Source organism: Eubalaena glacialis, chromosome 14 (genome assembly GCF_028564815.1).
Source record: "Eubalaena glacialis isolate mEubGla1 chromosome 14, mEubGla1.1.hap2.+ XY, whole genome shotgun sequence".
Taxonomy (NCBI): Eukaryota; Metazoa; Chordata; class Mammalia; order Artiodactyla; family Balaenidae; genus Eubalaena; species Eubalaena glacialis.
The window spans coordinates 81,947,340-82,091,518 of NC_083729.1; the positions used below are offsets into that span (position 1 = coordinate 81,947,340).

At 43.1% G+C, this 144,179-nt stretch overlaps 4 protein-coding genes across 4 annotated transcripts in view; 2 read left to right on the plus strand and 2 right to left on the minus strand.

The window, feature by feature from the left end:
• The first annotated feature begins 26,812 nt into the window (after positions 1-26,812).
• On the plus strand, positions 26,813-36,523 carry IL1A (interleukin 1 alpha). Its single transcript, XM_061210905.1, has 6 exons — positions 26,813-26,859; positions 27,832-27,880; positions 29,218-29,440; positions 31,841-32,014; positions 34,042-34,163; positions 36,326-36,523. The coding sequence occupies exons 1-6, from the start codon at positions 26,813-26,815 to the stop codon at positions 36,521-36,523; spliced, it is 813 nt and encodes a 270-aa protein (XP_061066888.1).
• A 6,332-nt stretch (positions 36,524-42,855) lies between these two features.
• On the plus strand, positions 42,856-71,042 carry CKAP2L (cytoskeleton associated protein 2 like). The gene is made up of 9 exons (XM_061211207.1): positions 42,856-42,903; positions 44,819-44,885; positions 46,370-46,421; positions 52,795-54,041; positions 56,243-56,450; positions 61,960-62,115; positions 67,133-67,196; positions 68,751-68,940; positions 70,381-71,042. The coding sequence occupies exons 1-9, from the start codon at positions 42,873-42,875 to the stop codon at positions 70,604-70,606; spliced, it is 2,241 nt and encodes a 746-aa protein (XP_061067190.1). The 5' UTR covers positions 42,856-42,872; the 3' UTR covers positions 70,607-71,042.
• Positions 71,043-77,278: 6,236 nt separating this feature from the next.
• On the minus strand, positions 77,279-83,730 carry NT5DC4 (5'-nucleotidase domain containing 4). Its single transcript, XM_061210906.1, has 16 exons — positions 83,654-83,730; positions 83,109-83,179; positions 82,907-83,027; positions 82,730-82,825; positions 82,433-82,524; positions 82,267-82,324; positions 81,821-81,914; positions 81,610-81,681; positions 81,278-81,358; positions 80,930-80,963; positions 80,038-80,144; positions 79,724-79,790; positions 79,278-79,602; positions 78,687-78,767; positions 78,516-78,576; positions 77,279-77,542 (listed from the first exon to the last, which is right to left on the minus strand). The coding sequence occupies exons 1-16, from the start codon at positions 83,728-83,730 to the stop codon at positions 77,279-77,281; spliced, it is 1,701 nt and encodes a 566-aa protein (XP_061066889.1).
• A 52,752-nt stretch (positions 83,731-136,482) lies between these two features.
• Positions 136,483-144,179, minus strand: part of SLC20A1 (solute carrier family 20 member 1) — a 14,878-nt gene continuing 7,181 nt past the window's right edge. Inside the window, exons 6-11 of the mRNA XM_061211222.1 lie at positions 142,212-142,331; positions 140,405-140,677; positions 139,724-140,282; positions 138,943-139,128; positions 138,309-138,393; positions 136,483-137,465 (exon numbers count right to left, since the gene is read on the minus strand). Of these exons, the coding sequence (XP_061067205.1) occupies positions 137,304-137,465; positions 138,309-138,393; positions 138,943-139,128; positions 139,724-140,282; positions 140,405-140,677; positions 142,212-142,331 (1,385 nt within the window). The 3' untranslated portion in view covers positions 136,483-137,303. The remainder of the gene's footprint in view (positions 137,466-138,308; positions 138,394-138,942; positions 139,129-139,723; positions 140,283-140,404; positions 140,678-142,211; positions 142,332-144,179) is intronic.

The following is a 144,179-nucleotide window of genomic DNA, read 5'->3' on the forward strand; positions in this document are numbered from 1 at the left end:
CCCTGGTCAGGCAGCTAGGATCCCACATGCCTCACAGCCAAAAAACCAAAGAAAAAAACCCAAAAAAAACATAGAGCAGAAGCAATATTGTAGCAAATTCAATAAAGACTTTAAAAATGATCCACATCAAAAAATCTTTTTAAAGAAAACAGATTATAGGGAAACCATTGGAAGATTTTAAGCAAAAGTAACATTACTAGATTTATATATTTTTTAAACATGATTATAACCACTGTGTGGAAAATGGACTGTCCAGGAGCAGAAGTGGAAGCTGAGAGACCAATTAGGAGGCTATTGCACCATCCAAGGAATGTGGTGGCTTGGACTATCATACATCGAAGCTTCTCTAGTGGAGAATGAAGAAAGAATAAAAATATTTTGGATACTAATTCAGATGTAGAAGTAATGGTCATCCTAGTGGATTGGATGTGGGAATGAGAAAAATTAATGAATAAAAGATAACTTCTTAATAAACAAACTTACAGTTACCAGGGGAAAGGGGGAGGGGGGATAAATCAGGAGATTGGGATTGACATATACACACTACCATATATCATAGATAACTAGGGACTTCCCTGGTGGTCCAGTGGTTAAGAATCCATCTTGCAATGCAGGGAACGCCAGTTCGATCCCTGGTCGGGGAACTAAGATCCCACGTGCCGCAGGGCAACTAATACGCGTACTGCAACTAGATAGCCCACATGCCTCAACTACAGAGCCCAAGCGCTCTGGAGCCTAGGTGCCACAACTAGAGAAAAGCCTGCGCACCGCAAGGCAGAGCCTGCGCCGCAACAAAAGATCCCGCGTGCCGCAACTAAGACCCAATGCAGCCAAAAATTAATTAATTAATTAATTAATTAATTTAAAAAAATAGATAACTAATAAGGACCTACTTATAACACAGGGAACTCTACTCAATACTCTGTAATGACCTATATGGGAAAAGAACCTAAAAAAGAGTGGATATATGTGTATATATAACTGAATCACTTTGCTGTACAGCAGAAACTAACACAACATTGTAATCAACTATACTCCAATAAAAATTAATTTTAAAAAAACAAAAACAAACAAAACAAAGATAACTTCTTAGATTTTTCATGAGTAACTAGGTAAACCTTGGTGTCATTTACTGAGGAAGACCAGGAGACGAACAGGCTTAAAGTACGTGGTGAGTCAAGGGTTCTTGTTAGGACATGTTTAGCTTGAGACACCAATTAGATATTCAAGTGAAGGTGGCAAACAGTCAGATAGATATACAAGTCTGAAGCTCAGAGAAAATAAACACAGGCTGGAGATATAAACTTAAGAATGAACAGCAAACAGAGGGTAAATGAAACATGGGACTAAATTAGACCTCCTGAGAAGAAGGCAGACCCAGAGCTGAGCCTGGGACATGCCAACATTAAGAGGTAGGAGAGGAAGAGCCAGCAAAGGTGACTGAAAAGGGCAGCCAGGGGCAGAGGAAAAGTAAGAGGGAAACGAGGAAAATTAGGTGTCTTAGAAACCAAAGCAAAGGGGACTTCCCTGGTGGTCCAATGGTTAAGAATCTGCCTTCCAATGCAGGGGATGTGGGTTCGATCCCTGGTCGGGGAACTGAGATCCCACATGCCCCAGGGCAATGAAGCCCGCATGCCGCAACTACTGAGCACTCGAGCCACAACTAGAGCGTCCTCATGCCACAACTACAGAGCCCACGTACTCTGGAGCCCACGTGCCAAAACGAAGAGCCCACACACGACAACAAAAGATCCCACATGACAAAAGATCCTGCATGCCGCAAAAGAGATCCTGCGTGCGGCAAATAAGACCTGACGCAGCCAAAATAAATAAATAAATATTTTCTAAAAAGAAAGAAAGAAAGAAACCAAAGCAAGGAAGCATTTCAAAAACAAGGGAGTGGCTACCTCTGTCCAGTGCTGCTGAGAGATAGGGACAGATGAGGACAGACAAGTGGCTACTAGATGACGGTCAAAGGTTGCCTTTGGCATGAGAGTCTCAGTGGATTGGTGAACACAGCAACCCCACTGGAAGAGAATGAAGAAGAGCTAGAAGTACAACCCCCTGGGAAGGAACACAAAGAAGTGGGGTGGTGGCTGGAGAAAGACATGGGGTCAAGGGAGGACTTCTTCATGAGGGCAGACACTTGGGCAAAGACCTGGGAGAGAGGGAAGAGGGGATGATGTAGGTGAGAAAAGAGTCCTGAGCAGGCTGTGGAGGGGTGGGGTGAAGGTGGGGAGTAAAAGCCAGAGCTCAAGATAACTGTTGTCCCCAGGGACACCTCTTCCACTGTAATAGAAGCAAAGGCAGGTGGATTCAGTATTTCAGGGGGAAGATAAGGGATTTCCTGCCCTATTATCTTTGTTGTTTCAATAAAGTACAAAATGACAATTATCAGCTGGGCATGGCGTTGGGTGAAGGTGTAACTACTCCCTCTATTCTGCCTTCTCCCCCTTACCCTACTAAATGCACTCAAACTCAATGCCCTGAACTTTTCCCTCATCTTTTTCTCCTGGTCCTTCCGATCCTGCTCTGACTCACCACGCTATCTCTCCTGAGTAAGAAGTCTACATTTTTAAAACAAAGCATCTGGAAATAACACATTAGTTCCCCCCACCCGGCCCCACAATGTTTCTCTATCATAGATACATCTCAGCCTGGTAGGGGAATTTTGTTCCCCCAGAGATGGTAGGAAGACCTTAACCTTGGACCTGATACCACAGCTATTCACATGGACAAATGATGAATGACATGAGATTCTGACATGTAACTCTCCAGGCTCCAGTACAGCTGCATTACTCACATTTAACCACTGACCCTCCATCCATAGAAAGCAAGCTTTGGATTATCTGCCCCAAAGAGGGGAGGGACACCCCAGAACCATTTACAGTCCTCGCCAACGCCTCGGAAGTGGCAGGTTGGGATTCAAATACTGTCTGTAGAATGTCTACAAACTTGACATTTAGCTCTATTTATTGTTATAAGTGGGTGGAACTCAAGCCTAGATCCCCACGCATTTCCCTTTCCCAATAATGACATCAGGGCCGTCTGCCTCTGCCATCCCAGAGAAAGGTAAAACAGGCCTCCAAGCCAACCAGGGGTGGAGGCTCATACCTGAAAAATGAATTCTTTCACCCACTGCTATTTTTTTTTTTTCCACCAATAGAAATACTTCCAGGCTGAGTTGGCAAATGGGAGCCTGAGAAACATGCGGGGAAATTCTGGTCCCTACTGCAGCTACTGAGTAATCGCTCTGAATTCATTTTGTCTCTCCCAGAACTCTGCCTGCACTTCCTTGGGAATTCCCCCAGAACAGGGAGTTTGCAATAAACTTGATGTCATGCTATTTATTTCTAAGGCAGGAAATGGAATATTTGTGGAACTTCCTTTGCAAGAGGAAATGATGACCTTTAAACTTTCATCGAAAGAAAAGGAAGTATATGCTGTAATAAGATTCCCTCGGTCAATACTATCCAGCAGGGCTAAGAATCTCTTGCCTTTGGAGTGACCTCAGCAGAGCCCCTGAGAGACAGCTGGGCAGTGGCTCCACAGTTCCCAGGACCTAAACCCCAGAGACCCTTCCTCCTCCCACGCACCCTCTACTCACAAGAGGCCTTGAATTTCATTTTCTAAGATTTGGAATGAAAAAGACTCATCTATAAGAACTCCATAGTCTCTACCTGAGCTTCTTTCCCAAGCCTGTCCCTCCACACCCCTTTGCCCATCAGTCAGTTGGTGTCCCTGTATGAGGAAGGAACTTTCTACCTGGTCACCAAAAAGTCCTCCTCGGCCTTCAGGCTGCTCCTCATCAGCTGAGTTCCCGCCAGGCCGGGCCTCTTAAAACCTCTCCCTGAGACTTCCCTCACAGTCCAGTGGTTAAGACTCTGCACTTCCACTGCAGGGGGCACAGGTTCGATCCCTTGTCAGGGAACTAAGATCTTGCAGCCTCGCGGTATGGCTGAAAAAAAAAAAAAACTCTTCCGGGCTTCAGGCCCTGGAATCCCTATACTCAGAGGCTTATCTTAACTCCCCTCCCCTTCTCCCTCCCATTTTCCTGGCAGGAAGATCCATCCCTAACTGACTCCTGAGGTGCCTCCTTGACCTTCACACCATCCTGAATTGAACTGCAGCATCTCTTCTATCCTCGCAAGACGTCGCCCTCACCTGTGGGCTGGCACATTCTCCTCCTGAGAAGTTTCCACAAAGCAGCTGCTGAAGTAAAAGGAGAAAAGGAGGGATAAATGGAGAGAGGGGGGAGGGAAGGAGGAGAAATGACTTTTTACTGAGTACCAAATATAACCAATATATCAGGCAGTCTGAACTTCATGAATGACAAACAAGAAATGACTTTGTTCTCAGTTTATTTTTGCACATGGTGTTAGAGAATGTTCTAATTTCATTCTTTTACATGTAGCTGTCCAGTTTTTCCAGCTCCACTTATTGAAGAGACTTGCCTTTTCTCCATTGTATATTCTTGCCTCCTTTGTCATAGATTAATTGACCATAAGTGCATGGGTTTATTTCTGGGCTTTCTATCCTGTTCCATTGATCTATATGTCTGTTTTTGTGCCAATACCATAATGTTTTGACTACTGTAGCTTTGTAGTATAGTCTGAAGTCAGGGAGCCTGATTCCTCCAGCTCCATTTTTCTTTCTCAAGTTTGCTTTGGCTATTCGAGGTCTTTTGTGTTTCCAGACAAATTGTGAAATTATTTGTTCTAGTTCTGTGAAAAATGCCATTGGTAATTTGATAGGGATTGTAGTGAATCTGTAGATTGCCTTGGGTTGTAGGGTCATTTTAACAACACTGATTCTTCTAATCCAAGAATGCAGTATAGCTTTCCATCTGTTTTCCTCCAGCAACTGCTTCACACATGCTCTATCAGATCCTTCTGATCCCTCCAGCCAGTGCAGAACTTTCTGTTGAATAACCTTCATATCTGAACAGTCTCAGGTTCCAGATAAAGAGGGCAGATATGAACTCTTTCACTAATTCTGTTCCTTTTCCCAAACCCCACTAAAATAACATTAAAGGGATCTTTAAAGGCACAAACCCACAAGGATGGAGAGAACAGGAAAGAAACCAGCAACAGTGGAAGGAGATAAAGATCAGGCAGCTCCCTGGCATGCACTTTGCTGAGTGCACATTCACAACAGAGATGCAAGAGGTCCTAGCCTCACATAGGAGTTTTTCAAGGAAAAAAATTTTTTTGAAAGCTGGAAAGCAGTAGTTGGACAAGTAGAAGTTGATCTTAAGTGAGCAGTGGAAAAACTGAGAACCAGCCAACATCACGTATCTCTGAGAGAGGGATTAGAGGGTAAAATATGGAAGACTGCTTGAAAGCTGATAAAGAGACCAAAGAAAAAGTACATCTTGTGCCATTCCATTTTCATAAAACTCTAGAAAATGTAAACTAATCTACAGTGACAGAAAACAGATCAGTGATTGCTGGGAATGAAGGAGGGGAAGAGAAGGAATTACAAAGAGGCCTGAGGGAACTTATGAGGTGAGGAATACATTCGCTATCTTGATTGTGGTGATGGTTTCACAGAGGTATGTCAAAACATATAAAGTGAACAATTTAAACATGCAATTTATTATATGTCGGTTTTACCTTAGTAAAGTTGTTTGTTGGAAGTACTGACAGGGCTGTGAGGAAATTCTCATTTGTTGCTGACTGGTTCAGTGTTTTTGAAGAATAACATGATAGTAATTTAACATCTGGATAATAATTAAAATGGCATTAACAGGGAAAAAAAGAAATAATTATATCCACAGATGACTTTCCCCATGTTAAAAGAAGACAACAAGAAGACAAGAAGACTCTGTAAAGGGTGTAAAATAAAGGGTCTTTGAACTAGGGAACACCAGGTATATTTGAAGGTGGGAGAAGTATTACAAACAGAGTAATTAATGACAGCATGCAGCATGATGCTGAGAATCCCAGCCCTTCCCCCACACATACCACTTGCAGAAGGCTGATGGCCAGGCCTTTACACTTTAGGCAGGAGACTAAAAGGGGCTTCTCTTGGGAATCAAGCCAATACTGATACTAGGGTTTGTTCAACCCAATGGCCCTGCCACGGCATCAAAGGACGACACTCACGGTCAACAAGCCTTACCCATATTCTCAGAGCTTCCAATCAGCTATTGAGCACCCACTTTTGCACATAAGCAGAAAATCTAGGATTACTAAACATCTGCAGGAACTTTCTAGCAAGGTGGGTATAAAAACAAACCAACTGAAAAAAAGCAAAGGGAAAAGAAGAGACTATGCAAAGAGAATGAAACTTTAAAAACAACAACAAAAACTATTATGAATGTCCTCAAAATAATAAGATAGTAGGATCATGAAACAGGAGGAATATACCATGGGGGAACGAGAGAAGGGCTGGGGGAGAATATTCAAAGAAAAAGAAAATATGGTAAGAGAAATGAAAATAATTTAAAAGTTGGGAGATTAAGTTAAGCAAATCTCCCAGAAAGTAAAGCAAAAGAATAAAGACTTAGAAATAGGACAAAATCAATAAGAATATTAGAGGACAGATCCAGGAGACTCAGAAGCTAAAAGTAGAGGTTCCAGAGAAAAAGACAAGAGGAAAAATCAGAGAGGAAAGGCACTTACTCAAATAATTAATAAAGTTTTCAGAACTTAAAGGACAGGAGTTTCCAGATGGACATGGCCCATTGAGTGTCTAGCATAACGAATGAAAAAAGATCCACAGCATAAAATTTCAAGACACTGGGGATGAAGACATAATCCTACAATATTCCAGACAGAAAACAACAGCCACATGGAAATAACGGGCATTTGAATGGTATCAGACTTCAAGCAGCAATATTGGAAGCTAGAAGAAAAGGGAGCAATGCCTTCAAAATCACAAGGGAGAATTAATTCCATCCAACCCAGAATTCTATATCCAGCCAAACTATCAACCAAATGTCAAGGTAGAATAAAGACTTTCTCAGACATGTAGGTTCCTAAAAATATTTTTACTTCTTTGGCATCTTTTCCCAAGAAGCCACTAAAGGGAGTAAACCAAGAAGAATACATGAGAAACAAGGAAAGGGTGGCTCCAGTGCAGGAGTAAGGTGCAGGGAATCCTGATGGTGAAGGAGATCTCAGGACGAAGCTGTATGCAGCAGTAAAGATAGCCACCAGTCCAAGGTAGAGCAGGTCAGAAAACCTAGGAAATATTCTTTTTCTAAGATAAAAGAAACTGCCTAATACATCTGAATGTCTTAAAATTTAAACAATTACTGGAAATTTAGAGTTGGATTAATGATCATCAGAGGTGGATTTACTGTGAAGCTAATCAAACTTAAATCTCAAGACCCTTCATTTACAAGGCCCCTTGCAAAGCCTGTGCTTAGTTTGTATTTGTAATTATTTTTTTAATAAATTTATTTATTTATGGCTGCATTTGGTCTTCATTGCTGTGTGCAGGGCTTTCTCTAGTTGCAGCGAGCGGAGGCTACTCTTTGTTGCGGTGCACAGGCTTCCCATTGAGGTGGCTTCTCTTGTCACGGAGCACAGGCTCTAGGCACACGGGCTTCAGTAGTCGTGGCACATGGGCTCAGTAGTTGTGGCACACGGGCTTAGTTGTTCCACGGCATGTGGGATCTTCCCGGCCCAGGGCTCAAACCCATGTCCCCTGCATTGGCAGGCGGATTCTTAACCACTGCACCACCAGGGAAGCCCTGTATTTGTAATTTTTATTTGTTTTCTTAAAGAGGGCTGCCAATAGAAACTATATCCAGCCCCAGTGATAAGTACATAAAAGCTAAGCAAATGAAAAAAAGACAGTTATTAACTCAAGGGAAAATAACATGTTGAACTGGAAAGGAAGAGTTTACTAATTGGCTTAGTTCTGAATAGCACTGACATATTCATAATAATATAAACTCTTATTATTATTCTAAGAAAATTAAGATATAACTGTATTAGGAGGACTGGGAAGTAGGTAAGGTGGGTGGTTGGGGCAGGACAGAGAACCGAAATTCTCATTTTCCAAAGTGGGAAGATCATCGTTAATGCCTAAAACTTAAAGTTCAGGAAAAAGTAAAGCAAGTATCTCATTAAAAATAAAAATTAAGTACCAAATGGTAGAGATGGGAGAAGAAGAACCTGCTATATTTAATATATTTTATATTTATACTGATTAATATACATTAATATCTATTAATAATAATATATTAATATTTAACAAATCTTCTAGAACTATTTGACTCTTTACATGCAGAACTTTGCTTTTAAAAACACACACACAAAACAATAAAGCTGTACTTTTTTTTTTTTTTTTACTGGCTTACGTCAAAGATTCTCTATTTTTTTCTTTTTTTTTTTTTTTGGCCATGCCACATAGCATGTACTATTTTTTAAAACTAGATTTAAAAAGGAGAAGAAAAAGTCTAAACAGTCTCATTTCAGTAATTAAAACTCCCATCCATAACACAACATTGTAAATCAACTATACTTCAATTAAAAAAAAATTATTTTTTAGATTCCCTTCCAGGTTAGTCCACCAATCTAAGTCAGAACTTCAAACTTGCATTCAAAATCAAAACGTCAGTCTCACATGTGACCAGTACACCAATTCCTTACTCTGAAAGGGGCAAAGAGAAAATAATTAAACGTTAGCCTGCCTCTGTGTGTGTGTGTGTGTGTGTGTGTGTGAAGCAAATGTGACAAAACATTGAGAACTATTGCTTTAGGAAGATGAGTGTGCAGATGTTCGTTGTGCTATTCTTTAAACTTGTCTGGATGTTTGAAATTTTCCATGGTGAGAACTGAGGGGGAGGAAGGAAGATTACCAATCCCACAACTAATTCAAAGTTTCTCGGGATCCCTGCTCAGCCTGGCCTGTGGCTCTGGGAAGGGGGGCATGTATCTTCCTTCACTCTTTCCTCCTTCCCCTCCCCCCAATGTCCTACCTTCCTCCCTGATTTGGAGCCTAGGAAGAAGTAGTGGCAGTAGGGAAAGTCTTCCATGTCTGGGGTTTGCCAGCCAGACCGAGTCTGCCCTGAGTGGTGGGTGTGCCCCGCGGAGGCCTAGGTCAAGCCAGTAGTTGGATACAACTGGTCCAGGCAGGTCAGATGAGGGGGTTTGGCAAGCAGCAGGAAGTCACTTATTGGCATGAGCTGATTTGAATGAGGGGGCAATCTAATCAGAGGAATCTGCCCGTGAGGAAACTGTGGCATCCTTCTTTAGTAGATGCCTCGGCTCAGGCACAGGAAGTCACGGGGAAGGGGCTTGGGGGCGGTATTTCATCAGAGACTCCATGAGACGTGGGTATAAAAGTACCCAGGACACAGAGGCAGTGGGTAGGGACGTGATCTCCCTTCTTCTGCACTGATGCAGAACAGCCTTGGTGCCTGTACACACACGGGTCCTCAGAGGACAGCCGCTCCTGGAGAGACGGGCCTCTGGCGTAGACATCACTTCTCTGCTGGTCCCTGGCAGCAGGGCCAGTGCAATGCCCTCAGGAAGCATCGCAAACCGCTCCCAACAACAGCAGGGATAGTGCCACGTGGAGACTGTAGCTGCCAGACTGATTTACACGTGAGATAGCGACAAAGCTATCTCTGAATCTAAGATAAGCTGGGTGAAACTCAACAGAGCGAGACTGAGTTCTTGGCCAGAAGAAAACAGGAGCCAGGGAAACTGCTATTATGTTTTTGCAGTTTCTTTTTTTTAATTTTTATTGGAGTATAGTTGATTTACATGTTGTGTTAGTTTCAGGTGTCTAGCAAAGTGAATCAGTTATACACATACATATGTCCACTTCTTTTTTTAGATTCTTTTCCCATATAGGCCATTACAGAGTATTGAGTGGAGTTCCCTGTGCTATACGGTAGGTCCTTATTTGTTTTTGCAGTTTCTTTACACCCATACAATTGTGAGGCCCAAAGTGTCTTTGTTTTGTTTTTCTATGTCTAGTCTTTTAACAGCTTTATTGAGATGCAACTTACAGTTTAAAAAATGCACACACTGAAAGCATACAGTTTGATAGTTTTGACAAAGGCATACACCAGTGAAACTATCCCCACAATCAAGATAATGAACATTTCCATTACCCCCAAAAGTTTCCTCATGCCCCTGTGTAACCCTCTCTCCCCCGACCAGCACCCCCCCAACACCAGACAATTGATGTTTGCTGTCCCATTAGTCAGTTTGCATTTTCTAGAATTTTCTATAAATGAAATCATATAATATGTTCTCTTTCACGTCTGGCTTCTTTCAGAATAATTATTCTGAGATTCAGCCATATTGATGTGTGTATCATTAGTTTATTCCTTTTTGTGGCTGAGCAGTTTTCCACTGTGTGGATGTACCGTAGTTTGTTTATCCAATCACTTGTTCATGATGTTGAGTTGTTTCCATTTTTAATAATGACAAATAAAGCTGCTATAAATATTCCTGTATGTGTATTTGTATAAACATATGTTTTCATTTCCCTTGGGTAAATAAAAACCGAAGAGTGGAAGGTCTGAGTCATATGGTAGATATATGTGTAAAGTTTTAAGAAACTGTCAACTTGTTTCCCAAAGTGGTTGTACCATTTTTCATTCTCACTGGCAGAGTATGAAGGTTCTATTCTTCGACATCCTCATCAACACTTGATATGGTCAGCCTTTTTCATTTCAGACATTCTTGTAGGTGTGCAATGAGACCTAAAGAGTCTGGAGTTACACTGGTATCTTCTTTGGCACCAAGAACAATGCCAGGCCTAGAGGAAATATTTGTTGCTTGATTGATCAGTTTTTTTCAGTAAATGGAATCAGTTACAAACTGGTAGTCCCATGGGTTAAACTGTGCCTAATCAAAGGCACAGACACAGAGACAGTGAGGTACAGAAGACAGAGCAAGGGATTGGTAAGGAGATGACTTGGGCTCTAGTCCTGGCCCATCATCTAGTAAAGTATTAGTTAAGTAGTCATTAGTTAAGTAGTAGTATTAGTTAAGTAAAGTATTAGTTAAGTAGTCACTCAACTTCCCAGGGGTTCAATTTTCTTATCTGTAAAATGGGAAACATTAGGATAACTGATTTGCAAAAGTTTATAGGTGGTCAAAATTATGTATATCAGTGAAGAAGGCTTTTCTATATAATAGAAATTTCATTTTTATGAAATTTCTAAATTTTTTGAAAAATTTCATTTTTCAAATTTCCAAACATTTTAAGGACTACATCAGATGCAAAAGAAGAGAACTTGAATATTTTTGAGTCTCTATTTTTTTTACCCGGAAATTCACCTTTTGTTTGATTTCCACAACTACCTTATAAGGAGAGCTACCCCATTTCAGATGCTAGAAAACACCAATCTGTCAGACTCCAAAGCCCAGGTTCTTCTTACTGCAATGAGAAATGAAGCAACTAGTTCCCTACAGATGCATTAATCACTCAGGACCCCTGTGTATGTGCACTCTGTCCCCCAAACTGAATAGAGCTGCAGTTTCATAATAGTCCCCTCAATCATCCTCAACCCAAGCCTTAACACGAATGGTTTAATCAGGCCTAGAAACAAAGTTGCTGAGGATTTGAAAGAAGAAGAATGTGTTACAAATGAATTTATATACAAAACAGAAATAGAACCACTGACATAGAAAACAAACTTATGGTTAGCAAAGGCGAAAGGGGGAAGAAGGGATAAATCAGGAGTTTGGGATGAACATATACACACTACTATATATAAAACAGGTAAACAACAAGGATCTACTGTATAGCAGAGGGAATTATACTCAATATTTTATAATAACCTATAAGGGAAAAGGCTCTGAAAAAGAATATATATATACATACATATATATATATGTGTATATATAACTGAACCACTTTGCTGTACACCTGAAACTAACACAACATTGTAAATCAACTCTACTTCAATAAAAATAAAACATTTAAATTTTAAAAAATTTTAAATAAAAAAGAAAAGAAGAAGAATGTGCTTCACCTCTTCTCCACTGGAGAGAGCAGAGCATGAGAAGCAGAAAGGCCAGCACACGCTGTCCTTCACACCTGGAGGATTCAGGGGTCAACCATATTTCAGGAGGGCCGTGGACAAGCTGAGTCTTCACTGAGGAGAGCAACCAGCTCAGTGAGGGGTCTGAGAGTACAAGCTATGTGAAGAGCAGTTAGAGAAGATTCAGGGGGCACATGATCGATGTCATCACCTTCCTCAAGATCTCTGCTGTGGTGTCATAACTTCCGTGCATCTTTGTGGATATACGTTGGATCAACAGATGGGACACACAGAGGTGCTTACAGTCTTTGGTTCACCAAAAGGGAGAACGTTCTAATAGCAAAGCTGTCCAGCTGCAGAGTGGGCTGCTTCACAAAGCTACAGGTACCCCCTCCCTTGAATCACTCTCATCTCTGCAGGAAATGCAGCTGAAAACAGTTCCAAAATTCTAAGAAGTAGAAGGTATGGTCACATACTAGGAGTTTTCTAAGGTCTTTGTTCAATGAAACTGAAGAGTTGAGACAGGAAATGCCAAATTAGACACTAATAGAGATTGCATTAAGACAACACAAGTAGGGACTTCCCTGGTGGCTCAGTGGTTAAGAATCTGCCTGCATGGGCTTCCCTGGTGGTACAGTGGTTAAGAATCCGCCTGCCAATGCAGGGGACACGGGTTCGTGCCCTGGTCCGGGAAGATCCCACATGCCATGGAGCCACTACTAAGCCCATGCGCCACAACTACTGAGCCTGCGCTCTAGAGTCCATGAGCCAAAACTACTGAGCCCACGTACCTAGAGCTCGTGCTCAGCAACAAGAGAAGCTGTCGCAATGAGAAGCCCGCGCACCGCAGTGAAGAGTAGTCCCCACTCGCCACAACTAGACAAAGCCCGCGCACAGCAACAAAGACCCAACACAGCCAAAAATAAAGTAAATAAAATTAAAAAAAAAAAAAAAAAAGAATCTGCCTGCAAATGCAGGGGACACAGGTTCGATGCCTGGTCCGGGAAGATCCCACATGCCACGGAGCAACTAAGCCCATGCGCCACAACTACTGAGCCTGCGCTCTAGAGCCCGTGAGCCACAACTACTGAGCCCGCGTGCCACAACTACTGAAGCCCGCGCGCCTAGAGCCTGTGCTCCACAACAAGAGAAGCCACTGCAATAAGAAGCCCGCACACCACAACGAAGAGTAGTCCCCGCTCTCTGCAACTAGAGAAAGACCACACGCAGCAACGAAGACCCAATGCAGCCAAAAATAAATAAATAAATAAATTTATGTATTTAAAAAAAAGACAACACAAGTAGATGGCAATGAAGTAACGAGTTCTAGGGCCTGGCTCAATTACAGCGGTGAAGGCTGAGTGGGAAGACTTCCCAGAATATTAAGTAATGCTGAGCATGGGGCCAGCTCAGCTGGAGAGCAACAGACTGGAAGGACTTTTATACAGGGGTCTACTACCTAAAAATCCACCAAGGTGTTCAACAAAAAGAGGCATACCTACCCCTTTTCAAGAAAAGAAAAGTCCCAAGAACTAAAGGCCAGAGGAAGATCTCTTTGTAAAATTTTCATAAGCCAGTTGGGAAGACTTCTTTTTAATGTTTAAAATCTTTTAAACATTTTTTTAAATGTTTTTCTTATTATAACAAAAGTAATATAGGTTTGTTGCAGAAATTTTTCAAATAAATAAAAGCACAAAGAAGAAAATTTAAAACATCTGTGATTCAAAGTGCAAAATATTTCTGTTGTTGACATACTGGTATATATCCAGCCAGTCTTTTTGTTTTTATAAAACAGAATCATAAATATTGCTCAGTAACTGAAATGCAGGCCAAAAGGAAAAAAACATATTTGCTTCATCCGTTCCAATGAGTTTACATTACTATTTTATGAAGAGGTTTTAAAAGCTAACAATAAAAAATCGAAAAGGGTAAAAATCATTAACAGAAAATTAATGAAATTTTTAAAGTGAAAATGTCAGCATTGGTGAAAGTGTGGGAAAATGGACACTTTCATACAATGCTAGTGGCAGTGTATATGGACACAACCTTTCTGGAGGGCAATTTGGCGATAGAGTCCATAAACTTCTGGACCCTGAATTCCACTTTCAGAAATTTAGCCAGAGGAAAATTTATCCTACGGAAATGTATTCCCAAGATTATATAAATATTTGCCTTTATTTTCTTCTCATAATTTTATGATTTCTTTTTTTTTTTTAATGTTTAAGCCTTTCATTTATTTGGAATTGAATTTGGCATGAGGAAAAAAATGCAACCTTTTCATTTTTTATTTTCCAATGGATTATTAGTTCCCAATGCACCATTTATTAATTAATCTATGCTTTCCCCCTCAGCTTGTAAATACCGGAAGTTTGGCTTTGACATGTAATCCACTGCCGTTCGGGCTACACTTCAGGAAATTTTAGACTGAAAGTCAGAACATCCTGTCTCCTCCCTCAAACCTATGAGACAAATAATATGTCACTTCCTCTCTTTTTACTTTGGTTCTATGAATTCCTTCTTTCCAAATTCTGCAAGGAAAGGCCACTGGTTCCATTGTATAGAAATTCCCGGGGCTGCAGACAAAGCAGAACTAACTAAAATGGGGAAATCTGGGAAACACTATTGGTTCAACCTACCCTAAGTGGTTACTCAAACTGTCTAAAGCCTAAATCATCATCTTCCTCCCCAAACCATTTCCTCCTCCAGACTTCTCCATTTCTATTGTCCAGACTCAAGATCTTGATGTCACCCTAGAGTCCTCTGTCTTCTCTCTCACACACCCAGGACCCAGCACATCAGTTCCTCCTTCCCCACTCGGGCCTCTCAGATCCGCCCCTTCATCTGGTCCCATCACAGCTTCTCTCAGCCCACGCCTTGCTCACCTTTCACCTGGAGAAGACTCGTCTCCCTGCCTCACTCATTTCCTGTGCTAATCACTGTCAAAATTTTCTCCATCACAGCATCGCTCTGCTCCAAGCGCTCCAGGGGTTCCTCCTTGCTCATAAACGAAAGTCCAGATATCATATTGTTGCAGCAAAAAAAAAATGAGACTTTTCTGATAAACAAGGAAAATAAGGAAACAATGAACAGGCTGGGGAAACAACATAAACAGGCCTGAAAGAGTTAAGCAATCTTGGTTATTCTTTAGCTGTTACTACTAACAAACACTTGTAGCTAGACTTATCCTTAACAAAGCTGATGACCCTCTGACTCTGTACAAATTGCCCTTTGCACCTGGCATTTCTTCTCCCCCTACATTCCCTTGTAGCACTCTTCATTTCAGAAAGAAGGTCACGGGCCAATAACTTCAAGGACACCAGACCAGATAACTTCAAGGATGCCAGCTTTGGCCATGAATTTGCAGAAGAAAAGAAATGCAAGACCTTCACCACTTTGATCCTTATCTTATACCCCGGACTACGAGCCCCACGTATAAAATCTTCTCCATTTCCCCAAGGAGCTGGGGCACAGTTCTTGAGGTGTTAGCCTACTGTGTCTTCCCTTTGCCTGGCAAAGAAAATAAAAAGCCTCTCTATTTCTTATCTTCCAATTCTCTGTCTCCGTGTTTTTATTCGGCATCAGTGCACAGGGAGCCAGATTTGGCAACAATATCAATACTCAGCGATGCCCACTGCAATTTGGGAATCCCACCCACCTCTTCAGTCTTTTCTCCTTCCTCTGACACAAGTTCTCTGTCTATCTCTTAAATATTTCGTTATTTCTCTCCTCTTTTATCTCCAGTCTCAACTGGATTTAGGGATCTTTATTCAAGTATTGAATAAAGTATGACGGTGCCCACTGTTAATTTCTAAAATTTTAAAATACACTGCAGCTTAATGCCCATGTATTTACTTTTCTCAGTGGGTCAGTAGCCCTCACAAAAGCACAGTTCTCAGTCCCAACATAAGGCCTTGCTTTTTCCAAGCTCTTCTTTTAAGAGACATAAATGTCTGCAAGTTGCACCATATTCGGTCCCAGAAATATTGCATCGACGATTTTATCAGACCACTTTCCTCTAAGCCAAGAAAGAGCTGGGGTCAGAATAGGGCACTGGGTGACTGAAATGAAAGGGCTGAAAGAGGTCAGAGCAAGCTGGAAGGAGCGGTAACACCAAAGGTGAGCTGGCAATGGTTTTGGCTGCACTGGGACCTGTATCCTCACAATGGTTTTGGCTGCACTGGGACCAGAGCCAGCAGCTCCCTTGCCTCCCAGGACCCCACACTCTCCATGCTTCCCCTACTTCCCTGGCTTCCCAGTTGCCTTTACCCACCCCCCTTCCTGGGCACCTGCCCTCTGACCAGTGGGTTTGCCTACCGGGCCCTCTCACCCACTCTCAAGTCTTCCATTGCTAAGGATTCCACAACAGCAGCTCCAGCCCGCTGTCTCTTCTGAGCTCTAAATGCATGCCTGCAACTCCCGCCTCATAGGCTCCTCCCACTTCACAGCCTTTTGTCCAAGTCTTCCACCATTTCTCTCAGAATGTGGTGCCTTGGTATTCCTCGCTGCTCCTTCCAGAATATGGATAACTCAAATACATCAGCCATCCAAGTGAGTAGTTTTCTTGGGGCTGTCTATCTTCCTCACACCCATGTCTAACCGATAACCAAGTCGTGTAGATGCTACCTTCTAATAACTCCAGTACATCATTTTCTCTCCACCTCCACTGCCACCACCCAAGTCCAAGCCATCCTCATCTCTCACTGGGAGGATTCAATAGGCTTCTCCCCTCATTTGCTTTCTCCCCTTTAAAAACACAAACCTGACTTTACCTGCTTAAAATATCTCAAAATGCCTTCAGAATAAATCCAATGTCTTTAGTATGTTTACAAGGTTGTCAGTGACCTGGCCCTGCCCACCCCTTCACCCTCAACTCATACCACTTTGCCCCTCACTCTTATGGCTTCTGCCAAACTGGCCCTTTTTCAGTTTCTCTAATACACAATAGTCCTTCTAGCTTCGGGGCCTCCACGCATGCTGTTCTCATTGCCCCAGACATGAATCTCTTTCCATACATCTACCTGCACCTTCATCTGGCTAAATCCTCCCCTTCCTAACCATTAGGTTGCTTTCTCAGAGAGACTTTCTGTGACTTTTCAGAATAGATTAGATTCTCCCCTCCCACTGCATATATTGATATCTCCATACGACCCTTTTCTTAATAACCACCCCCAACTGTGATCATGTGTGCAAGATATGGCTTCCCTGCTAGCAGAGATGCTCCATGAGATTCAGAACGGTGTTTCTTTTCATCATACCTCATTCTTCAGCTCCAAACATGTTCCTGGACCAAAGTTCCCCATCTTCTATGAATGAATGAAAGAACTGATATCTTTAATAAGTATTCCAGTCTACTATACTCACTATAGACAAACTTGCATTCTACTTTAAATTCCTTTGACGGTAACCTGATTTTTGGCTAGCCACATTTGACATTCCCTGCAGCAAATCTATGCTTTCCATTCTGCATCACGGAGAGACCGGGACTAGTAAGAAAAAGGTCTAAAATTCCATGGATGGAGGAAGGCGGATAAATCCCAAAGAAGGGACAGCCTGAGCAAATGTGGAGAGATGGGAGAGTGCTGGACCTTTGGAAAGAAGGGAAAGGAAACTAACACTAAACTGAACACTCTTACAAACACAACCCCATTTAATCCTTCTAAAATCCTGTGAAGGAAGAATTACTAGTCCAGTTTTACAAATGAGGCAACCAAAGTTCTAAAAGTTAAGGAACTTGCCCAGGGCCACACAGTAGGAGAGACAGACATGAAATGTTACACCTTATGCTTTTCCTCACCCTATTTCCTCAGCCTGGACTATCCATTCTCCACTATCTAAATCTAATTCTTCAAGACACGGCTAAAATGCAGCCTTCAGGAAGCTTCCCTAATTCTTGGTGTTAGCTTCCGTCACTCCCTTCCCTTCTGTCTGTTTCTGTCTCTACTACAGCACTTCTTTTATTCTGCTTGTGCTATTATCATCCACACGGGTCTTGCCCACAAGTTCCAAGCCTGTTAAGGGCCAGTGGATTTCTTTGCCACCTCTTTCCCATGGCTTCCAATACAATGCCTTACACATGATGGAACCATGAAGCAGGTTGTCAAGAGGGCTCCAGGAAGGCTTCATGGAAGTAGGATCACCTTTTCCCCTCTGCCTCCAAGTCCTGCTCCTGAGTCCAGGCTCTCTTAGGCTGCACCTTCTCCTCCAGGGGAGCCACAGTGCTTTGAGCAGCCCTGCAGGGAATATAATGGCCTACTTGGGGACAGCACTGGATGGAAGTCCTCCTGGATGGAAGAGTCCAGAAAAGGGGAAATTAAGATCATATTTTTTCCTTGGCTATTCCTTTTTTTACCAAAATACTCCAACACTTGTCCAGCCTTTCAGGCTCAGAAACCTAAACTTCCTTTTCTTGAGGGTAATCGAGGGCTCAGATGGTCCTCCATGTATATCAAGCTTTCTAGAAAACAAGCCTGAGTCATCATCACTTAACAGATGGAGTAAAATTGCCATTTCCTTCTAATTTAGCAGCAACTGTTATATATTTCTGTACTAGAAAAGGAACTTTTTCCTATATGTACTCAGAGTGACAAATCAAATTTGCCATTGAAGTAATGAAAAAGCATGTATCTCTTTGTGACTCAACTGTACGTGTGACTGAGAAAGATTCTACAAAGGATAGTGAGGGGACTTCCCTGGTGGCGCAGTGATTAAGAATCTGCCTACCAATGCAGGGGACGCGGGTTCAATCCCTGGTCCGGGAAGATCCCACCTGCCTCAGAGCAACTAAGCCCGTGTGCCACAACTACTGAGCCTGAGCTCTAGAGCCCATGAGCCACAACTACTGAGCCTGAGCTCTAGAGCCCGTGAGCCACAACTATTGAAACCCACGTGCTCTAGGGCCTGTGTGCCGCAACTACAGAGCCCGAGTGCTGCCACTACTGAAGCCCACGCACCTAGAGCCTGTGCTCCGCAACAAGAGAAGCCACCGCAATGAGAAGCCCGCGCACCGCAATGAAGAGTAGCCCCTACTCGCCGCAACTAGAGAAAACCCGCACGCAGCAACAAACACCCAACGCAGCCAAAAATAAATAAATAAAATAAATAAATTTATTTTTTTTTTAAAGTTTTAAAAAAGAGAGTGAGGAATGAGTCCAGTGTGGGCTCTATGTAACCAAACATAACATTTCAAGAGCACAGAGGTGCCATGAGGCAGAACATGGTCGTGTTCAGGGTAGTCATGAAATATGGAATGGGCAGCCAGGGCTAGAAGCCTAGTAGTCATTCAGTACGACTTCCTCCCTTTATAGATAAGGAAGGCCCGGGGAAGGTGTGGGAATTGCCAAAGGTCACGCAACTGGTTAGGGTTAGGGTCAGGGTCAGAGTCAGATCCAACTCTCTTGCCTCTCCCACCACACTGTTTGCCACACCTGCCACTCCACACCCTGCCTGGGCCACAGTTGCTCTAATCAGGGGCATATCCTCTCCAGCAGCCAGGAGTTCATAACAAAGGGAGGGAGGAGAGAATCATGCACTGGGCATGGGACCTTTGCAATTGACCGTTTGCGTGCATAAGTCAGTCTCACATCATATTAAATGCTCATATTTTGTTTATAAAAAATGCTTTGAAAAATTATAAAGTACCATCTAAACGTTAGAGCTTTAATGGAATTATTATGTGCTTTGATTCTGGGCTGTTACTTCAACTTTATTATTGGCTATTTTGTTTTCACAGTTAATTGATCTTTATATCTGGAATCGAAACTTGGCTGAAATGAAAACATCTGATTACGTTCTTGATTGAACTTAGTGGAAAATTCATCTCCCAGAGGGTAAAGAATGTGACCAGAAGAATGCTAATCTAGACACACTTCTGTCCAAGAAGAAATCGATTGTGTGAAAGAGGAATTTTGAGAAAAAAATGCATGTCACTTTGGAGTTTGGGATAAAGGAAGGACAGTCATCCATAGTAGTAGTCAGAATAGGTTAGGCTGTACCAGAGTAACAAATAAGCCCTGAAATCTCAGTAACTTAACACTAATGCAGGTTGTTCTAGTCTCATACATTTACAGCCACACCTCATGCATTTGTAACCACACCCTCAGGAACACATGACCTCTGAAGTTGCTGCATCAGGGGAAGTTGGCAATGACAGAGGCACATACTGACCCTCGATTGCATCAGCCTAGAGGTGTAACATACCACGCCTGACTTCCTTCTCACAGGGCATTGGCCAGACAAACCGTGTGTCCCTAATCTAACTGCAAGGGAGATCAGGAAATGAAGATAGACATTTATCAAGTAATCCCACAAATGAGTAGATGGATATTCGATTAGCATGGTCTACCAAATATATGTTCCTTAGATTTCAGGAAAGCAAATATTGAAATGCTTGGAGTATCTCATCTGTATCAAAACAAATGTATACATGCCTTGAAAAAAAAAAGACTGAAAGGAAATACACTGAAATAATAATAGTGAATACTTTTTTTGAATAGTTATTCAATTGTTTGGGGGTTTTATTTTCTTCTTCTCTCTCTTTTTTTTTTTTTTTTTTTTTTTTTGTATTTCCCTAGCAATATTTAATCAACATGTTTTAGAATCCAAAAAAGTAATACAAGTTTTTTTTTTAATTGAGAAACAAGTTCAGGCCAGAGACAACTATGAATCCCATAAGGAAAATGACTCAAAAGAAAAGGAAATCCCTTAAGAATACACTTCTAATTAGACAGTCAAAGTTAGCCATCAAGAAGAAAATGAGAGAGAGGCGTAGACATGACTGTACCACACAGGAAGCTTTCTGATGAACTATGATTTTTAAAGTGTGTCTGTGAAAGTGAGACAAAAGGACACAGAGCCAATGGAGAAGGCAAAGAGGGGGCACAGCCCTATTTACCACGATCTCAAGAGAAGAAAGAGAATTTAGAAACAATAAAAGCACATACATTAGGGAACAAACAAGCTTAGGGGAAGAAAGGGGATCACAGCTAAATGAGGATTTGCTGGAACTGCCCCTCCCTGATCCTGTCAACTTGAATTTCTCCATCCGCTCCAAGCCACAGCCATTCCTATGCTCTCCGAGTTCCCAGAGCACTTGCCCAAAGTTTACCCAAAATTAAATGGGTAAAGACCTTAGTGGGGTCAACGCAAGACGCTGCCCGGCTGGCTCTTGCCTCTCTTCCCACCCTCGTCTCAACCACCTTCTTAACCGCCCCTCAACTCTGGGCTCCAGCCTCAATGCCCTGCTTTCATTTCATCATTTGACCCCCATGACTTTTTCTCTGCCTGGAATGTTCCCTCTTCCCTTCCCATTGAACTACCCACTCCCGATCTCAGACTAGCTCCTCTGTTCAATGCCCTCACAACACTTTTAACTCAGTTTGTACATATCTACTCATATAGGGGATTATTGATGAACACTTTTGCTGTCAGCTTCCAGGAGAGCAGAAACCATAGCTGGTTTTGCTCACTGAATGGGGTTTCATTTTTTTAATTCCTTTTTTACTTACTAATGAGGAGCCATAGAGAGATTATAACTTCACCTTACCTTTCTTTTTTTTTAAATTTATTTATTTATTTATTTATTTATTTTTATTTTTGGCTGTGTTGACTCTTCATTGTTGCGCGCGGGCTTTCCCTAGTTGCAGCGAGCGGGGGCTACTCTTCGTTGTGGTGCGCGGGCTTCTCATTGCGGTGGCTTCTGTTGCGGAGCACGGGCTCTAGGCGCGCGGGCTTCACTAGCTGTGGCTCGCGGGCTCTAGAGCACAGGCTCAGTAGTTGTGGCGCACGGACTTAGTTGCTCCGCGGCATGTGGGATCCTCCCGAGCCAGAGCTCGAACCTGTGTCCCCTGCATTGGCAGGCGGATTCTTATCCACTGCGCCACCAGGGAAGTCCCTTACCTTTCTTTACTAAAGAGTCAGTGTCACTAGATAGTGGGATATTTTGAACTAGAAATCAAGAAACAGCGAGTTTTCATTTTTCGTTCCCACTCTCATCATGAACTCTCCATGTGACCTTGGGACATTGACACTCCCCCTCTCTGAGCCTACTTCCTTTTTTATGAAGTGTTTAATCTAGATAGTGTCTGAGGTGCATCCTTCTCCAACATATCATTCTAGGTCCTTCGATAGACTAACAAGACAAAGCAGAAGAAATTAGAAATTAACAAGAGCAAAGGAAAGGAAGAGGTCACACACTACGAAAAAGAGAATCCCTCGTGGTTGATTGAGCCTCGGCTCTAGAATCTGAATTCCATTTCGGCAACTTGGTAACTTTGCGATCTTAGACAGATTGCTCCATCTCCCTGGACCTAGACTTCCTCTTCTATAAATGTGATAAGAATACCGACCTCACAGATTTGATTATAGTATTAAAGGAGATAATGTTTTATAACACCTGGAACCTCAAAGACTAGGTTACCTGTTAGATCTTTCCTCTTTCCCACTAACTGTCATGGAATTTAAAAGCAGATTATAACTAAATAGGGCATGAGTTGAGACAAAAAATCTCTGCATATGATGGTTTACGCACACTTTATTCCTCTGAAGAGGGTTTCCACCATCTAAAAAGAAATCGTTGCGTTCCCTGAAAATTCACACAGAGCTGTGTTTCTCTCTTCAATCAAGCACTCTGTCACCCTGTCACATCCAACTACATGCAATGATTTTAATGTTGGTTCCCAAGATGTTTACAGATGATTCCTGTCTTCGTGATACAATGACAAGAGCATCACCAAAGTCCCCATTCAGACTCCACCACGACCATGTACTTGATTACGCTGATCGCCTTCACCCCTTTCCTGTATTTCCAAAGAAAAAAGTGAGATTTCATTGGAGAAGAAGAGAGGAAAGCTATTTCAAACCATTTCTTTTTTTTATCTTTTTTTTTTTTTCTTTTTTACAGAGAACCTTAGAATCACTGAATGATAGGCTGTTTGAGGCAGGAAAGACTTTTAAGGACAATCAGTTTCAGCCCTGTCACTTGGCATTGGTGGTGATAAGAGACTGGAGCATCTACATGCAGTGGAAAGAGAAGCTTGGACTTGGAATCAGAAACCTGAGTTGAAGTGCTGGCTCTGCCAGCTTTGTGACCGTAGGTTGGTCACTTAACCTCTTCAAGGGCCCTCAGCTGTGAAAGGGCATGGTAATCACGGTCCCTCGTAGGTAAAGTGAGGAGCCAGTGAGACAGTGCGGGTGAGAGTCTTTGTGAACTATGTAAAGCAGTTTTCAAATGAAAAGCACCACCGTGACTGTTAGACCCACAGCCTCCAAGCTCATAAAGCGTATCCAGTCACCTACCAAAATACTACATCCTCTCATCCCGCATACCTATATAATTTTTTTTTTTAAGATTTAATTTTATTTATTTTTGGCTGCATTGGGTCTTCGTTGCTGCACTCAGGCTTTCTCTAGTTGTGGCGAGCGGGGGCTACTCTTCGTTGCGGTGCACGGGCTTCTCATTTGCGGTGGCTTCTCTTGTTGCAGAGCACGGACTCTAGGCACGCGGGCTCAGTAGTTGTGGCTCGTGGGCTCAGTAGTTGTGGCACACGGGCTTAGTTGCTCCGCGGCACGTGGGATCTTCCCACACCAGGGCTCGAACCTGTGTCCCCTGCATTGGCAGGCGGATTCTTAACCCCTGCGCCACCAGGGAAGCCCCAATACCTGTATAATTTTGTGAATCATGAAAGAAAAATACTGATGCCCAGCAAAACCCCTGGCACAGAATAAGGGCACAATAACTTTTTTCTGAATGATTTAGATAAAAATGACTAAAGAAGGATTTTTGAGGCCTCCTCAGAGTCAAGAAGTGGATACAGGAAACCACCCAAATTCCCAGTCGCAGGACAACCCACAAACACCCTTGGGGCTCTAGTATGTTCTTCTCTCTGTTCCCTAGAAAGAGGTGGTCTGGTGCTGAGAATTACTTGCAAGTCAAACTTTGTTCACACTCACAGAAAAGCACATTCCCCAAAACAAAGCAAGGACTTCTCACTCTCTAAACCTCACCCACATGTTTGTTCTTCCTTTAAAAACCAGTTTCCAAAAAGGTCATGTGCAGGAAAAAGTTAGGTGAGACTCAACCTGGGTTGACTGGCTAGAAAAAAAGTTCAGACTCTCCTTGAGAAATTCAACAACAACATTTGAGGAATTTTCTATGACAGAGATGTGACATCGGCCAGGATGGGTGTTGCCACTGATGGTGGAACCAACGGTATTTTCCTGGATTACCAAAGAGGTGGTATGTATTCCTCCCAGAAACTGAACCCACTCTGGGTTTCAGTGGAGGCCTTCACCTGAAAATGTCCTCCCTGTTGAAGTTTCAAGTCATTATTTTCATAAGAACTATATTTTCTTCAGTGAACTAAGGCATTACAATGATGACTATACAGGGTCCCAAGTGACAGAAGCCATCATTAGTGCTGTTATTATTTTTGTTTAATTGCATCTCCATAGCAGCCCACGTTCACTATGTGCTTTGCAATTGTTTCTTAGTAATAGTCCTCACAAGATCCGTAGGAGGCAGAGGGGGTAACGAGTGTTAATATTTCTGTGTCGCCTGAAAGAGAAGCACAGACGTAGAGAATCAGCTGCCATCACCCTTCACAAAAGGATCTATCCTGAGACACCCAAGCTCATCCCAATCTGGTCCTACATTTACATTGCCTGCATCCAGGATGCCAATTATTCCTGTGGCTCTTATTTATAACTATTATAACACCAGGTCTGTGACCAGGAGGAACTGGACTGGACAATAGAATCAGAAGCAGAGATTTTGCACCTAGGACAGACCTTAATGATCACCTAACCAACCTCATGATTTACATTAAACAAGGCCCACACAGCATACTTGACTAACTCACACCAAACCACTTTACTCCTCGTCCTTCTGAGCTTTTCTGCTTTTTAATATCATGTTGCATTGCGGTGTCTTGCCTTCCTCTCTTTACTTTTTATATTCCTCCTCTACCCTCTTTTCCCATCCATTTCCTTTATTTAAAATTATATGGCTTACACTCCAACCAGGAAACCTGAAACATTTATCTGCTAAGAGTCTGGTGTTCTGCCACCTGAACTGGGCCAGCCTCAGGATACTGAAAAAGTCTTTGATGATAACAGGCAGGCAACACTGAATCAGCGTCGTGTATAAGAGTCCCTGAGTCCCTTCCTTTCTCAATCTCCATTCTTTTTTTATTTTTTATTTTTTTTGACCATGCCACGCAGCATGCAGGTTCTTAGTTCCCCGACCAAGGATGGAATCCAGGCCCCTGCAGTGGAAGCATGGAGTCTTAACCAACGGACCACCAGGGAAGTCCCCCAATCTCCATTCTTGAATCCAGCCACTGGCTTCCAGCCTTGTCCATACCTCCCTGAGTCTGCAGCTATCCTCACACACCTTGGGTTAATCCTAGAGAAGACCATTCTTCTCTTTGGGCTCTGGTAGAAGCCAAACATGGCCAGGAACAGAGTTTTCTCCTAAAGCTCTGTCACTTCTGTCCGAAATGGATTGACAGTATTCAGAGGAGTAAAAGGATTGACTTCTGTGATTGACTATCATTTTTCTCTCCTCTACCCTGCCCTAACCGGGAGGTTGTCACCCCATACTCAGAGTGATGTATGCCTGTATGTATGATGTATGAGTGATTGTACTCAAGCAGACCTCCCTCTTCAGAAAAGATGGATCGTCTTCCCTCAAGAGCCACCCCTTAGCTGCCAGGGGGCTGCCAAGTATTCCATCAATTCATACTCAGCCCTGGGGTTCAATAAACAAATTAAGCCAAAACACAAACTACAACTCCTAAGCGCCCCTCCAACTCTAACCATCTACAATTCTGCTTTTAGGAGTTCTCCCTCCATCCCCCACCAAATATTTTTAGAAACTTAAGTTTCCCGTTCTTCTTCCCTTTTTCTAAGACTACATGTTTATAATTGTTTAGAGCAAAGCAATAAATAAATGAACCAAGTCAGAAACTCCTGGAATCTCTGCAAACACTATGATCAAGTATATTATTTGTCATTATTTTGGCCAGTATAAGGTTGAATGAACTTAAAAAAATACAAAGCAGAATTTTTCCCTGTGAATTTCCAGTGGTGCAATCATGGCCACACCCACTCCAGAGCAGACAAAAGGTGAAGAAGGCTGACTGGGGCTATAGTCTCCACACGGAAAGAGAGCAAGTCATTGCACTGTCGCTCGCTCGAGTCAGCAAAGGTATCGTCCTTATCACATCTTTGGCTCTTAAAATATTTTTTTGTTTTTCTCCTTGGCTGTGATCTCTCAAACTGCCTTCTCTGAAGCTAAAGCCTCTTCCTTCCTTTCCCATCCCTCTCTGGTTTGGTGTGTGAGTTAGAATCACAGTCAGATTTCAGAAAATGATTCTCTCTACTGGTGGGAAATTGAGGGACAGAGGAACTGGTTTCATATGAGGGCATTGGAGGGTGCAGCCAAGGCTTTCCTTGGAGGCAATCTCTACAACCAAAAACTATTAGGAGAAAACTGGGAATTTCTAACTCTGTCTCTCTCTTGCATCTGTGTAAGGTAAATATCTCATCCTGGTTGGGGTTTTTTGTTTCTTGTTTTTTACTTATTCAAACTTTCATTGAATGCCTACCATGTGCAGTGCATTGGGTTGGACACATAAGGGTTACCAAGATTCTAAAAGAAGTTTACTGTGTAGCAGAGGAGGCAAATACATATGCAGGTAATTCAAGGGAGTGAAAAGAAGGATGCTGAGTGTGAGCTAAGTCATTCATTAAATGTCTCAAGAAACAAAAGGGGAGGTGGTTCTCCTTGCTGGCATCTGGTTCAGAGGCTGGCAGGGCTGACAGCTACTGGTGTTCTCTGTTGCAGAAGTGAAGATGGCCAAAGTCCCTGACCTCTTTGAAGACCTGAAGAACTGTTACAGGTAGGAAAGAGATTCTGTTTCTTGTGATTTAATGAGGGGTTCAAGGCACATTAGAATCCAGCTGGGATTACTGTAACCAGCATGGGGCCAGACCCACAGAGGCTGTAAAGGTGTGTCCTACCTCTGAAGTCAGGGCAGGTTCAGTGAAGACCCAGGGAAACAGCATCCAGCATGTAAACTGAGGTGAAATTGACAGGGAGGCAGTCATTTCAGAAAGATCACTTTTAAGGTCTGCTGAGTCCTAGTGGTTTTCAACATCTACTTAAACACAGCTTCAGTCTGGTTCACATGCCCTGATACAGTAAGGAGTTTTAATGGATTGTCAGAAAGAGAAACCTTTCTCAGGAAAACCTCTTGATCTCAATCTGGAATAGGAAATGGCTTCACAGCAATTTGAGCATATGAAACATACACAGTCAATCTCATTCAGACATAGGAGAAAGATAATGAATAAAAAGTTAAAATTATAGAACACTTTAAACCAACATGGTATTCCCATTACCTATTAAGATACACTAACCACAAACTAGACTATGGAAATGTTGCCTGGATATTTTGCAAAGTATAAATTATTAAATCTGTTTTAGTAAATACATGAAAGCAAAGTGTAACCTATAACCTATTTGGTTCAAATTTAAATGAGGTGCTTCAAGAGTATTTCTTCTCTCTTGAGGAGCTTAAAATTTTTCCCCGAAATTCAATTACAACTCTTCAATTGGTTAGCCAAGCCTTGTTTTTATAGATAGAGCACAGGTAGAGTTCAAGGCCTGGCCCTATGATTACTAATTCCAAATTATCAGGTACAAATTACTGTATGGGTGTGTATGCACAGAGGTCCTTAATTTTCAAAGATGACAGTAATGGCCGTGTGTGTGTGTGTTACCCAAAGCTAATATGGTTATTAAAATATGTTGCCCAGTGACTGTAGTGATATAACAAACAGAATTAAATTCTCATCCTCTTGTTTAACAGTGAAAATGAAGAATACAGTTCTGAAATTGACCATCTGTCTCTGAATCAGGTAAGCAAATGACTGTAATTCTTATGAGATTGCTGTGTTTACGCAGTATTTTCTCTACTAGTATAACAACGGCTTGAATCTTAGATGCTTTTGTTTTACCTTCACTAGAAGTCCAGAGACATGCATTTCTTCATTATAAGTGAGACCAACTGCCTCTTTGCACTAACAGTTGATGGCATCGTTCATGGTCACCAGGTTTTCCCAGAACAGAGCAGAACTAACCTGAAACTCCAAGAATGGAGTCTCCTGGGTCAGCTTTCAATCAGAATGTTGGTTATGCCATCCTGGGACAGCCCCTTTGGGCCACTTCACCAGGGGTCTGTCTCCTTAAGTGACGTGTTGTTGACACCTTCTCTAACACCAGCTCCAGAGATTAGAGATAGCCCTCTAAGTGTAATAGCCCATGAAGCTGAGGTGGAGGAAGCAGACCAATTGAAAGTAAAAAATCTGCAGCCATTCACATACTGTGTTATTTTGCTAGGAGACCACAAATAGGTACTGCTTTGTGTGTCTTCGGTACTGGTTCTAAAAGCTATACCTAGAGGAGTATTTCTAAAATATTTGAGCATTGTCAAGTAGATGTTTAACCTCCTGAGGGGGAACTAACTGGAAGGCTACCACTCACTAAGATCACTTGTAGACCTGTTTCATTACAACATGTCATTTTTTTTACTGAAGTATACTTGATTTACAATATTGTGTTAGTTTCAGGAGGAGAGCATAGTGATACAGTATTTTTTTCTGATTATTTTCCATTATAGGTTATTACAAGATACTGAATATAATTTCCTGTGCTATACAGTAAATCCTTGTTGCTTACCTATTTTATGTATAGTAGTTTGTATCTATTAATCCCATATCCCTAATTTGTCCCTCCCCCCTTACCTCTCCCCTTTGGTAACCATAAGTTTGTTTTCTACATCTGTGAGTCTATTTCTGTTTTGTATATAGGTTCATTTGTATTATTTTTTAGACTCCACATATAAGTGATATCATATAGTATTTGTCTTTCTCTGACTTACTTCACTAAGTATAACAAGATCTCATTTTTGAGTCTGTGGTTGGATGACAAAGACCTTCCCAGAGATCACATCTTTTCAGGGAAATCCTGAAAGGAGGGATGGGAGGAAGTGGGTAAAGAGGAAGGAGGCAGAGGAAAAGGAAAAGGGGAAGGAGAAAGGAAAGGAGGAAGGAGGGAAAGACTAATGAAACATGGGTTACCTAAGACCAAAATGGACATCCTTCTCTCTAAGTCTGGTGCATAAAACTCCTACTATAAAGGAGTCTCATTCTATGGCCATGGGCAGCCTCTCAGTTTCCATTTTCCTTCCTCACAGAAGTCCTTCTATGATGCAAGCTATGAACCACTTCATGAGGACTGCATGGATAAATTTATATCTCTGAATACCTCTGAAACCTCTAAGACATCCAAGCTTACCTTCAAGGAAAATGTGGCGATGGTGTCAGCCAACGGGAAGATTCTGAAGAAGAGACGGTTGAGTTTAAATCAGTTCATCACCAATGATGACCTGGAAGACATTACCAAGGATACAGAAGAAGGTAAGGGGTCAAGTGCAATAATATCTTTGTTTTCTATTTTTAAGCAAATGGGGACAGCAGAGTACAGGGGAAAATAAAACCTTGAGTAACAAGAGGGCAACCAACCATTCTCTGGTAACTATAAGAAAGGAAAATTAATTTTTATCCTTCTCCAGCGGGAAGAGGTCAGCAGTGGCTTGAGTTTAGCATACCTGCTCACAGACTCACTTCGCGGCCATATTCTTAAGGTCATGTGACTTTTAGCCTTTCGACAGAAAGCAGTTATATACTGTCAGTGGGTGACTTCCACTGTGGAAGTTATGCTCCTCCACATACTAATTATGTCTCCTTGGGCAAGTTACTTAACCTTTCTGTACTTCAGTTTCCTCTACTGTAAAATGGAGATAATCAGAGCCCCTAACTGTTGTGAAGATTAAAGGGGTCGATACTTGCAAGCTTCTGGACTGAAATAATGCCTGGCACATAGAAAATACCTAAAAAATGTTAGCTATTATTGTTATTATTAGTATTATTACTACTACTATTTTGTTAATACTACCAACACTACTAACTTATTAATGGCTGCATTATCTCTAACCTTCACAACAATCCTACATTCTTGTTTTATATATGAGAGAACTAACCTGAGTGAGATAGTGACCTGCCCAAAATCTCACAGTGTGTAAGTAGTAAAGTGTTAAACCAAATCAGTTCTATCTGACCATAGAAGTCATGATTTTTCTCCCATGCCTTCACTATACAAGCCTCCACATGAAATATAAACCTAATATTTTTAAAGTAACAGCTAAACATTAACACATGTTCACCTAGAAAATTGGAAAATACAAGAAAATACAAGAATGAAAATTAAAACCACTCATACTACCCCTCAGAGTTTACCACTGCCAGCACTATGTTACTTTCCTTAAAGTCTTTTCTATGTGCATACACACACAGGAATATACGTGTTAAACATTATTAGGTCAATTACATACAATTTAATATCCAACTTTTTTCATTTGTCAATAAATAAAAGACATTTTAGAGCTCCAGTTTTTTACCATTATAAGTAATGTGACAATGAATAGCCATATCAGTAAATCTTCATTTCTATCATTTATTTCCTTAGAATAAAAAATTCCTGGAAGTAGAATTATTCAGAGCCATGAGGATTTGTGAAGCTATTGACACATACCCCTCTTCAGAAAGGTGGTAGATAGAAAAAACAAAATTAAAAACATTTTTTTCAAAAAATAAAAAGAAAGGTGGCAGACTATGGAGAACAGTATGGAGGTTCCTTAAAAAACTAAAACTAGAACTACCATATGACCCGGCAATCCCACTACTGGGCATATACCCTGAGAAAACCATAATTCAAAAAGAGTCATGTACCACAATGTTCACTGCAGCACTATTTACAATAGCCAGGACATGGAAGCAACCTAAGTGTCCATCGACAGATGAATGGATAAAGAAGATGTGGCACATATATACAATGGAATATTACTCAGCCATAAAAAGAAACGAAATTGAGTTATTTGTAGTGAGGTGGATGGACCTAGAGTCTGTCATACAGAGTGAAGTAAGTCAGAAAGAGAAAAACAAATACCATATGCTAACACGTATATGTGGAATCTAAAAAAAAAAAAAAAAAAAAAAAATTTTCTGAAGAACCTAGGGACAGGACAGGAATAAAGATGCAGATGTAGAGAATGGACTTGAGGACACGGGGAGCGGGAAGGGTAAGCTGGGACGAAGTGAGAGAGTGGCATGGACATATATACACTACCAAATGTAAAATAGATAGCTAGTGGGAAGCAGCCGCATAGCACAGGGAGATCAGCTCGGTGCTTTGTGACCACCTAGAGGGGTGGGATAGGGAGGGTGGGAGAGAGATGCAAGAGGGAGGAGATATGGGGATATATGTATATGTATAGCTGATTCACTTTGTTATAAAGCCAAAACTAACACACCATTGTAAAGCAATTATACTCCAATAAAGATGTTAAAAAAAAAAAAAAAAGAATGGTGGCAAACATTTAGACCTGCACCTCAGTGACATATAAAATTCCTAGTGGATTCATTTTTTTCTCAGAGTGCATTCATTTGAAAATATAGGTGGAGAATACAAGGAGTCTTCCTGGTTACTTACAAACCTCCAAACAACCAAAAAAGTTGTACAAGTAATCTCTTAAAAATAAAAACTATTGCCTGAAGAATCGAAGTTTAAAAAGAAACAAATCAGTAACCACAGGGATAATCCTAGAACCAATTCTGCTGACAGGGTGATTTCACTTCTCTCTCAGTTTGCTCACCTAGACTGGGATATTCTTCATGTCCCTTCAATAGCTTGTATTAGAGCACTTATATCATCTATGTTTGTACTTGGACATTAATCTGAGCTCGTGATAACGGTTTTAGAAATCATCAAGCCCAGATCAGCACATTCCAGCTTCCAGAGGAACATGAAATACAACTTTGTGAGGGTCATCAGACAACAATGCATTCTGAATGACGCCCTCCATCAAAGTATAGTTCAAGATTCGTCGGGTCAATACCTCACGGCTGCTGCATTAAATAATCCGGATGAGGCAGGTAAATGGACAATTCTGTCATCTTCCCCCACCCTTTTAATTTCTATATTTCTTTTAAGCTTTCTGCTTTTAACGAATAAACCTCTCTAGATTCCTGGCTTTGCACGATTTATCTAGAATAGGATGAAGCACATCACACCCCGTAAAAATTCTGGGCAAGGACAGGAACTTCAGCCAAATCTGGAAGCTTTAACAAGAGAGAGGTGTCTCAGCTATGAAAGCTCTAAGTGCAGTATAAAGCTTTCTGAGATACTATCTCCTTTGGTTCTCTGAGATAGTCTTATCCTTGATTCTAAAGGTAAATAAATGGAGCCTCAGAAATATTCAGTGACTTATGCAAATGTACTCAGAAGCCAATCAGGAGCCTGCTGATCAAACTTCCAAATAACACCAAACTAGGAAGAATCATTATCTTTTATTTATTTATTTTTTTATTTTTTATTTTTTATTTTTCCGCTGTGTTGGGTCTTCGTTGCTGCGCACGGTCTTTCTCTAGTTGCGATGAGCGGGGGGCTACTTTTCCTTGTGGTGCTTGGGCTTCTCATTGTTGTGGCTTCTCTTGTTGCAGAGCACGGGCTCTAGTAGTTGCAGCATGTGAGCTCAGTAGTTGTGGCACACGGGCTTAGTCACTTCGCAGCATGTGGGATCTTCCTGGACCAGGGCTCGAACCCGGGTCCCCTGCATTGGCAGGCGGATTCTTAACCACTGCGCCACCAGGGAAGCCCAAGAATCATTATCTCTGATAACATAATTGTGAGACAAAGTAGCCAATAAGCTGCAAATATGTTCTGAAGAATGAAATTTAGGATGCAAGAAATTTTGTCACAACGATCCAATTTCCATGGTGTACATATTTTAGCTTAAGGACAGGTCATCAGTAAACAAAATTATCTTCAGAGATCCAAAGAGGCTACTTTGTGATAAACAAGCAGGGCTCTTTCTGATTGGATATATTTCAGCTAACATGCTTTCCACTCTAAGACATTTACAAATTATTTTGTGTTCTACTTTCCTACTTAATATTATTTCACACAATTTTCCCACATATTGACAGAATATATGTATTTGCCATTTTTAATGGCACTAGAATATTCGATCATGTTGCTATGCTGGTGCCTTGGGTTTGCTCTAAACAATTCAGTTGCAAATGTCTTTGTTTAAATTATTTCTTTCTCTATGAGCTTATTTCTTTGGAACGTATCCCAGATGCTGGATTTCTAGGCATAAATAATTTTACAGCTCTTATTAAGCATTGTTCTCTAACGAAAACTGAACTACTTTTCACTATCCTTAGCAACATATGAGTGTATCAGCTTCTAAAGCCCTCCATTTTACTCATGACTTCACAAATTCCAGGGTCTTATCCCACTAATATAATTATAAGAGAGTCAATAAATATGCAGCCTCCAAGCATTCATTCAACATAGACAATTCTAAAGCCATTAACCAAGTATTTACCTGCTTAGTGAATAAGGCAGACATCGTGAAGGATACAAAGATGTATAAATTCCATTCCTGACCTTCAGGTACTTACACCGTAGTTGGGGACATAACTGCACACACACACACAGAGCATCTTTTTTTATATATATATAAATTTATTTCTTATTTATTTATTTTTGGCTGCATTGGGTCTTCGTTGCTACGTGCGGGCTTTCTCTATTTGTGGCGAGTGGGGGCTACTCTTCGTTGCGGTGCACGGGCTTCTCATTGCGGTGGCTTCTCTTGTTGCGGAGCACGGACTCTAGGCACGCGGGCTTCAGTAGTTGCAGCACGTGAGCTCAGTAGTTGTGGCTCGCGGGCTCTAGAGCACAGGCTCAGTAGTTGTGATGCACAGACTGAGTTGCTCTGAGGCATGTGGGATCCTCCTGGACCAGGGCTCGAACCCGTGTCCCCTGCATTGGCAGGCGGATTCCCAACCACTGCGCCACCAGGGAAGCCCACACACAGCATCTTCATAAACACTTGATTTTACACAAATACAATGGATTTACTTTTTTTTTTTTTTTTGGCTTTTCTCTTTGCCAGTGAAATTTGACATGTGTGCTTATACACCAGAAGAGGATCATCAATGTCCTGTGACTCTAAGAATCTCAGAAACTCTACTGTTTGTGTGTGCTCAAAACGAAGACGAACCCATATTGCTAAAGGTCAGTTGTTCTCAGTCTCCAATTTACCTTCATTTACAACCCATGCATTTGTAGATGATCCCGAGAGGCAGACACCCCTAGCAGGATGGCACAGTCCTCTTTTCTTCCTACCACAGTCCTACCTGCCCACCTGCCTTCCCATCCTACTTCTTACCCACTACATTCAGAGGCAGTTCTAGGCAGGATCTGTGAGAGAGCAAGATGGAGGTGGCAAAATTACCTAAAAGGCATCTTTCTTCTTTCTCTTTTCCCTGCCTGGTCCTATTCACCTCCTATCCCTGGACATCTGTTTATTCCATCCCTCTTTGAGCTTTACTGACATCTACTATCTGACCTACGTGACAGTAGGCTTTAGGACAAGGGGGCCTGCCTCCAAGAGTGTCAAATAAGCCACTGAGATCACAGAGGATTAATCACCTGCCAGTGGGTACGAAGCAAAAGCTGGGAGCCAAGCCTCAAACCCTGGCCTTCTGACTGCAGTGGCTCTCTCTCTTCACTGGTGCCAGTTTTCTCTCTCATCCCAGCCTCATCTCTACTACCACATTCCCCTTCAAACATACAGACACACACACATGCCCACTAGAGCCAAATGTTTTCTCCACTGATTAGTAGGTGACCCTTATTCAGTAAATGTGTAATCCAACCCCTGCTCCCACCCTAACTAGGATTTATGTGGATGCATGTGTCTCTCTTCCTGCATCAAGTCAGATGAAAGTGATGTCTAGAGAGTAGGGCAGTAGCTTCATTCGTGAATTCATTCAACAAACGTTGTTTATTGAGAGCCTTCTATTTTTCGAGCAGTGTCAACAGCTCAGTAGACGGTGGTGAGCCAAAGCCTTATAGAACTCACTCTTCTGAAGGGCACGGACAATAGACGAGCCAAACAACCAGCAAAAAGTGCAAGATGCTGTAAAGCCAATGAACAGGGTGCTGAGATAGAGAAAGTGAGAGCATGCTTTTTAGACAGAGCTCCCTAGAGATGAGAGCTGCTGATAGGAGGGAGCATGCCATCGGGGGGGGGGGCATTCCAAACAGAGGGATCTGAGTGCACCCAGCCCTAGAGCTTTACAAGGCCAGCTTCAAAGATCAGAAGGGACACCCAAGGAGCTGGGACACCCTGAAAAAAAGGAAAGACAAGTAGAGGAAAGGACTTCAAACAGGGAAGTATCCTGACTTTACTTATATTTTCTAACTCAGAGAATAGATCAGAAAGGAGGCAATAGAGAAAATCCAATTAAGATGTGGTAGTAACAGTCGGGGTGGGCGGGGGGTGGGAGTTGTGAGACAGGCGGAAAGAAGGAGACAGAATCTGGTTATATTTTGGAGATAGAACCAACAGGAGGAAGAGGGGAAAACTGGGAGAGAAATAGGTTTGAGAAATAAAATCCTTTTTGACATTGAAAAACCCAAGGAAACCTCAAAAGGGTATTTAATTCTTTTCAATTAAAAGAATACAGAAGAAGCATCTTAAGTTAGAACTTGAATTTTGTTTTTCCATGAAACTACTGTTAAATTTTTTTCATACTCACAAGAGGAACAAGAGGAGTGTCGTCTAAAGGGATCACAATTTTCAAAAAATTGTATTGAAAGGATTCAGCTTCTGACATGTCTGGGAAGTTTTTTGTGTGTGTGTATGTGTGTGTGTGTGTGTGTGTGTGTGTGTGAGATTTGGGTTTCTTTAGTCTTCAATTATTGACTTAAATACAGAGATAAACATGTCTAAATTCTAAATTTTTTTCCCAAAGTATGTTTTGCACATTTAGAGGTCAAAAGGTTTCCAGGTCTTAGCGTCCCTAGTGCTCATATCTGATGCAAAATGCTCTATTCCCACGTTCAGGCAGGACAAGAAGAATGTTTCACCCTACCTGTGAGGATACAGTGAGACACTAGTGTCTTTGGCGATCTTCATGATGACATTGGATTTCTCTCCAGTTAACTGAGGAAATCAATTACTATGAATAGATGGGGCCATACATCTAACAGGCATGTAATAAATGCTTTCTGAATGAACAAATGAATGAAGAACCTATATCATCATGTTACCTAGTGATAGTCCTAAAGTGCTGTGTTTCTCACGAAGACCAAATGCTAAGGGACTGAGCATCAATTCTTTTTTTAGCATCTTCCTGTTCTCTAACAGATCTTTGTTTTCCTTACCCTAGGAGATGCCTGAGATACCCAAAACCATCGAAGATGAGACCAATCTCCTCTTCTTCTTGGAAGAGCATGGCACTATGTGCTACTTCAAATCAGTTGCCAATTCAGAGTTGTATTTGGCCACAAAGCAAGAAAAACTGGTGCACCTGGCAAGGGGCCTGCCCTCTATCACTGACTTTCAGATGTCGGAAAACCAGCCTTGACTGTGGAGTCTACTTACTTGTGAAGTGTTGACAATCTGTGTGTACCATGCACATGGAGGAGTCAAATCCTGCACCCTTAGTCACTTGCTGAGCATGTGCTAAGCCTTTGTAATTCTAAATGAATATTTACTCTCTCTGTAAGAGAGGGCACAAAGTCTAGTAGAACTAACACTAACATATAATGTTGTTTGTTATTTAAAGAACCCCCTATGCTTTGCAAACTACCAATCATTTTAATTATTATTATATTATATTATTGTATTATTATACAATCTTGGGAGGGCCAGGGCTACTGACCGTGGCTACCAAAAAGGCTCTACCCATATTACAGATGGGTTAACTAAGGCATAAGAATAGTAAGAAATACCCACAATAGCATTTGGAATGAGAAGCAATGGGCACAGGATTTCATTCCAACTGCTTAGCTTCTGCTTTTAAGTTGCTGATGGACCCTTTATCAAATACTGTAAGTTTCTGGGACCTCAGTTTGATCATCTTCAAAATGGAGGGAATGATGGCTATATCCTTCCTGCCTCAACAGTATTTTACGCCAATCCATGAGCTCGTTTTAGTAAAATACTTCTTGAAGCTGAGCCTCAAGAAGAAGGCAAAGCATGCAATGTTATTTTAAATTATTATTTATTATACTTATATATTTATAAATATTATTTCTAAGATAATTGTAACATATTATTATATTTATGGCAATTCTTTGCAATCTCTGAGTATGCCCGTGTATCTTCAACAACAGTAGACAGTGTTTTCCAGGCTGAGTGAGTTTCAGGTACTAAGGCACTTTGATCCAAGTTGTGCTTTTTCCATTGCTGTGAAGCTCTGTATTCTAGTACCTGGGAGTTCTGTAATTATGATAATAAATTTATATTAATTACCTTGTTCGTTTGAACTGATAATTGGCCAAAATCTTTCACTCCTCTGCCTTTGTCACTCTTGTGTCATTCAATTTCACCTGCTCTCAAGTCCTACTAGCTAAAATGGGATGAACCTAACTTTGGCAACCACAGGACAACTGTTATCTCAACTTTCTTTTCTGGAACATAAGCAACGTTTCTTCTAGGTTCTAAAAGTTGTGATCCAATCGTAGTGTTACATTACCATCAACAATGTGAACTGATACATTATTATCAATCATAATTGAATATAATTTAGAAAAAGTAAATCTGGCACATAATTACGTGTTGTGTTAATCATTATTTTACAGCATGGTAATTAGGAACAGATAATAAAAGTAAATAACTATAAGTAGTGTTACAAAACCATACCAAGATTTTATGGTTTTTCTCTCCCCTTTGTTAGCTTGCCAGTATGCATAAAAGGCATAAGAATGATAATATTTCCAGGTTCATTTAAAGCTCATATTACACACAACACATGTGTTCATATGTCCATACAAACTCACACATTCAGAGCCACATTAAGGACTAATCGATCCTTTTGGAAAGCATAGATACAAAGTATGTTGAGTTGGAAAAAGTTGAAATCAAGAGAACTTGGAATTAGATGTGGGAAGTAGTGGAGAAGGAATAGTCCAAGATGACTTTCAGTTTCCTGCTACTGGAGAGTGGGTGAGCGGTGGTGTCTTAATCAGTATTTTTGGTGGAAATATGGAGTTCTAGGATGAAATATAATGAGTACCATTTTAGACACGTAATTTGAGCTACTGGCAGGACACCCAGGTGCAGATGTACAATGGGCAGATGATGATGTGTCTGGAACTCAAGAGAAGTTAGAACTAGATACAGACTTGGAAGATATCAGCAGGTTTTTTGTAGGTAAAATCCTAAAAATGACATCAGAGAGAGAAGAGAAGAATATGATGAACACTTTTGGTTGTCCACCCAATAACCATTGCCCCATCTTCCTTACTGACAGAACCCTGACTTCATTCAGAAGGAAATATGTCTTGAATTAGCTTAGACCAACTGGACTCAAAGAATGAGTCCAATTGGTCTGAGCCAATCATGGTCATTCTGTCCTCCCATGACTAAGTCACATTGAGTTAGTCCTGTCTAATGAGATGTCTGCTGGGGGCAATTTCTGGGAAAGATTTTCTACTCTGATAAAAGAGCCATGTAGAAGAAAGTCTTTTTTTTCTTCCTTCCTTCCTGCATGAGACATGTTCTATGAGGATGTAGAGCTTGGAACTGTGCTAACCAACTTGCGCTTGGGAAGACACAGCCACACGCTGAGGATGGCAGAATGGAAGGAGAAAAAGAATCAGCATCTCTGATGACGTTGTTGCACTAAGAATCTACTTACTGCCAGACTTTAAGACCACAAGAAACATTATTGCGATTTTATTTTTTTTATTTTTGGCTGCGTCGGGTCTTCGTTGCTGCGCGCAGGCTTTCTCTAGTTGTGGCGAGCGGGGGCTACTCTTCGTTATGGTGCGCGGGCTTCTCACTGCAGTGCCTTCTCTTGTTGCAGAGCACAGGCTCTAGGCATGCGGGCTTCAGTAGTTGTGGCGCACAGGCTTAGTTGCTCCAGGGCATGTGGGATCTTCCTGGACCAGGGCTCGAACCCGTGTCCCCTGCACTGGCAGGCAGATTCTTGACCACTGCACCACCAGGGAAGTCCCATTATTGTGATTTTAAATCATTTATATTTGGTTTGCTATTACTTACAGCCAAACTCAGCCTATTTGAGCACCACAGAATACAGACACAGACACAGATACAGAGCACTACAGAAAAACAGAGAGAAAAGGAAAAAACCTGTTCTCTTATTTCACACTGTTCTTTCTAGTTGCCATTACTTTCCTAGGGTTTCTGTACCCCAAGTCTGGCTAGAGTAAGACTAGGTATCAATATTTTAAGAAATAGAGAAATACAAAACACCAAGCAAGCAATACCAATTCAAGAAATCTTAAAAAGCATAATAGCTGCTCAGTCTTTAATAGTAAAATATTGAATCATTCTAGAAATGGCCTCAAATATTATTCTAACAGGATCAGCTATGCATATCCTCTACTCCCTACTCCCCAGCTGCCTAAACAGTGAGAAGGTCACCATGATGAGCTTCAACAATCCTAGCACTGAACTTGTTGGAGTCTATTTCTTTAATACGGTCTTATACATCAGTCTCCAAATTGATGAGAGTAGAGCCACATCACCTGTAAGTCCAAGGTATAGAAGGAAAAGGGAAAGGATATTTCCCTAACCCTCCCCCCAATTAAATCATCCCTCTGATGCTTACATATACCTACACTTGAACTTTTGGGGGATGATGGAAATAGTTGGGATAACAATAAGTACTGTGTTGGATGTAAAATATGCTTGTGTATCTATACCTATTCCTTGACTGTGTGGTGGTTTCATGACCATATACATTTGTCAAAATTGTCCTCTTGAGTCTTGGCCAATGTTGGCTTGTCAATATCTCTCATAAAACTTGTTACCCAGAAATGAGTATACTATTCAGGATATGGCCAGCCCAGCACAGCTTAGAGTGGGACCTTGTCCCTCCAATTTCAGACACCATGCTGTTTTTAGAAAGTGACATTAGCTTTTTGAAAGCAAGTGACATTGTTGATTCATATAGGGTTTGTAGGCAACAAAGACCTATAGGTTCTCATCCTAAATTCAAAACTTTAAATATATCCCTATTCAATTTTAATCTTTATTTGGCCCCAGATCTTTCTAGATTGTTCCAGATTCTGATTTTTTTTTTATACACTGACTCTTCCTCTTAGTTTTGTGACATCTGTAATTTGGTGAGCATGTTTTCATTTTGTACACAGTATATCATAGAGTATAAAAAATAGGTTACAAACATTTTTGCAAGAGTGCCTGAACTACAGTGACCAAGGGGAGAGTAGTATGAGCTGAAGCTGTAGAAGTAGGCAAAGGCTAGGCCCTGCAGGAGTTGTAGGACTTTAGCCTCAGAGCAATGGGAAGCCATTCAAGCCACAAGATGGATACTTTGCTAGATGAGTTGAGAATTGTTAAACCTATTTAGCTTTTTTTCCATATTTTGTGTCCTACAAAATAGTTCTTCAAATATCCAAAGAATTTAGAAAAGGGTGCAGAGTCAGCCCATGTTGCTCTAGAGAACAAGGACCAATGAGCAAGAGGCTTATTTGAGTTCTTTTTTTTTCTTTAATTTTCATAATAATCAGCGTTGTCTAAAAACAGGACAGGTGAAGCAGCTCCCTGACCCAAGCAGTATTCTTGCAAAGATGCAATGCACACATGGGATCTGTAGAATACACTAGCACCGGGTGGACAAGATGACTTCTCAATCTGCAATCCATTCGATCACTAAGATTCTATAAAGACCAAGAGAACTCCTTTCACTTTTCTGAAACTGTACATGAGCCACTTTCTTACTCATTAACCAAAAATGTTCTTGCCCAGCTGCTAGATTTAACCATTAGGCAAGGATTCATGGCACTAGACAAAGAGTCCAAGTTTTTCACTTAAATAATTATCAGTTGTCCTATTTTAAACATATTTGTATACTACTAATGTGTCAAAATATATAAATCCAGAAACCCCAGCATGGCTCTCTCCTGAACACCCTGTTTGGAAACAAAGAGGAGAGCTGTCCCAATGGCTTCATGCCCAGCTGAGCACCCAAATGGTGAAGCAAACCTGGCAAAAATGGGCCCAGACACAGCTCCACCTCTCTATCCACCACCTCTCTGGCACCTAGGGAAGTGGAACCCTAACACACAGAGTGCCAAAAGCATTTCCCAAACCTCTTCATGAAACTGCAGAATAGCCAAAAAGGGGAAATTTTTGAAAGAAAAAGTTTTAGGACAGAAATAAAAGGAATGAGGTGTGTCTAGGGACTCAGGAGGACTGGACCTGCCCCCATTGTCCCTTCCTTGGTTAGGCATACACCCAGCTGATAAGGTCTAATCAAAAATACACATCAAAAAGGAGCCATCCTGAAAACAGTATGGCAGTTCCTCAAAAAATTAAAAATAGAGTTACTGTATAATCCAATAATACCACTTCAAGTTATATACCCAAAGAATTGAAGGCAGAGGCTCAAACAGATAATTGTACACTCATGTTCAAAGCAACATTATTCACCATAGCCAAAAGATAGAAGTAACCCAAATGTCTGTGACAGATGAATGCATGAACAAAATGTAGTATATACATAAAATGGAATATTATTCAGCCTTAGAAAGGAAGGAAACTCTGTCATATGCTACAGCATGGATGAACCTTGAGGACTTAATGCTAAGTGAAATAAGTCAGTCACAAAAAGACAAATACTGTATGATTCCTCTTAAATGAGGTTCCCAGAGCAGTCAAAATCATAGACAGAAAGTAGAATGGTGGTTGCCAGGGCCTGGGGGGAGAAGGCAACGGGGAGTTAGTGTTTAATGGGTATAGAGTTTCTGTTTAGGATGAGAAAGCTCAGGAGACAGATAATGGTGTTGACCTGAAATAGACTGCCAGATAGTTTCCCAGCAGAGATGGGTTTATTCAGGATCAGCAGAGAATTGCAATTTGGGATCTGCAACCATGACGAGCCACATTCAAGTCAAGGGAAGGAAAATGCTTTTACAGAGGGGGAAACGGAAGTTGGGAGAGCTGTAATTAACAAAGAGTCCCTAGCTTTTCATTGGCAAGTCCTTGCCAGGAAGGAGGAGTCTTTCTTCTTATGACTGGGCTCCCTGTGGTCGCAGAATATGAGAACTCCCCCTTCTGATCTCCCTACTCTATTTGAGGTAGCTGTTTATTGATTTTTTACAGTGGTGATGATTGTACAGCATTGTAAATGTACATAATGACACTGAACTGTACACTTAAAAATGGCTTAAATGGTAAACTTTGTTTTGTATATCTTACCACAGTGAAAAACATAAAAGGAGCCACCCTGCAGTACTAAAAACTAAGATCCTTTAGCTTCAGAGACCCATAACAAGTGGAGATGTACACTCATGTGGAGCCGCCAAATTCATCATTTTGGTTTTATCTTATTTTTATGTGAACCTTAGCATCTAAGGGGGCTGGGGAGGCGTTGTCTATGGGGCCCGGGTGCTCCTCCATCGCTCATCCCCGCAGCCTTCAGTGTAAGTGACAGCACAACAGCCCAGAAGCCGCATCCTTAAAAGTGGGGCTTAACCTCCCACTCAACCACCCGCCCTCAATACCAACTGCCCGCTCACTGTACGTTTTCCAATCAAAGGGCCCCCTGGGTGATCTGACGGGCAGAGCCAACCACAACGCGTCTATTTCCTTTTGTCCCGCCCTCCCCTGCTTCCGACTGGCGGCTTTCAAACCCACGGGAGCCAATGAGAGTGGGCGCATGCGTGACGCGCCGGCCTTGACTCCAGGCGCGGCCTTTGAAGAAGAACTGTAGCTGGGGAGTCATGGTGCTGTCGGGGCCCTCCGCCGCCGCGGGTGAGTATGACTTCGAGCCGCTGTGTCTTACGGGCGGGGACGAAGGGAGACCCCCGAGTGAGTCCTTTAGGCGGAAGTGGCCGGTCCGCTCGCCTGCCTGCCTCTGCCTCCCCGTTGGCGTTTCCGGTCCTGGGGGCGCTGACCCGAGCCCAGGCCCTAGGCTCCGGTGAGAAGCCGGGGCCGGGGATCGGGGAGGGTGTGCGCGGGGCCATGTGCCTCCCAGGCATCTTCCCAGTGACTCCCGCAGCAGCTCTGCAAAAAGCTGTCATTGTCACCTCGTTTGGATAAAGAACCTGAGTCCCCTTGCCCGGGGCGGCACAGTCAGTAGGAAGCCAAGCGCTCCTGCGGCCCATATTTGGCTCCAGGCGGAGCCCGGGTGTGGCCCTCGGGGCAGCGGCGGCCGCCCGAGCTGTGACAGCTGTCAAGGAGGGTCTCACCCCGACGCGGAGCTCATCTCCTCGCAAGCCCGCGCGCCCTGGTGGAAGCTGATGGGTTAAATGTGCGCGGAGGCTGAGGGTCCCGGGCTCCCTGATCTCTTAGATGTGCCTGGAGCCCTTTGCTGACTTTCAGCATACTCCTGCTCAGGTGCCTGCCACCTGCTCCAAAATGCGTACAGTGTTCTGGTTTCGGTAATAATGCATGTTGACTCTCTCCCAGGGCCCGGGCACTGTTCTAGGCACTTGACACAGCAGCCCTTCAAGATGGGCATTTCTGCCCCATTTTATAGGCTCAGCAGCAGCAAGGTTTGGTAACTTGCTAGAAGTCACAGAGCTGGGATTCCAGCCCCATCTCTCAGCCTCCAACAGTCCTCTTGACACAGCTGTCTCCTAGGGATGCATCAGAGCCAGATATCAAAACACAGGGCATAAATACACTACCACGTGGAAAATAGATAGCTCCTGCTCTGCGATGGCCTAGTTGGGTGGGATGGGGGGGCCGGTCCAAGAGGGAGGGGATGTGTGTATGCGAATGGCTGATTCACTTGGCTCTGCGGCAGCAGCTAACACAACATTGTAAGGCAATTATACTCCAAAAACGAAAAACAAAAAAACCCCAAAAAACACAGGGCAACTCAGTTTAAATGAGGTTGGGTTGTTTTGCACCCCTATAGCTTTTTTTTTTTTTTTTTTTTAACCATTACTGAATTTTCTCCTTTTCCAACCACCCACTCCGCTCACTCAGTCTCTGCCTCTGGAATCCCGTAGTTCTTTCTTTGACCCTATTCTATGGCACCTAGATTTTGCCTTATATTGTAATTATTACTGTGTTTATTTTATCTCCACTACTAGATTGAAACTTCTTGAAGATGGAAATACTGACTTTTCATTCCCTCACAGATGCCTTGCTTAGAAAGTCACCATATGGATAGATGTTTGCCATGAACCCCCTAACCTGGCCTATTTTGTCCTTAGTACCAAAGGAAACCGTGTAAAGGTTTGGGGGCAAAAATCCTCATTCCTGTTAGAAGGGATTAATAAAACAAGGCCCGGGCTTGCCAGCTTAGGTGGGCCAGTAACAGAATTTCTTCATGCAAAGCTTGATGTGTTGGAGCTGAGAACAGTGGCTGTGAGCAAGGGCTTTGGGTTTGGATAAACCTGGTTTCAAATCCTGGCTTAGCCACATGTTATCTGGGTAACTTTGGGCATATCATTTATTCTCTTTAAATTTCGGACTGTAAAATACCTCATAGGATTGTTGTGCAGATTAAAGGCAGTAACACAAGTGTGAAGAACTTCGTACGTGGCATATAAATGATATTGTCGATGTTGATGTTAACTTGGAGGCACATTTGTAGGGCTAAGGACTTTATAGCTTTATGGTCCAAAGCCAAAATCATTGCAGAAAGGTGTCATCTTTTAGAATATAAATGAACTGGTTAGACTCTCACGCGTTTGTTTGCTCGCCTGTTTTGCAGAAGAGCGGCAGAGAAAGCTCCAGGAGTACCTAGCAGCCAAGGGAAAACTGAAGTGCCAAAACACCAAGTGAGTTTGTCTCCCGCGGTTATGCAAGTTCCGTTGCCCTGGTTGCTAATAGCAACTTAAAGCCTTTTCAAAACATAGCCCTTTTGTTTGCAGTCTACTCAGACTTGCTTGGGATCCTATGATTTTTCAAAAAGGGCATTTCCAGTCCAGGCATGACAAAAATGTTGGCAAAGATTTAAGCATTACTACTGTGACAGTCTCCAAAGGCGGGAGAGGAGGGTCTACAATATCACCGGCAATGCTGCAAGCTTTTCCTCTCCCTGCTGCGTTTCCTGGGAGAGTGATTCTCGGTGAAGGCAGTGTTTGGCCAAGGAGTTGAATGATCCTGGTTCTGGTGCTTCTGTCTAAAGCAGGAGAGCCGGTTCAATCCATCCTCCATAAGCTGCACACCCACATCCTCCAGCCTGACAGGGCTCTTTGGTCTTCCTCTTAGCACTTCCTCTTGAGGTGAACAGAACATGACTGCTTCACTTTGATCTTCTGTCAACATCTTGTCATCTAAATGGTGTTATCTCACTTGCCTTAGCATTGATATGTTTTTCTACCCAACATGTTGCTAAATTTTTATGTGAAAATCAATTTTTACAAAGTTAGCTCTCACCCTTTGTTTTAGTTTCTTGTTACTTTGGGTTTTTACTCGGCTCTATTTCCTTGATTAAATAAACCTAATTCACGTAGTCAACATATATTTATTTAATACCTATAATGTATCAGTCACTCTTGCTTCTGAAGGTATGCGGTCCCTGCCTTCCCAGGACTTACATCCAAGATGGGAGAAACAAGCATCAAGTCATGATCGAAGACTCTGTTAGTCTGGCAGTTTATGATCTGTGAAGATTGAGTCTAAATTCTCTGCTTTTCTCTTTTTTTTGCATTTTCTCTCTCACTAGCTAGGTTTCATATGTGCCTCAGTATTTTTTATTTATATCACTTTCCCCACCTGAAAATTCACTATTTGAAGATACTTAAAAAACAAGCAAGTTTTTTTCTTAATTATAATTGATTTAATATAAATGAATTTACAAAACAGAAACAGATTCACAGACATAGAAAACAAGCAAGCTTTTTAAAGAAGCATTTAATTATCTTATTTGGCATTGAATCTCTAGTGCCCGGCACATTGCAGTGTTCCCGGAATGATGTTGCAATGAGTAAGACTATGCAGATATGAAGAAAACACGTATTTTATTAATACTGTTAGAATGTTATGTTTATGCATAGGACATCTATGAAAGGATCACAGAAAAAAATGGGCAACAGTGGTTGTGGTCACTGAGGAGTAGAATAATAAGACTAAGGAAGGGATGATAAGGAGACTTTCTATCAATCATAATTTTTGAATTTTTTTTTACCATATATGGAAATTCTAATGATTTAAAATTCTAACCGTAAAAATTTTTAATCACTGTACTGTTAGTCACTGTACTTCCCAAGCCTTGCTGATTCTTCTGTACCAAGAATTAATCTTATTTCATCTTTTATAGGCCTTATCTAAAAGCCAAGAATAATTGCCCGAAGCCTCCAGCTTCTAAATCGGTAAGTAGAAATTAGTCTTTTAAAAAATATCCGTTTTGGATGATTAGCAATAAAAATAATAAACATGTTAACAACCTAAAGAACATGTTTTGCAAAGGTATTTACATAAATATAAGAACAGTTTGGTTTAGTAAGCAATAGTATCATTTTTTGAAAAGTACAACATACTATAGTTCAGTTTATTAACCAAAAAAAATCTTTAAGTGCACTTTGGTCCTCTTAACGTTTATTGAATACTTACTATGTGTCTGGCACTTTTCTGACTTGCATTAAGTCCTTGAGTCCTTACAACCTTATGAGGTAGGACTATTAGTAGCCCATTTTACAGATGAGAAAACTGAGTCACAGAAGGGTTAAGTTCCCAAGGTCACATAGTTATTAATCTCTTAATAGGTTGATAGGCTGATAGCCCATGGTCTTAACTACTTTGGTATGCTGCCATGAAGTTAAATAGCTCAGTAGTCATTAAAAGAGAACATCTGTGTTGGATCTTCCAAGCTACTTAACAAGCCTATGCTTCCCAATCAGTTCGGCTCAGCTAGACTGTGGATGGAATGATAAAAAGATCCTAACATACTTAAGGTTTAAATGGGAGAAATTATCCTCCTGCAAATGGCACAAATTCTTTACCTGCAATAAAATAATCAATAAAAATCCCAACTTTAATTTTTAAAGCCATAGTTTTATCTAAGTTCAAAAGTGTAATTGAAATAATGTTGCCCAAAGTGTGACATTGGTGCCAATTTTCATAAGTTTTAATGATTCGGTCATTAAATGCACACAGACACACACACATATACATATATACCTATATGCATAGGCATGTATATATCATCTATAGACTATATATGTTATGTGTACACGTGACATAGACACTGGAGGATAGAAAATGCATAGAAAGCAAAAGTGGTGCATGATGATGTGAACAGTTGAGAATTACTGGGCTAGACTTTTTTTTTATATATAGATTTATTTATCTTTTATTTATTTATTTTTGGCTGCATTGGGCCTTCACTGCTGCACTGGCTTTCTCTAGTTGCGGAGAATGGGGGTTACCCTTCGTTGTAGTGCGCGGGCTTCTCGTTGAGGTGGCTTCTCTTGTTGCAGAGCACGGGCTCTAGGCGCGCAGGCTTCAGTAGTTGTGGCGTGTGGGCTCAGCAGTTGTGGCTCACAGGCTCTAGAGCACAGGCTCAGTAGTTGTGGCGCACGGACTTAGTTGCTCTGCGGCATGTGGCATCTTCCCGGACCAGGGAACGAACCCGTGTCCCCTGCATTGGCAGGTGAATTCTTCACCACTGCGCCACCAGGGAAGCCCCTGGGTTAGACTTCTGCTTTAGGAAGATTGAACTGGTATAGCATGCAAGGCTTAAAAACTCTGTTGGAAGGGGCCCTCATTAAGAGCTCCCAGAAGGTTTGCTCGAAGCTGACAATACTGATTTCAGTAAATCATCTCTTAAATGAGGTGATACCTACCCTTTACGGTAGGTATCACAGTAGTGAAGATAAAAATGAAGTGGGGAAGGCAATTATGGAACTTGGGAGAAACTCAACGTACTAGGCAAATAACTCATCATTACAATTGTATAACGCTTCACAATTTATAAAACATTTTTTATATATAACCATAAGAGTTAACATTTGAGTACTTATTATTATCCAGATACTGGATGAGACACTTTACATACAATATCTCAATTAATATTCAAAACAATGCTATAAGCAGGGAGGTCATATGATTTAATGTCCAGAGACCTTTGAGAGTAAAAGGAAGTGCTATTAATATGTTGGGCCAACAGGCATAAATCAAAACTATCTTGAAAAAACCAGGACTTTATAGCACCTTCCCTAGTTTATAGATATCATTATTATTATTATTATTATTATTATTCCCATTTTACAAATGAGAGGACTGAGGCTCAAGGAGACTGGCCACATTTATACAGCCAATAAGGGTCAGACTCAGGACCTGAACAAAGCTTTTCTGGCGTACTCTTAGTGTACTGTTACCATGCCTCACTATTTGAAATTAACAGCCCTCACCATAACTGTTTCAGGTTTCATTCTGGCACACAAAGAAACACACAAAAGAAGTTTTTCATTTTCTTTTCCTATCAGGAGTTTTAACATATTTGAAAAGATTCCTTGGAGCCATCCTCTTAGATTTATTGAGAAACAGTAATGTATAATAGTTAAGAAACTGCCTTGGTCCAAATCCTGACTCTTTTGTTTTCTAGCTCAGGGACCTTGGGCAAGTTACTTAACTTCATCTGTGAGATGGGAATAATAGGAGGTTTCTCATAGAGTTGTTTGAAAGGATTGAGTTAATGCAGATTGAAGTACATTTAGAAGTGTCTGCATATTGGGATATATGTTCCTCTGGAGGTGCATAAAGCATCTCCAGCAGGTACACATTTTAACAGAACCAATTTCCACATCCTCAACTTCTGTATGTGCTTTTGCCCAAAATTGATTTGTCGTCGAATGTACTTCAGTTTCTCCTTTCCCACCTTCCTTGACACTGTCATCCTTCTTCCACTTTTCAGTTCTTTCTCTGCTTGTTTTGCCCTGGGATGGAAATATGTACCTCCAAAGTACAAAATCAAGGGACAATTTGAAATAATGGTGGTGATGTTCAGAAAGCCTTTTGCAGTTCAAGCAGCTTCCAGTTCTTTGCATTCAACATTGTCATGTGGAAGAACATTAAAAATAATTTTTTGCTGAGAGATCACTGTATGATTTTTAGCATATGCCTCTGGATGAGTTCAAAGAATTGACTGTAATTGCTGTAACAAAACATCTTCTATTCCCATCTACCTGATAATGTGAACAAATTTTCTGTGTTTTTATTTAAAAAGCCAAAGGAATAAAACTGATGAAGACCTCTGTCTCATTCTAGCAATAAATAATATAATGTCTTCCAGTAAATACATGAACTAATTGTGGGGGGAAGCTCCAGCCAACTCATTAAGAGACACTTCCATTTCTTTATGAAAAAGTATTTTACTCTTTATGTTTAATAATTATTGATCAAAATTGGTAACATTTATCTTCTTTTGCTGAATTATTTATAGTTATGGTAAATACAGATTAAGGTAAATTTATAGACATGTATTTGTTGAGAAGTATGATAGGGTAATGGATTATAAACTTCCAAGCACAAATATCTGGTATAAAAATTTTGTGGTGAACTGGAATGAAAACAGACCAGGAGAAAAAAGAAAGGTACTATATTTTCAGTTGTTAAAGAAGAGTGTGTTTGTATAGTTTCTAAATGGATTATAGTGGGTATCAAATTTCATTTCATCTTGAAATGTCAATATTGACAGTGTGCCTGAAATTACATATTTGCAGCTATTTAAACTAACAATGAAAAAATGTTAGCTATTAACTTTTAAAAGTATAGGAAGGTACAGAGTTTGTCAAAATTATTTTGGGAGTATATGAACAAAAATGCTTGAAAACCACCAATCAGATGAGCTCTACAATCCCTCCCAGCCCTATTTAGCCCTATTCAGCCCTATTCAGCCCTATTCAGCCCTCATGTCTTCGTATCATAATTTTCTGTTAGCACTCCTCAGGGGCATGTGTCATCTTCTCTCATCTTTGTATCCCCTTGCAGTCTAGCACAGTGCCTAGTATAGATGCAGTAAATCTCTCCTGATTTAAACCCTGGTCATATCCTTTGTGAATTTTCTCCCTTCTCTGGCTTCATATGTACAAAATGAAGTGACCAAATTCAGTTTGTGTCACTTGTTCCTTCTTGTACATTCTGTCTTTGTTTTTTTGTTTTTTTTTTTTTATCAGATCTATCTGACGTGAGTTGTCTGAGGCCAGGAGTCAGAGACTGAAGTTCTATCCCCAACCCTGCCTCTTAACACTCTGCCTGACCTTGGGCAGCTCACGTTCCCCCTCAGATGAAGGGGCTCAATTTAATGATCTCCAAAATCCCTTCCAGCTCGAGTGGTGTGTATTTGCCTATTGATTGCAGGCTATTCTGCTAGCCTAATGACTCTTCTAAGCCTAGTTTTTCTCTCAATGAAGTGCTTGAAACTAACTGCATGACCAGTTCTACCACTTACAGTAAGTTAGCAAGGCCAGGCTGATCTAAAATAAAGATATAAAAACTGTACAAGAGAGAAAATATTTGCAAATCTTATATATGATAAAGATCTAGCACCCAGGATAAATAAAGAACTCTTACAACTCAACAAAAAAGACAGCCCAATTTCTAAATGGACAAAGGATCTGAATAGAAATTTCTCCAAAGAAAGTATACAAATGGGAAATACGGACATGAAAAGATGCTCAACATCAGGGAAATGCAAATAAAAATCACAGTGAGATACCACTTCACACCCACTAGGATGGTTATAATCAAAAAGACATAATATTTGTTGGGGAGGATATGGAGAAATTAGAACCCTTATGCATTACTGGTGGGAATGTAAAATGGTGCAGTCACTTTGGAAAATAGTTTGACAGTTCCTCAGAAGTTAATCATAGAGCTACCATATGACCCGGGAATTCCACTCCTAGATATATACCCAAGAGAGTTGAAAACAGATACACACACAAACACACAAAACTTATAGCAAATATTCATAGCAACATTATTCATAATAGCCAGAAGGTGGAAATGACCCAGATGTCCATCAATTGAATAGATAACCAAAATGTGATATAGCCATAAAATGGAATATTTATTCAGCCATAAAAAGTAGTGAAGTGCCTGTGTGGGGACAAGGAATATATGGGAACTCTCTGTACTTCCACTCAATTTTGCTTTGAACTAAAACTGCTCTAAAAATAAAGTTTATTATTTAAAAAATAGAGTAATGAAGTGCTGATACATGCCACAACACGGGTGAATCTCAAAAACATTATGCTAAGTGGAAGAAGCCAGATTCGAAAGGCCACATATTACATGATTCCATTTATATGAAATGTCCAAAATAGGCAAATTTATAGAGACAGAAAATAGATTACTGGTTGCCCAGATCTGTGGGGAGGAGGAAATGGGGAGTGACTTCTAACAAATGTGGGATTTCTTTTCTGCAGTGATGAAAATGTTCTGGAATTAGGGGCGATGGTTGTACAGTCTTGTGAATATACTAAAACCCACTGAATTGTACGCTTTAAAATGGTGAATGGGGTGCAAATTATATCTCGATTTTTTTTTTTAATATACAAAAAAGAACAAGTAAGGAATAGCACATAATTGGAAAGCTTATACCAACATCCCTGCCTCTTCAGTAAGCAGTAATGAGCAATAATGGGAGAGCCGAGGTTGATGTAAATGTTGGGGCTCAAGGAATAACCCAGCTGTCGCCGCATGAGCACATCATCTATCTCTCTGCCTCCCACTCCCAGTGCCCCCTATAGCACCCATGAGCAACAGCGCACACGCCCAGGCCATCCTAGGGCGGCCATCTCTTCGCCCTTAAGGCCGAGTGGTTCTAGTTACAGACGTCCTTTACACGTTCACAAAGCTTACATAGTAATTATTCATCATATTATCAAACCAAAAATAGAGAACGGTAACTCTAGCACTGCCATATCTTTCCCTGGATAGTCTACAAATCTCTGCCAAATTCTCCTTTCTGAGTAACTGCGTTCAATGCGGATGCTCCAGAATCCACAGTGGCCTGTCCCTATTATTTACCATATTAATTCTAAACACCCCTCCCTAGTTTTAAAAGTTCTCTGCAACCTAGTCCTACCTTTCTTATCCAAAATTAAATCACATGACTGAAATATTTACTTGTTAATAATGTACAATCTAACCTTAAAACCCTTTCCTGACTTCACAAATATGACTGACTTTCTGCTGAGATGTTAGGTACTTATTCAGAACTGTTCCAAAGTATCTCAGGCCTCCCAGCATCTACCACATATCCATACCACTGATCTCCAGGATGAGACAAAGTTTCTTGAGTGACACTCTGACCTTTACAAAGGCAGTGTTGTTTTAAGAAAATTAGTGTAGCAATACAAAGTACTAGGAGGAACTTGGGAGGCACCCTAACATAAGTTTATTATGTATGTATCTTTCCAGAGTCCCTAGAAGGACACTTCCTTTGGATATAATGGGCATTCAGCAAGTGCTTGTTTGATGGAGCCAAATTTATTTTTTTAAACAGCAATTTTTATGTGTTCACTGCATCTCTACTGAATTCTATCAAGCTAAAAGATTCTAATATATTTCTAATAGGAACTCCAGTTATAAAAATCATCTATTAGTGAGTCTTTTTTTCCTCAGGATTCAATTTTCTTAAGTGAAATTATAAACAAAATTGCTAGTTTTTTTTATTTTAAAAACAATGGACTGTTGTTATGAGTTTACTTTTTTTTATATCTTTCTCTGTCTTTTTAGACTATTAGACCTAAAAAGGATGTTACCAACCATGTTGCTTTGCCTGTCAAAGCTACAAGACCCATCAGCATTAAACTTCAGTCCAGACCTGCCAGTATCACAGGGTCCCAGAGGCCAAAGTTGGAGCCACCAAAACTTCTGGGCAAAAAAAGGCTCACTTCAGAATGTGTTTCTTCTAACCCAAACTGTAAGCCTTCTGGAAGTAGTCAACAACAGCATGAATTTGGATCATCCACTACTGGAAAACTGTCAAGAAAAACCATGGGGTCACTTAATATACAGGAATTGAAAACTACAAAGCAGCAGGTAACACAACAAGGAACTGCTAAATGTACAGACTCTGTGGACAATACCCATGTTGAAAATGAATCCTTGGGTAGCTGTCTAAAAGAGATGAATAAAGAGAACTTGCCCCAAATCTTACCAGACTCTGAGAGAAAGCCAAATCCTGAATTAGGCACCGTAAGTAAGCCAAAAACTAATCAAACCAAGAGCAGTATGGCTCCTACTAAAGAAGTCTTGGGCAAAAGGTCAGTGAATAGTGCTGTTCTGAAAGAGAGAGTTAATAAACAATTTGTTGAAGAAACACAAATCAGGATTCCACCAGAGAAGTCTCAGCAACTCTCTAGAGGAACAGATCTTGCAAGACCAGGGGGAAAACCCCCAAAAACAGTTTCCTCTCACTTTGTCCAGACACTTAACAGGACTCAAGCATCAAAGAAAATAGTGGTTAAGGACATAAAGAATATAAAGGTTAATAGGGGTAAGTATGAAAGACCAAGTGAAACTAAGTTACAGTCATGCACTGTTACTGAACAGAAAGTAAAACATAGCAAACCCAGCACATACCCCAAAGTGCTTCAAAGAGGGTGTAACAACAGACATCCAAACACAAAGCAAGATCATATACCCACGCAAGCTTGTTGTAGACGTCGGACATCATATGTACTGCAAAAATCAAAAGCCATAAGCCAAAGGCCTAATTTGACAGTTGGCAGCTTTAACTCAGTCATTCCAAGCACCCCTAGCATAAGAGCAAATGGAGCCAAAGGGAATAAATGCAACAACAGCTGTCAACAAAAAGCACAGACTTTGGACTCCAAGTTGAAAAGGGCTCTTCCCCAGAACTGTTTTCTAAACAAGACAGCTCCCAGAACTCAAGCTGGTGGCACAACCATAAATGGAAGAGGACTCCCAAATGGGACCCAAACTAATCCAAATAAGAAGACCACAGCAGAGGATCGAAGGTACTTTATTTTAATTCCAAAATTTTGCAAATTAAGATGACTAGGCAAATTGACCATCAGGAGTGCGAAAGTCAGGAGATGGGTCATAAATAATGGCTCCTGAGTAATTTTTAGCTATAAATCTGAAAAAAAGACAAAGCAAATATGAAGACTTGATAGAGCTGGGTGGTACATACATGTGTTCAAATTGTTCTCTGTAATTTTCTATATGCTTGAAATAATTTTTTAAAAAAGAAATTGAAACAGAATAGTTGAATAAGAAGTAGAGGTTGCAGAGGTAGACCATTCATGCAAGAAGTGCCCTGCAGGGACTGAACAGCAACAGAAGAGGCAGGGTAGGAGGAGCCAGAGTAGTGAACTTACACCGCTAGGAAGTGTGGAAATGGTAGTCCCTTGTCAAGCCAACTAGTGTGAAATCTGAAAAGTTATCAGAGAAAAAGGAGCAGGAAACTTCTATGAGTCTGAGCAGGCCAAGTTTTGGAAAGTACGCTAAGGCAGAGAGAAGTAATCAGTTCACATACAGAGTTCAGATGTTAGAAGTCAGGATCTCAGGCTGCTGGGAGTTAACATTGACATGTGTGATGCGTGAAACTGAGCCAAAGGATTTCATACACTTTCTGCACAGGACCAGACATATTCTCATGATGTGGTGAACCTCCCAGGAGAAGCACCTCTGTACACCTGATTGGAGTAGAAAATAAGGAGATTCCTGGCAAGGGCAAAAGGAACATGTAAAATTAGATGGTAGCTAAAAGGTATAGCAGAGTGAAGTGAGGGCAGGATTTATTCTCTGAATACAGCTCTGAGCACCACTGACAAGCTCTCTGCCCTCCTGAAGAGACAGAAAATAAACAACTTAATTCAGGGTGATGCGATTGAGAGAGGGAGGCTGGGATGACTTTAGATAGAAGGGTCAGGGAAGGTACTTTCAGCAGTGACATCTGGGCTGGGAAAAGGGCAGTGACAGGAAGAAGGACGAGTCTTCTGAGCAAAAAGAAAACTGAATGCAAAGACCTTGAGCTGGTGAATGAGGAGGTCAGGGTCCCTACCCTGGAGCTTGCAGTGTAGACCAGATAACAGACAATGGATCCTAAGACAGATTACAGTTGGGCCAAGTTTGGTGACAAAAAAAAGGAGGAGTCTGTGGCGAAGGATAGATCACTCTCTGATTCCTCGAGTGTTCCTTTAGCACCTACACTGGGAGATACAGTGGTGAGCACACAGTCGTAGTCTACTATTATGGAACGTTTTTTCTGGTGTATAGAAATAATACTAGAATAATAAAGCCAGGTCCTAGGAATACGTTAGCTTTAGAAAAGGCAAGTTCCCTCTTCATTTATGATTAGAAGCAAGGCTAAGGAGGTAAGAAGAATGCCGGGAACATAGGGGAAACACATGCCAGATGACTCAGCTTCTATCATGAAGCCAGTGAAGGGAAAGGGGGAGCACTTAGGGCTAATATAAGCACTGTATGGACTGTGCTCAGAAATCAAGGGAGAAACAAGAGAGTTAATAGTTACTGATTTTCTCGGGGGCTTCGCTGGTGGCGCAGTGGTTAAGCATCCGCCTGCCAATGCAGGGGACACGGGTTCAAGCCCTGGTCTGGGAAGATCCCACATGCCGTGGAGCAACTAAGCCCGTGTGCCACAACTACTGAGCCTGCGCGTCCGGAGCCTGTGCTCCGCAACAAGAGAGGCCGCAATAGTGAGAGGCCCGCGCACCTCGATGAAGAGTGGCCCCCGCTTGCCGCAACTAGAGAAAGCCCTCACACAGAAACGAAGACCCAACACAGTCAAAAATAAATTAATTAATTTAAAAAAAAAAAAAAAAAAGAAATGGAGTGCTGAGTTAGTGATCTCAGAGATGGAGGGATGTCTTAGGATAGCAATTGTCAGGAGTAGCATACAGGTAAAATACAAATTTTCAGAGAAAAATATTGAAGAATAATCAGGAAATTAAGGAGTTTGAAGATGGAGATGCTAGCCACCTGTTGTAATCCGACCAATCCGTCTGGCATCTGCCTTCTGAAGGGTGGGGGCAACCACTGCTTCCAATACCAATTAGTAAATTATTTTTAAAACATTCTCCTGACTTTCCAGTTGAAGGTGTTCAGTGATAATCTATGCATGTCATACTTTAGAAGCTTAACCATGTACCAGAAAAAACCCCTAAAACCATCCCCCTCTTTAATTGTATAACAGGAAACAATTGGAAGAATGGCAGAAATCTAAGGGGAGGATCTATAAACGGCCTCCTATGGAACTTAAAACAAAAAGAAAAATAATAGAGGAAATGAATATTTCATTCTGGAAGAGTATGGAAAAAGAAGAGGAAGAAAAGAAAGCACAACTTGAACTATCCAGTAAAATTAACAACACTCTGACAGAATGTCTGCAGCTCATTGAACGGGTGAGTGTGAACAATAAGCTCCCAAAGCTTTGCTGAATCTTAGAGTTTTTTAAACATTTTTGTTAAATATAGTGTAGGGGAGATAACCTCTGTCTAAGCAGAAATTTAGCTCCTCCTTTTAATAGAGAGGAAGGATAGTAATAATAATAAACATGTACTTAAATAATGACTCTTGTATGCCAGGTACTGTTCTAAGCACTTTACTTATATTATTTCATACAATTACATAATGACTATTACTATATTCACTTTACAAATGAAGCTGAGGCACAGAGAAGTTGGGAAATTAACCCAAGTAGTCTGGCTCCAGAGGGATCCAAAAGGAACTCTGCCTTCTTCATGTATTGAGGTCCAAAGAGTAAACATTTGACATTTAGATATGAAGCTAAAGTCAAAAGGCAAGGCCTCACGTAGAATTAGATTATCCTAAAGACTCTAGGTAGCTATGAATGGCATCTAAATTGTGTCTTGGATTTTGCAGATAAGGATAAAGTAAATGGTAAGCAAAGGGTATGATCCTTAGGATATTCCTTGAAGGAAAAATATATTAATAAAAAATAACTGGATAGGCTTCTATACTAAGGTCCTTGCCTGAAGCAAACTCAGTTCTGTCGTTTGACTGGTAGTATTGTACATCAGCAAAAAAGGGAAACCTTCAAATTAGGTCTACTCTGGGCAGTTTTTTCATTAGATTCAGTTAAACGTTAACTACTTCTCTTTTGTGGAATTAAACTTCAGTTCTTGTTTGTTCTTTCTCTTGTTTTCATTGCATTAAAAAAATACCTGAATACATTTTTATTATTAAAAGCATTTCAAATAATACAGGTAAATTACTCCCAGCACTTGCGCAGGCGCACACGCAGACACACAAGGTACACATCCCAGGCTTCTCCCTGGAGGTGACCACTATTGCCCATTATCCTTCCAGACAATTTTCATGCATTTACTTAACAGTATAGGTATGTAGAGAAATGAAGTATATGGTTTTGTGAGTTGCAGTTATTTCAGATTTTTATGTGTGTTCTTTGGTTGTCTTTTCTTGTGTTTTCCTAGTATCAGTATTATGCTGGCTTTGTCAAATGAGTTGGGTATTTTCCTTTTTTCCTGTACCCTGAAAATATTTTATTTGCAATTGAGATTCATTAGAATTATTTTGTTCTTTGAAGGTTTGGTAAGAACTTACCTGTAAAATCATCTGGACTTTGGGGGATAATTTTCTATTTTTTCAGTTTTTTCCATGGTCATTGGTCTATTTAGGTTTTGTATTTCTTGAGCCAATTTTAGTAATTCTGTGCCTTTTATTTAAATCAGACTTGCTAAAGATTTCTCTATTCATCTTTTTAAAAGGCCATCTTTTGGGTTTTATTTTTTTCTCTTGCATCAGTGTCTGCATCTATTTTTATGTTTATTTTTCTTTTTCTAGCTTTTTTAGTTGAAAGCTTAGAGCATTTATGTCAGTCTTTCTTATTTTATTAAAAATATTTTTAGTGCTATCAATTTGCCTCTGAATTTAGCTTTGGTCATATCCTTCATGTTTGACTAGGTAATGTTTTGTATCAGTTAGAGTCAAGTCAGAAAAACAGAAACACAAGGTATCTCAACAGAAAGAATGTAATATGAAGGTTGTTTTCACAGTGTCTTATGTGAGTTTCCTTGAAGCAGACCCTAAGAGGGGAATTTGTGTGAAAGTAATTTATTAGGAAGAGGCTCCAAGGGACAACTGGGAGGGGAGTTGGGGATGTGGGACCAGGAGGGGAAAGAGGGCAAGCAGGGTTGTGGTATCAAGCAAAGTTCATGGAGGATAACTGTGGCACACTCCCGCATGGGAGCTCTGGAGACAGTGCAAGTCACACCTCTCAGAGTTGTGGGGCAAGGGAACTGCAACATTAGTAATTCCATGATCATTGATTAATGGCTGCCCCTGGGGGGTCAAAAATGCCCAGGCATTTCTGACTCTGTGGACACATACAAAGAGGTACAGATGCTGGCTGTTGGACTTGAAAGTACTTTGTGAGCCTGTGTGCACAAAAATGATAAAGGAATCATCAAAGGGGATATGGGTGCGACACACAGGACTGACAGCAAAAATGAATCTCAGGTAACAGTGGCAATAACTTTAGGAAGCAGCTAGCGCCCACTGGGTCTAGGGGAACAAAGAGAGGTTGGGGATATCAGAACCTAGCAGCGAGGAGAGACAAACCCTGGTGGAAGTGAGACTCCAACTCTAAGGAGGGCATACTACTAGCAATGCTGGTGCCACCAGAGCTGGAGGAGGGGCCCTGCAGGGCTGGGATTCAGACCTTGAGAAAACGATGCTAGCTACCCGGTTGGTGCTTTTGCCTCTGAAGGAGCACAGTGAGGCAGAGTCTGTGAATGCCAGGGAAAAAAGGTAGAGGCTAGAACCAACTGCTGCTGCCAGAGTGAAGGACCATTGCTGGGGTGATGAAAGCAAATGGGAAAGAGGCAGTCCCCTCCCTTCTCCAGCCCTGCAACCTCCCTCTAGTGCCCCATACTGGCCGAGCCCATCAGAGAACTGCTGTCAAAACAGAAAGTGATTTACAGAATTCCAGCACATTTACAGAATTCTGCACAACAAAGCAGAGGATAAAAGGGGTTTAGAGCTAAGAGATCATAGCCTAATAACTGACATGTTCTCGTTTTCGTTTCTAGTTTGAGATTTCCGTTTTGAGTTCTTCTTTAATCCAAAAGTTATCTTAGAAGAGTATCTTTTAACTCCCAGATATGTAGTTGGTTTTGTTGGTGTTGGGTTTTTTGGGGTTCTTTTTTTGTTTTTTCTGGCTGTCAATTTTTAATTATACTGCACTGTGGTTGGTGAACGTTGAAATTTTCTTTCTGGTCTTAATGTCTGATCAGTCTTGGTGAATGTTCCAAAAGTGTTTGAAAAGGATACGTATTCTCTGTTGAACAGAAAATTCTACATGGGTATCCATCGCTCTCTGAAAGAAATATGCCAGAGTCCCTCACTGGCACTGTGATTTGTGATTGATAATTTCATTTTGTATTTCTGTCAACGTTTACTTTCTTATTTTCGAAGTTATGTCGTTAGGTACTAAAGATTCATGACTTGCTTTGATTTTTCTTTTGTCTGATATTAATCTTGCCACACCTGCTTTGTTGTTCTTACAATTTGTCTAGTAAATTTTTTTCTATCCCTTTATTTTTAAAGGTATGTCTCATGAATACATACGTTTAATTTCTCTAACCAAATCTGGAACTCCCTGCTTTTAAAAAGTGCATTTAGCCCATATACATCTATTGTAATAATTGCGTATATGTTTAACTTTATCTCTGCCGTTTTATTTTGTAATTCAATTTACATGAATTATTTTTTGGTTTATTTTCCCTCATCTCTTTATCCAGTTTTCTTTATTTCATAAAGAAAGCATATAAATTGAAATCACAAAAGAAAGTGGTAAGTGTGAGTTCAAACATGGTATGCAAGTTATATATTCTTCTCGTGGTTACTTTTGTTTCAAGTCTTCCACTTGAATTCTAAAGTTTGTTCACTAGTAACTTTATGTTTTTGAATGGTAAACTTTCTGAGTTGTTATGCTTGTAAAAATGTCATTATTTCACCCTCTTGCTGGATTCATAGTTTGGCTGGGGGAAATCTCTAAATTCACATGGTCTTCTCTGGAAAATTTGAAGTTACTCTTTCATTTTCTTTCTTACATCTGGAATTATTGATTTATTAAAGTCTCATGTCAATCTAATTCTCATTCCTGTATAGGTAATCCCTTTTTTCCCCTTTCTGGAAGGATTTAAGATTTTCCTTTTATCCTTTTTTTTTTTAATTGGCCGTACCATGCAGCTTGCAGGCCCTTAGTTCCCTGACCAGGGATCGAACCCATGCCCCCTGCAGTGGAAGCATGGAGTCCTAACCACTGGACCACCAGGGAATTCCCTCCTTGGTTTTCTAAGTATGGGTCTTTTTTCATCCATCTTGCTTAGCTCTCTGAGGACCTTGCAGTCTGAACACTTGTTTCTTTGTTCAGTCCCTGGGAATTTTCTTCTACAACTGCTTTGAGTGTATGTTCTGCTTTGTTCTTTCTCTACTTTTTCTTCTGGAAATTCTGTTACATGGATATTGGAATTCTTGAGTAATAGATGTATCCTCCAGAACTCTTAACTTTTCTTTTATACTCTTCATTTCTTTGTTCTGTTGCACTGGGTTCTGGAAGAATTCCACAGCCAAATTTTCAGCTCACTGATTTATACTTCAGCAGTGTCCATGCCACCGTTCTGCCTTTCTATTGGTTCTTTTTCATAACATTCATTCTAGTTTTGTGATTTTATGATGGCAATATTCTCTTATCACTCTGAAGATATTGACTACAGGTTTTTTTTTTAACATCTTTATTGGAGTATAATTGCTTTACAGTGGTGTGTTAGTTTCTGCTTTATAACAAAGTGAATCAGCTACACATATGCATATATCCCCATATCTCCTCCCTCTTGCGTCTCCCTCTCCTCCTCCCTATCCCACCCCTCTAGGTGGTCACAAAGCACCGAGCTGATCTCCCTGTGCTATGCGGCTGCTTCCCACTAGCTATCTATTTTACACTTGGTAGTGTATATAAGTCCATGCCACTCTCTCACTTCGTCCCAGCTTACCCTCCCCCTCCCCGTGTCCTCAAGTCCATTCTCTACGTCTGCGTCTTTATTCCTGTCCTGACTACAGTACTCTTAAACTGTATTTCTCTTTGCTCCCTCAACTGTTTGCTCCAGTGTTCATTCTTCTGGTTGTTGAGTTTTATGCCTCTTTCATGTCGTGTTGGTTTTCTCAGACATTAGTGATTCTTGACTGTGAACTTACCCTTGTGTCTTTCCCATCTCAAGAGAAGTAGGAGGTGCTGCTTGGCTGAGCGTGCCAGTGCCTGGGTTTCTGGGCATGGTAGCTCTTCATATTCCTCCTGGCCCACGTCACTGCGCTGCTCTTGGTACAAGGCAGAAGGGGACCAAACCAGCGAAGCCATTTTAAAGTTCCTTTTTGTGGGATTTAACCCTGTTTATATACACCTATGTGGATCCCCAACACACACACATATACACCCATGACCCTTGCATACCTTTGCCATCCTTCATTCTTCTGTTAGAGTCAAGCGGAAATACTGGTCACCATTCAGTGTTCACATTATTATGAATATGTAAGAAATACATGAATGGCTGATTACTCCAGGGTTTGGTTTGGTTTGGTTTTGGTTTTGCATAAAAATGTGGAACATATTTCTTACTTTCAACTATGATAAATATTTTTCTATTTGGTCTCTTAACTTAAAATTTAATGATCAGTGTCAAAATTCATCAAAACATACTATTTAAACGGGTGCATTTTATTATATAAACTACTTCAATAAAATTGAATTTTTTTTTTAAATTCAAAAAAATATTGATCAGACTGATTTCTGCATACCTTCTATGATAAATATTAGGAGAGAATAACAGCAAGACAGTAATAATTACCTCTGGGTATTTTTCTTTTTTCCAGGGTGTACATTCAAATGAAATATTTGCCATTTTGTCCAGTATTCCTGAGGCTGAAAAATTTGCTAAATTCTGGATCTGCAAAGCAAAGTTGTTGGCAAGTAAAGGCACCTTTGATGTTATTGGGCTATATGAAGACGCCATTAGAAATGGGGCCAGAGTAAGTATCTATCTTGAGTGGGTGACTTCTTAAAACTTCTCTTTCATATGAGTTCTCTGTTGTTTGCAAAATGGCAGTTATGTAATGTAATGTTAAAGCTTCTAATTCACTTCATAAAGTTATACGCAAAATATGAAGTACAATTTGTCCTTTATGAACATTTTACTTGAAATATTTATTTTGTAGAATATAGTGTTAATGTAAACCAATAGAATCACTTTCTTGTCAAGCGAATATGTCTCACTTTACACTCATTGTAGAAATAAGCACTTGTGGGGCTTCCCTGGTGGCGCAGTGGTTGAGAATCTGCCTGCTAATGCAGGGGACATGGGTTCGAGCCCTGGTCTGGGAAGATCCCACATGCCGCGGAGCAACTGGGCCCGTGAGCCACAACTACTGAGCCTGCGCGTCTGGAGCCTGTGCTCCGCAACAAGAGAGGCCGCGATATTGAGAGGCCCATGCACCACGATGAAGAGTGGCCCCCGCTTGCCACAACTAGAGAAAGCCCTCGCACAGAAACGAAGACCCAACACAGCCAAAAATAAATTAATTAATTAAAAAAAAAAGAAATAAGCACTTGTGAAAAGTAATAGCATAGAAAATAATAATGTAACGTCAATAGCCAATACTAAGAAAGTCATACCTCACCATAAAGAACCTAAAAATATATTAAACCCAACACATCAATGTCCATAAATCAATAATTCAGGGCTATTTTATGAAGTAACTTTTAATCCTAAAACCTAGTAAAACCACTGTCTATATATAATTTTTTTTTAAATAAATGTATTTGTTTTTATTTTTGGCTGTGTTGGGTCTTCGTTGCTGTACGCGGGCTTTTCCCTAGTTGCGGCGAGCAGGGACTACTCTTCGTTGCGGTGCATGGGCTTCTCATTGCAGTGGCTTCTCTTGTTGTGGAGCACGGGCTCTAGGCGCACGGGCTTCAGTAGTTGTGGCTCGCAGGCTCTAGAGCACAGGCTCTAGAGCGCAGGCTCAGCAGTTGTGGCGCACGGGCTTAGTTGCTCCGCGGCATGTGGGATCTTCCCGGGCCAGGGATCGAACCCGTGTCCCCTGCATTGGCAGGCGGATTCTTAACCACTGCACCACCAGGGAAGCCCTATATATAATTTTTTTTAACAAAGACTGCATTAAATAGTTTCATAACTCTTTTCCCTGTAATACCACTTTCCATGTCATCATATATTCTACCATACCTTTTCCATGATTGTTCAAAATCAGACTTGTACATGGACATAGTTTAAATAAATAATTTGATAAGGTCTGTTCCATAAGGCCTCTGTTTCCCTCCCCTCACATTTCCCACTTCCCAGAGCAAACTGAGTATTTTGTTACCTTGATAGTTTCAGATAACATGCTTATATTACTATTTCTTGATTTTTTTTCTCTTTAGACATGATTTGTAGACATCCAACTATACAGGATGAGGATCTAACCTTCTTTCTCACACACACCCACACAGATCCCCAACACACACACATAGACACCCCTATCACCCCTGCAGACTTTTACTGTCCTCCATATTTCCATTAGAATCATATGGAAATTCTGGTCACTATTCAGTGTTTACATTGTTATGACTATGTGAGAAATATGCATTGAGCCATGTGGTATACACTATGATTACTTTGCCTTTCAAGTATGGTTTTCTAATTTTCCTGAAATTATTTTCTTGTTTTCCCTTTGCTTAGTTTTCTGAGTATTTATTATATAATTCTCAAACTCTTCTATAATTATCTAAATTTCTCCATACTTTCAAAACATTATTCTATTGATTTCTTTTTCTCAGAGACTTTTCTCCCAGACCCTTCTTGATCTGTTCCAGGCTCGACAGGTTGTTCTTTACCCCTGTCTTTATTGGCTGTCATTCTGGGATCTCCTTTCACCAGAACCCTCAGATTCCCATTTCTTCCTGCATTGCCTGATTCTTCTCCAATACTTTTCTTCTCTCACCATTTTTTTTTTTTTGGTGGGTAGGGCGTTGTTCTCTACTGTTCATTAAATGCTTTACTCAGATGCCAGTGAAACTGGGCTGTTTCAATATAAGAGGTGGATTTTAAAAAGCTTGTTAAAAACTCTGGACACAGATGAGGCTTTACCATAGGGTTATTTGGCTGAGTCAGTTGACTGAAGAACCCTCAATATCAGTGTCTTCAGGTCTTCCTTCTAAGACTGGTTATATTCTCTGAAGAAGCCTCATCCTGTCTTCTTCCCAGGAACTAGAAACCAGGCTACCAGGTGTTATGGGGGAGGAGAGAGCTGGGTGTCTCAACCTTCAGCGTGGAAACTTTCACTTATCCCTTTTTTCAGTAGGCACTCCCACCCTCAATCTTGCATGATATCCCCCAGAGACTTGGAGGATACATGCCCAGTTTCCTGTTTGGATGAAGGTGGGAGGGGCACAGTCACCAGGCTGCATGGAGTTTAGGGATGCAGGGTGGATTTGGAGGTCTGACCGTATTTATTTATTTACTTGCTTACTTCCCAAGCCACGCAGCTTGCGGGATCTTAGTTCCCCAGCCAGGGATTGAACCAGGGCCCTGGCAGTGAAAGCGCCGAGTCCTAACCACTGGACCGCCAGGGAACTCCCAGGTCTGACTGCTTTTTGACAGATGCTCAAGAGCCCTCCTGATTGTGACCCCTCCATCCATTCCTCAGCCTTTCAGAGGCTCTGGGGTTGAATCAGGTTCTTTCTTAGCCACACTGCCAGCTTAGAATTTGGCTCTTTCAAGTTGGTCAAACTGCTTACCTCTTCCTTCTGCATTCGAGCTTCCAAAATCTTGTTGCTGTTTCTTCTGTTCCCTGTGGTTATTGCCTCCTTTTTAATCCCTTTATTATAATTTCAGTAGAGTTTCAAGAGTGATTAGAAATAAATGTGTAAAAAAAAAATGTGTACTCAATGCATCGTCTTTAGAAGCCTGTGAAAATATAAAATACACCTGATGAGTGTTTTATATAATTAAGACCTTTTGCAATATATTCTGTACATTTATTCCCATTTCTTAAGCTTACAGCATTTTAGATTTTGTAAAAATGTATAGGTAGCTTTGCTTTTATGCTCTGTTGTCAGTTTATATCTGTTATTTACTTGATACAGAGTCCCAGGTCAGGAAAACCAGGCTCCAAATATTATGTTCCTATGAGAACGTACAGTTCATTTATGATGTTCTGCTTCATGGCCTGGTTAACATGCTTTAAAAAGGATGGCTATCTCAGATAATTTTATCAGAAAATTACTTTTCTATAATAGTTTTTTTTATTGTTTTTTATGTTATTTTACCAAGTAAAAGAAGAAAGAAAGGAAAGGCTGGGGGAAAATCCCCAAAATGCTAACTAAAGGTTATATTTAGATGATGGGATTATGGGTGGTTTTCCTTTTCAAATTTGACCTATTGTTCAGTTTTCTGTGATAAGATATATGACTTTTATAATAAAAACAAAAATTCAGTTAAGACAACACTAAAAACATATGCCAAATTTTCTGTACGGCTCGCTTTACGTCTTTGGATCAGAATCTTTATGTGGGAACACATCTTCAATGGGATTATATAAGTCAGTAAGAAAATTGATTTAGAGAAATTTTATTATAGACAACTTTCCATAAATACCTCTCTTCATTAAAGTCAAGCATGCCAAAAACAAGACAGCGGCGGCCACGTGAGAAAACCCCCCACCGCACCAGGTCTCTGCTGTCGCGGTCACTGCCACCCCCCACGCCGCCAGCCCCTCCCGGCATTCCTCGCACTCGCATATAGCGCGCCAGCCTCGCACCAACCAAAAAGTGTCACCTCGGAGCACGGGACCCACCCGCCCCGGAGAAGGCCAAGCCTGCATGTCAGAAGCCGGTACTCCCCCCACTCGCACACCTCGCTCTCGCGCGGCGTGGCACACGTCAGTGGGGCGAGGAGCGGTCGCTCCGCAGGATGCACGCTGCTTACCTGGCAATTAAGGAAAAAGAGACAAAGAGACAGCCACCGCCAAGAGGAGAGACTGGGAAGGGCGCCGCGCGGGAAGACTCCTGATAAAGCCCTCCTGAAGCCAGTTTCTCAAATTGCCCACCAGTAGACCGTCTGAGGTGCCGTCTACAGAAGAGGATGTCACTCAGAGTTGCTGAACCCTTGATCCACAGAAAGGACTTCCACAATACATCAATGCACTTATCCAAAGCAAGGAGTGTCTGAGTCCACTCCGCACAGTTTGTTCTCGTACAGCCTTCTGAGTGTGTGAGCTACCTTTCCAACGAACAGATTTGACAGACTCTTCGTTTCTGAACTCGCCATCAAGGAAGAATGGGTTAGTTTGCCCTCAGAGACTCTAAATATGTCATCCATAGAATGGACTTGTCCAGCCTGCTAAGGGTCAGCACCCCAAACACAGACTAGATTTAACTTCTGGAGTACAGTATGGTATGCATCCACAAAATGGACTTGTCTGGCTTTTGCCAGATCCAGACTTCCATGCCCAGGATGGACGTGAAGAGATTTCACATTGTCCACATACGTACTAGTCTTAGCCCTCTGAGAATGTGAGCCCCCATGCAAAAATAAGAGGTACCTGTTTACCTCTCAGAGTGTTGGAGATCTGATCATATTTCACAGTTCGTGACACATCGTCATGGTTGTTCTATGCGAAGCCTCTCATTTTATTTATCCTTTTATTCCTGCACCCAACTATCATTCTCTTCCTCCCACAGTTAACTTTATTGAGTTTAATGTGTATCTCTTGGTGTGATTTCATATAAAATCTGCATTTTTGTGTTAAAAAAAAAAAAAAAAGTCAAGCATGCCAGCATTTAACCAACATTTTCTTTGTTCCTTTATTTTTCCTATAAAGCTAAAACTGAAACCTTTTAAATGTTATTTATAGTTAGACAAGAGATAAAAAGGGAAATGTTTTTGTTATAAAAAGTCTGTTTGATGTTGAACAACATCATAAGTTCCTTAGCTCATTGTTTTCCATGAATGTTTTTAATACTGTTCATGTATTTTCTTCCTTCCAGCCAATACAAGAGTTGCGGGAAGTTGTCCTTAATATTTTGCAAGACACAGACAGAACCACAGAAGGTACTACTATTTTGTATTTAAATTCATTCCCTCCAGCCACTCAAGTAAAAGTCATTGAGGAACACATAGGGGGTACAAAAAGAATTGTAATTGTAAGTCCCCTGAAATGCCTCTTGCTTCTTGGTTTCCATGGCCTGCCCTTTTGGCCTTCATCATCAGCGGATTCATTTCTATTCTATTATTACAAGTAAATATACTGCTCAACACCAAACAAAGGTTTCCACCAGAGCAGCCTAGACTAGGGTGTCTTGCTTCTCTGGAGAGAAGGTGAGAGAAGGCAAGTGACTCTTTACCAGGAGAGACTGAGGCATATGGGAGAGGTGCTTTGGTTTAAGTTACATGTTTCATCATAACAAGCCCACCAACACGTATACATCCAAATTCATGTTATACCTTTAAATCATACCCATCTCAGGAATCATTTCACTTAATCCACCATTACTGTCATTGCCCAGAACCTTTAGACAACTCTTCTATGAAAAATGTGCCAAATACAGTGAGTGGCACATTAATTATAATATTTGTTATATGAGTGGGAAAAAAAAAAGCTACCTTGAGAAAATAAAATGGATTATTTTTATAATCTTAGAAGGTGACAAATCTTTTTCCTTTAAGTGTAGGTTTAGGGAATTCCCTGGTCGTCCAGTGGGTAGGACTCCGCGCTCTCACTGCCGAGTGCCTGGGTTCAATCCCTGGTCGGGGAACTAAGATCCCGCGTGCCATGCAGCCAAAAAAAAACAAACAAAGGGGTAGATTGACCTTTGGGGAACAATCAAGTCATGAGGAATTACAGCCAACTAACCCATTACTTTTGGGAATAAGGTTGTAGAGTACCTATACTCAGTGGTCCTCTTACTGAGAATGATGCTACAATTCAGGTACTTGTTTATAATGTGTGGCAGTGTTCTTCAAAGGGATTAAAAAGAGGAGACAGGAATCCATGCCTTTCCCACCTCTTGGCCCCTGTTGGCCTCTCTTGGGGTCTCAGCCTCCAGCCACAGTATCTGTCTGTCTCAGCCTGATTTCCTTCCCTTAATTTTGGTTGTTATGGTTGGGCTATCATGCAAATTGTGTCAACACAAGACATTTTTTCACCTACTGTCCAAGGTGATAGCCATATGGTCACACCTGGGTAGGGAGGGATCAGAAGGTCAAGTGAATTAACCCTAATAAGTCAGGAAAGTTGATCCAAGGTGTGATGTAAGGGTAAGAAGAGGCCAATGATTAGTCACTAAGGGAGCTCCCTCAAGAGTGAATAAGAGATTGGGGATGTGTTCAGAATGTTGAAAGGGTAGCAAGGATCCATTCTTACAGGCCCCAAGGCTGCCTGGAGGGCTGGTTAGGAGGACGGCCTGATGTAGCAGGGTGTTACTACAGGGCTTAGCAGGAAAAACTAGTTATAAGTCCCACTCCAAATCAATTACTCTTTATTTAGTATATGGAATCCATAAGGATCACTGAGAAATCATTGTAGATACTGCTGTTTCATTTTATTGATTTTTTAGCTTTAGTATTAAATTGCTAAATCTTTTCTTTTTGACCATGTATACACAGGAATTACCTCTGACTCTTTAGCTGCTGAAACTAATATAACATCAATAGAAATGCTGGCCGAGAAGATGGAGTCTGGGACGTCTTGTCTTCCTCCAAAAGAGAGGGAACAGGTTTCAGCAACACCCCAAATAACCAAGTCAGAACAGGATAATCATCCTGGTATCAAATTACAGATCGCCCCGATCCCTAGGTAAGCAAACTCTACAGCAGGCTTGTGTTCACAGGTCTAATTCAAGTCCAATTCTCAATTTCTCCTCCACAGATCCAGGATACCATCAGATTAGTGATACCTTCTGCCTCATACGAGGACCAGGTGGTCTAATCCATCTTTGGTGTTAAGCGAAGGAGCTGAGGGTGAGGGGAGGGTTGGAACCAGTGCCAGGCAGATCTGTGTCCTTTCTCTGTACACACGCCATCCCCCCTCACACCACCCCCAAGGAGACCTGACCTGCAATGAGGAAGGAGCTGCCAGAGTCAGGAGGGCTGCTGGAGTGGAGTCACCCCTCCCTCCTGGCATTGGTCCTCCCTCTTCACCCTCATTTGTGCTGCACTTGCAGATCCCACCCACCTTTCCGGCCAGTCCTGGGGGGCAGAAGCAGGGGTGCTGCACAAACTGCCGAGCAGGGCAACCTCTGGAGCTGTGGGAAGGAAGGAGCTGCGAATAGCCCTGTAAGAACAGGGAGGCAGTCAGGCATGTGCTAGTCAGAGACTGCGCATAGTATCAAAAGTGTTTGGTTTTGAGACAAGTGTAAGTTTAAGAATCCATAGTAATTTAAGGAACTGTGTCAGGGTATCAATGTCATTTTCTAAAACATTAGTATAACATCAATCTCTGTTCACGCTCTTGAAAGGAAAATTCCAAACAAAAGCACCAGGACCACAGTTCTGTATCTTCGTTCTCTGGAAAGCACAGCTGGGCCTCTTCCAGTCTAAACTCCTGTCTCAGACCTGTCATTTCCCCGCTGTAGTCAGCTCATGGGTGGATGAAGGCAGGCAGCGGACGTGAAGACCACCTCTTACTGTCTCCAGAATTGATGATGAGCATTTTCAGCAGACTGGCCACGAGTTTTGTGAGGCTAATGTAATCAGTGGTTTTGTGATGTGTGACCAGGATTCACTGCGTGGAAAGGTCTCTGCAACTTACCCTCCAGGCTGCCTGTGATTGGAATGCATTCAAGTTTACCAGGAAGATGCCTAATTTGTTCCAGTTTCAATCTGTGGTTTGGTCCACCATCTTAAAAGATGTTTTTTGAATAATTTACTGTCAAAGCTAGGAAGAGTCTTAGAATTCATTAGTCCAGCCTCATTTGGTGTTAGGCCCAATTTCCTCAAAACCTGTCCGCTCTTTGAAAGCTTATGGAATAAACAAACACCAACTGCCAAGTAGCTGACTTCAAATAAAACCACACTTAACACTGCATTCAGTTAAATCCCTGTGCTGACAGCATCTGAGAACAGGTGGGCACCACCAAGTTCATTTGGACAATGAGGGAAAGTCCATCTTAGGACGAGAGCTGCTATAGACACGTATCTTGTGTTTTATTAGGGAATAAGAAAAAAAATAAAGACTAACAAGTAGAATTTTGAAAGAAGTTAGAAGGTTTTGAATGCATCTCTTGCTGTCTCTCAGAATAAACGGAATGCCGGAAGTGCAAGACATGAAGCTTATCACTCCTGTACGGCGTTCGGCCAGGATCGAGCGAGCAGTGTCCCACTACCCGGAAATGCTGCAGGAACATGACCTAGTGGTGGCTTCTCTCAGCGAACTCTTAGAAGTGGAAGAGACAGAGTGTTTTATATTCCGCAAAAATGAGGCTTTGCCGGTAACATTAGGGTTTCAAGTCCTTGAGTCGTAATTTCTTGATGTTTTTTTTTTTTAAAAGAGAGACGTTTCAGAGCCTCCACGAGACAAGAAATGCACTTACCTAGGTGGCCTGGGCTTGGAAAGTAATTCCCTGGGCTTACTCTCAGATTTTACATCCCCATGGGAAAGTTTGGTTATTTAAGACTGCAGTTTGCCACAGCTTTACAGCATACCTAAATTTCAAACTTTGAAAATTAACTTACCCCACAAGTATGGTAAAAATTTGAATTTTATTGACCTACCTTAATCCCAACATAGTTATTTTTTACATCAGGAGGTCAATTCCACAATATGATACACTTTCCTTCCTGCATCCACCTTAGCAGAGAGGGCAAGTCCTTCCAGCATGGAAGATCTGAGCGTAGAAACTAGCCTTCCCCGCTAGGTGGGACGTGACAGACCATCTGGTCAAATCCTCTCGTTTTGCAGCTGAGTTTATGCTGGCTGTGCCTTTCGCTCAGAGGTCACAAAGGACTTTTATGTGTGATCTTTGACTTCCGTCACAGATCCTTGGAGATGAGAGGTAATTCACATCCTTTCTGGACCTGGCCTCCTTAATGATACACAATCCTGAACTGGGGTGGTCATCTAGCTTTTTATATTCAAACCTAATTTTGCATTTGTTATTGAGAAATGCTTCAAATAAAAACAAAAGGGAGCAGCAGACAGGGGTGGGGAAAGGACCCTTGCCTCGTCAGTTCTTCGCTCTGCTAGGGGACACCTGGCCTGAGAAGACGTCTGAGCCCCAGAGACTCTCATAGGTCACCTTTCCTTCCTCCTGGGCAACTGCTTGTGGAAAGGTAAAATGAGAATCGTTGTGTAAATATAATGTATAGAAAAACCTAGTCAACGTATTTTAGATTTTAGTTTTCTTAATATTTATGTATCATCTAAAAAACAATTAACTTTTGTTCATTCCTGGTTATTCATTTATCATATTTATTACAGAAAACAGTGATGGTGGCTTGGCCTAGAGAATTAGGGGTTTGTCTGGGGAACACCAATAGGCTATCCCAAGAGGCCTCACAGGGAACACCCATTACCCTGGAGAACTCACCTTGATGTGGATTTTTCCATTGTGAGGGAAGCAGATCCATCTCTCTAAGTCAGATTTATAAAAACGAGGTTCCTAAAACTGAGGTATAAAACCATAATGCTAATAGACTAACTTTTGATGAGAAATAGATTGTCACCACAACCAGAATGCAGGAATCCACACAGCTAGGCTTTCCCTTCCCTTTAGACAGACTCACTTTACCTCTAAAGCCAAAAAATTCCCCGGGGGGTTGCTTAGAAGTCCTGGAAGCTGAAAATAGGGCTTGGGGAAATCAAATCTTCAAAATCACGAGACAAAAAGAGCCTGAAGCTCGTCCCTCCTTGTTAGGAACGTCCTTGCCTCAGACCTCAGGCACTCCATCTCACGTCCATGGACCAGTCCTCTTGATTGGGCCTGCACCGCCGCCCTTTGTGCATTACCTGTTCTTTGGCCTCAAACGGTTCATCCTTGCCACCTAATGCCCACACCCCCCACCCAGACCGGGAATCAGTGTCTATAGTGATTTTACGTCTCTCTCTCCTCAGAGCATCGTCTCAGTATTACAGCTCAGTTCTCAAGAGAACAGCTTCGCTATTGCCAGTTCCTAGCAGGACGTCTCACAGTACCACCCTGGGTACTAACAATGTAGGCTGAACCACTGGCATCAAATAACGTGTAGTTTTCAAACTGACAAATTGGAGGTTTTAAACAGCCTGATTGGACTAAGTAGCATCTTCAGGATATAAAAGGATGTGGAAGTGATGGGGATGGTATAGCAACTACAGAAAACTGCACCGTGATTCTGGAGCTCTTTGTAGATTCTTAGTAACCCTCTTGTTTAGTAAATAGCTGTTCCTAGATACCTGGAGCAGGAGGGAGGGAGAGAGGGAAGGTAAGAAGCAGGCCCTTAATCACTTGGGAGGAAGACTCATAGGGAATTGCAGGGGAGATACGGGCCTCGGCAGAAATTAAGTCTAATGTTCAGCTTCTTAGAAGGGGAGAGTGTAAAGGGAGTGTTAAAGGAAGATAAATAAGGATGGTTATACACTGGCATCCGGGTGCAGAATGACCATGAACCCGAAGACGAGAGGAGGAGGCATGACAGTTCACATTTATTAGTGTTTACTGGGTACAGGTACTCATGCTGTAAAAGACATCTGTTGTGCCTGCCTGGCATGTAGTCCTTCTTCTGATAAGCGTGCCCTAATTTCCTTAGGACCACCTCTTTCCCGCTCACAGTCTGTCGCTTAACAGGAACGGACTCCACCGTTCTGTGGAGGCACACCCTCTCCTTTTAAGGTCACTTGGAAGTTGGATGCATTATTTCTGCTTAGGATGGGAGGGACCACAACTTGGTCACGTGTCCCCACTCATCTTCAAAGAAGGCTGGGAAATGTCTTCTGGGTGGCCACATGCCCAACTAAAAATTCTTCCAGAAATGGGATATGACTGTCGGTGTCTACCACAGTCTTAGGAGTAATGGAGTACATCTCTAAGGTGCAGATAAATGAGGACAGAGGGGACACAGGGTTAAAAAAAAAAAAAAAAAACATCAAATGAACAACCCCCAGCTAGAAATATCTCCCACCCTACCCTGCCTCAGATGAGTTCCTAAGAGTTGAGGAGGGTCTGAGCAGTCTTCCTGGTAAAATAGTATCCTCTACCCCTTGAATAAAAATCTAGTGTTTAAAGACAAAAGGCCAGGGATACCCGGTTCTTGCCTGGAGAACCTACCCCTGCAGGACTTTGAGGCCCAAAAGTCAACCCAGGAAGAAGCGTGAAAGGCCTGGAAGCTTCTGAAATGCACAGAGATTAAAAAAAATGACTGTGAACTCTCTGAGCACGCAGCCTGTTGTCCCTTATTTATCCTCAGATATTCCAAATGTTTCCCTTGTTTATCCACAGAAAATAAAACTAGTGAACTGTGCCACAGACCAATTCCTTCAAGAGTTTGTTTTGTCATTTCAAACATGTAAATATATTCCTTCTAAGCCTCCAATATTAATGCCAGACGATACCACTAACATGAAAAGTGAACTCAAATCAGTGACATCAGAACAAGAAGGGCCAGGGCTTAACACCGCAGAGGAGCTCCGACTGAAATAAAGAATCAAGTTTTTAAATCATGAGTAGGGCTTTTTAATGCATGTATACATCAAGTTCAAAGATGTCTGGGCATCTCTCTGTCTTTCACAGTGACCTGGAAAGAACAGTTAATGAGGTCATCTATAGCCGATTAGGTATTATTGTTACTAGTAACGGAATCAAAAGTGCACAGAAATATTATTTTTATTTATTTATTTTTTGATGTGGACCATTTTTTTTTAAGTCTCTATTGAATTTGTTACAGTATTGCTACTATTTTATGTTTTGGTTTTTTGGCCGCAAGGCATGTGGGATCTTAGCTCCCCCACCAGGGATCAAACCCACACCCCCTGCATTGGAAGTGCGGAGTCTTAACCACTGGACCGCCAGGGAAGTCCCGGAAATACTATTTTTAAAAAGAAATGGATAGGGCTTCCCTGGTGGCGCAGTGGTTGAGAATCTGCCTGCCAATGCAGGGGACACGGGTTCGAGCCCTGGTCTGGGAGGATCCCACATGCCGCGGAGCAACTAGGCCCGTGAGCCACAACTACTGAGCCTGCTCGTCTGGAGCCTGTGCTCCGCAACAAGAGAGGCCGCGATAGTGAGAGGCCCACACACCGCGATAAAGAGTGGCCCCCGCTCGCCGCAACTGGAGAAAGCCCTCGCACAGAAACGAAGACCCAACACAGCCAAAAATAAATTAATTAATTAAAAAAAAAAAAGATAGAAATAAAATTGGATGTGAAATGATACACTCAGGGGAACTGGGCAAAATAATTCCACTTGTTACACACAAACGGCCCAGAGGCCAGGGAGGGTTGCCTTCCAGGATGAGAGCAAGACACCTTCCTCCTACCTAAAAGAAGTGCTCTTGGGCTCCAAATCTGTTACGTTTAGGAGATTTCAATATGGTTGCTTTTTCTCTCTTCCGTATTTTTCCTGTTATCTGAAAAATATTTCAAGTGGAAGATGACCGTGATGCCGGCCTGTGTCCTGGGTTCAGTCTGCCTCTGTGCAGCCCTCCTGGTCCTCGCCTCTCTCTGCCCTCAGCCTTCTAAGAAACAAAGAAAGCTGGTTATGGAACCTTCCCAGGTTCACACAGTGACTCCCAACCAGGGGTAGAAAATGTGTCAAAATGCCCTAGTCTGGGCTGGGATGGAGATGAAGGGGTAGAGAAACCAACACATCCCCAGAGAACACGTAGTTGCAGATGGGAGTGGGTCCAGCCCTTTGGTGGGCCGGGAGGGAAAAATAGTTGCAAAGCAGTGATTAAAGTATTGATGTGCTTGAATTTTGAGCTTCTCCTGGGCAGGAGTAAAGTGGCTTACAATTCAGTTTCTACCTTGTCGGGCATGCGGGAGGTGCATGGTAAAAAAAAACGGTGGGAAGAATGCACACTGAGCTCAAAGCCACCAATCTAAAGGGAACCGATGAGACGGGCATTTTGAAAATCAAGGCCCAGGAACGCCAGGCTAGAAACAGGAACCCTCCTGCAGGGCTTGGGGCTGGAGAACCAGGCTAGGAGCTGAGCCTGCCACTCAAGAAAACTGGAGTCTGCACTCAAAGGGCAGTCAGGCAGCACAAAGTAACAGAGGGGTCAACGCAGAAGCCCCTACACAAAAGCTGCCTGGAGAGGAAGCCTGGCCAGGGAGAGCCTGTGTTCTGCAACCTCTCCCAGGGCGGAGACGGATCTGTCAGGGAAATGAGCCAGAACTGGTGTGGAGAGGTGCAGGGCCCCAGTACAGTCAGCTGACCCCGCTGAGCAGAACCTGTGAGTCTGGGCTGACAGCCAGTGGTTCTCGGCCCCCTCGGACCCAATGCCTCATTTTAAATCCAAATATTTTCTAACACAACATTGTAAATCAACTATACTTCAATTTAAAAACTAAATACGTAAAACAAATATTTTCATTTCTTCTTTCCTATCCTGAATTGAAATTCATAGATAATATAATGATTGTCTCTATAATCTTAAAAATCAATATAATACCCTAACTATAACATAGGAGAAATGAAAAGCAATGTATAATAAAATAATGTGTATTTCTATGTAAATACCCAGGAATGATTGAAGTTGAAGGCAAAAGAGCTCCTGCAAATCTCCCAGATGCCCGGTCGGGTTGATACTGCTCCATTGGGACCCCTGCTCTAGCCCCGGGGTAGCCCCTAAGCCGCTGAGCTCCTGGGCCAGCCAGGTGGCTCCTCCCACTTCCCAGCAACTCACCCTCTGGCTGCAGGAGAGGAGGTGGGAGGCGGGACCCAGATTGGCCCATTCTGCCTCTGCTGCTGACTCATGGGGCATCTGTAGGGACCAATGCAGCAGGAGGTGGAGGAGCTCCGCCAGTGGTGAGGCCTTCCTGGAGTCCCCAGTTATGCATAGACACCCCCCCCCCGCCAGCTGCCAGCTTCCTGCCCAGTGATGCCACAGCAAAGGGAGCCCAGGAGGGTCAGCAGGAGAAGGAAGGTTCTGGCAGATGGACTTCACTTCCTCAGAAATCCCAGGCAGCACAGCGGGGTAAAGGCCAGTTTTCTTTAACTGCTTCACCTGGTGCTCGGGATGCTTTTTCTCCACCTGTCTGGTCTCTACTTCAGCAACAATGTCTAACGGCACTATAACTATGCCTCGGACCCACAGCTTTGCCAGCAGGGAATCGCCAGCCCTGCTCATCTAAAAGCCCAGAGAAGAGACGAAGCTGCACGGTGAGAGCTCGGTTCCCCCAGCATGTGGCAGCGTGATGCAGGGGACAGAGCGTGTCCCCTGAGTTCAGCAGCCCTGGGTTCAAATGCCGACTGTGCAGTCTGTCTACCAGTGTGACCACAAGTTACTTAGGTTCTCTGCACTTAAAATTCACCAGTGGTAAAATGAGGAGAAGAAAACCTACTTTGCCGTGTTATGTTAAGCATTCAGCAGAACCGATTTTAAAAAAACAGCAAACACCCAGCCCAGAAACATAAAATAGTTTTTCCTCCTCTCAAGTATCAGGAAGGCAGCTGAGAGTGACAAGAAAAGCAGGGCTCAGGGAGCCCCAGAGAACTAGTTTCAAGTCCAGATGCTTGACTGCAGATGGCACACCATCTACGACGGGAATAATGACCGCCTGTTGGGAGAGGGACGGGTGTCCTCCGGGGAGCTCTGCACTGGTCAGTCCCACGGCCCCCATGAACTCCGTGGCGTCTTCGCTGCCTCCACTTTCCTGCTCTTGCCCCAGAAGCATCTCCAGGGCTTCCAGAGGAAAACCAGCTGGAGCGTTTACTGTATGGACTGCTGTTTGGTCCACTTCCTCTGCGATCACTGTATGTGTACTGAGGGTAGGGAGACCATAGCCTTCCTCCTTCAAACCAGTATCATATGTACTAGGGAGATAATGTGGTCTCAGTTTAAAGCAGGAGGGCAGGAGGAAAACTTGCCAGCAGAGGCATCGTATCTATACAACCGCAAACCCTCTAGAGCTTTTTTTTAATTTATTTTTTAACCGTGTGGACAGTTATCTGCAAGGGTTTGACCCGCTTGTGCCTAGAGGTAGGAGCGTGGGTCTGGTGACCTCAAAAGCTCTTGGCAGGGCTGGGGACCAGTGGATCCTTCTGGGACGGAGGGTCAGGGATGCCAAGGGGGGTTCTGCAGGGACCCACCAGCTCCGGGGCCGCCCGGTGCAGAGAGCTGAGCGGGTGGTACAGGAAGTTGAGGCAGGTGGCTGTGTAGAGGTCGGCATAGCGCATCAGCTGGCTGGAGAAGAGCATCTGGCGGAAGCCGCAGCGGAACAGGCTGCCCATCGTGCTGTAGCACTGGTCCAGCTCCAGGGTGACTCGCTGGCAGAGATCCCATCCCCACCCACCCCCCCTTCCCCCCTCCCCCCCCCCCTGCAGCCCACTACGGGGAAGGGGCCGCCGTGTTGCCCGGCCAGCCGGGGTCTTTGGGAAGTGGGGCAGCTCCCCGCTTTGCCACGGACTCCACTTCCCGCTTCACAGTTAGTTTCCTGCTTGGCCCTGGAGAGCGACCACCCTGCACTAAACTCTCAGCATCACTTACCTTCTGATGCCTCCTCAGAGGGCTTTGCAGGAGGCCCACACGCCCAGTCCCCGCTCCGGCCCCCCCCCATCACAGGCCCTTCTTTTAGAGTCTAGAAAACTGGTCCAGACGTTACTCCCAGAGTGACTGAGCACATGCTAGTTCCCCTCTCTGTGCCTCAGTTTCCCCGTGAGTAAAATAAGGGTGACGATCCCTGCCCAGCCCACCTCGCGGGGCTGTGGGAGGATCAAATACCCTATAAGAGGCTCAGCAAAGATCCTTCACTATTGGTTCCCGCTGGGCCTGGGAAGGCCAAGTGGCCTGAATCCTCTTGATGTGGCCTGTGGGACTCTCCCAGCTTTGGTGACTGGTCAAGTAATACCACAAGGGAACATGTCCTTTCCACCGGCCCTAGATCCCGTCTTCTCAGGCCCCTTGTCTGGCTGACCCCAGACGCTAGCCGGGTAGTCGGTCACATGAGGACCCAACCCAGGAGGCCGGCACTTCTCAAGGTTAACGGTGGAGACTGAGGAACAGGCTAAGCCCCACCCATCACCCCGCAGTCCCTTTTAAGAGCATACTTCTGTCATTCGGAACATGGCCAGCAGGGGGCGCTGGCTGACAAGGCCAGGTGGCGCTCCTGGAGACTGGGGGAGTCGTAATTGGGCTCTGGGGTCTGGGACGGAGCGGATCCGGTCAGGCAGCCCGGAGGCACAAGCCCTACCTTCAGCCCCGCTGGGCCCATCCCCTCCTCCCTCGGCACCCCACTCTTACCCGAATCTCCCTCTCGGTGGAGCTGATGAGTGGCAGCCCGGAACTGCTGCCATCCATGTGCCTGGTGCAAAAATGGCCACATGACCCAGGAAGAGAAGAGCTGGCCCCCCAGGCTCCAGGCACAACCTCCCCAGATCGAGTGGAGGTTGGGGACACCCTACGGGCACCCACTGGGGGTACTGGGCTGGGTGTGTGCCCGTGAGTGAGATGGTAAGCATCCTCAGTCCAGGCTGGTGGGTCAGCAGGAAGGGCCTAGAGGTCACAGTGTGAGTGTCCCAAGGGGGTCAGAGGGAGGGTCCCAAAGTCCAGTGTCCCACCTGTGTCCCAGGCCTAGCTCAGCTAGTTGAGGTGAGGGTGGAAAGGTCACTGGGGTCTAGGCTCCCCCTGCTGTGTGTATAACATCCTTGACCCTTTCCTTACATCGGGGGAGACTCTGCCCAAGGCAGAGCAGGGACGGTTGAGGAAGCTGACAGGGAGTCAGGTGACCCGCCCAAGGTCACAAGGCAATGACTCAAACCCAGCCCTTAGGACAAGCCCGGATTGTTTGGGTTCATAGCAACTCCTGACCCCGAGGATACAAGTCATTCCCGGCTGGGAGAGTGGACCTTCCACTCACTAAGATTCCTCAGGGTGGGTAGGGAGAGTGGGTTCGGTGAGGAAGGAAACCTCGGACTACAGAAACACCGCAGGACTCTGGAATCAGGAGACAGGATTTGAGTCTCAACTTTAGCTCTTCTGGCTGTGTGACTTTGGGCAAGCCACTTAACCTCTCTGGGTCTCTGTTTCCTCGTGTATAAAACAGATCTGCTCTCACAAACCACAGAGAGGACGGTATTATCATGGTCACTACCAAACCCCCGCAGGAGAGAGGGGAAGATGTGACCATGGTGCCCCCTGCTGGCCCCCCGAGGCTCACCCTGCTCTCGGGCCCAGATGTCCAGCTCCCGGGACAGCTCAAGAACCACCAGGCAAGTCCACCAGCCCTGCCGCTTCTTGGACTTGAGGATGTCCCCAAAGATGTGGTCCCCGACATGCAGGATGTCCTTCCCCTGCACCCCGAGCAGCCCGCACACCGCGTCCGACGACCCTGCCCGACCATGGGAGGAAAGGCCCACTCACAGCCCTTCCTGTTCTGGTGGGCAGCCTGGGGACATGGGCTCCTAGCTGGGGGATGGTGCCTGTGGGGGAACCGGGCGGGGAGCCGGTACCTCCAGAGTAGACGGCACAGTGCTGATGGGGCCCCATGCTGGCGCCCACGCGGAGCTTGCCCGTGTCCTAGAGGGGGCAGAGGGGTGCCCTGGCCACAGAGGGCAGGGGGCTGGGATTGGCAGGGGTAACCGTGGGGTGTGGGAAGAAGGAGGCGGCAGAGGGCTCTGAAGGGTCCCCTGCTTCCCTGCTTCCGGGGACAGACAGACAGACATCAGAGCAGCAGCTGCCAAGGGCAGGTCAAGCCTGAGAGGCGGGCTCCTCCCCACAGCGTGGGCCACGGGTCAAGGTGGACGGGCCTCGGCCCCTGCATTACCGTCTTGACCTGTCTCAGCACCGTTCCCTCCGCAAACAAGCAGGGCTTCTGCATGCCCGCCACGATCAGGTTGAAGTAGGACCTCCAGGGCCTGCGGGGGGCGGGGGTGGGGGCAGGTGCAGACACACGCGCTCAGCCTGGGAATCTGACCCGCCGTGGCTCACAGGTCCTCAGCCAGGTCCCCTCCAGCCCCTGCCCCGCCATACCCGGCCGGATGCCCGCCCAGGCTCCGCCACGCTCTGGACCGGTGAAAGCTCACCAGCCCTCGCATCTCATGCCCGCCCACGTGCTCTGGCCCTGCCCCTCAGCTGAGTGAGACGTCCCGGGGCTCAAGACCCCGGCAGTCTGGCCACCCAGCCACGCTGGCACGGAGGGCTCACAAGCTATAGCAGCGAAGGGCAGCGCTGGATGTCGCGTGCACCATGTCAGCCTCCAGAGCCCCTCACAGCACAGAGTCAGAGACCCAGGGGCACGGGACAAGAGCACAGTCCCCGAGCTGGAGACCCGCTCACCCACTTGCCTGCCGGGTCCCCGCAGGGTGTGTCACCCCCCCCTCCCCCAGGCCTGCTACAGCCTCTTCTCACCCCCTCCCTCACCCACTTCCGCCCCATCCAGCCCCTCCCCAAATACCTGATGGCCTCTTCACTGCCTTCTCCAAGGCCGTGAGTGGCCTTCGCCACCCCTCCAGGCTCCTCCCGTGGACTGGCTGAGGCCACTGGTCTCCCACCCACCGGGGAAGTTCCAACAGGCCCACCCATGTGAAACGACCCCTCCACACACTTGCTTCTTCGTCCAGAGGAGGGCTGGCCATGGGAAGGGCCTCAGCGAGGTGGCCCAGCCCGGCCCTCCCTGCCCTTGACACAGTCTCCCCCAGCCAGGCGCGTGGCCCTCACCTCACCGGCGCCAAACAGGTAGCTCAGGATGGCCTGGCAGGGACAGGGCAGGGGTCAGGGCACCCAGCTGAGTTGGGCCAGGGGCCACTACCTGCCATTGCCCTCACCCCACAGGCCACACTGGGGACCGCAGGAGCAAGATGGCGGGAAAATTGCTTCTTCCACCGAGATCTTAAAAGGCCAAGAAATGGAACCCAAGATGCCAACCAGGCAGTGGGGGTAGCAGCGTCTTGGCTCCTCCCCGCCGCCTCACTGTTTCCTGCAGTGCCTCAGTTTCCCGAGGGCCAAGAAGGAAGCAGTTCTCTGGCCCAGAGGCTGAGGGCCTCCCCCTTCACAGGCACACTCACGTCGGTGTAGTTGTAGCTGCTGGTAGCCAGGAACACTTTCCCTACCTCCTTCATCTTGCCCAGCAGGATGGGGATTCCCGCCTGGCTCAGAGACGAGAGCAGCCTCCAGGGCTGGGGCCTCCCCGAGCTGCCCCAGGAGCCCCTTCCCAGGTCTCAGCCCCGTGGGCAGGGGGCCCCCAGGCCAGGCAGGAGGGCGGGGAGCAAGGCCAGGGTGCAGAGCTCTGTCCAGATCTGGAGGCGAGGCCAGGGAAGGGGGAGCAGCCCCAGTGCCCTGGGGAGGAGGGGGGACAAAGGGACAGGCTTGGTCATGACCCTGGTCTATAGCCACTCACATCCTCCTCCACGCATTTCTCCAAGTCTTCCGGGGTCTCCTCCTTGAGACAGCCCCGCAGGAGGGAGCAGAGCTGTGTGTGTGTGTGTGCGCGCAAGCCTGCATCCAAGATGAGGGAGCCCAGACCTCCATCCTCCACGGGAAGAAGAGTGAAACCTTACGGGGTCTGGGGGCCTGGGGGTGGTCTGGGTCTGGGGCCCTGGGCCACTCACCGAATGGTGGACGTTATCCATGGCATCCGTCACATCCTGGAAGAGGCTTCGGAAGGACATGAAGAGGTTCCCATGCTGATAACCGGTGTCACACCTGGGTCAGGCCAAGAGCGAGGCTGATAAGGGTCCCTGATGTGACCACCAACCCTGGAGCCCTACCAGGGGGACCGCTCCATCCACAGTGAGCCTGACACTGGGCTCATGTCCCAGCCCTCCTGGGACGGGTGTCACCCTACACTGAGGGTGACCCCGTGGGGGCATCAGTTACAGGGTTGGGGGCCCCTACATCCAAGGCCTTCCTGCTGAGCTCCTGGAGCCCCTCAAACTCCTCAGGAGGAGCCTCTGCCCTGTGGCGGGGCCCCCATTTCCGGGCTTGGCCCCTAAGCCGCGCAGTGAGTGTCCTGCTGGTCACCCAGGGCTGGAGCTGGGAGCGGCACGGAACTCACTTGATGTAGCGGGAGCAGCCAGAGAAGAAGTCCACCAGGCAGACGTAGAGATAGGTTTCTAGGGCAGGGAGGCTGGTCGGTCGCTGGCCCGAGGATCCAGGCAGCAGCCCGCCAGGCCAGAGCCAGGACCGAAGGACCACCTGCCCCCACCCCCATCAGCCCTCACCAGGCAGGTGGAAGACCGTGATGAGGATGTGGAACCGCCGCAGGTCATCCCTCTGAACGAACTTACTGGGGTAGAAGCTACAGATCTCCGCCCTAGGGAAGGGGTGGGCTGGGGGCCGTGATGCCCCTCCCCAGCGCCTCCCAGAGGCCCGGACAGGCCCCGCCACTCTTTCCCGCCTCTACCCATCCTTCTCTCCCTCCTCATCCAGCCGGCATTGCCGAGCCCCTGTGGTGTGCCTGAGTCACCTCCCGCCACTGTCTTTCCTCCAGCATCCTTGCCCCCAACCCCGTTCCTTACTCCGGGAGGAAGGAGAAGCCACGCGTGCCCAGGAGCACATTCCCGCGGACGTCCACCTTCAGCAGGTTTCCACAGAGCGCGTCAAACACCAGCCCCCTGGGAGAGGGCACAGAGGTTGTGGATGAGGCACCAGGGCCAGTGACTGGGCCCAGCCTCCTGCCCCGCAGGCTCCCGCACCTGGTGGGGAAGGCAGGGTCGTAGGTGCAGCGCAGGATCTCGTGTGGGTACCCGATGCACACCAGGCGCTCCAGCAGCAACTCGAAGGCCAGCGTCTCATAGGCCGGGGACTTGTAGGCTGTGGGCCAAGCTGACCCAGGCCGGTTGGTGCCCGCCCCCTGCTGCCAGCCCCAAATTCCCCTCACTCCCCTCCCCCTCCCAGCCAGAGTGTAGTCCATGTCGAAGCCAAAGCAGCAAATCTTCCCCAGCTCCAGACTGCGGTTGACAAAAATCCTGGAAGAGGAAGGACACTGGGATCAGCCCCCCAGACTCCAAGACCCAGGGCCTCGCGTGTGTCTGGGCACATGCGTGTGAGCGCGTGTGCGAGCGTGTGCAGGGCTCCGTCTCAACGTGGAAGTGTGCTGGGGGCATCCCCGTGAGCGAGGATGCGCCGCTGTCACTTTCCTGAGCGGGGTCACTGTGTCCAAGTTCAGAGAGGATGCGTTTGTCCCAGGTGGGCAGTACACGTCACCACGTCGGCGTGCGTGGGGGGAGAGCACCTCCCTCCCCGCCAAGTGTACGCTGTCAGGTTTCCATCTGACGGGTCACTGCCCACCTACAGAAGGATGTCCCCTTGTGAGTGCAGGGGCTTGTCTGTGTTCTGAGGGTCACCATCCCTGTGTATGGGCTTCTGTGGTGTGTGGGATACGTCAGGAAATGGGGTGTTTGTAAGATCCCCCCGACCTCCATTCCAAATGCCCATCTCACCGCTGGTGCCAGTCCTGCTCCAGGGCCTGTGTCTCCCCTCTGGGCTCCCCAGGCTCTCCCCCGTCCACACAGGCCATCGCCGCCAGGAGTGAGGAGGCAGTGGTCCCTTCCCCAGCCACCTGCCCGCTAGCAGTGAGGCCCAGCAGCTCCCCTCTCCCTCAAACACTTCAGACACCACTGACCCCGCTGGCGCCACCCTGGGCCCCCATCTCCTCCTCTGAGGGAGAAGAAAGCCAGGACAGTCTCTGGCATCCCCTCTCTTCTCTAAGAGAGAAAGTAGTAACGATCAAGGAAGAAGAATTCATTTATATTATGCCACCTCCACTTCTAGGGCTTATGCATGCAAAGACCTCAACCACCTAGAATGTGGCAGAGAATCCAGAGTGAAGCAAACATGGGGGTTACAAAGGCAGAAGACTCGTGTGCTTTAAAAATAAGAGTGTCGGAACTTCCCTCGTGGTCCAGTGGCTGGCACTCTGCGCTTCCAATGCAGCGGGCCTGGGTTCGATCCCTGGTCGGGGAACTAGATCCCACATGCTGCAACTAAAGATCCTGCATGCCGCAGTTGAAGATCCCACACGCGGCAACGAGGATCCTGCGTGCCGCAACTAAGACCGGCACAGCCAAATAAATAAATAAATATTTAAGAAAGAAAAAAAAACATATGTCCACTCAAAATAGATCTTAAAGGACAAAGGAGTACACTGATAGCTGTTAATAGAGCAGGGCTAGCTCTGTCTATATAAATAGAGAAATGGCCTAGCCATAGAAGTTCAAACTGTCTGGTTATCTCATGTATTAACACAAACTGGGTCTCAGTTACACGGTTGTATTTAATGTTTTACGATCTCCTAGACTTTCCAGTCCAGGCACTTTGTGACAAACCTTTGTCCTCATTTGAGGGGTTTTTGTTGTCGGGTTTTTGTGTTTTTGTGGGTATTTGCCTCATTCCATCCCTGAGCTTTGCAGCTAGACAGATGTGATTCAAAACTATGTTCTAAGGTGTTTCCTGTAGTGGAGTAATTGGTTTGTGAAAGTAAGTCATGCTTTTCCACTAAAAGGGGACGGAGGGGTGGTAAGCCGCGAGATAAGCTAAAGTTAAATTGTTAGAAGAATTCCTTGATCGGAAATTATAGCTTTGCATTTTGTTGCTCTATTTCCTGAAAATAACTTGGAGATGCCCCTGATTTGTCCATCTACTGCTTTGATTCCCTGGATACCACTCATTCTTTCACGTTAAGCAAAAACAAGTAATTGTTGCAGAGGTTTCTGTATTTTGCAGCTGCCCTTTTGTAAGACACACTTTTCCCAAATAAAACAATTTTTAAAACCCATAAAAAAAAAATGTCCACTCAAAAACCTGTACTTGAATGTTTAAAAAAAATAAAATAAGAGTATCTAGGGACTTCCCTGGTGGCACAGTGGTTAAGAATCTGCCTCCCAAGGCAGGGGACACGGGTTCGAGCCCTGGTCCGGGAAGATCCCACATGCCACAGAGCAACTAAGCCTGAGCGCCACGACTACTGAAGCCCCCGCGCCCTAGAGCCCACACACCGCAACTACTGAGCCCGCGTGCCACAACTACTGAAGCCCACGGGCCTAGAGCCCATGCTCCGCAACAAGAGAAGCCACCGCAATGAGAAGCCTGCGCACCACAAGGAAGAGTAGCCCCCGCTTGCCGCAACTAGAGAAAGCCCGCACACAGCAACGAAGACCCAACGCAGCCAAAAAATAAATATAATTAATTAATTAATTTTAAAAATAAAAATAATAAAATAATAAAACTCTAATAAAGAAAGAAAGAACTTAGGATTCTTGCTTTACACACAATTCTAACACACTTGGTTATCAATCTTCCCAGCCCAAGGCCATTTAAAGAAGTAATTGCTAGAAGCATACCAGGAGCTATAAGAAATGGCAGATGACTAGAATCTCAGAATCAGAAAAAAAAAGTACAAAAGTGAGTATCGGGCTTCCCTGGTGGCGCAGTGGTTGAGAGTCTGCCTGCCAATGCAGGGGACACGGGTTCGAGCCCTGGTCTGGGAAGATCCCACATGCCGCGGAGCCACTAGGCCCGTGAGGCACAATTACTGAGCCTGCGTGTCTGGAGCCTGTGCTCCGCAACAAGAGAGGCCGCGATAATGAGAGGCCCGCGCCCCGCGATGAAGAGTGGCCCCCGCTCGCCGCAACTAGAGAAAGCCCTCGCACAGAAACGAAGACCCAACACAGCCAAAAATAAATAAATTAAAAAAAAAAAAAACACCACGTGGTACGTACAGATCTGGTCATGAAAATGTCCATTTCGTTTGAACCATCCCGGTCCAAGAATCTGTCCTTAAAGAATATAGAAAATAGAAAAAGCTAAATGCAAGAAGAGGACTCATGAAAAAACAGAGGCCCTTTTAATGTCCAACTAGAGAAGAGTGAATCTGTTATTTTTAAACGATTACACAAACTCTGCTAATTGTGGTTAAGAAGATGAACTCAGAAAATGCTTTTCCCACATGGGGGGAAAAAAGCAGAACCCAAAATTGTATTTGCACAGGCGTGTCAACCATTTACAAAACGCATACACAAAGGATGGAAAAAATAACTCAGGTGAACAGTGACTTAATGTGCATATGAATCACCCAGGGGTCTGGGTGAAATGCAGGGCTGTATTTAACTTCTTATCTTCAGTATCTAAATTTTCTGACATGTGGTTAAATAATGAAGATTCAAGTACATAAAATGACATAGAAACTTCAAAAAATGTTTAAGGTATATACACAATGGAATACTACTCAGCCATAAAAAAAAGAATGAAATAATGCCATTTGCAGCAACATGGATGGACCTAGAGATTATCATACTAAGTGAAGTAAGCCAGAAAGAGAGAGACAAATACCATGTGATATCACTCATATGTGGAATCTAAAATATGACGCAAATGAACTTATCTGTGAGACAAAAACAGACTCACAGACATAGAGAACAGACTTGTGGTTGCCAAGGGGGAGGGGGGAGGGGGAGGGTTAGACTGGGCGTTTGGGATTAGCAGACACAAACTATTACATACAGAATGGATAAACAACAAGGTCCAACTGTATAGCACAGGGAACTATATTCAATATCCTGTGATAAACCATAATGGAAAAGAATATGAAAAAAGAATGTGTATGTGTATATATATATATATATATATATAACTGAATCACTTTGCTATACGGCAGAAATTAACACAACATTGTAAATCAACTATACTTCAATAAAATAAATTTTTAAAAAGAAATGCTTATGCTAACTAAAAACAGCAGAACACAAAATGATACATACATTGATTCATTTTTTTTTTGAGTAAAACTTTTTTTTTTTTTTTTTTGCATTTCATGAGCACCTGCCCTGCTGAGCCGGGCACAGGGCACTGAGGGATGAGCCCATCGGTGCTGACTGTACCATCCCTCACCCCTACCCCCATCTCACCCCCACACAAGCTGATACCTCACAGGGTGTCCTGAGCACAGCAGGGCGCTGCCCGTGATGTCCAGAGGCAGCCAGCCAGAGGGACAGAAGAGCACAAATGCTGGGGAGTAAGCGCAGCTCCAGGAGAAGGTGATGCCCACCAGCCTCTTTTGAAAAGTGAACAGGAGCTCCCCGGAGACCACATGAGGAATTCCTGGCAGAGCAACTGCAGGTGTGAAAGGGAGAAGGGGTGTAATGAACACACAACTGTTCCTGGGGCCCAAAGGGAGTGGGGGAGGGGAGAAGGCCAGATTACAAAGGCTCCTGTGTCCTAATAAAGAGCTTGACCTTGACCCAGCAGGTGGTGGGGAGCCCTGGCAGCATTTTGAGCAGGATGAGGACGTCAATCCACCTGGTGTTAAAGCTGCCTCTGGTGTCAGTGCAGGGAAGGCTCGGCCGGCTAGGACAACGGGAGCTGCCAGCCATGGCCCAGGAAGGAGCCGTGAGCGCCTGAATTCGTGGGGAAGGGAGAGCGGAGGGACGGCCAGAGAGTCACTAGGTTCTTCAGGACCTGGAAACTGATTAACTGGAGGGGATCCCGGAGATGAACGAGGCTGAGATGATGAGAAGCCAGAGGAGTATGTGACCACCAACCCAGAGACACGGGAAGGGCAGGGGCTCGTTGGGAGAGCGAAGGCCTCATCCACGAGCTGGAGAGAGAGTTCCAGCTCCACCGACGTTAACTTGAAACCCTGGGGGCCAGATATATTTCAGAACTCAATATTTTCTAAGTTTAAGAAGGTAACACATGATTTACCGTATATATGCACGATCACACCTTGGGTGGAGTCTAGGGCAACAGCCCATAATCAAATCCATTGACATTCGTGCAGGCAACCCATGAATATTCATTCACACAAAGTGGGTCCAAAAAGACAATAAACAACCTCATGTCTGAGACGATCAAGGCTGCCACCAAATAAGTTTGGAATCCTTTGGGTCTGGGGACCTGGGATTGAGGAGAGGGATGGTGCATCAACATCCGTGGTAGCTGAAGACCCAGTGGCAGGAGGGCCCCTCGGAGAGATGGGAGGAGAAGAGAGCTGAGAACAGAGGCCTGGGAACGACCATATAGGGACAGAGGCAGGAGAGGATCCAACAAAAGAGGCTGAGAGGGAGCTGCCAGATTTGCAGGGGAGAAGTAGAAGGAAGAGTTGTCCCTCCAACCCAGGGAGGAAAGAGGGAGCTGTGAGCAGGGACATCACCGCAGAAAAGCCAAGGTCAGAAAAGGCCCAAGGTCACAGGAGACCTGGACCCGCGGGGCATCAGTGGCAAGAAGGGACAGCAGTCGAGTGGGGGCAGAGGGCAGGGAGGTGGGAGCAGCGTGTGAAGCCCTCCCCTTGCAGGAGCCTTGGCCAAAAAAAGCAATGAGACTGGGCTACAGAGCCAGACTGACCTCGGGGCTGCAGGACCAAGGGTCTCAGTAAATGACAGAGAAGGCAAAGGATGGAAATCAGGTTAAAAGACATAACGTGCGTCCACCAAAAGACTTGTATAAGAATGTTCGTGGCATCTTTATTCACAATAATCCCAAACTGGAAACAATCCAAATGCCCATCAGGACCAGAAAGGATAAATACATGGTGTCCTATCCATCCAATGGGGTAAGAAGGAGAATAAACTGTACTACCCACGATAACATGGGGGAATCTCACAGGCATAATATCAAGCGTAAGGACTCATGTACTGGGACTTCCCTGGTGGCGCAGTGGTTAAGAATCCGCCTGCCAGCGCAGGGGACACGGGTTCGAGCCCTGGTCCGGGATGATCCCACATGCCGCAGAGCAAATAAGCCCATGCGCCACAACTACTGAGCCCACGTGCCACAACTACCGATGCCCGTGCACCTAGAGCCCATGCTCTGCAACAAGAGAAGCCACCGCAATGAGAAGCCCGTGCACTGCAACGAAGAGTAGCCCCCGTTCGCTGCAACTGGAGAAAGCCCATGCGCAGCAACGAAGACCCAATGCAGCCAAAAATAAATAAATAAATTTATTTTTAAAAATAAATAAAAATTTTTTTAAAAACTCATGTACTTTTTTATATGTACATTAGACCTCAAGGAAAAAAATTAAGGATGATGGATTTGAAGATTTCAGATGGGGAGCAGTCTGGGAGAGGACCAGGCCCTGTGGTGCAGGGTAGAAGCAGATCCCAGGGAGGTTGATGGAGTCTGGAAGGGGAGGGAACCCATGCCCCACGGACAGGAAAGTCATTCAATTGTGAATAATTGTGAAACAGTTAAGAAAAACTATTTTGGAAAGTGGATGGTGCTGTGCTAGTTTATTCGCAGGCCCTGTTCCAATAAGGCTGCCGGTCCCAGCCGCCCTTTCCCTGTCTGTCCCCAGGTCTGGTCCCCAAATCCACTGTAGCATCTGCTGGGCAACACTGTGGACACCCACTCGCCCACACACCGCACACACTTACAAGGGCCAAACCTGGAAAAAGGCTTAGTGACACCACAGGAACGGAGTGGCCCTGGCTGGCCCACTGACACCTGAGGCCCTGGTTAGGGTCAGCCTGGTCATACTGGTCTCCTTTTCCTTTGGATTGAGCTCTTCCCTAGGAGACTTCTGGCTCTCACACATGAGATATCCCCCATCCGCTCACCAGCCTCTCCAGGGCCTTCATGTATGTGACACGGGACAGACCTGGAAGGCCACAGGGGACAGTGCACAATGGCTGCCTGGCACAGCAGCTGTCCTCACCAAGATTACAACCAACCCAAAACGGGTAGGATGCTTACTTCACGAGTCTTCGTTTTCTCTTCAATAAAACTGCTAGGGGGCTTTCCTGGTAGCGCAGTGGTTGAGAATCTGCCTGCCAATGCAAGGGACACGGGTTCGAGCCCTGGTCTGGGAAGATCCCACATGCCGCGGAGCAACTAAGCCCGTGCGCCACAACTACTGAGCCTGCGCGTCTGGAGCCTGTGCTCCGCAACAAGAGAGGCCACGATAGTGAGAGGCCCGCGCACCGCGATGAAGAGTGGCCCCCGCTCACCGCAACTAGAGAAAGCCCTCGCACAGAAACGAAGACCCAACACAGCCAAAAAATAATAATAATAATAATTAATAAATAAAATAAATAAATAAATAAAACTACTAGGTCTCAATTAATTTTTAAGGGAGAGAGGCATCAGGGTGACAGTTCATAAATGTCTCAAATTCAGACTAAGCTAAAGGCAGGCAGCAGTCCGGCGCCTGCCTGTGAGGCTCCCAGCTCAGACAGGGTTCGTCCCAGGGGTTCGGGGCAGCACAAGTTAAGCCCTGTGCAAAGATTCTAGGTCGGCAGGAAAGTGACCTAATTAAACACACAGGCTTATTCTTAGACAAGGAGCCCCAATTAAGGCCCCTGGGCAGCCACAGCGCAAAGGCACAGCTCTAGAAGTAACCGGAATAATTATTTTTAAACAGCGGTTACTTACTTCTGATTATTAAAGCAGCACATATTCATCATAGCACGTTTGGAAAATACAGAAAGTACAGACAAGAAAATGCTACCCAGAGATAACCACTGTTTTTGCTTATTTCCTCATGGTCTTTTTTTTGTACATATTTACATGTTTGACCTTCGGGGGAAATGTTTATTCACATAACGTAAGTGAAAAAAGATACAAAATTATAAGCAGTGTGATCCCAAATTTGTTAGGATTGTCATAAGGATATAGTTCTGTATCCTGTTTCTTTCACTCAGTATTAAAACACAAACATATCCTCCACCTCATTAAATATTCAGCTACTTGACTTTTAATGACTGCACAGTGTCCATCATATTGGATAACGTATACACTATTCCATTGTGATGGGGCATTTACATTGTTTCCAATTTTTTAAATAACTTTACAATGGACCTCCCTGTAGAGCTCTGACTTTTTTTCTTGGGCTAGATTTCCAGAAGTAAAAATTATTTAGGACTCTTATTATACATGACCAAACAGCTTTCTGAACATTGGAAGTGATTGGCACTGCTATGAGCAAAGTATGAGATATCATAGTGCCCATGGCATATCTTAATTCCTGTAATAACAACCAGAACTCCTTTACCTACTGGTGGTAGATCCAGATCCAACCCAGAGGCCGTGTTAGCAGATACCAGTTCGTCAGAGCCACCTGGACTTTGTAACAAAGCACAGCCCCTGCCTGAGTCAGCTTTCACGAGGCGAGGCTGCTGTAACAAACAACCCTTCAACGAGGAAGCTTTCTCTCTCACACACATTACTCATAAGATGTGGATCAGCTGTGGCTTTACTCCAAATGCCTTCTTGTTCTGGGACCCAAGCTGAAGGAACAAGCCCTTTCTCCATTCTCATGACCAAGGACAAAGAGACAGAGCAGAAGCCCACCCTGGCTTTTAAGGCTTTGATGTCGACGTGGCAGGAATCACTCCCACTCACTTCCGTTGGCCCAGGGAGGTGATGTGGCCAATCCAGTGCCAGTGAGGGGAAGAAGTACATTCCTCCCACGGGAGGCACCACTGGTCACAGCCGGGTGTGTAGAACCCTCTACGGAGTGGACAGAAAATAACTGGGGGCAAGAATACCACCGACCACAGCTCTGAGCCCTCAGAAACGATGCTCAGTGTTTGTTATCACATCCTGGGACTGAACCTGACATCAGGAATGTTTGGCAACAAGAATCCCTTTCATAATGGAAACTCCCGTGCCCCAGAAGGCTTCCCCGCTGACGGATGAAGAAGGTCACCTAGGTTTGCCTTTTGTGCAAATACAAGAAAATATTGATATATATGTGTTTGTGTGTGTGTATTTATGTACATATATTTATAAGTAGCTCCATTTAAAATAGTAAAGATATATTGTTATATTTTCAAAAGTTAAAAGAAAAGCCTTATGTATAACAGGCTACTATTTCTTGTTAAAAGGGGGAGAATACTTACACATAATACATATAATTTATGCTTATATATGCATAAAACTTTTCCCAAAAATCAATACGAAGCTGGTAACAGTGGTTATTTCAGGAAAGTGAACTAAAGGACTGAGGGCAGAGAGGGGAGGTTTTTCACCGTACACTTCTTTACAGTTTGAATTTTTTTCCTTGTGTTTATATTGCTTCCCCACCTCCAAATTTTTTTAACTAAAAATTTTTTAAATTGTCCTTTTTCAGTCTGCTCTCATCCATGTCACACAGTCTCTCTGTCTGTTCTTCCTTCATTGCTGCCACACTGGGACATGCCCTGATTCCCATACCTCGCGCCTTTGAAAGCAGAGTTTCCAGAAAGCACTGGAAAACCCAGGAAGAGCAAATAGCAGCAGACACCACCCCCCCATACAGTTGTACAGGCCATGCTCTGTTATGGCCGGCAGGTAAGCCCCTCAGAGTAAGGTGAGACCGAAGGACAGGGATAATTCTCTTGCAGGAGTCAGGAGTCTTGCCCCCGTGAGGAAGGTGGAGAGATGGGGAGAAAAAGAGACAAAAGGAAAGCAGTAACGTGTGCAAAGAAAGCTAGTGGTGCCCCCGAGACAGGACACTCTAAAGACAGAGCTGCCTGCTGTGCCACCGGCTGCCCAGACCCCTGCTCCATCCTCCTTACATCCCCATGTCTGCTCCAAATCTTCAGAAAAGCCTCCTAGGGCTTCTCTGGTGGCGCAGTGGTTAAGAATCCGCCTGCCAATGCAGGGGACATGGGTTCGAGCCCTGGTCTGGGAAGATCCCACATGCCATGGAGCAACTAAGCCCATGCACCACAACTACTGAGCCTGCACTCTAGAGCCCGCAAGCCACAACTACTGAAGCCCGCGTGCCTAGAGCTCGTGCTCTGCAACAAGAGAAGCCACTATAGGGAGAAGCCCTCGCACTGCAACAAAGAGTAGCCCCCGCTCACCACAACTAGAGAAAGCCCGCATGCAGCAACGAAGACCCAACATAGCCAAAAAATAAAATAAATTAAATAAAAATAAATTTTTTAAAAAAACACTGATGAAAGAAATCAAAGATGACACAAACAGATGGAGAAATATACCTATACCATGTTCTTGGATTGGAAGAACCAATATTGTGAAAATGACTATGCTACCCAAAGCAATCTACAGATACAGTGCAATCCCTATCAAACTACCAGTGGCATTCTTCACAGAATTAGAACAAAAAAATCTTACAATTTGTATGGAAACACAAAAGACCCTGAATAGCCAAAACAATCTTGAGAAAGAAAAATGGAGTTGGAGGAATCAGGCTCCCAGACATCAAACTATACTACAAAGCTACAGTAATCAAGATAGTATGGTGCTGGCACATAAACAGAAATATAGATCAATGGTACAGGATAGAATGCCCAGAGATAAACCCACACACATATGGGCACCTAATTCACAACAAAGGAGGCAAGAACATACAATGGAGAAAAGACAGCCTCTTCAATAAGTGGTGCTGGGAAAACTGGACAGCTACATGTAAAAGAATGAAATTAGAACACTACTTAACACCATACACAAAAATAAACTCCAAGTGGATTAAAGACTTAAATTTAAGACCAGACACTATAAAACTTTTAGAGGAAAATATAGGAAAAACACTGTTTGACATAAACCACAGCAAGATCTTTTTTGACCCACCTCCTAGAGTAACAGAAATAAAAAGAAAAATAAACAAATGGGACTTAATTAAACTTAAAAGCTTTTGCACAGCAAAGGAAATAATAAACAAGACAAAGACAACCCTCAGAGTGGGAGAAAATATTTGCAAATGAAACAATAGACAAAGGATTAATCTCCAAAATATCCAAACGCTCATGGAGCTCAATATCAAAAAAACAAACAATCCAGTTAAAAAATGGGCAGAAGACCTAAATAGACATTTCACCAAGGAAGATATATAGATGGCCAAGAGGCACATGAAAAGATGCTCAGCATCACTAATTATTAGAGAAGTGCAAATCAAAACTACAATGAGGTATCACCTCACGCCAGTCAGAATGGCCATTATCAAAAAAGCTAGAAACAATAAATGCTGGAAAAGGTGTGGTGAAAGGGAACCCTCCTACACTGTTGGTGGGAATGTAAATTGATACAACCACTATGGAAAACAGTATGGAGGTTCCTTAAAAAACTAAAAATCCCACTGCTGGGCATATACCTTGAGAAAACCATAATTCAAAAAGAGACATGCACTGCAATGTTCATTGCAGCACTATTTACAATAGCCAGGACACGGAAGCAACCTAGATGTCCATCGACAGATGAATGAATGAAGAAGATGTGGCACATATATACAATGGAATATTACTCAGCCATAAAAAGAAACAAAACTGAGTTATTTGTAGTGAGGTGGATGGACCTAGAGTCTGTCATACGGAGTGAAGTAAGTCAGAAAGAGAAAAACAAATACCATATGCTAATGCATATATATGGAATCTAAAAAAAATTTTAAAATGGTACTGATGAACCTAGTTGCAGGGCAAGAATAAAGAGGTAGACATAGAGAATGGACTTGATGATATGGGGTGGGAGGGCGAAGCTGGGGCAAAGTGAGGGTAGCATCGACATATATACACTACTGAATGTAAAATAGTTGGATGGTGGGAAGCAGCAGTGTAGCACAGGGAGATCGGCTCGGTGCTTTGCGATGACCTACAGGGGTGGGATAGGGAGGATGGGAAGGAGGCTCAAGAGGGAGGGGATATGGGGACACGTGTATGCATATGGCTGATTCGCTTTGTTGTGCAACAGAAACTAACACGGTATTGCGAAGCAATTATACTCCAGTAAAGATATGTTTTTGAAAAATCAATGATATTGAACAACAATGTCAACAGAATGACAACACAAGCCACAGACTAGGTCAAAATATTTGCAAGACACATCTGATGAAGGGCTGTCATCCAAAATATACAAATAACTCTTAGAGCTCAGCAATAAGAAAACAAACAATCCGATTTAAAAATGGGCAAAAGACCTGAACAGGTGCCTCACCAAAGAAGACATAAAGATGGCAAGTAAGTATATGAAAAGATGTTCAACATCATATGTCATTAGAGAATTGCAAATTAAAACAAAGAGCTACAACTACACACCAGTTAGAATGGCCAAAATCCAAAACACTGACAACACCAAGTGCTGGTAAGGCTGTGGAGCAGAGGGCGTTCTCATTCATTGCTGGTGGGAATGCAGAATGGTACAGGCACTTCAGAAGACAGTTTGTCAGTTTCTTACAAAACTAAACATACTTACCGTACAATCCAGTAACCACGCTCCTTGGTATTTACCCAAATAAACTGAAAACTTGTGTCCATACAAAAACCTGCACATGGATGTTTATAGCAGTTTTATTTACAATTGCCAAAACTTGGAAGCAACCATGATGTCCTTCAGTAGGTGAATGGATAAACAATCTGTGATACATTCAGACAATGGAATATTATTCAGTGCTAAAAAGAAATGCACTATAAAGCCACGAGAAGACATGGAGGAAACTTAAATGCATGTTATTAAGTGAAAGAAGCCAATCTGAAAAGGCTACATATTGTATTATTTCAACTAAAAACATTCTAGAAAGGGCAAAAGGGAGGGATGGATGGATGGAAGGGAGGGAGGAAAGGAGGGAGGGAGGGAGGGAAGGAAGGAAGGAAGGAAGGACGGAAGGAAGGAAGGAAGGAAGGAAGGAAGGAGGGAAGGAAGGAGGGAAGGTAGAAAAGAAAATGTGTACATATTATATGGGTTAGTATTTTCTAGCTCCATTCACTGAGGGACTGGAAGTGATGACACCCCAGTAGTTAAGAGCACACCTAACAGAGCTTCCCTGGTGGCGCAGTGGTTAAGAATCTGCCTGCCAATGCAGGGGACACGGGTTCGATCCCTGGTCCAGGAAGATCCCACATGCCACAGAGCAACTAAGCCTGTGTGCCACAACTACTGAGCCTGTGCGCTAGAGCCCGTGCTCCGCCACAAGAGAAGCCACCACAGTGAGAAGCCCACGTGCAGCAATGAAGACAAATGCAGCCAAAAATAAATAAATAAATAAATAAATAAATAAATAAATATATATATATATATATATATTTATATATAAAATATAAAAAAATATATATATATATATAAAGAGCACACCTAACATCCAGATCTTGGTTTCTAATCCCATTCTGCAGTAAAAGGAATCAGGGATCCTTGGAGAGTAATTCCAGGATTGAGACAGAGAAAATACAAACAAGTCTGAAGCATCTTGTGCTACCAGAAGGTAAGGAAGTACTAAAAAAAATTAAAAATAAGAATAAAAGATGGGGCCATATTAAAAGAACACAGGAGCCGATCTGAAAGAGCTCCCAACAGCCAAAGCTGAAACAATTTGAGCAGCAAAATTAACAATCGTATTGGCTTGTAACTCAAAGAATAAAATAAATATCCATGAATTCCTACTGATATAAATAAATGACTAAATAAATAGGGGAGTAGAGACAGCCTTTCCTTACAGAAGAATTCCTATTAATAAATGTAGAAGTAACGAGGGAAATATAAAACTCATAGAACTCCACAGTAATAATTGAAGTCTCATGCTTAGTTTTATGCCCTGTTGTCACTATCTTGAAATTCTTAATAATTTTTGGAAAAGAGGCTCTGCGTTTTCATTCTGCTCTGGGTCCCACAAACTATGTAGCTGGTCCTGGCTGTAGGCAATATCCATAGATGAATGATAAAATTAGTGGGTGTAAGTTTAAGGAAAAACAGGAGGGAATTCCCTGGTGGTCCGGTGGTTAGGACTCTGGGCTTTCACTGCCCAGGACCCAGGTTCAATCCCTGGTGGGGGAACTAAGATCCCACAAGCCACAAAAAATAAAAATTAAGGAAAAAAACAGGATATTTGCATAGCCTGAAAGTATCTCCGCTCAAACACTTGTTAATTATGAGGGGGGAAATAGCAACTTTACAATGGCGAAACCAGACAGACACTATCTTAATTAAATGATCAAAGTTAATATCATGTACCCCATATGGTGCACTGAGAAAGCCACATTACTTCTGTGTTATTCTTCCCCAAAATCCATAACTTTAACCTAATCATGAGAAAACATTATATATACTCAAATTGAGGGACAGTCTATAAAATATCTGACCATTACTGTTTTGTCAAAGTCATGAAAGACAAGACAAGGCTAAGAAGCAGATGGGAGAAGTTTAAGATGATATGACAACTAAATGCAAAATGGGATCCTGGCACAGAACAAGAATATTAGGTGAGAAACTAGGGAAACCTGAATAAAATCTATAGATTTGTTAAAAGTGCTCAGTCAATATTCATTTTCTGCGTTCAGTAATTGTACAATGATTATGAAAGATGTTAGCATTAGAAGAAGCTGGGAGAAGGGCATAAGGGATGTCTCCGTACTATCTTAGTAACTTCTTCAAGCCCAAAATTATTTCAAAATTTAAAAAAATTAAAGTCATGACAATAAAAAAGCCACAATGGAATACACCATGTGCAAAGCCAAAAGACGTGACAAACTGCAGGGAAGGGGGCTTGCTGCTCATATCACAGACAGAGGTCAAACCTCCCTACTACAGAAAGAGCTTCTAGAAGAATACCCATAACCCAAAAGAGAAAAATGAACAGATAATTCAAAGAACAGAAATACAAATGGCTCTTAAATGTATATATAAAAAAAAAAGATCGTCAACATAGCATTGTAAATCAACTATGCTTCAATTAAAGATAATAAATTTTTAATTAAATTTAAAAGATCATCAAGCTCACTCACAAGAGAAGTGCAAATTAAAACTACAGATACCAATTTTCACCTATCAGATTGGCAAAACTCCAACAAGATAATACATGCAGTGAGGCTGTGGAGAAAGAGGAACTTTCACACATTCTTCGTGATAGTGCAGATTGGTACAGCCCCTTCAGGAAGGCAATTTGGCAGCATCTACAAAATTAAGAGAAATCCTTTGACCCATCGGTTCCTCATGACACTTCAGAATGACTTGTACACATCCAAAATGACCACATGGGCAAGGACATGGACCACACTGCAACACTGTTTATGATAGTAAAAATAAATAGGATATACTCATCAGTAGAGGGCTGGTTACGTAAATAAGGTCCCTCCATAATGGCATATCATATATATATATATATATATACAACCATGAAAAAGAATGAGGAAGCTCTCCATCTACTAATAAGGAAAGATCTCCAATGTATGCCAATAACTAGGAAGGAAAAAAGGTTGCAGAACAAATAATGCACTACATTCGTGTAAAAAGAGAGGGAAAAGAATCCATATTTGTTTGCTTGTATTTTCATAAAGAAACACTGGAAGAATATATAAGAAACTAAAAACAAGGTTTCAGAGGACAGGGAAGGCGGTAGGAACCAGAGATGGAGAATAAGGAAAAGAGACAGACTTTTCACAGGACACCAGCTCATATTTTTGGATCGTGAGCCATAAAATTAAATTAAAAACTACAGGGCAGGGCTTCCCTGGTGGCACAGTGGTTGAGAATTTGCCTGCCAATGCAGGGGACACGGGTTCGAGCCCTGGTCTGGGAAGATCCCACATGCCGCGAAGCAACTAGGCCCGTGAGCCACAATTACTGAGCCTGCGCGTCTGGAGCCTGTGCTCCGCAACAAGAGAGGCCGCGATAGTGAGAGGCCCGCGCACCGCGATGAAGAGTGGCCCCCAATTGCCGCAACTAGAGAAAGCCCTCGCACAGAAACGAAGACCCAACACAACCATAAATAAATAAATAAATAAATTTAAATTAAGAAAAAAAAACTACAGGGCAATTTTCATATAAAGAAAGTGTAATTATAACCAAAACCAAAATCATACCCTGAACCCAGCAGTCATTCTTTAGAATGAAAGATATATTTTTAACTTTATGTTGACAAGACAAAAAGCATACATAAGACCCAAACATTTCAAGATAACTTATTCCTAGAGTAATAACATGATGTGAATTAAAGCAAAAAGATGAATATAGTCAATAGTTGGGTGCCAGAGAACCAGCTGGACCAACAAATTATGAGAAACTGTAATATATGTTTTATTTTCATTCCTGTCATGTTACTATGGAAAAAGTAAAGGTTTTGCTTGTCTGTTTGTTAAGTGGAAGGAAGGGGGACGGGGAGGGAGAAAGAGAAGGGAAGGAAATGAGGAAGGGCAAATGGAGGACCAATGAGTCTACGGATAGGAATGTAAATTGGTGCACCCTTTTTGCAGGGCAATTTTGCAATATCTATAAACACTTTTAACACACATGCCCTTTGACCCAGAATTCCCTTTTCTGGGAATTTACCCAACAGATATATTCCCACAGCTATGTAAAAGATAATTAATGCGGCATATAAAGATTTTTAATGCAGCATAGTTTATAGAGCAAAAACAAATGTTCACCGATAGAAAACTGGTTAAATTATGAGGTGCCCTAAAATGCAGCCCTCTACAGAATGAGGTAGGTGTGTCTATACCAAAACAAAAAGATGACTGTGATATTAGCAAGTGAAAAAACAAGTTGCAGCATAGTAAACACCATAATTCTATTTGTGTAAAGATAAAATATGATTAAGGACAAGCATGTCTATAAAAATTGTCTGGCGGGAATAAAGACATAGACCTACTAGAGAATGGACTTGAGGATACGGGGAGGGGGAAGGGTAAGCTGGGACAAAGTGAGAGAGTGGCATGGACATAAATACACTACCAAATGTAAAATAGACAGCTAGTGGGAAGCAGCCACATAGCACAGGGAGATAAGCTCAGTGCTTTGTGACCACCTGGAGCGGTGGGATAGGGAGGGTGGGAGGGAGGGAGACACAAGAGGGAGGAGATATGGGGATATATATATATGTATAACAGATTCACTTTGTTATAAAGAGAAACTAAAACACCATTGTAAAGCAATTATACTCCAATAAAGATGTTAAAAAAAAAAAATTGTCTGGAAGGATCCACTGACATCTGCCAATAATGGGTCACTCAGAGGAGTGAGACCGAGAACGGGAAAAAGGGGAAGAGATGGGGAAGATCGACTGGAAAACATTAGTCTTTTGAACAGATTATGTTTACCATGTGCATATATTACTTTGTTTTCATTATGGTAAAATATACATAATATAAAATTTCCACTTTAACCATTTTTAAGTGTACTGTTCAATGGCATAAAGTACATCACAGTGCTGTGCAATTATCATGACCATCCATCTCCAGAACGTTTCATCTTCCCAAAATGAAACTCTGTACCCATTAAACAATAATTCCTCATCTCCTCTGTCCCCCAGCCCCTGGTAACCACTATTCAATTTTCTGTCTTTATAAATGTGTCTATTCTAGGTACCACATGAAAATGGAAACATACAATATTTGTCCTTTTGTGTCTGGCTTGTTTCATTCAAAATTGTTTCAAGGTTCATCCATGTTGTAGCGTGTGTCAGAATTTTACCTCTTTTTTTTTTTTTTTTGGCCACGCTGTGTGGAATGCAGGATCTTGTTTCCCGGACCAGGGATCGAACACATGCCCCCTGCAGTGGAAGAGCAAACCCTAACCACTGGACTGCCAGGAAATTCCCTATCCCTTTTTTTTATACTGTAAAACTTTATTCATATGACTATGCCTGAGGACATTGTCATAACACTTTTTTTTACTAAAGTATAGTAGATCTATAATATTATATTAGTTTCAGGTGTACAGTACAGTGAGTCAATATTTTTATAGATTATACTCCATTTAAAGTTATTTTAAAACATTGGCTATATTCCTTGTGCTATACATTACTACCTTGTATCTTATTTATGTTATACATAATAGTTTGTACCTCTTAATTCCCTACCCTTATTTTGCCCCTGCAGCACCCTTCTACCCACTGGTATCCGTTAGTTTGCTCTCTATATCTGTGAATCAGTTTCTGTTTTGTTATATTAATTCATTTTTATTTTTTAGATTCCAGAATTTCACCCCTTTTTATGAATGAATAGTATTCCATTATAGGGATATGTCACATTTTATTTATCGATTCATCTGTGGATGGACATCTGGATGTTTCCACCTTTTGGCTATTATGAATGATACTGCTATGAACATGGGTATATACCCGTCTATTTGAGTCCCTGCTTTCAAATCTCTTGGCTATCTACCTAGAAGTGAAATTGCTGGATTGTATGGTAATTCTATGTTTAATTTTTGAGAAACCTCCATACTGAGTCCCAAAGTGGCTGCACCATTTTATTGATACTTTCCCACCAGCAACACACAAGGATTCCAACTTCTTCACATTGCATGTCTTACTTTTATAACTAAAAATGTATTGAATTTTTAGAATCCCACCATTTTACTTCAATAAGAAAGTCTCTAATTTTTTTCCTCTCACTAAAAATATTGTTAGATTACAAATTCCTGGAGATCAGGGATCAACGTTTTTTTTAATGCATTAACCATTTGTTTAAAAAAACTGCAGTCAGTGGAGGCAGAAGCAAAAAAAGCCGCAGTAAACCTGCAAAGCATGGGCACCTCGGGACGGCGACCCCCCACCCCGGAGCCAACACCCCCAGCGATCCTGAGCATCCGGGTCTCACGGGGGCCCGGTGGGTGCTCCAAAGCCCCGGACACTCTGATTTGGAAACTCAGGGCGCACAAAACCCAGCCGGCTGCCGGGGCCCCGCTGGGATCTCCCTGAGCAGCCTGGGGTCCGATGGGTTCAAAAAGGGACTCCGCTTGGGGCACCAAGAGCCGAGTGGATTTCCCAAGCCAGCGGCCGGATTTCTTATGAAGTGGGGCATCTCTTCGGCCCTTTTGGGTCGTATGAGGATGAGCAGCTCTCTCCTGAGGCTACCGCATTTGACCTATTTACCTACCCCCTACTTTACCGCCAGGCTGAACTTCAGGAGACGCTTTGCGAGTTTGCTGGGTCTTTACTCTCCCTCTAATCAACGATGACAGATGCCCAGGAAGGAAAACCCAGAGCGCCTGCGCAGGGTTCGCTGCCTCATTTCCCTGGAGACCCAGCTGGGGCTTGGAGGCTGGGCCCTTCGGGGATGGGCGGTGGATGAGGGGCTGCCTCTCCCGCCTTTCCTCCCGGCTTCACTTCCAAGTCACCCCGCACAGCCATTGCTCCCTTCACCTGCCTCGACCCATTTTGCAGATGGAGCCGCAGAGGCTGCCAAAGCCCAGGGAAGAACTTGTTAGAGCCTCACCTCCGTAGCCGGCTTCATCCCTTTCCAGCCGGGCCCCTGACCCCTCTCCCACCTCCCCTTGCTCGCGTTGCTCCAGCCACTCAGGCCTCCTGCTTACTAAAACCACCTACTCCTTCCTGCTCCAGGCAGGGATCTCGCCAGCCCTCCCAGATTTTCGCCCGCGCTCTGCCTCAGGACAGGCAGGGTTGCTCTGCGGTCCAGACCAAATTCGGAGCAGAAGGGGCCCTTCTAGGCCCTTCCAATCTCAACACTGGGGGCGCCCCCCTTTTGGACCTGAGGGCCCGTTCACAACCCTTCGGCCTCAGAATGGACTTACGCTTGGAAACAGAACAACCAGAGACAGTCTGGAGAGACTCCGACCCACACAAAGCACTGGTTTCTGTGAGCCCCAAGTCTCCTCACAGGCTTCCAGTCTGAATACACACCCCAGTTCTTCTTCCTCAACCCTGTCGGAAAATCCTGCCCAGAAATCCCCCTCCTCCACCCTTCTGTCCCCCTACCCCCAGCCACAAGCCCAAGGACCAGGGCAGGCAGTAAGGGCTGACACGCACCCACTCCTGCAGGGATGACAGAGAGTTTGTGTCTCTTCCCAGGAGAAAAATAGCAGCGATGACTAACCTCGCTGTGCGGTTTTAAGCTGCTCAAAGCTCCTGTGCCATTTGATCCCCTCCACCTCCTCCCCAAGTATCCAGTAAGATAAAGAACACACATAATTATCATAGCCCTGGTATGGCAGGGAAGAGTGGTATCCAGAAGGTTTAAATACCTTGTTAAGGGGGCTCAGTAGTAAGTGGGGAGCTGGGTCTCAAATGCAGATTTTCTGATTTTTCTTTTTTTTTCAAAACACCTGTGTCTCATCCTCTTTGTGCTGGCTCTTTGCTAAGTCTTAATGATAAACAAATGCAAATGACAGTGTCTGGAGTTTAATGGGTTCACCATTTCACTATTTTCATTTGCATGAAGATCCTGTATTAATCCAGGCTAGTAAAAGAGTGCTAAGTCAGGGAGATCAGCTCGGTGCTTTGTGACCACCTAGAGGGGTGGGATAGGGAGGGTGGGAGGGAGACGCAAGAGGGAGGAGATATGGGGATATATGTATATGTATAGCTGATTCACTTTGTTATACAGCAGAAACTAACACACCATTGTAAAGCAATTATACTCCAATAAAGATGTTTAAAAAAAAAAGAGTGCTAAGTAAGGAGAAATTTCTGGGACCCTCAAATCACAGAATCCTGGTGGTCACCAACGTGTATACACTCACTTCCTTCCTTAGGGGCTCCGCCCCTCTCTCCATGACTCACTCTCCCTCCATCTTCCCTCTCCACAGCTCTGCCCTCTGCTCCCCAAGCAGCCTGACCACAGTAGCCTCAGGGTGCCCAGAGGAAAAGCCATAGCTTCGAGGAGAAACTGAGCCTGATCTCAGGGGGTTAGATGGTCCCAGCATCTAATCTGGGGGAGGGCCAAGAGACTGAGGCTCTGGAGGGAGAGCAAAGGCGGGCACAGGGGGTTGCAAGAAAAAGGTCAAGGCTGGCTCTGACCGCAGTCCCCAGGTTGGGTGCAGGAGTGAGGGAGGCATGGGACGGGTAAAGGAGGGCCTGCTGCGAGGAGGGAGAAGCTGGTATGATGGAGGGGCGGGGCAGGCAGCAGAGGTAGAGTGTGGACCAGGCTGGACCAAAGCGGGAGAAGCTGGGCAGATACAGACTGTGGGGAGTTGGGGGAAGGGTGCCTGTGGTCACTGTTGCTGCCTCCCTGCAGAAGCCAGAGGTCAAGTTCAGACTTGCCGGTCCTAGCAACAGAGCCAACAGGGGCAACCTCAGCAAAAAAAAAAAAAAAAAAAAAGCATTGATGAGAAGGAGGGCTCACAGAATGAAGCAGCAGAAACTAAAGTCAGAAAGGCAGGGGTAAGGGCAGCTGCCGGGGCCAGCTCAGGGAGCCAGAACAGGGTGCCTCTGGCATGGGCCAGCACCAGCCATGTTTCTCCGGTTCTCACGTCACCCCATGCAGGAGTCAAAGTCCAGGAGAGATGGTCTCGTTGGCCCAGATGGAGTCATATGGCCTCACACCTTGGCTAGCGATGATTGCTTTCCTAAAGGCACCTGACCTTGGACATGTATTTCCCCAGAAGGAAATGGGGCTGCTGTATCCAGAATAAAGAGTGAATGCCAAGAGGTCAGGCAACCAAAAATCTTCATCCCAGTCTGATAGTGGAAGGACGAACCTCTGAATCTGTCCCTAAAATTAAGAATTTGAATTGCTCAGTGGCTATCCAAATGTTCAAATGGTATTTTGCCAAATTGCCAACAAGTTCCAACCACTTCCTCTAGCCATTTCACTCAGTCTTTTAGCTCCGGGTAATGGCAGCTGGTCACAGTGGAACAAGAAATGTAAAGCACTGTGCATATAGTTATTGTTTGGGTTGTGACATTTCTCACTAGATTTCCTGCCAAGCCTCACTCAGGTTTCTACATCCACCCACAAGGCATATGGAGCCCTCGCTGGAAGCAGCCCCTGGGAGGCCCACCCAGCCCACCATAACTTCACACCCCAGGGGTGTGAAGGGCTAAAATTCTTCCCCAGCTGGACTAAGCAATGCCCCTACTTACACAGGGGAGTAATATACAAGCACAAGGACACAGCATTGTTTGAATTCCGAAAGACTGACAACTTAATGCCCATCAGGGGACAACATATGAAATTAATCATGGTTCATTCACTATTCGGCCACCAAAAAGCAACAAGCAGTTCTCTATTTGTATTGAAATGGAATGATCTCAAGCTGTGCTATCAGAAGCAAGGTGCCAGATGTACAGAGTGCGACACCACGTTTTGTAAAAAATGCACACAACTTTTGTTCCTCTCATATGTGTGTGTAGCAGGAACAAAATTACAAAAGTATAAGCATTCGGAGTCTCCCTGGCACCCCCTAAGGAAGAAGGGAGCCCCGCAAAACAGTAGAAGACGGATGAGCGAGATGGAGAGTCAAGGAGACAGTCTGGCTTACCTGCAATAATGCTGTACCGCATTTTTAAGGAGTTTTGCAGGGTGGTACTATAGAAGGCAATTTCCATTTCTTTGGGCCATTCAGCATCTGAACTTCTGTCTATGATAAGAAAACCTCCTCTTTAGAAGGCAGAATCCCGGGAATCCCCTGGCGGTCCAGTGGTTAGGACTCCGTGCTCTCACTGCCAAGGACCCAGGTTCAATCCCTGGTTGGGGAACTAAGATCCTACAAGATGCGTGGCACAACCAAATAAATAAATAAATAAATATTAAAAAAATATAAGGCACAGAATCCCCTTCACAATAGAAGCAGAAGACGCCAGAAGCTCACTTTCCCAATTCACCTTGCAGGTAGGGTGTGGACCCATGCATGGCTCCACCAATCAGACAGACTCACCCAGTGTTCGAATCAGAAATTAGGAACATAAAGCAGCCGTGATGGCAGGACATTCACTCTCCAGGGGGGCAGTTGCAACCAGGGTCCAGAGTGGGCATTGGTGGTGTTGCCAGCTGTAGTCACCAGCACCCTTGTCGGTGGTCATTGTACTTTAACCAGACCAACTCTGGGACATGATTTGGGGGCTGGTCTCATCTGCAGAGCCTCCCAGCTGTGAGCTATCCAGAGATTACATGAGCACCCAATACTGTCTAATAGAAAACAGTGATTTTTTTTTGGCTGCGTTGGGTCTTCGTTGCTGCATGCGGGCTTTCTCTAGTTGCAGCCAGTGGGAGCTACTCTTCATTGCGGTGCATGGGCTTCTCATTGTGGTGGCTTCTCATTGTAGTGGCTTCTCTTGTTGTGGAGCTTGGGCTCTAGGCTCATGGGCTTCAGTAGTTGTGGCGTGCAGGCTCAGTAGTTGTGGTGCACGGGCTTAGTTGCTCCATGGCATGTGGGATCTTCCTGGACCAGGGCTTGAACCTGTGTCCCCTGCATTGGCAGGTGGATTCTTAACCACTGCACCACCAGGAAAACCCAAAAACAGTGATTTCTGTTGCTTCCAATCAAGAATCCTGACTGAGGTGGAACAAAAACCACATTCACAGAAAGATAGACAAGACGAAAAGGCAGAGGGCTATGTACCAGATGAAGGAACAACATAAAACCCCAGAAAAACAACTAAATGAAGTGGAGATAGGAAACCTTCCAGAAAAAGAATTCAGAATAATGATAGTGAAGATGATCCAGGACCTCGAGGAAAAAATGGAGGCAAAGATCGAGAAGATGCAAGAAATGTTTAACAAAGATCTAGAAGAATAAAAGAACAAACAAACAGAGATGAACAACACAATAACTGAAATGAAAAATACACTAGAAGGAATCAATAGCAGAATAACTGAGGCAGAAGAACGGATAAGTGACCTGGAAGACAGAATGGTGGAATTCACTGCTGAGGAACAGAATAAAGAAAAAAGAATGAAAAGAAATGAAGGCAGCCTAAGAGACCTCTGGGACAACATTAAACGCAACAACATTCGCATTATAGGGGTCCCAGAAGGAGAAGAGAGAGAGAAAGGACCCGAGAAAATATTTGAAGAGATTATAGTCGAAAACTTCCCTAACATGGGAAAGGAAATAGCCACCTAAGTCCAGGAAGTGCAGAGAGTCCCATACAGGATAAACCCAAGGAGAAAAATGCTGAGACACGTAGTAATCAAATTGGCAAAAATTAAAGGCAAAGAGAAATTTTTGAAAGCAGCAAGGGAAAAATGACAAATAACATACAAGGGAACTCCCATAAGGTTAACAGCTGATTTCTCAGCAGAAACTCTACAAGCCAGAAGGGAGTGGCATGATATACTTAAAGTGATGAAAGGGAAGAACCTACAACCAAGATTACTCTACCCAGCAAGGATCTCATTCAGATTCGATGGAGAAATCAAAAGCTTTACAGACAAGCAAAAGCTAAGAGAATTCAGCACCACCAAACCAGCTCTACAACAAATGCTAAAGGAACTTTGCTAAGTGGGAAACACAAGAGAAGAAAAGGACTTACAAAAACAAACCCAAAACAATTAAGAAAATGGTAATAGGAACACACATATCAATAATTACCTTAAACGTGAATGGATTAAATGCTCCAACCAAAAGACACAGGCTCGCTGAATGGATAGAAAAACAAGACCCATATATATGTTGTCTACAAGAGACCCACTTCAGACCTAGGGACACATTCAGACTGAAAGTGAGGGGATGGAAAAAGATATTCCATGCAAATGGAAATCAAAAGAAAGCTGGAGTAGCAACATTCATATCAGATAAAATAGACTTGAAAATAAAGAATGTTACAAGAGACAAGGACGGACACTACATAATGATCAAGGGATCAATCCAAGAAGAAGATATAACAATTATAAATATATATGCACCCAACATAGGAGCACCTCAATACATAAGGCAACTGCTAACAGCTATAAAAGAAGAATCGACAGTAACACAATAATAGTGGGGGACTTTAACACCCCACTTTCACCAATGGACAGATCATTCAAACTGAAAATTAATAAGGAAACACAAGCTTTAAATGACACAATAGACCAGAGAGATTTAACTGATATTCATAGGATATTTCATCCAAAAACAGCAGATTACACGTTCTTCTCAAGTGCACACGGACCATTCTCCAGGATAGATCACATCTTGGGTCACAAATCAAGCCTCAGTAAATTTAAGAAAATTGAAATCATATCAAGCATCTTTTCTGACCACAACGCTATGATATTAGAAATCAATTACAGGGAAAAAAACGTAAAAAACACAAACACATGGAGGCTAAACAATACGTTACTAAATAACCAAGAGATCACTGAAGAAATCAAAGAGGAAATCAAAAAATACCTAGAGACAAATGACAATGAAAACACGACGATCCAAAACCTATGGGATGCAGCAAAAGCAGTTCTAAGAGGGAAGTTTATAGCTATACAAGCCTACCTAAAGAAACAAGAAAAATCTCAAAGAAACAATCTAACCTTACACCTAAAGGAACTAGAGAAAGAAGAACAAACAAAACTCAAAGTCAGCAGAAGGAAAGAAATCATAAAGATCAGAGCAGAAATAAATGAAATAGAAACAAAGAAAACAATAGCAAAGATCAATAAAACTAAAAGCTGGTTCTTTGAGAAGATAAACAAAATTGATAAAACTTTAGCCAGACTCATCAAGAAAAAGAGGGAGAGGACTCAAATCAATAAAATTAGAAATGAAAAAAGAGAAGTTACAACAGACACTGCAGAAATACAAAGCATCCTAAGAGACTACTACAAGCAACTCTATGCCAATAAAATGGACAACCCGGAAGGAATGGACACATTCTTAGAAAGGTATAACCTTCCAAGACTGAACCAGGAAGAAATAGAACAAATGAACAGACCAGTCACAGGTAATGAAATTGAAACTGTGATTAAAAATCTTCCAACAAACAAAAGTCCAGGACCAGATGGCTTCACAGGTGAATTCTATTAAACATTTAGAGAAGAGCTAACACCCATCCTTCTCAAACTCTTCCAAAAAACTGTGGAGAAGGAACACTCCCAAACTCATTCTATGAGGCCACCATCAGCCTGATACCAAAACCAGACAAAGATACTACAAAAAAAGAAAATTACAGACCAATATCAATGATGAATATAGATGCAAAAATCCTCAACAAAATCCTAGCAAACAGAATCCAACACACATTAAAAGGATCGTACATCATGATCAAGTGGGATTTATCCCAGGGATGCAAGGATTCTTCAATATATGCAAATCAATCAATGTGATACACCATATTAACAAATTGAGGAAGAAAAACCATATGATCATCTCAATAGATGCAGAAAAAGCTTTTGACAAAATTCAACACCCATTTATGATAAAAACTCTCCAGAAAGTGGGCATACAGGGAACCTACCTCGGCCATATATGACAAACCCACAGCTAACATCATTCTCAATGGTGAAAAACTGAAAGCATTTCCTCTAAGATCAGGAACAAGACAAGGATGTCCACTCTCGCCACTATTATTCAACGTAGTTTTGGAAGTCCTAGCCACGGCAATCAGAGAAGAAAAAGAAGTAAAAGGAATACAAATTGGAAAAGAAGAAGTAAAACTATCACTGTTTGCAGATGACATGATACTATATATAGAAAATTCTAGTGATGCCACCAGAAAATTACTAGAGCTAATCAATGAATTTGGTAAAGTTGCAGGATACAAAATTAATGCACAGAAATCTCTTGCATTCCTATACACTAATGATGAAAAATCTGAAAGAGAAATTAAGGAAACACTCCTATTTACCATTGCAACAAAAAGAATAAAATACCTAGGAATAAACCTACCTAGGAAGACAAAAGACCTGTGTGCAGAAAACTATAAGATACTGATGAAAGAAATTAAAGATGATACAAACAGATGGAGAGATATACCATGTTCTTGGATTGGAAGAATCAATATTGTGAAAATGACTATACTACCCAAAGCAATCTACAGATTCAATGCAATCCCTATCAAATTACCAATGGCATTTTTTACAGAACTAGAACAAAAAATCTTAAAATTTGTATGGAGACACAAAAGACCCCGAATAGCCAAAGCAGTCTTGAGGGAAAAAAACGGAGCTGGAGGAATCAGACTCCCTGACTTCAGACTATACTGCAAAGCTACAGTAATCAAGACAATATGGTACTGGCACAAAAACAGAAATATAGATCAATGGAACAGGATAGAAAACCCAGAGATAAACCCACGCACCTATGGTCAACTAATCTATGACAAAGGAGGCAAGGATATTAAATGGAGAAAAGACAGTCTCTTCAAGAAGTGGTGCTGGGAAAACTGGACAGCTGCATGTAAAAGAATGAAATTAGAACACTCCCTAACACCATACACAAAAATAAACTCAAAATGGATTAGAGACCTAAATGTAAGACCAGACACCATAAAACTCTTAGAGGAAAACATACGCAGAGCACTCTTTGACATAAGTCACAGCAAGATCTTTTTTGATCCGCCTCCTAGAGTAATGGAAATAAAAACAAAAAAAAACAAATGGGACCTAATGAAACTTAAAAACTTTTGCAAAGCAAAGGAAACTACAAACAAGATGAAAAGACGACCCTCAGAATGAGAAAAAATATTTGCAAACGAATCAACAGACAAAGGATTAATCTCCAAAATAAATGAACAGCTCATGCAGCTCAATATTAAAAAAACAAACAACCCAATCCAAAAATGGGCAGAAGACCTAAATAGACATTTCTCCAAAGAGGGCATACAAATGGCCAAGAAGCACATGAAAAGCTGCTCAACATCATTAATTATTAGAGAAATGCAAATCAAAACTACAGTGAGGTATCACCTCACACCAGTTAGAATGGGCATCATCAGAAAATCTACAAACAACAAATGCTGGAGAGGGTGTGGAGAAAAGGGAACCCTCTTGCACTGTTTTTGGGAATGTAAATTGATACAGCCACTATGGAGAACAGTATGGAGGTTCCTTAAAAAACTAAAAATAGAATTACCATATGACCCAGCAATCCCACTACTGGGCATATACCCAGAGAAAACCATAATTCAAAAGGAGACATGCACCCCAATGTTCATTGCAGCGCTATTTACAATAGCCAGGTCATGGAAGCAACCTAAATGCCCATCGACAGACGAATGGATAAAGAACATATGGTACATATATACAATGGAGTATTACTCAGCCATAAAAAGGAACAAAATTGGGTCATTTGTAGAGACGTGGATGAATCTAGAGACTGTCATACAAAGTGAAGTAAGTCAGAAAGGGAAAAACAAATATCACATACTAATGCATATATGTGGAACCTAGAAAAATGGTACAGATGAACCAGTTTGCAGGGCAGAAATTGAGACACAGATGTAGAGAACAAACGTATGGACACCAAGGGGGGAAAGCAGTGGCAGGTGGGGGGGTGGTGTGATGAATTGGGAGATTGGGATTGACATGTATACACTGATGTGTATAAAATAGATGACTAATAAGAACATGCTGTATAAAAAAATTAATTAAATTAAATTAAATAAAGAATCCTGACTGAGGCACATGTGTGTGTGCTGTGAACGACTTTCCATAGTGCTCTCAAGAGAGCTTCAGTAAAGACCTAGCAAAGACCTAGACTGTTTTCAAAAGTGAAGCCAGATTTGCGTTTCTTGTGTACGTATCACTGTGCTAAGGCAAGAACATGGAGGCCTGGTTTTGTTTGGATTACATACAGCATGTGTATCGGACATTGTAAATATTAGCAGAGATTCTCCCCAACCTGTTCCCAGTGGCTGCCCTGAGAAATGAAAATGATGTGGGGAGGAAGACTTTTTCTTCTCCTTTTACATTCTTCTGTACTGTTTGAATCTTTTTTTAACCATATTCATATATTATTTTTAAATGTTTTTAACGTTTAAAATAATTACTTAAGAAATGTGATACATCTACAGATATATCAGAGTGTCTACATAAGAGAAATGCTAAATTAAAATATGCATTCTGGCAAAAAGCATAGCCTTTTAAAGAAGCAGGTGGTGAGGGCTTGGTAGTCTGCTAAAGGCGTTGAGAATCTTATTTGGTGGGCTGTCAAAACCGCACACATTTTTTTTAGTTTTTTAATTTGGCATCTCTTGATGTGACTTTATATTACTTGTGCAAGAAATGGTTATTTTTTACACAATCTTAAGCATCAGGATAGTTGCTCTGCTCTGCAGCAGACCTAAGGCAAAGGAGGGGGCAGGGATGGGAAGAAAGGGCTCAGATTAGCAGAAAGGAGTAGGAGATAAAAATCCAGTATAGGGACTTCCCTAGTGGTCCAGTGGGTAAGACTCCACGCTCCCAATGCAGGGGGCCCAGGTTCGATCCCTGGTCGGGGAACTAGATCCCGTATGCATGCTGCAACTAAGAGTCCACACACTGCAACTAAAGATCCCGCATGCCGCAACTAAGACCCGGCACAGCCAAAATAAATAAATAAATAAAATTTTTTTAAAAATACACTTAAAAAAAATCCAGTACATATGTAGAAGTGGCCCAGAAGTTCACCCCCATTAGGAGGGGGCACTGAATAGACCATCTGTTGCAAAGTCAAAAATAAGAGGGAGATTAAAAATTGTGGTATACCCATACAATGAAATATTTCTCAGCAACAAAAATGAAAATACTACTGATACCCACAGCAATGTACAAGAATCTCACAGACATTATTTTAGTGCAAAAGTCAGGCACAAAAGAATACACACTGCTTGATGAAATTTATCTGAAATTCTAAAAAAGGCAAAACTACAGTGACAGAAAACAGGAGTAGGTGTATACATTTGTCAAAACTCATCCTACTGTATACTTAAAATGGGTGCATTTTATTGTATGCAAAGTTAGGGTTAGAGTTTGGGTTAGGGTTCGATAAAGTTGATTTTTTAAAAATAGAGGAGGGGGTTTTGAGTGAGAACTTGATATGCTGGGTTACATTTACTCTGGTGTGTGTGCTTGATGGTATTTATGAATGAATGATGGAAGAGTGTGAGCCCGCTGTTGCAGGCCATGACTAGATGGAGGCCAAGTTTTCAAGAGTCAGAGAAGAGTCACCGGGCCTCTAGCCATCCCTCCCCATCCTTGGCCCAGGCACCAAGGGATACCAGGCAAAGGTGAGCAGTTGGAATAACTCTCCTCTCCCTGCTCCCCCTGGAGGAAAGGAGGGTGAGACATTCCCTGGATCATCGCTCTGAGCAGGGCCAACTGCCTTTGGCCAACCTCGAGCTCGGGACATCTTCATCAGGAAAGCACCATGTGTGTGAGTTGGCTGCAGCCTCCATTTTATTTTCAAGAATGGCCATTTAGGGGGCTTCCCTGGTGGCGCAGTGGTTGAGAATCTGCCTGCCGATGCAGGGGACACGGGTTCGAGCCCTGGTCTGGGAAAATCCCACATGCCGCGGAGCAACTAGGCCCATGAGCCACAACTACTGAGCCTGCGCGTCTGGAGCCTGTGCTCTGCAACAAGAGAGGCCGCGACAGTGAGAGGCCCGCGCACCGCGATGAAGAGTGGCCCCTGCTCACCACAACTAGAGAAAGCCCTCGCACAGAAACGAAGACCCAACACAGCCAAATTAATTAATTAATTAATTTTTTTTAAAAAAGAATTGGCATTTATCCCTATGGGAAAATAGATGAGCAACCTCATGGGAAAAGCAGACTCAAGAAGGTAATGACCATGACGGCCGCAGTCACTTCACATCCCACCAGCAGGTCAACACTAGATCTGGGACCGCCAGCACCACACCCACCCACTCCAGAACACAGTTCTGCCCGCGAGTGGCCCAGCACTAGCCCCAGTCCCCCCTCCCAGGGCCCTGCAGCCAGCAGTCTCATGACCAGGTCCCACCAACCAGTGACAGGCAGCTTCTGCACAAGGCAGAGACTGGGGGCCTCCCACACCTACCAGACCCCCTCCCCCCACATAGTCAGCCTGCCACAACAGAAGGACCAACACAGCCCAAATAGGGGGCATCCCTAGAGCACATACCTCTGGTGACCAGAGGGGAGTGCGCTGCTGGGACACATAGGATGTCTCATACAAAAGGCCACTTCTCCAAGATCAGGAAATGTAACCAACCTACCAGATACATACAAATAAAAACAGCAAATTAGGCAAAGTAAGGCAACAGAGGAATATCCTCCAAACAAAGGAATAGGCTAAACCCCAGAAGAAGAACTAAGTGAAGTGGAGATTGACAATCTACCTTATAGAAGGTTCAAGGTAATGATCATAAAGATGTTCAAGAACACAGAAGATTGGATGACCAAAATGAGAAGTTAGGAGTTTTTAACAGAGTTAGAAAATACAAAGAAGAACAAAACAGAGATGAAGAATACAATAACTGAAATGAAAAATACTCTAGAAGGAATCAACAATAGCTTAAATGATACAGAGGAACAGATCAAGGAACTGGAAAGCAAAGTAGTGAAAATCACTGACACTGAACAGAAAAAAAGAAAAAAGAATGAAAAGAACTGAGGACAATTTAGGAGACTTCTGGGACAATATCCAAAGTGCTAATATTCACGTTATAGGGGTCCCAGAAGGAGAAGAGAGAGACAAAGGGGCTGAGAACATATTTGAAGACATAATAACTGAAAACTTCCCTAACCTGAATAGACTGAATGTCACCCAAGTCCAGGAGGCTCAGAGAGTCCCATACAGGATGAGCCCAAAGAGGAACATGCCAAGACACACTGTAATTAAAATGACAAAAATTAAAGCTAAAGAGAAAATATTAAAAGCAACAAGGGAAAAGCATCTAGTTACATATAAGGGAACTCCCATAAGACTGTCAGCTGACTTTTGAGCAGAAACTCTGCAGGCCAGAAGGGAGTGGCATGATATATTTAATGTGATGAAAGGGGAAAACCTACAATCAGGAATACTCTACCAAGCAAGGCTCTCAGTCAGATTTGATGGAGAGATCAAAAGTTTTACAGACAAGCAAAAGCTAAAAGAGTTCAGCACCACCGAACCAGCTTTATAAGAAATGTTAAAGGGACTTCTCTAAGCTAAAAAGAAAAGACCACAACTAGAAACATGAAGATTACAAAAGGAAAAATTTCATTGGTAAAGGCAAATATACAGTAAAGGTAGTAATCAGCCATGTATAAAGCTAGTAGGAAAGTTAAAAGACAAAAGTAGTAAAATCATCTATATCCACAATTAGTGGTTAAGGGATACACAAAACAAAAAGATATCAATTATGATGTCAAAAACAGTAAGTGTAGTGGATAGGAGTAAAAATACAGGGTTGTTAAAATGCATTTGAACTTAAGTGATCAGCAACTTAAAATAATCACACATATACATACAGATTGCTATGTACAGTCAATAGCTGTGTAATATCTTTGTATGGTGACATGACTAGAATTATCATGGTGATCATTCTGATATGTATAGAAAAATCAAATCACTATGTTGTGTAACAGGAACTAACATAGTGTTATAGGTCAATTATACTTCAAAAACAAACAAACAAACTCACAGAAAAAGAGATCAGATTTGTTGTTATCAGAGGTTGGGGGTGGGAGGGGGAGGGGATGAAGGTAGTCAAAAGGTACAAACTTCCAAGATAAATAAGTACTAGGGATGTAATGTACCACAGGATAAATAGAACTAACACTGCTGATTTTATATATGAAAGTTGTTAAGAGAGAAAAACAATTTTTTTCTATTTCTTTAATTTTGTATCTAGATGAGATGATGGATGGTCACTAAACTTACTGTGATAATCATTTCATGATGTATATAAGTCACATCATTATGTTGTACACCTTAAACTTATACAGTGCTGTATGTCAGTTATATCTCAATGAAACTGGAAGAAAAAAATTCTCATCACAAGTGGAAAAAAATGTAACTATGTGAGGTGATGGATATTAACTAGACTTATTGTCATGATCATTTCTCAATACATATATGTATCAAATCATTATGTTATATACTATTAATACATTGTTATATATCAATAATACCTCAATACAACTGGAAAAATTGTTTCAATAAAAATAAAGTAAAAAGAAATTGGTGAAAAAAATAATGAGAAGGTGGGCTCTGGGCTGAGGACCAATTCATATATTTATCCAGGGAATTTAAGGCTGAAAGGGCTTTTTGATGAGAAGATTCTCAGAGGCTCCAAAGATTAATATCAGCTGCAGTTAGGTTAAAAGAAAATTAATAGTGATAATTAATCACAAAAACACGCTACATGTATTTGTAGCTGCCTGGCTTACAGAGTGCTTTCGTTTAAACTATTATACTTGGTCTTTTTTTTTTTTTTTTGGCCACACAGCGCAGCATGCAGGATCTCCGACCAGGGATGGAACCCGTGCACCCTGCATTGGAAGCGCAGTCTTAACCACTGGACCGCCAGGGAAGTCCCTGCTGCACTTGATCTTCACAGCAGTTTTAAAGACAGGAAATGCATTATTATCCAGGCTCAAGTTCATGCTGTAAAATTTCATATCAATTCAGAAAAGCCCTTTGAAGATTTAATTCATTGACAAATACTGTTTGACGTGGTTAGGTAGAACTATGTTATTAAAATCACCTAAAGCATATTTGGATCTCTGCAATGTCCTTGGAGACACCTTTGAAGGGCCATATGATGAGTAGCAGGGCCAGGCTGAGACGTGATCTGTTCTCAATCCTGCCCCTCCTGGGCTCGGCTGTACAGTCCCTTCCTGTGTAACGCATGCCCTACTCTGTCCCTTTACATTTTTGTCTGTAAAGCCAGGAGTTCGTGTTTGATGGGTAGTTGCTTTTATTATAATTAAGTCTTCAGTAGAAAAATCACCTAAATTCATGGATCCCATGGAGTAGTCTCTTGGTTGGCTACACTCAGGGAAAGACAGCCTGAGACCCCAGCAGGACAGCAGGACCCTGGCATGGGGGTGGTCCCCCTGAAGGTCAGCACTGGGCCTGGGAACCGTGGGGGAAGGCCTCCAGGATGGGGAACAATGTGTATCCAACCTGCCTCCCAGGGATGCTGGGCAAATACCGCACCACCAGGGACAAAACCACTTTACCCTGGGTGGACGCACACCGTTATCACTATTAGTATTCATATTACCATTGCTATTTTTATGGATGGCGTCTCTTCTTTTTTTTTTAAATTTATTTATTTATTTATTTATTTATTTATGGCTGCGTTGGGTCTTTGTTGCTGCTTGCGGGATTTCTCTAGTTGCGGCGAGCGGGGGCTACTCTTCCTTGCAGTGAGCAGGCTTCTCATTGCGGCGGCTTCTCTTGTTGCAGAGCATGGGGTCTAGGCACGTGGGCTTCAGTAGTTGTGGCACGTGGGCTCAGTAGTTGTGGCTCACGGGCTCTAGAGTGCAGGCTCAGTAGTTGTGGCACACGGGCTTAGTTGCTCCGTGGCACGCGGGATCGTCCCAGACCAGGGCTCGAACCCGTGTCCCCTGCATTGGCAGGTGGATTCTTAACCACTGCACCACCAGGGAAGTCCCATGGATGGCATCTCCTCTTTCTCCTGGGCATGTTAAGCCTCTCTGGAAGGGCCAAGCCTCACCGAAATACTGTGCACAGATGAAACCACAGGTCATGGAAGACTGGCCCATGGGTCCTCGAGATGGTCTCCAGGAATCTGTTGTCTGAGCGGCTTATCAGGGACACCTACCCGGCCAAGAGCCACAGCCCAGGCCGTCCTGCTGCTGAGAGATAACCTGACCTGTCTCCTCCTCCAGGCCTCACAGCCCCCTCCCTCCTGTGAACCTCATTGCACTATCTGGTGTGTCACTGCACTAGAACTGAATTGGTTCTGTCTCCCCACTTGCCTTCGAGGTCCAAGGAGACCGGACTGTACCTCGGGCTGTGGAGAAGGGTGGGGTGTAATGGGAGGATCGGCTGAGAGGGAGAGAGAAGGCTTGGGGCCCTGTCTCCGCTCTGCCAGGTGCACTGTAGACCCTCTAAGCCTCTCTTTTCCCATCTGTATAAGGGGAGAAATAAACCCTACCTACCTCGTAGGGCTTAAAGCTGCACTGTCCACTATGGTAGCCACTAGCCACGTGTGGCTAGTCTGAATGGAGATGTGCTCTAAGTGTAAAATATACACCAGATAACAAAGACTTAGTACCAAAAAATAAATATAAAATCTCTCAATAATTTTTATAGTCATTACACAATATTTTCGATATATTGGGTTAAATCTAATATATTATTAAAATTAATTTCACCTGTTTCTTTTTACTTTTCAAAATGTGGCTACTAGAAAAATTACAATTACATACAGGCTCGCGTTATGCTTCTATTGGACAGCGCTAGCTGAGAAAACCAAGACACAGCAGACAGCTATTTGGATGGACGGAGTCATTACAACTCTCTTTCCTATGTTGCCTTCTTCTCCCTGCACCTCGCAGAATGTGGGTTTGAAAAATCCCCATCAAACATAAAAATCTTGGAATTTTTCAACTGAAAAGGTCAGGGAATCCAAACCTCCCCACCCCACCCAATGTAGATAAAGAAATTGAGACTTGGAGCAAATTATTAGATATCCCCTGATGATCAATCAGGAAGATAACCTTTTCCCCAGGAGTTTGGGGACTTTTCTGTCCCAGAAGCCACTTTCAAATATCTTTTTAAAATTAGCTTTTACTTTAATAAAAAGGCTTTCATTTGTGTCACTCATAGATTCTTTCTCCCTGTCAGTCTCTGCCCGGTGTTCCTCAGCAACCTAATAATAAAGGAGCTCTGGGAACAGACTTGTGGTTGCCAAGGGGGAGAAGAGGTGGCGGAGGGACGGAGTGGGAGCTTGGGGTTAACAGATGCAAACTAGTATATAGAGAATGGATACACAACAAGGTCCTACTGTAGAGCACAGGGAATTATATTCAATATCCTATGATAAACCATAATGAAAAAGAATGTATGTATAACTGAATCACTTTGCTGTACAGCAGAAATTAACATAACATTGTAAATCAACTATGGTTCAATAAAAAAAAAAGAAAAAAAACTGTTAAATTCATTGAAAAAATAATTAGTTAATTAATTAGCTCTGGGTTCCCTGTACATACAAAAGCCCTGGGGTTAACAGAGGCCAGTTCAAATGGCCCTGGACAGGAAAACACCAAACCCACGTGATGTCCTTCTCCCTGGACTTCAGCTTGCTGGGCTCTAAAATGGACCCTTGATCCCGCTTTACCTTGTGTTTACCTTGGAGCAAAGGCCCAGTGAGGGATGAGACACACATGCAAGTCTTTTGTAAGTTAAATTATCTGTCAGAAACTTGTGAGTCCCGCATGCTATTAATGGATAAGAAGAATGAGGGAATGTTTTGGCACAAATCCTCACAGGGCTTGTCAGCAGACAGCAGCAGTTGCAAACTATAGGCATCTGAGAGTCTAAGCTCTTCCAACCCACATTCAGGAGGTGAGAAGACAGAGGTCACAGAGAAGGAGGAGAAGGGGCTGCCCAAAGACCAGAGGCCAAGTTTGCCGACAACTGGGAGAGCACTCACGCCGTCCCTGATTAGTGTTCTACAACCACTTTGCTTGGAAGTTTTGAAATAACATTCTTTTCTTACCACAAAGCAGATTCTTTTAGAATTTTTTGAAAATACACAGAAAAAAATCCCATCACACAATTCCCACCCACCCCCTGCCCCACCAACCAGAGATAATCCCATCAACTGTTTAGTATCTTTTTAAAATAAATAGTGTTTTTTCTACTCGTGTGAACATATATGTACTTTGTCTTTTATAAAAATGTGATACTACTACAACAGTTTGTATTTTTTTCCCTCTGAATAAATAGTAAACATTTTTCCAAGTGAAATATCCTTCCACACTATTATTACATTATCATTAATGATGACATGATATTCCATTGGATGAATGTTTAACTGATTCCTGATTATTGGGCATTGAGGTTTTCTCCAGTTTTTCCCAATTATAACAATGCTACGATGAGCATTCTAATAGAAAATATATGGAATGAGCTCCCTGACATGGGTCTTGGCAATGATTTTTTTGATGAAATCAAAAGCACAGGCAATAAAAGCAAAAATAAACAAGAGAGATTATATCAGACAAAAAGCTTCTGCACAGCAAGGAAAAAATTAACACAATGAAAAGTCAACCTCCAGAATGGGAGAAAATCTTTGCAAAACATATATCAGATAAGGTGTTAATATCCAAAATGTATAAGGAAATTATACAACTCAATTGCAAACAATAGTAGTCCAATTTAAAAATGGGCGAAGGAACTGAATAGATGTTTCTCTAAAGAAGATATACAAATGGGCAACATGTATATGAAAAGGTGTTCAATATCCCTAATCATCAGGGAAGTGCAAATCAAAACCACAGTGAGATACCATCTCATATCTGTTAGAATGGCTAGAGACAAGAGATAACAAGTGTTGATGAGGTTTTGAAGAAAAGAGAACATTTCTACACTGTTGGTGGGAATGTAAATTGGTAAAGCCACTATGGAAAACAGAATGGAAGTTCCTCAAAAACTTAAAAATAGAACTACCATATAATCCAGTAATCTCACTTCTTAGTATATATCCAGAGGAAATGAAATCAGAATCTTTTTTTGTTTTGTTTTGTTTTTTTGGCTGCTTTGGGTCTTCGTTGCTGCACACAGGCTTTCTCTAGTTGCGGCGAGCAGGGCTACTCTTCGTTGCGGTGCGCGGGCTTCTCATGGCAGTGGCTTCTCTCGTTGCGGAGCCCAGGCTCTAGGCGTGTGGGCCTCAGTAGTTGCAGCACATGGGCTCAGTAGTTGTGGCTCGCAGGCTCTAGAGCGCAGGTTCAGTAGTTGCGGCACACGGGCTTAGTTGCTCCGTGGCATGTGGGATCTTCCCGGACCAGGGCTCGAACCCGTGTCCCCTGCATTGGCTGGTGGATTCTTAATCACTGCGCCACCAGGGAAGTCCCTGAAATCAGGATCTTAAAGCAATATCTGCACTCCCATGTTCATTGCAATATTATTCAAAATAGCCAAGATATGGAAACAACCAAAGTGTCTGTTGATGGATGAATAGATAAAGAAATTGTGAGATATTTTATCAATGCTAATAAAATGGGGAAATATATATATGTATATATATATATGATGGAATATTTTCAGCCTTAAAAAAGAGGAAATCCTTGTCCTACTGAGTGAAGTAAGTCAGGCAAAGAAAGACAAATATCATATGATATTGCTTATATGTGGAATCTAAAAAAATGGTAAAAATGAACTTATTTACAACACAGAAATAGAGTCACAAATATAGAAAACAAACTTATGGTTACCGAGGGGGAAAGCAGGGCAGGGGGTTGGGGAGGGATAAATTGGGAGACTGGGATTGACATATACACACTACTATGTATAAAATAGATAACTAATAAGAACCTACTGTATAGCACAGGGAACTCTACTCAATGCTGTGTGGTGACCTAAATGGGAAGGAAATCTAAAAAAGAGTGGATATATGTATGTGTATAACTGATTAATTTTGTTGTACACCTGAAACTAACACAACATTGTAAATCAAGTATACTCCAATAAGAATTAATTTTTTTTAAAAAAAGAGGAAAGTCCTGTCATTTGCAATCACATGGATGAACTGGGAGGATAATATGCAAAGTGAAATAAACCAGACACAGAAAGACAAATATTGCATGATATCAGTTATATGTAGAATTTTTAAAAGTTGAACTTAGAGAAACAGAAACTTAAGAAATGGTGTTTTCTGGGACTTCCCTGGTGGCGCAGTGGTTAAGAATCTGCTTGCCAATGCAGGGGACACGGGTTCGAGCCCTGGTCCGGGAAGATCCCACATGCCACGGAGCAACTAAGCCCGTGCACCACAACTACTGAGCCCGTATGCCTAGAGCCTGTGCTCTGCAACAAGAGAAGCCACCGCAATGAGAAGCCCACACACTGCGATGAACACCCAACACAGCCAAAAATAAATAAAATAAAATAAAATTATTTTTGTTGTGGTATGACTCAAAATCTAATTTCAGAATCTAATTTCATTTTTCTTTTCCCCCTGAATGGTTCTTCCAAATATCTCATTTATCCCAGGGTTTGTCACCAGTGGCACTATTGGTATTTGGGGCCAGGTAATTCTTTCTTTTGGGGTTGTCCTGCACATTGTAGGATGTTTAGCAGCATTCCTGACATCTATCAAATGCTAGTAGCATTACCCCAGTTGTGACAACCAAAAATGCCTTTAGACATTGCCCGGTGTCCCCTGGGAAACAAAATCACCCCCAATTGAGAACCACTGATTTATCCTTCCCTGGAAATGATTTGAAATACCATCTTGACAACGAAGTATATTCTAATATATCATATACACCCGGGTCCATTTCAGGACTTTCTATTCAGTTCCAATTATTTGATGTCTATTCTTGGACTATATAGAAAACAGTACCAAACTATTTTCCTTATTGTAGTTTTGTATTAACCTTTAATCAGTTTACACTCTTGCTTTCCCAGTCTCTTTTAATCCTTCACGGAGGATACTTAATGTTATTGATCAGTTGGGGGGGGAAAGGAACAAAAGAGACCCAAACGGAATCTGGGGCATGGGAGGCCCCACCTTCATGTCAAGGAGGCCCACACTGGGTGGAACAGGCACAAGGCTGCCTGAGGCTGATAAGAGAAAAAGGTGCCTCATAGGATCTGGAAGCCGCATCCCCAGGATCATCTGGTGCGACCCCAAGGGAAGGAGCTACAGAAAATAAAAACAGGAAGAGGAAGCAGTGCTTTGAACTGCTGGTATTACTAAGTGGGTCTGGGGGAAGGAAGCTGGGGAACAGGATGTTTATTTACACGGTACCTATAGACTTCTGTTGTTCCAGAGGAGCTGAATATAGCCCTATAAGGAATTAGTCCGGGCTTCGCTGGTGGCACAGTGGTTAAGAATCCGCCCGGACATGGGTTCGAACCCTGGTCCGGGAAGATCCCACATGCCGCGGAACAACTAAGCCCGTGCGCCACAACTACTGAAGCCTGCGCGCCTAGAGCCCGTGCTCCGCAACGAGAAGCCACTGCAATGAGAAGCCCGTGCACCACAACGAAGAGTAGCCCCGCTCGCCGCAACTAGAGAAAGTCCACGCGCAGAAACGAAGACCCAATGCAGCCAAAAATAAGTAAATAAATTTATTTTTTTTTAAAAGGTATTAGTCCTTTAAGCCCAGTAAATGGATCATAGTCACATGGATGCTGGTAAATTCCCTCAGGACCAGGACCTTAGCTCCCCCTCCCCTCTGGAAAGGAGGGCCCACCTCTGCCAGGACAACTATTGGGATAAATAGGGCAGCGCTGCCTCCTCCACGGAGCCCACAACCCAGGGATTCTAGAATTCTGTCCCCCTCTGCATCAGAGACAACAGCTCAGATCAAAGACTCTAGTGACAGGCATCCCAAGGGTACCAGTTAGGATGGCTTCAGTTGCAAGAAACAGGAAACCTGACTCAAACTGGCTTAAGCCATAAAAGAAATTTCTAGGCCCAGGTGACAGAAAGTCCACAGGGAGCCTTCCTCCAGTAGCTCAGTGACATTACAAGGACTTGCTTCTTTCCTGGGCTCTGCACTGTCTTCCTCATTGTTAGCAGCATCCTTGGGAAAGGCTTGGGACTCCCAGATGGATGCTGCCCGGTTCCCTTTGCATTGGGCTGATAATCACGCAGCAGAAAACTCTTTGCCCCAGAATTCCCAGCAAAAGTCCTGAGGTTCACTTTGATTGGACCATACTTGTTCACATGTCCATCTGGGAGAAGGGTAGAATTGGCTTGTCTTGATCAGCTTAGAGCTGGGACCACTTAAATCCCCACCAGAAATCTGGGCCTGCGGGGGAAAGGGAAGAGGGAAAACGGGATGGATGCTGAGATACCCTGACGTGTCCACTGCACCAGGCTTCCTGAAGAAGCCGGGAGGGAAGCACCCTGGAGCCTGAAATCTGAGAAGAAATACTTGTATCATTGGAGAAACTTTGCCCCTTACATCTTAGATAGATTCATAACATCATTTTTCTTTATAACATCTTTATCATTTCTTCCCGAGTTCAGGATTCAAAAATGCTGTCAGCCAGAAATGAAGAAATGAAGACCCAGAAAATGCATGTGACCTAAATCAGGAACAAGACCCCCAATACCAGACAAAGCCAGATTCTCGCTGCCTGATCTGTCCAGCCCCTCCATAACGGGCACACACAAGCTCTAAGTGACAGAGGCCATGTCACAGTGCTTTGTCTGGAAAACAATTTGCAACTATCATAGCAAAAAGCGCCCTAGTGGGCTTCCCTGGCGGTCCAGTGGTCAAGATTCTGTGCTTCCACTGCAGGGGGCGCGGGTTCGCTCCCTGGTCGGGAAGTTCCGCATGCCCGGCAGTGCAGCCAAAAAAAAAAAAAAGTGCCCTGGTGATGCAGGCTGGTCTGTCATAGCCACTGTCCTTCCTGAGTTGCTCAGCTGTTCCTTGATGCCAGGAGGGCTGCTCAGGAGGAAGCAAGAAAGCAACAAGCCCCAGCCTGCTGTTAGCCCAGCGGCTTTGGGAAAGCAGTGCCCAGAACAGTCCCTCTATCTTCTCGAAACATGTTTCTCATCTGCTGGTTCCAGCAGTTTCGCGTCATCAAGTAGATCCGTTGCTCCTACCCACAAACTCTGCTCTGTTTAACAGAAACTTCTGCAAGATGGCAGTGGGTGGGGAGGTGGGGGGCAAATCAAAGCTTAGCCTGTTCTGGCAACATGATGCCTCAAGGTTCCTCCTGCGGTCAGGCTCAACCAAGCTGCCACAGACCATGGGGTTGCACTGGGAATGCCAGAGGTGCATGCCAGGCATTCAGAAAATGGCAGCATTGTCAATATCCTTATAGTTATGCCTGCAAATCAGACTATGTTTAGTCCAACACTGCTCCTTTGTTCATTGGTAGAGGCGCTCTTCCCAAGAGTACAAGACCCCAGCAATAAAACCCCAGAAATGCGTAACAGAGGCATCTCTACTATGTACAAAGCCAACCATAACCTCCCTGTTCTTTATTTTCCTTCTCCTTCAATTGCCAGTTATCTTTATTGGCTTTGAAGACCCCAAAAGCACAGGTCACAGATTTGATGGTAAGGACTCTTTTCTCCAAGCACATGAGGAAGTCTCAATGGTGTTGTCTCTGTGGTATCCAGAACTTCTGCTGGCTGCAGATTTTTCTGAAGGAGCTATTGCCAAAGCACACAGCAAATGTTGTTTCAATGCTCCTTAAATAATTTTCCCAGCACTCACTTACTTTAAGAGGAGCAGTCCAATTGGCATCCAGCAATCTCATTTATCTCAGATTTGGAAATGCTCCTGCCTTACCTGTTGAATGTTTTCTCTCTGTATGGGCACCAGATAAACTGTCCTCCGTTGCTTTTAACCTTCTCCATTGCAGTAACGACACATTCCCTAGTGTGCTGGCTGTGTGACCTTGGATTATTCCCTAACCTCAAGAATCCCTTAGTCTTCTCATCTGTAAGACATAACTTCCTGATTGAATTATTATGAATATTAAATGAATTAAAGCAAAGTCAGTGCTAAATTAACGTGAACTATGACTAATTTTGCACCAACCTAATTGTTGATTTCCCTTTGACCAAATCCATCTAAAAATTATGACACAGAAGACCTAAACTGTACCTATTTCATAATTACCTATTTAACTAGAAATTAAATATGCAGTTAAAGCAAAGACTAGAACAGAACAGGGACAAATGAAAATAGTAGATTGGGAGTCATGGTAGGTGATTTTATTATTATTTTTTTTTAATTTTTATTGGGGTATGGTTGCTTTACAATGTTGTGTTAGCCTCCACTACACAACAAAATGAATCAGCCATACACTTACAGATATCCCCTCCCTTTTGGACTTCCCTCCCATTTAGGTTACCACAGTGCATTAGGTAGAGTTCCCTGGGCTACACAGTATGTTCCCATCAGTTGTCTATTTTATACATAGTATCAATAATGTATATGTGTCAATCCCAGTCTCCCAATTCCTCCCACCCCACCCCTTTCCCCCTTGGTATCCATACATTTGTTCCCTACGTCTGTGTCTCTACTTCTGCTTTGCAGATAAGATCATCTATACCATTTTTCTAGATTCCACATACATGCGTCATTATAAGATATTTGCTTTTCTCTTTCTGACTTACTTCACTCTGTATGACACTCTCTAGGTCCAGGTAGGTGATTTTATTTATTTATTATTATTATTTTTTAATTATTTTATTTATTTATTTTTGGCTGCGTTGGGTCTTCGTTGCTGCGTGTGGGCTTTCTCTAGTTGCCGCAAGCGGGGGCTACTCTTCGTTGCGGTGCGCAGGCTTCTCACTGCGGTGGCTTCTCTTGTTGCAGAGCACAGGCTCTAGGCACACGGGTTTCAGTAGTTGTGGCACACAGGCTCAGCAGTTGTGGCTCGCGGGCTCTAGAGCGCAGGCTCAGTAGTTGTGGTGCACGGGCTTAGTTGCTCTGTGGCATGTGGGATCTTCCCGGACCAGGGCTCGAACCCGTGTCCCCTGCATTGGCAGGCGGATTCTTCACCACTGCGCCACCAGGGAAGCCCCAGGTAGGTGATTTTATAATGTACTGTTTGTATAACATGGGAAAAGTCAACCCAAAATAGTTGTATTGGGTGGATTTAAAATTTTGAAATGCATGTAATACATATATTTTGTGACAGCCATATATATATATCTTCCCTTCAGTTTCTGCCTTCACTATAGCTCTGGTTACCTACTGTCACATAACAAACTATCCCAAAACTTAGCGGCTCCAAAGAAGCATTTTATTTTGCTCATGATTTGGAGGATCAGGAATTTGGGGAGGGCTCCAAACGGAGCTCTTCTCTGCTCCACACAGCAGCAGGTGAGGCTGAAGAATCAACTTCCAACATGGCTCACTCACACGGCTGGCAAGCTGGGACTGGCTGTCGACCGGGAACCTTGGTTCCTCTCCATGAATCTGCCTGGGCTACATCACAACACTGCAGCCAAGTCTCTTCCCCAGACCAAGTGTTCTAAGAGACAGGAGGTGGAAGCTGCCAGCCTCTAAGGGGCCAGGTCTGGAAATTGGCAGTCACTTCTGCCAAAGTCTATGACTCAAAGCAGAGACAGCCCACCCTGGGATTTAAGGAGAGGGGACATAGACTCCACCTCTATGGGGAGAGGGTCAAAGAATTTGTGGCCATTCTTAAACTGCCACAGTTACCCTTTTCTTATGCCAGCTTGCATGCCGAAGCGACAGACAAGGCACTACCGTTTCATACCTCATACACTTCCTCTCTCACCTCAGCCTCTCTTATTCCTTCCTAAATCCTGGTCCTTTGCCCGTCTGTCATCTCTCACACCTGCTGACGCTCATCACTAGTTACAGATTCAGAAGCTACACTACATTGCAATGACGTACTGTTAATCAAGAGCTTTTGGCATCTGGTAGACCTGGGTTAGAATCAACTCTATAAATGACTTGCTGTGACCCTGAACAAATTACTTAATATCTGACACTCAATTCCCTCACCTGAAATAAGAAGCCTACTCATAAGATTGCTGGGAGGATTAATAAATAACGTATTTGGCAAAAATTGTAACGTCCAACAATGCCAAGTGTTGACAAAGGCATAGAACTGGAACTTCATACACTGCTCGTGAGAGCATATACTGCTTCAAGTTTTGGAGACCAACTTGGCAATATATGATAAGATTAAAGATGAACATATACTACAATGCAGTGATTCTACGCCTAGATTTAGACCCTGAGAAACTCCTGCACAGATGCCCAAGGAAATCCATATAAGAATACTAATGGATGGACTTCCCTGGTGGTCCAGTGGTTAAGACTCTGCACTTCCACTGCACTTCCACTTCCATGTGTTCGATCCCTGGTCAGGGAATATCCTGCATGCCTGGCAGCAGGGCCAAAAAAAAAAAAAAAAAAAAAGCAAGAATACTAAGGGTAGCACTGTTTTTAATTGCCAAAAATTGGAAACCACCTAAATGTTGACCAGGAAAAGAGATAATAAACTGTGATGTGGTCATGTATGGGCCAGAGCTACGCATACTAACACGGAGGAATCTCACTACTACAATGTATAAAAAGTAATTAGAGTGAAAATGCATATGGTGTGAAATCATTTACATATAGCTTGAAACATGCAAAACAATGTTATGTCTCATTTAGGGAAACAAGCATGTGTAGTAAAAGTAAAAAGAAACAGTAAACACTATATTCGGTCAGTTGTCAGTAGTCCTGAATGGAACAAGAGGAAAACAGTCCAGGCCCTGGAATCTTAAACTACACGGTGGGTACAAGAGTGTTCATTATTTTATTCTTTTTATAACCTTCTCTATGCCTGAAATATTTCACATCAAACTTTGAAAGTTTTAAAGACCTATGTATAGGGACTTCCCTGGCGGTCCAGTGGTTAAGACTCCGTGCTTCCACGGGTTCATTCCCTGGTTGGGGAACTAAGATCCCCCATGCCCGCGGCATGGCCAAAATAAACAAATGAATAAAGACCTATTTATAGTGCGTATGTGTACAACACTGGGGATGAGACAAAGGCTCAATGTCCAGTAGGAACTGCCTTCATTTTCACTCCGACATTCCACCCCTTGTTATTTACTCACCCTTGGGACCCTCTCCTTCACTCCACCCTTAAGCTAGAAAAAGGTGTTTCCATTTTTACAGGAGTTCAAACGAGTGTGTGACTAAGGTCATGAGAAGCCACATTTATCTGGTTGCCTGGATCTGGACCAACTGAGTCAGACTGGATTTTGAGAACAGTAACTTTTTTTTTCCCCAAGGGAAAGAAATCAAATTTACAGTTGCATATATATACAATGGAATATTCCTCAGCCATAAAAACGAACAAAATAATGCCATTTGCAGCAACATGGATGGACCTAGAGATTGTCATACTAAGTGAAGTCAGACAGAGAAAAAGACATATATGATATCCCTTATAAGCAGAATCTAAAAAGAAATGATACAAATGAACTTACAAAACAGACTCACAGACTTAGAGAACAAACTTATGGTTAGCAGGGTGGACGGGTGGGGGGAAGGGATAGCTAGGGAGTTTGGGATTGACATGTACACACAGCTATATTTAAAATGGATAACCAACAAGGACCTGCTGTATAACACAGGGAACTCTGCTCAATATTATGTAGCAACCTAACTGGGAAAAGAATTTGAAAAATAATAGATACATGTATATGTATAACTGAATCACTTTGTTGTACACCTGAAACTATCACAACATTGTTAATCAAGTATACTCCAATATAAAGTAAAAAGATAACAAACCAATAAACAAAGAAATCAAATTTACAAATATGCCATGTGGTCAAACACTAACAGTGGGAAGATTTTTAAAAGTGCTGACTGGAAAACAAGGCATGCCAGTATACCTAGTTCAGTTCCTTCATTCCCATTCAACGGAATGTAACAGACAGCACTCATTTACCCCACGTGACCACTGTCGGCTTGCCTGTTCCCAAGTTCTGAACTGTGGAAGCATACTGGAATCCCCAAGAGAGCTTTTAAAAATCCTGTGCCCAGATCCCACCTATACCAATTAAATCTCAATGCCCCTGGAAAGAACCCAGGCCTCAGGTCTCCAGATGAGTCCAATGGGGCAGGCACAGTTGAGAATCACTGGCCTATTTGGTCCTCTCAAGAGAATAACACCCTGAAACATCAGACACCACCTGTGAATTCAGGTTGTTTTCCCTCATCCTTTCATATGTAAAATACTCATTAGTTAATTAATGAGTATTTATGAGTAATTAATGAGTATTCATTAATCGTTAATTAAGAGTGATTAATGAGTATTAATTAATCATTAATTCTGATTCCTTCTAAAGCTTTTATAATTCAAGACAATTATGGATCCAATGACAGAAATAAGACTGCTTAGGCTTTGGACTGTGTCAAAGTGACAGCTGCCTACACTGTGTCTGTTCTACCCAGTTCTTAATAATACAACTCCAACTTTTAGCCAAGATGTGGTCACCCAACTGAAAACCAACATTTCCCAGAGCAAAGTATGAGGGAGATAAGAGAGCTTCCCTTTACCAAACGAAGAATGCTAACTAATAAATGTTCAAGGTGTACGAAAAATAGAAAATCACCCATTTTACAACCAGTTTGGCAATAATGGATTCAGGCAAGATTCATCAATGGATACTGAGGCCACTGAGTGCAAGACGGCTGTGAGGCACAGGACAGTCACACAATCTCAAAATTTCACCCCACAGATAAGGTATTAATTCCAAACATGCTCTGAAGATGAAGAAATCTGGCAGATGCCCCTGTGTTGGTTGCTAAGCTATACCACATCTCAGCTGCAAACCCAGCCCTCCCTACTTTGTGGTGCCGCTGGGGCTGGAACTCTCCCAACCACATGTGTTCACCAGCTTTGTTCACAGCATGCATGTGGGACCTTAGTTCCCTGACCAGGGATGGAACCCGGGTCCCCTGCATTGGGAGCGTGGAGCCTTGTTCCACTTGTTCACATGTGTTCAGTAGGGGGAGCTGTGAGGAGCCGGCCAGGAAGAGGAACTACTGGTTAGCTTCCTGTTCCTTCCATTTCTTCATTCCCACAGCAGCAGTTCCCCCCACCCCAACCAGCTGAATCCTGTTGGTAGTTTTTCAGCCCTCACAGAATCAGCCTCTTCACACACCTCTTATTAAAGTCACTAGCTGCCGGCGTGCCCTCCTCAGGGGTCTGGGTCCCAGGCCCATGGGACTCTTTCCAAACTGAGACCAGTACCAGCCCATCAGTAACTGGGGGAAGAAATAAACTTTCTTCTGTGTTCTTGGGATTTTCCATCACTCACAGTTTAACCGAATCCTAATTTATACAGGGTCTGAATACACTTTTCTTCAAAGGCAAGCCACCAAAATTAAATCCTTCATTTCAGATTTAAGAAATACATAAAGGTACAGTTAAGGAAAATTACTTAAAAGTCACTCCTTGGTCAAGGAAGGGTATCTAGGGGATCAGTGTCAAGTTAAACATTACCGTGTCAAGAAAAGTTACATATATTTATTGGGAGGATGAGACCAGTTAATAAACACTATTTAAGAAGTGCTTAAGAAGTGTCAGGCACGGCACACTTTACATGCAGTATTTTAATTAATCCTCATGAAAATCCTGTGACCTAAGTACCATTATTATCACCAATCTTCAGACAGGGACCTGAGGCTTAGAAAGATTAAATGACCTCAAGGATACACAAGTGGTAGAGCTGGAATTTGAACCTAGATAGGTCTAGCTCCAAAGCTTATGTTCGTAACCACTACACTCCACCACACACAGGAAGGAATCACTGTCTTTAAGATCTCTGATTCTGGGACTTCCCTGGTGGCGCAGTGGATAAGACTCCACACTCCCAAAGCAGGGAACCTGGGTTCCGTCCCTGGTCAGGGAACTAGATCCCACATGCATGCTGCAACTAAGAGTTCACATGCCGCAACTAAGGAGCCCGCCTGCCGCAACTAAGACCCGGTGCAACCAAATAAAAAAATTTTTTAAAATTAAAAAAAAAAAAGATCTCCGATTCCAATGGCAACTTTGAATTTAAAGCCCTTTTCTGTGGTAGACAGTGACGACAGAACCACTCTCAGAAAAACCAAAGATCCTAAACAGGAGAGTCACACCAACTCTATACTCACAAGCCGACAGTAATTCCAAAAAGCTGGCAAGGCCAACCACATTTAGACTGAAGGAGAGCTTGCCAGAAGCCAAGACCTTAGCTAAAAGAAGATCACCTCCCTTCCAAATCAATAAGGTACACACAAGGCCCATTGTATGACTATTCAACTAATGGGCAACATTGACTAACATTCCCAGAATGTGGCCCCCTCAAAATTTTTAATTGAAATTCAATTTAATAAAAGCTCCTAGAAAAAGACATCAAATCAATAGGCTCTTGGTTCTTACAGGCTGAAATTTGATGTTTAATGGTCCTTGTACACAGCATAGGCTTGCCCTGGGACTTCCAAAGCTCCATTATCCTTAGTGCTAAACTAAAAAGTACTATTTCACTTTAGAAACCAAACTGGCAACTCAGCTGTCAACGATTATTTTGCAAAGCAGGTCACAGTTAGTTGAAAATTATATTTTTCCAATTAGCACAGTGGGAAACACTACAGAGGCATTCAGCCCAAGCCTGCAATTAGAGAACATTTGCTTGCTTCTCGAAATAGAATGAATGGGAAGTAGAAACCTGCTATCTAGGTCTTCAGCAATAATCCTCTGGAAGGGGAGACCTTGCACTCATGTCAGCAGTCCCCAGAAAAATAAACACCTTGCTCCTTTTCATAAGTAGCATCTGCACTGCATCACAGTGTGTTCAGCTGAGATGAAACCCTGCTTCATCTCTGAATATAACAAAAGGGGTTTCCACAAGAGCCCAGTCATTAGAAACGCAAGCATTACTGCCAATGAGCAGCGCTAATATTTTAGTATTAAAAAAAACTATTAATAAAGTCTCGAAAGTCTCCATCTGTCACAAAAGTAACAGTTTGGTAGAAGCACCTCAGCAATCTCCAGTTAGCTGATCTTTCTCAGACTTCAAAGATCTCACTGTGTCTTGGGTGTAAACAATGGGATGGTTAAAGAATTTAAATCTCTCAAGTAGAGGCAAAAGACAAAGGCAGAGAATGGAGTTAAAGAGAAAGGACTTTCACACCATGGGATATGAGTTCTGTAACCTTACTGAAATTTTGGAGCACTAAACAAGATTTTCCTGTGAAGCAAGAGAAAACCATGGCCATTAAAATATTTGCAAATCGTACACACTGCACACACACAGTGGAGAAAGTGTTTAATAGACCAGGCATCCCTATACCACTATGTTGTAGAGGGAACACCGCAACCCAGGTTTTATGAGCAAGTGTTTTAATTTTGTCACCTTTGGTCTCTAGGCAACTTTATGTTGCCTAAAGGTGAAAGGGTGAGGCAGGGTGAGAACAAATCCTTTTATTTCCTGCCGGTCAGGAAATGAACTGTTGAAAGCACTAGTAGCCGAGAGCTTAGCCCAGCTTGCTGAAGTGATGGCAGCTTGCAAGTAAACATGATTGTGTAACATTTATCTAGTTCTCAGTTACTATATTGTAGTTTAACCAGGTGACTCGACATTGACCCGTTTATCCTGTGAATGATACTGTTCATTTCCTGTTCCGGTTGCTGGTTTCATGGATCTGTCCAGTGTGCAAAAAGTCAGCAAGTTATACAATTATGTGTACTTTTCTGTATACAATATATTTCAATTAAAAAAACTCTAGGGCTTCCCTGGTGGCGCAGTGGTTGAGAATCTGCCTGCTAATACAGGGGACACACGTTCGAGCCCTGGTCTGGGAAGATCCCACATGCCGCGGAGCAACTAGGCCCGTGAGCCACAACTACTGAGCCTGCGCGTCTGGAGCCTGTGCTCCGCAACGAGAGAGGCCGCGATGGTGAGAGGCCCGCGCACCGCGATGAAGAGTGGCCCCCGCTTGCCGCAACTGGAGAAAGCCCTCGCACAGAAATGAAGACCCAACACAGCCAAAAATAAATAAATAAATAAATAAATAAAATTTATTTAAAAATAAAAATCTAAATTTCATCGGCAGAAAACTAATTAATTAATTAAATAAATTGTTTGAGGCTCAGCTTCCAACATTTTACCTTTTCTTCACTGTTGAGAAATAGCTCTGGGAAGTCCCTTCATGTGAAGTTCGGGCCAGGCCAGCATCACTTCCTCTGGGACATCCTTTTCATCACAGTCACTTTCCTCTTTTATGCTGACACGCTCACCTTCACTGAAGTGCCTCTGGCTGCCTATCTAGAATCTCTCCAACAGTAGCAGCGTCAACCCTCCCGTGTTCGAATACAACTCAATTCACGTCCGCTTTGAATCCTGCAAAGTTATTTGCAGTGTAGTCAGTTTCTGCCACACTGCAAATTACTGCTGCTTTTTGCCATGATGCTTTCAATTTCTTCCAAGCCTCAGCTGAAGCAATCATACAATCTCCAGTTATAGCATCAACAGCCTCTCCAAATCTGTTAAAATTTGAAATAAACTCTTTGTTGGCTGGATCAATGAAAGTTGCATTTGATGGTAAAAGGCAAGTTTTCACACTTTCATTCAAGCCCCCAAGAGAACCTGGAACATAATCCAACAGCAGCGCTAAAAGCCTACAGCATCTCTCTACCGCTGGGATCACTACTAAAAAGCTCTGTTGTCAGTGAGTGAACTGAATAATAGCTGCACGGCAACCAGACACCAAGAAGACTCTGAAAGAAGCGACCTGAGAGGTCATTCGTTGGGCCTATGTGCATCTGTTCCTTTGGAAATGGGATTTGTGGACCAAAGAGCTAGCATTAAAGTTTGTACTGTACGCGAGTCCTCAGTTAAAATATACCATGGCAACAGAAATCTGAACCGTGTTATTGGGGGACTGGTGTTACTTACCTAAAAACTGTGGTAATGAGCGCGTGCATTCGGAACCATGCAAAAACACAAGGTACTGAAAACAGGGAGACTAAAATACACAGTGACCTTTGCCCCAGTGAGCCCCAGAACGCCGAACAATTAGGCCTTTACCACCAGAGATTCTTTCTCAGGAAGCTGCTACAGGGTGTTCTCCCCCAAAACAGGGGAATAAACCAAGAAAAAACAAAAACATGGGCTATAGGAAATAGGAAATCCAACAAAGGAGGTAAAAGAAATTCCCAGAATGACAGGGAAATTTTAGGATGCAGATGTGAAACTTGTCTAGATTGGAACAGATCAGAAGCTGTGAGTGAAGCTTCCCTAAAATATCGGTAACTTTCCTGTTGCTTCTGATAGTCCTAAAAGGGTGACAAGCACTTAATAAAAAAAAAGGGGGTGGTGGGGCGGTAGAGCTTATTCCAGGGAAAACAAAATGATCACAGTATACGCATTATAAGACTCAGCAGCTCAGTGATATTTTTAAAATACTCTCAATTTTGATCTTACCAAAATTAAGACCCAATTATACAGCAAAGGTGGGAGGTTAGGGTCTGTGTATGGTAACAGTGGAAGACTAGAAGTAAACACCTTTTTTCACTATGGGGCATCAAGAGCTAAAAACTGAAAGGGCCAAATAGTAATACAAATACCAAAAGAAAGTGGTTGCCTCAGGAAAGAGGGAAATGGTGGTGGGAGATCCCTTTTCCATAGAAGCCTTGCTGAATCACTTGACTACTTTATTAGGCATACATGCAACCTTGATGAAAATAGCTTGGATGGGGGGAGAGTAAAAAAAAAAAAAAAAAAAAAAAAGGCAACATCTAATGCCCAAGAGAAACAGGCCAGAGCTCTCACCAGCCTGCGTCCCTGGCCCACAGCAGCTATTACCATACATGGAAATACAGATCCCCTCTGGCCTCTTACTAGCTCGTGGGGTTCCTCTTCCCCAGATCTAGCTGCTCTTCCTAGAGAAACACATCCTTGGTTCAAGTGCTTCCTCAGCTGTCCTCTCCTGGGCCAAGCGGAAAATCTTGGGGAGAGTTACTACTCTCCATTTAATCACCGGGCAAAGACAGGATATGGGTTTGTGTGAGGTCATATAGCACCAGGAAAGGAAGCCAGCACAAGAACTCAGAGGGTCTCCTGCAGAACCCTCAGTTCTGGGCTTACTGTTAGGTTCCTCTTTACCCCAGGCCCCCTTCTTCTTCCTCAAATAGTCACATGGCTACCTTCAGCTAGCCTGGGGCTGTCCATTCTCTTTATTTTGGCTGCTCCGGGTCTTAGTTGCACGGCACACGGGATCTTTAGCTGTGGCATGTGGGATCTAGTTCCCCGACCAGGGATCGAACCCCGGGGCCCCCTGCATTGGGAGCACGGTGTCTTAACCCACTGCACCACCAGGGATGTCCCTGTCCATTCTCTTAAGATTAGGAAAGATACAGTTCAGTATCTTTCATCATCTACAAAATAATGCTAAGAACTACTGCAAAAGGTCTTGAGAATTCAATGTACATAAAAAGCTTAGTGCAGTGCCTGACATGAAATGGTGAACATTTACTAAGTGAATCCATGGCAGGTACGCAACCAGTGGTCCAATTTCTCAGGCACAGGTCAGGCAAGCATAACCTTATCCTTGTTGCAGTCTGGCTTCTAAAAAGCATCTTGCTAAAAGTCTAAGGACAGGACCCATCAATCTAGTTTGCAAAGCCATGCACCAAAAGTGTTGTCCTGATCAAGCGTAAAAGAGATAATGGGTCAAGACTGAAGAATCCAACACTGAGAATTTTTAAATGAAGCTGAGCTACACACACGAAACACGAACACTCATTTTAGCATTCGCTGTAATAGCAAAGCTACAAATAATCTAAATAAGGGTCTAGTAAAACAAAATAATCCATTCAAACAGGAAAACTTTGTGGCTGTTAAAGACAATGAGTAGATACGTGCTAACACGGAAATGTCTAGGATGTGCTGGTAAAAAATGCCAAACAGTTAGAAATGCCCCATGGAGGAATGTCATGTATATTCTGGGATCACAAGAAACGTACCAGGGAGGAGTGGGGAACTTTAAGCTAGAGGGCAGTTCTCACTTGTTAAGATACCACATTCTCCTAAGAATTGCATAAGGCTGACTGATCGGGAGCTCAGATGCTTCAAATATGTGAACAAAACCAATGAGACGTGTTTTCTAAAAACGGTAGGCTTTTTTATTCAGTTAAGAGGTAGACAGATGAACATGGAAGGCTGGCCTATTTAACTCACCCAAAGTTCATATTCCACTGCATTCATCCATCCCACACGGCCAGAAATCTTAAAGAGAAATAACCAAGACTGCCAGAAGGATTTTTCTTCCTACTTCTTCCTAGCAATAATAGTCAGTGAACTGCTTGCAAAGAAGTTACTACTAACTTACATTTCCACCGTGTCCAAAGAACCTTGTCCTTATAAGAAGTTCACGTATGCCAATAGAACCTGCCACTACCGACAGGAGGGCAGGGTACAAATGACTATTTTTCTAAGAGACTACAAGGGAAGCTTCGGTTACGGTGTTTGCTGTTAAGTCCCTGTGCGTGTTAGGGCAGAAGCTGGTGAAACCAACAAAGCAGAGCACACTCTGTCAAATGGCTCCGAATGGTTGTTTTAAAACGAAACAAAACAAACAAACAAAAAAAATCACAAGTTATCTTCAGAGACAACATTAAAACATAATGGAATTGAAGCCTGATACAAAAAGTAGAGAAATATATACAGGAATTCACAGCCCAGAAGGAAAAGGGACCTCAACAGGAACCAGTGGAAACCTGGCTACTTTACATAGCTAATTTTGAGACAAGTCATATTTAGCACAAAAGCAATTATAGCACAAGTAACGCTTCCCTCCCACAGCTCCCAAACTTTAAAAGAGACTCCTGTCAGTCTTCTATAACACTGTAATCATTCTTCAAAGGAACAGGAATGTGTAAGGTGGTCCCAAACACTGACCCGGATTTTCATCTCAAACAGCTTCACACTCTGAGGATGACGTATTTGAAGACTGCCATGATGGCAGCACTGATAACGCCAGAAATGGGGACTGTGACAAACCAGGCCATAAAAATGTTGCGGAAGAGCCGCCAATCAACAGCCTTTTTGGATCGGAGCCAGCCAACGGACACAACAGAGCCCACCTACGGGAGAAAACAATCGAGGAAACTGGTTACTGAAGTGCCAATGGCATTTTGTTAAATAGACCCGTGACTTTATGTAGGTAAGGAGCCCCAGACCGCTGGACCGATCCATGAAAGCTGGTCTGTAACAAGATGAAGGCAATATAAAATCCAATCATGGAATCTGTGCTAATTGGGGTAAAAGGGGGAAAGAAAACTCCCTTTTCCCTTCTGAGCTGCTGGAATTTAATGAACTACATTAATAATAATAAAAACTGCTTTAATAATAGATTCCTTTAAGTTTTAGGTTTCCCAAAGATTCTAGAGGGAGGCTGCTATTAGACCTAATAGCCAATCACCCACAGATCTCTCTGGAAGAAAAAGAATGACTCAAAGGCTCCATGATGAACCAACTTAAATTCCCTTAAGGAAGCCAGTTTCTTCCTTTCCCTATAGTTATCCTATGGTTATTAGATGGTCATCAAGCAACCTTAGGATTCAATAAGTTTCTCAGGACTTCAATCCTGAGATGCTCTGAATATATGCTTGCTTCAAATAAACCGCCCTTCAGCAGTCCAACAAGCCTCACAGACTTGCTACCTCTATAAAAAGGGGCTTTTGCATCGTTTGGGGAGAAAATATACTATCTGCTTAAATAAAAGTAATAGGCACAAGAAATTGCACAATGTGTATTTACATTCTTATAGTCAACTTGTCCTAAACTTGTGAACTCTTCGAGACTCCCACGGTATAACACCAAATTACCAAAGGAAAAAAAACAAAAAACAAAAAGAACAAAAAAATACCTCTCAACATATCTACTAAAACCACTCAAAAGACACAGTACCTCTACATTACACTTACTTTACAATGTGTTGTACTGATGGGAAGGCCAATGTTCGATGCAATTACTACAGTGAGGGCAGATGCCAGTTCAATACTGAAGCCGCTGTGGACACAAATAGATCACCCGTCAAGAATGGAACTTAAATTTTGCTAAGTTAGCACTACCCCAAAGTTCACGCAATCTTGCTGTGCTCTACCCGGTGACAAAAGCTCCACCAACGTCTTTAGTTTGCTCTAACTCCTGAAATCTGCTTTAAATCAGGCCATGAGATTCCTCTTCTCTTTTCCAGCCTTTGAGGTTTTAAGGTTTTCTGGAAGCCCATGCTTAAAGCTTGCACTTTCACTTTGAATTTAGTAAGCATCAGTGTTGGCTCCGTAAAGACAGAGATAAAAGCCAAGTGCACATAGCTGGTGAGTCTTGGCACACACATCTTTCTCAGACGTTATTTTGTTAAAAAGAGTCCACTGGAGTTGAATAGATAAATTATGTTTAAGGGCCAGACGATAAGGAAAATCTAAAAAGTTCACACCAAAGAGAGAGTAACATCGGGAACTTATACAAACTTGGTTACTTTATGTAGTAGCACTGTACAGTATTACGCATCTTAAGAAAATGAGCATTAACCTAATAAGACCTGCTTTACCAACTTACCTAGAGGGTGTGATTGGTGTCAGATCTTTCCCCATGGTCTGGATAACTCTCCTTCCCCAAACCCATAGACCAATACAGATACCAACACCACCATAGAGCAGAAGCCATATTGGTGTTGCTACTTTCGAGGAAACATCTCCCGTGTCATAAACCAGATACAAAGCAACCAGAGGACCGATGGCATTGCTGAAAGAAAAAGAGGGCAGGGATGATTTTTCAGGCAAAACTAAAACTTGCCAAGAATCTATTTGTTAACTGACTTACTAAGTTTTCTAAAGCAAAGCTTTCATTAGAAACTGGTCTTTCTTTCAAAGGAAATAAATGGAACCCCAACATACACAACAGAAGAAAATGAGAGCTCTTCTTCAGAGGGGAAACGCCACGCATCTGGTGGCCTGTCTTCCTACAGGACCACCTAAAGCACATTTTGGGTTCCAATGAACAGCTGACAAACCACAGAACTAGGATTAACCACCTACAAATTCATTCTAGGGGGCAGTGATTCTATCAAAGAACTGGCTCCCATCTCGATAAAAGGCTTCTCTGTGAAAGATATATGTGTTTATCACCTACAGAAACAAACATATTCTTTGTAATCTCTCTGAAGAAAAAATTTTTCTTCCTGTTTTTTTAAGACAATTAATTGCTATTACCTCACCCTTTCTACATTATTCAGTGTCCCACGGGTGGTGTAAGTACCAAGGCCACAAGCAGAGCCTTATAAAAGGATTAGGCGGTATAAAAATAGCACGAGCAATGCCAAGAATCATAATCGACTGACCTGACGTCATTGCCACCATGGGCGAATGACCCAAAGCAGGCCGTGAGGATCTGCAGGAACTGGAAGAGGAGAGACACTTCTGGTTTGTCCTGGTCACACCATTCTTCTAGGGAGCTGGTGCTTCCTTTTCTGTCGCCCAGACCCATCTCGGCCTTGACACTCATGTCGATCTCGGATGCTGAGTGAATATCAGACACGGCATTGCAGTAACTGGTGTAACTGTCCATTCGAATTCGCTTCTTGCTGTCTCCATTAGGCCACGTCAGCTTCTCCATCTCTTCACCCTTCTGTTCACCTTCTTTGGCACGGAATGAATCCAGGGGCATGCCACAAATTGCCATGGTATAGGAAGTGTAGCTATTATTGCGCCTCAAGGGTTTGTCGCCAGAGTCTCCCATGCAGTCGCCCACCTTGGCAAGATGTAACTTATGGAGCAGCTCTTTGTACAAGCCGGAATCTTTATGCACGGTGTGATACTGATAGTGGCCACTGGAGTTTATCTGGTTACTGACAGCTTGATTGAACTGAACTAGGTTCCCATTAGGTAACTGCACTGCACCTGGCCAAGACCAAAAGGTTACACTCAATGCCAGGAACATCAAGTCCGAACACAGAGCCTCGCAGCAGTACTGCTAACAAAGGGAAACTCGCCTTTCCCCGCCCGAGGAAGAGTCCACTCACCGTTCATGGTGCCGTCTATGCTGGTTTCCTCTTTCAGGTCCACGCTGGGAAGCCTCTCTCGCTCCGGAGCTTCCTCCAAGTCTCCAAGTTTGAACGAGACCGTTCTCTCCTCCACTGCAGCCCGGAGGGGCCCAGTGGCTGCTGACCCTACCTCTGAAACGGGATTCCTGGTTTCAGTATCACTGAGCGACAACTTTGTTTCTTCATGGTCTTCTTTCAAGCTATTCTTTTTTTCCATTAAGGGGCTTTCAGAAGGACTACACTTGATTTCTCCTAGAAAAGAAGGATGTTTTTGTTTGGTTTTGACCAAACTAACTTGCTCTACATTTCCCCTTTCCCTCACCTCAAAAAAAAAAAAAAAAATCCTTCTCGAAATAAGACCACATGTAAACTTCAGTGAAAATTCAGGATAATTTTCCTGTCTGCTTTATTTGCCGTATCGCTTAATCTCTCACTTGGGAAGAAACCAGCAATACAAATGCAGAACACCCTATTACTAGGGGTTGCAAAGCTTTTCAGTGAAGGGCCAGACGGTAAAATCTTTTAGGCTCTGTGGACTCTGCTATAAATTCTTGTTCTTTATAGAACCCTTCACAAATGTGGAAACCATTCTGAGCCTCCTGCTGACCTCTTCTGAGGGGAAAGCAGCTCTAGCATGGGGCTGAGAGAAAACTGAAAATTCTGACTTCATCTAGTGCACGTTCTTTTTAAAAACTGGCCCCAAATTTCAGTCTGTGAGTTCAAGCAAAATGACACAGCTCAACGCAGGCAACTAAAGGTGACTTGAATGTCCACCTCTAGAAAACAAAGACATGTGCCTTATGGTTCTACGTCCCATGACCAGGTAGGAACGCTTTCTGCCTTTGTACCAATGCCCAGTCTGTTTCCGTGTTCATTCAGGCATCCCAGTCAAGCTACAAACCAGGATATAGAACATTAGCGAGACCTGTCTCATCTTCTCCCAGACTGAGGGAGAATCAAGGTCACGAAGGCCTGAAGGCCGCCAGACCAGCGCAGGGCCTCTCGGAGGCTCCGGAGCGCAGCTGCGTGACGCAGCACTCTTCTGGTGCCACTGCAGTCTGTGCAGCCCTCCGCTTCTTCAAAGAACAAACTTAAATCACTATCCGAGCAGTTGCAGATGAAAAGGGCAGAAAAAGGTCATTTCAAGAGAGTTCAAGTAGTAAGGAAAGGAATACAAGATTTAATTAAGACCTATACTAACCAAAACCGTATGCCATATTTGATTATACTGAAATACTACATACATACAGTAATGGTCTAAATGATCCCTTCATGACACTTGAAAATGTCTACCTCTGGAATCTGTGCTCCAATTCTGAGAATTAACCAAATCTAAAGTCAGATAATATATTAGCATAGCTCTGAATATCTGAATCTGAAGGCATTAGTTTTGGTAAATGTTTCCTGTGAAAATATTTCATACCTACCTTTTATTTTTCATTAAGGTATCCTCATCCTTCTCAATTAATGTAGACTACAACTTCTCTGTATTTATCTAGCATGTCACTGGCAAATGATCAAGGTACAGTAAAAAAAGAAAAAATAGATTAAGTGCCTAGCTTGTCTGGCTGCCCAAATAAGGTCAAATATGCCTTATGACTAGGTCTCAGGTCATTTTAAGTTAATAAGAACATAGTTTGGACAATAAACCTATATCCGCAAATTTCCATGTAAATTTTCTGGCTTTACCAATCTATCCAAGTAGCGGATTTTTACAGATGGCTAAACAAAAAGAAGCAAGCACAACATTACTAGTTAAAATTTTCTGCTACAATTTGTTACTTACGTTCAATTTTTCTCTTCATCCTGGGACATACAAAGAACCAGACGATAAGGGCACAGAAAACTGCACATCCCACCGAGATGAGGATGGTACCCCACAGAGGAAGTTTGTCAAAGCCCAGCACTAGGAGATAAAATGGTGCATCTTGAAAACCCCAGGGCAACTGCCCCCCTGTAATAACGTGTAAACCCTCCTCTGGGGACTCTGGGGTTCCCCAAGCCAGCCCATCACCCTCTAAAGCTGTTGCCAGCCTTAGGTCCACAGGATTTACTGTGTTAGTGGCTATACAAATTTGGGAGAAAAATCCCATAGCATCTGAAATCCACACCAGTCTGGCCCACTTTAAACACCTGCTAGACTGACATCTCCCAAGCTCCTTCACATACTAGGCTTTTTCCTTTCTTTGCTTTAGAAGACAGATTGCTACACTGAGGATCTGCAACTAGCTATGAAAAAAAATGGAAGCATTCCACTGCCCAGCCTCCAGATGGGAGCGGCCACACGTTACGTTTGCACATAAGATTTTAACGTTAAAAAAGGAAAGTGCCCCAGTCGTCACATTTCTCATACTGATATAATTAGTTCTCTGTGGAAGTTATCACATCCATTGTACTAGCAAAATCCTTTAGAGCAAGATTATCTCTTAGGACGCATTATCAAACTAAGATACATTTATCTATCAAGGGATAAGAATAGTTCAAAGGGCTGTCTTTCACAAAAAGAAAATAGAGTGGTAATCATACTAACAAGCCACATCTTAAACAGAGACATGCTTACTTCTCACATGGCTCAGGGATCATTAACTAGTCATCTGGTTATCACTTAAACGCCAACAGCCTCCAAGCCACTCGTCTATATTTAATGACAGAAGCAAAGCACTAGAGGACACTATTTAAGACTAAAAGATGTTATAATGATCTGTGGTTTATCCAAGAACAGCTTAGTTACTTGTGGTTGTTTTGCTTATTAGGAATTACTTATAAAATGGAAATTCTATTGTTCCTCAAAATGATTAGTATATAAAAATCAGATATAAATTGAGGCCCCTTCAAAACTAAAGTTCTGTAATGACTAAATCTTTCCATTTTAATTCCTGCTATCAATTCTAATCATGTAGTTAGTCACACAAACTAAAATATACATGAAATTTAATCAATGTCTGTATCACAATTTAAATTTGCCTACGTTCCAAGTCAAAAAAGGGAAATGAGACTGGTTTTTCTTGTAAATGATCGACCAAAGGACAGGACAAAAATATCCACATTCCCTTTTCAAAGACGATTGAAAATGCAAGTTTCTAATTTCACTGAACTATGAGCTTTGCTGCTACCACATAAAACATCAGTGCTTAGAGCCTCATGGAGACTTTTTTAGTTTAACATGAAGAAGCCAATTTAAAACAGAATGGAAAGGCAGCAGGCAAGCTTTCCTTTGCCTGTAGCATTTGGTAAGGAGTCTGGTATCCCCTAAATAAGATCAATATCCTCATAAAGTTGTCCAATTTCTTTCCTGATTATTCTAATAAAGACATGGTTAAAAATACTTAGCTAACTCCATTTTTGGTCAGTGACTTATTACTTCAGTGAAGTTTACAAAGCAAGTTACAATCCATTAGTCAGAAATGAAATCAATTTGGGGGGCCACAATGAGCATTTTAAAAAGCTAAAAAAAATACTTGCAAATATGAGTGCATAGCACATAGTAAGGTTAAGTAGCTTCAAGATACTATTCCAGTTATCCTTCCCTCTCTCCCCCTCCCTCTCTAAGTATGTGTGTGCCGGGCAGCAATGTACAATGTCTTTCTTCCAGTGTGTCACAACAGTCAAAAGATTGAAAGCCACTGACTTGACGGGTCAAAGGCCATCAAGCCAAATGAACCTAGACAGGAAAACTGACTGATCAAGACATGTACTGTCCTGTCTGACAAGTTACAGGTTATCAATCTTTTTCAATTGCTAAATGAAACACGTA

Coding starts and splice junctions, on each gene's coding strand:
- IL1A (XM_061210905.1), top strand. CDS start 26,813: ATGGCCAAAGTCCCTGACCTCTTTGAAGACCTGAAGAACTGTTACAG. Junction 27,881..29,217: donor ACCATCTGTCTCTGAATCAG/GTAAGCAAATGA, acceptor CCTTCCTCACAG/AAGTCCTTCTATGATGCAAG. Junction 29,441..31,840: donor TACCAAGGATACAGAAGAAG/GTAAGGGGTCAA, acceptor TAACGGTTTTAG/AAATCATCAAGCCCAGATCA.
- CKAP2L (XM_061211207.1), top strand. CDS start 42,873: ATGGTGCTGTCGGGGCCCTCCGCCGCCGCGG. Junction 46,422..52,794: donor AGCCTCCAGCTTCTAAATCG/GTAAGTAGAAAT, acceptor CTGTCTTTTTAG/ACTATTAGACCTAAAAAGGA. Junction 68,941..70,380: donor CAGATCGCCCCGATCCCTAG/GTAAGCAAACTC, acceptor GCTGTCTCTCAG/AATAAACGGAATGCCGGAAG.
- NT5DC4 (XM_061210906.1), bottom strand. CDS start 83,730: ATGGCCTGTGTGGACGGGGGAGAGCCTGGGGAGCCCAGAGGGGAGACA. Junction 82,325..82,432: donor CACGGTCTTCCACCTGCCTG/GTGAGGGCTGAT, acceptor TCCCTGCCCTAG/AAACCTATCTCTACGTCTGC. Junction 81,915..82,266: donor GGCTGCTCCCGCTACATCAA/GTGAGTTCCGTG, acceptor GGCCTGACCCAG/GTGTGACACCGGTTATCAGC.